This window comes from Rhinichthys klamathensis, unplaced genomic scaffold (genome assembly GCF_029890125.1).
Source record: "Rhinichthys klamathensis goyatoka isolate OS25496 unplaced genomic scaffold, OSU_Roscu_1.1 h1tg000206l_1, whole genome shotgun sequence".
Classification (NCBI taxonomy): domain Eukaryota; kingdom Metazoa; phylum Chordata; class Actinopteri; order Cypriniformes; family Leuciscidae; genus Rhinichthys; species Rhinichthys klamathensis.
Window position 1 is genome coordinate 1371974 of NW_026606731.1, and position 110413 is coordinate 1482386.

General features: G+C 37.7%; 3 protein-coding genes across 5 annotated transcripts; all 3 read left to right on the top strand.

The window, feature by feature from the left end:
• The first annotated feature begins 2919 nt into the window (after nucleotides 1-2919).
• Nucleotides 2920-28472, top strand: oafa (OAF homolog a (Drosophila)). The gene is made up of 4 exons (XM_056263368.1): nucleotides 2920-3619; nucleotides 25455-25589; nucleotides 25884-26064; nucleotides 27704-28472. Exons 1-4 carry the CDS (start codon nucleotides 3389-3391, stop codon nucleotides 27970-27972), a joined length of 816 nt encoding a protein of 271 aa, XP_056119343.1. The 5' UTR covers nucleotides 2920-3388; the 3' UTR covers nucleotides 27973-28472.
• A 2153-nt stretch (nucleotides 28473-30625) lies between these two features.
• On the top strand, nucleotides 30626-36346 carry tlcd5a (TLC domain containing 5a). Its single transcript, XM_056263369.1, has 3 exons — nucleotides 30626-30912; nucleotides 33870-34080; nucleotides 35209-36346. Exons 2-3 carry the CDS (start codon nucleotides 33885-33887, stop codon nucleotides 35739-35741), a joined length of 729 nt encoding a protein of 242 aa, XP_056119344.1. The 5' UTR covers nucleotides 30626-30912; nucleotides 33870-33884; the 3' UTR covers nucleotides 35742-36346.
• Nucleotides 36347-37642: 1296 nt separating this feature from the next.
• On the top strand, nucleotides 37643-92176 carry arhgef12a (Rho guanine nucleotide exchange factor (GEF) 12a). Of its 3 annotated transcripts, none has more exons than XM_056263371.1 (41): nucleotides 37643-38216; nucleotides 38733-38896; nucleotides 59870-59964; nucleotides 62015-62071; nucleotides 64196-64294; nucleotides 65183-65232; nucleotides 65431-65488; nucleotides 65569-65741; nucleotides 65907-65981; nucleotides 66430-66540; nucleotides 67501-67599; nucleotides 67730-67858; nucleotides 67941-68039; nucleotides 68120-68230; nucleotides 70205-70303; nucleotides 70781-70823; nucleotides 72441-72546; nucleotides 72662-72787; nucleotides 73399-73431; nucleotides 74015-74132; nucleotides 74748-74847; nucleotides 75584-75799; nucleotides 75892-76024; nucleotides 76971-77006; nucleotides 77423-77565; nucleotides 77721-77867; nucleotides 77946-78031; nucleotides 78139-78264; nucleotides 81003-81117; nucleotides 82789-82889; nucleotides 83482-83559; nucleotides 84184-84259; nucleotides 84339-84506; nucleotides 84588-84675; nucleotides 84769-84846; nucleotides 88303-88382; nucleotides 88470-88655; nucleotides 89854-90054; nucleotides 90238-90455; nucleotides 91171-91246; nucleotides 91359-92176. In XM_056263371.1, the coding sequence occupies exons 2-41, from the start codon at nucleotides 38865-38867 to the stop codon at nucleotides 91367-91369; spliced, it is 4176 nt and encodes a 1391-aa protein (XP_056119346.1). In that variant the 5' UTR covers nucleotides 37643-38216; nucleotides 38733-38864; the 3' UTR covers nucleotides 91370-92176. The 3 variants fall into 3 exon arrangements, with proteins under 3 accessions (XP_056119346.1, XP_056119345.1, XP_056119347.1); XM_056263370.1 differs by having other exon boundaries at nucleotides 37644-38216; nucleotides 90235-90455; XM_056263372.1 differs by lacking the exon at nucleotides 62015-62071 and having other exon boundaries at nucleotides 37644-38216; nucleotides 90235-90455.
• Nucleotides 92177-110413: the final 18237 nt, after the last annotated feature.

Sequence of the window (110413 nt, forward strand, 5' to 3'; positions counted from 1 at the left end):
TATTTTACTGGAAGCCAGTGAAATAGTAGAGTATTTTTCTTACAAAAAAGCATTGCTTCGCTTCAGAAGGCCTTTATTTAACCCCCTGGAGCCGTATGGATTACTTTTATGATGGATGGATGCACTTTTTTGGGGCTTCAAAATCTACCATTCACTCCCATTATAACGCTTGGAAGAGCCAGGATATTTTTTTATATAACTCAGATTGTGTTTGGCTGAAAGAAGAAAGTCATATACACCTAGAATGGCTTGAGGGTGAGTTTATGGGATAATTTTATTATTGGGTGAACTTAAGTTTTGTTTACGAAACATCACAAAAAGATCACAAGTCACGGTACTGGGAAAAGTAGCTCTTTACTTTAAAAGCTATACACAGCTGAACTACTGTCACACTGCTAAAACAATGTTTAAAGAAGTGAAGAAAAGGAACAAAAGAAACATCCACCAGTGGTATACGACAACAAAAGTTGAACAAGACATATTTTTAATTTTGCTTTTTTGTATTATTAGTACATGCTTAGCGTTGCCAATGTATCCAGTGAACAAAGGCCTGTTCCAGTGTATGCAGTGTTGTGTGTCTGTGTATGCCTGAGAGCTAAATTAGTAAATGTCTTGTTAATGATTTACATATATAAACTATAACCTTACCACAGAACTCCAAATGACACTTTGTACTACAAAACTTGGAAAGACTGTACAGTAGATGCATGATTTCCTTTCTAAAGAAAGTTTTGTTTTTTTAAACCACGTAAAGCAAGAAAATGTTTTCTGCCATGGTGGCAGATACAAAGATGTCAGGATTATTCTCATTTAAAATAGCTCTAAACATTTTTTTTTTTACAACCAATGTTGATGCAAACATACAAAACAAAGTGAAGTAACAGCTGGTCAAACGGCAGTGACTAATATCCGTTCTCTCTCTTTTGACCTCCTCCAAAGCTGTAAATGCATTAGTTTGGCCAGTCACAAAAGGACATGTTTACCTGAACTTCACTCCAATACATCACCTGTATTGACCAGTGTCCTGACCCAGCTGACAGTGTTTACTCAAGACCACAGGCTGTCTATTTGCTTTCTCCTCCGGTGAAGCTCTCCAGCGCATGTGCCCAGAGGTGATGTTCACCCTAAGGAGGTCACATACTTGGGCCACCCAGCAAGAAACACATCACCTGGAAATAAGAGCTCTGATGAGCCACAGCTGGAGGATCTTCTGCTCAAGAGGTAATTCATGGTGTAATATGCCATTTCTAGAACCGTGAACATTTCCAGGTCTGGTGTATGGAAATCATTACTCTAGTTTTGTTAGAGTTCCGCTTCAGATCGTCAGCGTCAAACAAAAATTCACTATACTCCTCTCTGGTGACGTATGCAGGAATGCTATAAGAATATCATCTTACGGTTTGGCCACATAACAACATTTGCACAAAATTGCATATTTTTGTTTAGTGAATAAAAAGTGTTAATTTTCCACCTCAAGTATGCTCCATATTATCACTATATTATACTATATGGGCCATAAAAGCTTGATGTATCAAATATGATAGAAAATATAAAACACATATACAAACCTTTTTTGAGATTTTGTATTAAACTTAAATAAACCGTTCTATTTCTGACAATTATGTCAAGCTTTATAGTATTCAATACACTGAAGGTGCTGGAACCCTTATTGTGTTTGTACTGATTGTCTTCTTCTTCTTCCTTATTTTGCTTGGTGTATGGGCGACAAAGACCGTAAATCGCAGAGACCCCAAAATTGAGAGGATGTTCCCAATTGTGCACCCCTACTCAGACGCACAGACACACACCCGTCTGACTCTAGGTGGTAGCTACTATAATAAATCCATGAAGTTTAAAATTGGTGTGCAGCTTATTTGGTGGACATCCTAACTTATAGACCAAGATACGTAAAAAACAAACATGGCCACCAGCAGTCAATCAAATTTCAGCAGCTAATAACAGCAAATCTGAATGGCCTGTTAATGTATATTTGTACATTGTGTGAAAATCAATATATGTACCAAATGTAGTTCAAATCGGCCTCAAGGTGGCACTATAATAAGCTACTTTACATTAGAGCTATTAACTCCGCAATTGTGTATGACGGAATCAAAATTCTTGTTTCTTCTGAATTTCTTTAAGCCACAACAATAGCAAATCTAATTTTTATGATTAAACTTTATGCCATTTTATTTTGTAAAAAAAAAAAAAAAAAAAAACCTCCTAGGTGGTTTGTCAGACCTTCACCAAACTTTACACACATCAGCTTTAGACCATGCTGGTAAAAAGGTATATCAAAAGAATGTTGATTAGGCTATAGCAGATTTGATTTTTTTATATATGTGTCTGATATGACTCATATGACTATTAGCCTATGTCGTGGTGTGTGCACAAAGTCACACCATGTAAATATAGAAAACAAGTCATTCTGAGCAAACATGTTTTGTTTCATGAATTTCTGATGCAGGCTAACAGCAAATTCTAAATAGGCTATCTATTTTTTATTATTGAAAAGTTGACTTTTTGAAATCCCAAACTTTAAGAACCATATAGTCTAACATTAATATTGGCACATGATAACTCTCTTGTAACTCTATTATAAAATCAGATTAAGAAACAAATTAAACTGAGTGTGATTATAGCCTATTGTATTAGACTACGTTTAATAGCATAGGCTAAAATTATCACAAATAATATATTGCAAATGTACATAAATATACAAGCATTCTTTGTTAATGAATATGATATGTAAATCACCTACATTACATAAAGAGTTAGCCTAAGTGCTAGAATTAGAAATATATCTGAGGACTGGAGTTGTGTATTAATCAGACGGTTATTTGAGAGGGCGCTACGCCTTTAAGAGTTTTCGAGCGCTGCCTGCGAAACTTTGGGAGCCCGTTGGACTGCTGCACTTTGGATAATGAAGGAAGTGACGAATCCGCAAGGACTAGGAGAGAGAGAAAAAAACTCCAGAGGAGAAAAACAGAAACTAAGATTGAAGTCAGCGTGAAGCGCAGTGTAGTGAATGAACGCGAGCGTCAGTAGCACGAGTCGGCAAGAGCTCACGAATCAAAGTTCCCTCAGTGAGAGGCGCGAAACGAGTGCAAACACCAGATTGATCCGTGTGTGACGCGACTCTCTTAAATATTTATTTGCCAAACGTGAAAAGTCTCTAGACCTGTTTTTAAAGGACTTTATGAATTCATTTGTATATCCAGCTTCCAAAAAATATGGATGAAGTTGTGAAAGTGGAGCGGCCGTGATGTTTTGAGGAGATAGCGGAGTCTATCTGAAGTCTTGTGGAATGAGTCGAACCGCATCAGCGACTGTAATTCCTGTGGATTCTCCTTCTGAGCCCGGAGTTTGACTTTTAGGATTATCTGGCATGTTTGCGAGGTGGATTTCACCGGGTTCAGTTCGGTTTACTGTGTTGGTTTTGCTGCTCACTGTGACAGTAACTCTCGGGTCTGCTTCTGAGCTGAAGGTGAAGGTTCGTTTGGCCGATGGACAGATTACAGATGAACTTCTGGAGGCGGACAGTGAAAAAGACTCCATCACTGTGGAGTTTAAACAAGGAGATGGGACTCTTATAACTTTTGTGGCCGATTTCAAACAGGTAAGTTGAAAACTATGGCCAGGATAACTGTATGTTTGTTTAATATGATTGTCACATAATATCACTGAAGTGTGCTGGAATGCATTATATTGCTTGACTTTTTTCATGAACCCGCCCCCCTTTCACAGTAACTTAGGTGTCTTATTAGTCTTATTTCATATTAAGGAACACTCCGAACTTAAGGACAAATGCTCTATTACTTTCAGACAAACTTGGTAAACAAAAAAATGCTATGTTCAATATATATGTTCAATATAAAATGCTGTGTTCAATATATAGGCTACATGTTCAATATAAAATACTTAAAAATTATTTTAAGAAGCAAAAAAACTATACATTTACATTTTATTAGTTGACCTGCTATGTAATCTTGCAAATTACAGTACATTCAAGGAATCTGCTCGACCTATTAGATTTGAATGATTTTACTTAAATTTCTAACTTTACTAGAAACATTTTTAGTAAATGGTTACATTTATATTTATTTATTTAATTAGCTTTAATCCAAATAAAATTACAGTAATGTGTCTGCTCAAAAAAAAAAAAAAAAAGGAGACAAAAAAGGGTTTGGGTCATTTTACCTACATTTCTAGCCTTTACTATATTTGTAATTTACCAGATCATCTACTGTAATAAAGCCTCAAATACTGGTAATTAAACTTGTAATTTTATGAAGTGGTTACTTTTCCTTCCTCGTGCCCGTGTCTCTGTGTAAAATCATCCACATTAGTGATGAACTTCTGACCTGAGGTCAGATTCTTTCACTGGTGATCATACCATCAGGATTAGCAGTGGCACTGTCACTGCCCTCATCCGCCTCAGTTCAGTCACGTCAGCAGCCCTCTGCCCCTCACGTCCCCTGATCCTCCACAGATGTGGTCAGTGTGGGGGTTTGGATCACATTTTTCCTCTTTTTATCAGTTCCACTGGCGGGCCTGTCTCCATTCTTCTCACATGTGGTTCTCATCTTGTATTTCCCCTGTATCTCAGGGATTTATGGAAAGTTGAATGAACGAGGACTCCCAGCTGCCTTTCTGGATTTACTGCACTGAAAGGGCTTTAACAGGGATGGAGGAAGACAAATATTCATTTATATTACTAAATAAAGTATGGTTATTCTGGTACCCTACCCGCCTAATCAGTTGCTAAGTGAACCCTCTGGATTTGATTTTTTTAGGTCAAACTGTTCTTGTCTGTCAGTCATATAATGCAGGTCTATGGTCACTTCCTCAAAGAGCATGCACAGAGAAGTCCAAATTAAACATGACTTAATGACTCGTAAATGTAAGTACACATTGATGGCCTAAGACACGAAACGAGCGGTTTGTGTGAGAAAACAAACAGTATTTATATCGTTTTTACCTTTTGTAACCACAGCCACGTCCAAGTGATCTGAGGGCGCGGGCGCTACGGTCTGTGCGTTACAAGAGGTAAAAACGATATAGCCTAAATACTGTTTGTTTTCTCACACAAACCGCTCGTTTCGTGTCTTAGGCCATCAATGTGTACTTACATTTACGAGTGATTAAGTCATGTGTAATTTGGACTTCTCTGTGCATGCTCTTTGAGGTGGTGACCATAGACCTGCATTATATGACTGACAGACCAGAACGGTTTGACCTAAAAATATCAAAATTGAAACTACTGCGGAAACAAAGACACCTACATCTTGGATGCCTTTAAGGTAAGCTAAAACATATCAAAAATTAATTTCAAAGTGAACTATCCCTTTAATGCCCCGATATATTAACGGCGAAGTTCTTTTTCGTTCTTGACTTAAAAGCCAAAAGAAGTTTGTGATACCTTTGCAGCGATATGCTGTTAATGAACATCCAGACGATATCCGATAAGAAAACATGCACATAATCTACAATGGAAACACATTTACAGAATACATTTCTCAATGCGCATAAAAAAAACATGTGACTTTGCAATGGGATGGCATAACTGGACCAACCAGTGGACTGATCTTATTGCGCAGCATCTGAAATGCTGTTTTGGTCATTCTGAAATGCCCGAGCAAAGTCTGTCGTCAAAGTGGTTTGGTATAATTACCTTCCAGAACACAACTTAAATGACTGCATTCCCAGACAGCAGCATCTGCCTCCAAAAGCAAGATAACATGACCGTGTTTATTGCGTTTCGCCTGGCCGCTCTGAGGTGTAAGTCATTTACAAAAAATATTATGGCTTCTATGACTGCAGCAACTTCCATTTTGCTTAGTGATATTTAGCGCCAGTTTATCAGGAAGTGACGATTTTGTTCTCTTCGACTCATTGGATGGAAATGGTGCCTTATTCGCAACTGTGGATGGAAACATAGCCAATATTATGATAATTTGATTATTTGAGACTATAGACTATAAATCTGGGCTATGTGAGAATATTATCCTAACCTGAACAGTCTATGATAAATAAAGGTTAATAATCCATTTCATGTGTCATTTAACGTTACCACCGGCCACATCCTTTTGATTTTCCTGTCAAAAACGTCCAGAGTCCTTCACGTAAAAATCAGTCTGCAGGCTTTCATAGACAACTTAGGAAGTCGGGGGAGGTCTCATTTTTTAAGTTTCGTTTCAAGCTGTTCACACATTGGCAATGAAAAAACAATTAATACATGAAAATCCTTACAAATAGCCCCATTTAATGGACCTGAGCTAATATGAACTAACAATAAACAGTTGCATTTTTATTGGAGTCCCCCTGTAATCAATAATTATATCCCTTAAAACTCATCTTTGAACACCAAAATTACATATTTAAACGTTTTTTTTTCCTTGAAATATTTTCTTCATGCCTTAAAATAGAATGTAACTCTACACACTTGCCTCATTTAGTATATGCAGTTTTAATATATGCAAATTAGCCCCGCCTCCACTCACTCACAGCAGCTCAGAGATCCACTCGTTGACGTGATTGGTTACAAGGTAGTCCGGTTTTTCTCACAACTGCAAGTTTGCATCCCGCAATTCTGATATAAAAACTCGCAATTGTTTTGCATGTTATAAAGTCAGACTTTATTTTCGGAAACTATCACACAATTCTGAGAAAAAAGTTTATATCATGTAATTCTGAGAAAAAAAAGTCCAAATTGTGAGATAAAAGGTCGCAATTACCTCTTTTTTAATTGATTTTTTTATTCAGTGGCAGAAACAAGCTTCCATACTCAGATACTCATACTCTTACCCATATATAACAGCGTGTTGTTTTGTTACTGTTCAGTTCGAGTTTCAATGGAAATCAGATGAGATGGGAATATCATGCAAATCTTGAAGGAAAAAAAATTCAGTGGTTGTGGCCATTTTTTAAGCATACCTTTTCATAATATGAAAAACCAGATATATCTGAGTAACAGACTGGCCTTTTTTTCCAGTTTGTGTGGAAAAAGTGTGGGCTGTATGAGGTTCTTTTACAATTTGGCCTACTTCGACTGTTTCGGAATTAGAGTAACACATCACAATCCAGCGGCGACTGTTTGGTGGAAGAGATGCTACGTGTGATCACATGAATCTTTCATCTCTAACTCAAGCTTTTCTCTTAAACTGTTCCGTTGTCTTTCTAGTTGTATTATGTTTCTCAGCGCTCTGCCTCTGCCCAGCGGCAGCATATGCAGCGATGAAGATGAATTCATCTCAGCTCGCATCCGCTGCCAACCAAGGAGCCGAGCGGTCTGCTTTTATGCTCATCTCCCTATTGGGATATCTGTGACCTGCTTGGACACAAGCCATCCCTCCTCTTCACTTTGAAATGCTATCGGCTCATAACATTTGAGCCAGCTGTAAACTTTATTGTATTAGATTCAACTTTAGGGCAATCTTTTATTGTTGCTTATGGCAAGAACGTGTTGTGTTGGCTCTGGTTTTAGCAACTCATCATAAGTTCAGTGTAATTTTGAAGTTGTTTCACTTTTGAATTAGTTGTTTTATCACTTGTGGGAACTTGTTTGTCTTCTATGTCCCAGCTTTTCAATCAGCTTTCTGTGTGTGTTTGGATGCCATCCAGGTGTGTGAACATACCCACTTGAACCTAGCCAGTCCAACCTGTTTCAAAATGTCCCCACTATTTCTGAGACATGTGACAGGGATGTGACCTTAACTACACACCGCACAGGCTTGAATAACCGCTCTTATGATGATGACACAATATATGTTTAAAAGATTCATGTCAATGTGAATGACAGACCACACCCGTTGTGTAGACTTTGCTGTTTTACTGCTGTCATTACAATAAAGGAACTAATACATTGCATGACTGGTGCAGTATACATATTCCATTGCAATGTGCTGGATTATTAGAGTGTAGAAACAGCACATTTCACCTTTAAAATCACGTGTAAAATGGGGGTTTCACCACACTGCTTACAATACAGGAAACTGTGTGGTGTCTCTGATAACTACAGTTCAGTTCACATTTTCATGTTCAAGTGTGTCGGCAACAGGCAGGACATCTCTGGCAGCCCCTTTGCTACAAGCTGATGTCTTTATTCAAGCCAGAATAAGGCAGATGTTGACCCTTTGAGTGCTGCTGAGAAAGAAAGAAGGGGCCTCATTTACCCACAGACACTGTTATGTGCTGAACCGTTCAAGTCAGTTGATCCAGAGCACATTCGAGCATGCAGTGTCAGTGTTAAAGTATTTTGAGCACTGAGAAACTGAAATATGCTGATGTTTGAACCTTAATTTTCTTGCACTTTCAAGTACAGCTGTCTTCTTAAAGCGCAGCAGTCTTTTACTGTTGCAATTTGCTAAAACTCTTGATTGCACAGATTGCATTTTAAAAAATCCCTGTGTGAGCTCAAATTGACTGTCTTCATGTTTCATAAATTGTCACGAGCATATTACATATCATCAGTTTGATTGCTGAAGATTGCTTTTTTGTACCTTAACAGTCAGCATATAGTATATGTAATCAAGGTGGTAATTTCTTCCTTAGTCACTGGTTTGAATGATACACAAGTTTACACGTTTTTGCCAGTGGCGGAAGAATTCAAACCATTAAAGGAGAACTCCGGCGCAAAATGAACCTTTGGTCTAATAAAACATTGGTACCTAGTCAACCGTTCTCTGAGATTTGTTTTCATGATAATGGAATGTAAAGAGTTTTAACCACGAACGCCATTCATACAGTTCAGAAGTTCACTGAACTTCATACAGTTCAGCTCACTTAGCACGTCGTTCGTGGTTTGACTAGTCGAGACTGTTTTCCAAAGATGGCTCCTGTCTGTATACACGAAGTGGACTGTCTTTACACTCTAAAAAATGATGTGTTGGATTTACTTAAAATATATATGCACCATTTTTGCATCATACTTTTTAAGTAATCCCAACTTGGAATAATTTTACTTAAAATTAACAAGAAAACTGTTGTTATATGTACTTAAATATTTGAGTTCACGCAACATTCTTTACTTAAAAATATATGCATCACGTTACATATATTTTTAAGTAAAGAATGTTATGTGAACTCAAATATTTAAGTACATATAACAAAGGTTTTCTTGTTTATTTTATGTAAAATAATTCCAAGTTGGGATTACTTAAAAAGTATGATGCAAAAATGGTGCATATACATTTTAAGTAAATCAAACACAGTGCAGGCCATGTGAGATCAAAACAAATCTTAGTTCTGTTAACTTAACATTTAAGCCCATTTGTATATAAAAATAAGACAATTAAATGAGCTGAACCAACCATTTTAACTTATTTTAGATCTTCAGCTATTGGTCTGCTAACTGCACTGCTCCAGTACATTCAATGTCTTAAAATAAATTAAACATGCAAATCACACACAATAAAGCATTTAACTTTATTATTTTTTATTTTTTGCCAAAGGCTTGAAAGCCTGAAACCACACATGAAATGTAACAAAATGTGGCAAATCGACAAATGGAAAATCACTTTTAACAGGTCACTTTTTCACCTTTGCAACAGTTCTCAAAAGATTTACATTTTTCCAATATTTACTTTTGCAACATACAAAAAACCTCTTAAAGGACAATTCCGGTGAAAAATGAACCTAGGGGTAATTAACACATGGTTACCGAGTTGATCGTTCTCTGGGATGCGTTTTCATGATAATCGAATGTACGTAGAGTTTTATCTCTAAAAACTATTTAGCTTATAACGCTAGTATATGGGGCATAGAATAAGCAAAAGTAAATCGCTAGTTAATACCAATAACAAGGCTCAAAATAGCCCCACACTAACACGGTAACATAATGAGGGTCCCTACATGCAAACCGAAGCATTGAGAACTTTGTAAGTGTACAGACAGTTTAATAAGAAGATACTTTATAAAGACAGTACATTACGCGTATACAGGCAGGAGCCATCTTGGAAAACAGTCTCGACCAGTCGAGCCACGAACGCCGTGCTAAGTGAGATGAACTGTGACTTGGAATCTCATAATATGGTCCGTTGTTTCCGGAAGAAACTATTTTAATAAACAGATATAATTCGTGCATTTCCATGTAATTAGTTTCACAAACATAATTCCTATCGACCAGCTCACTTAGCACAGCGTTCGTGACTCATCACCTCTATGCCTTCCAGCGTTACCCCAGTCTGTAAAGGATCATCTGCTGAGCCACCTTTCGTGATGATCCTCAATGTGAGATGTTCCAGTTCCTCTTCGTTCCTATGAGTATAAAAAAAAAAAACATCAAAAAAAAAACAAAACAGGAAATCTGCATTTACTTGCAACATCACTTGTTATTGTTCAGACTGTTGCAAAAAATCAATTGCATTGAAACACAGAATGAGAAAGAAATGTACCTTTATATTTTAAAATAAAATAAATCTCTTACAGCCTCTTACATTTGCAACATTATAAATGTCTATACTGTCACGTTTTTATCAATTTAATGCATACTTGCTGGATAAAAGTATTAATTTATTTTATTTCTTAAAAAAAAAAGTTCTAATTGACCCAAAACTTTTAAATTGCATCTTAAAATATATTCAAATAGAAAACAGTTGTTTTAAATTGTAAAAATAATAATAATAATAATCACAATATTACAGTTTTTGCTGTATTTTGGATCAAATAAATGAAGGCTTGGTGGGCAGAAGAGACTTCTTTTAAAAACATTAAACAATCTTACTGGTTGTGTGTGTGTGTGTGTGTGTGTGTGTGTGTATATATATATATACACATTTTTTTCTGGTTATCAAAAATATATCTAAAAAGAAAAAAACAATAATTAAATGTTACAAATTAGTCCATTATTAAATGCCTATAAATATAAAAATGAGTCTATTATTAATATCTATTAATTTAAACAAAACAAGTTAATTAATGAAGACTTTTGTACAGAGGTTTTGAACGAATCTCTTCAAAACATTTTAACAGTCACTACTGGAATAGCCAAACAGTAAATAAAGATCTACAATCTTTGTTTGAAGCCAAACTTTTGCTTAAAGGGTATTTACTTATTTTGATAATAATTTTGAAGGTTTAATAGACAGGGTTGTAGCTGTCATTTAGGAATAATATTGTGTTTGAATCAAGATCGCCATTATTTAATGATAAATCGTGCACACGGAGCTGTAGCCAATGTGTTTTCGAATTTAATATTTGTATCTTAACGAACGTTACCTGTAGGCTAACCCGCGCCCAAGGCCTGGCCGCCCCCCTTTCCCGCGATCCATTTATAGATATTAGAGAATAGAATATATGGGAATTTGTAAATATGCAAAGTGAATTTTTTTTAATCCGTAAACTCATAGCCTGCATATAATAAATGAGAACTACATTTCGTTAATAAAGTAGGCCTACGAATTTATCCGTGGGGGAAAGCGCCGTCCGAATTGTCCTCTTATGGTGTGTTCAAACCGAACGCGAATAGAGCGTCAAATACGCGTCTATCGCGTCTAGTTAGACGCTTGAATCTGCTCGAGTTCAAATTTTTCAACTTGCGTGGAAGACGTTCGCGGCAAACGCGTCACCCAATTCGCGTCATTCGCGACGCCCGGCGCGAATGATGCGTCTATTCGTGTCTTCGTGCGTCTATTCGTGGATTGACTTTGTAATCTACTCGCGCAAATTATTGTGAACACACCATTAATGCATACGTGCCGTCATGGTCATATATTTCGAAAAACACAATAAATACTCTGACTACTATAAACACTTGACACTTGATAGCCTATTCGATGGAAGCACGCTTGCTTAATAATTCAAATATACTCTCGTGCAAAGTCACTCATTTCATACATTAACTTGTAGACTAGGCTACATAGGTGTTCGTAACACGTTTCTAATTGTTGATGCAAAATTCGTAGCAATTCTGAAATTCAGTTTAAAAGTTAGTTTCTTGACCAAAAATGCAATAAACGATTGAGTGTACCTTGAGTTAAAAAAGTTAAGCTTACCTCTTTTCAGCGTCTTCACATATGTGCTTCACAAAATGGCTCCAATTTTTGGCTGGAAAGGCATCATGGGAAATTGCATATCACGTGGCTCGTATAGTTACTTAAAATGTTATGCTCGATTTACTTAATTTTGAAGCAATTATTATAGTAGTTGACATGACTTATGTTTTTTCATTTTATTTATGCATACATTTAAGTTCACCTAGTTACTTATAGGCCTATTTTTGTGTTACACACACTAAATATGTTAAGTAGAGGTTGAAAAGTTATGAATACTTAATTTTTTGTGTTAAATCTAATAACTTTTATAAGTAATGGTTGTTCAGCCAACGAATCGTTTTTTAGAGTGTATAAAGTTTTTAGAGATAAAACTCTTTACATTCGATTATCATGAAAACAAATCTCAGAGAACGGTTGACTAGGTACCAATGTTTTATTAGACCAAAGGTTCATTTTGCGCCGGAGTTCTCCTTTAATATGTTTAAATTTATCATTTGAATATATGTTATTTGAATATAATATATTTAAAATTGTCGCAATGACAATTAATTAAACTTTTTTTTTTTTTTTTCACTAAAACATGAGGATGTGATTTTATTCCTCATATTTCCATTTTGGTGGCATATTGCAAGCAGTATTCCATATTTTCCATTTTCCATTTGAGGAAAAAGAGAACGTGAGCATCGCAACATATGTTTTACCATTCATATCACATAATTTTGAATCACCACTGAAGCATCAATCATTCTTTAATCATGTAGGCTAATGTTGTAGTTCCTAATAGTTACTGTGCATTTGCCTTATTTACTCACCAAAGCCGGTTTTTATTTGCATTAGGCACGTTTGGACCCTGAAGGTAGATTAATAGCATTTTAATTCTCATCATAATTCCTTCACTATACTACCAGAATTAGTTTAGCATAGTTAAACATGCCTTTTATCATTCAGGATTAGCTGTTTCCTTAAAGCCCCTCCAAAGTGACATGTCTTAACAGCCACAAGAGTTTGATCCTATGATCTGTTTGAGTCATTGCTTTATGAATCAAGCCTTGAGTTACATCAGTTCTTGCTAAGTCCAACTTCCCGGTGAAAGACATTGTATAACCTAGGGTTGCATTGTTGTTTTCTTGATGAGGCATATCTCAATGGAAATGAGATGTACTTCCCCTTATAGTGTACACAGGAACAGCATGAATCCTGCTGCGTTTGGGTCTTGTCTTTTCTTCTCCCACGCTCTGACGTCTCCCTCTGGGTCTTGTGCAATACCTTTGGCTTGGTATGGGGTGTTGAAATATTGGAGTAACTGTTGTACAGGGGTATCAGCTTTAAGATCTTGATATATTATTGAACACATTGCCTAAGCTTTTGTTCTAAATCCAGATGTTTTGTTAGTTTTAAGATGGTTGTGGAAGAAGTTAACAGCCCATAGGAGGTAACGCCATGATCTTGACTAGAGCAGACGAACATATATCAGTGAGCGTGAAGCACATTAAGACAGCTGAAACAGGGTAAAGATGTCCCTGCTGTCCCGCAAGAGCTCAAGTTAGCCACATGCCAAATAGGAGTCAAAGGTCACACAGGGACAACCCAGTGGAAGCAATGGTCTTCCATTACCGTAATAGCCAAGTGCCTCTATTTTTGCCATGCTGTTTGGTTTTTGGTGTCATATTCAGAGGAAATCTACTTTAAGATGTTACCAAAACAGAATTGCTTGGTTCCTTCTTTGTTGACTTTTATTTACTGCAATGCATGTTGTGTTTTGTTCTTAAGTGTGTAAGACATCGAATTCCTCTTGTATTTTAACCACCACAACTCAGGCATTTCTCCCACGCTCTGTCTTTTGTCCGAGGTTGCTGTTCATCAGAGCGAAAGGTTAAATGCTGGCATGCACCTGTGCCTTTTCACCAGCCTTCTTTAAAAAAAACAATTAAACATCTATGCCGTCACACATAAGGAGCCACATAATCCAGTTAAACTGAAATTCTAAACAATAGCGTTTCTCCTTGAAGAGGAACCACATTTACCATAAACATTTTGCATATCTGTTTCTTCTGGATCATGTCTGTGTGTCTTGTTGTTTGTTTGTATTAATCTTGAATCTTTCCCTTAGTTACCTTTAACTCCACGGGGTATTATATGTAATACTTCATCACCATTGAATCTTTGATGTCTTGCCAATCTGGAATTTTGTTTCATAAGGGAAATCTCAAAGCATGCGTACCTGCATTCTGACTCAGCCTTGATTACTTCTAGTGACTTGGCTTAAGGGAAATGTTACCCAAAAATGAAAATTGTCACCATTTAGGTCTCATCCCTCATGTTGTTCTAAACCTTATGACTGACTTTCTTCTGTGGAACAAAAAAGAAGATATTTTGAAGAATGTTTCTGTTTTTGTCCATACAATGAAAGACAGTGGGGTCCAAAACAACTTCTCTTTTGTGTTTTACATAAAAAGTCATACAGGTTTGGAACAACATGGGGGTGACTAAATGACTGCGGCCAGGAAGGCCGGAAACATACTTTACGCAGATCAATGCTTGGCGAGCATGCGGTTGTGCATACTTATGTGGTAGTAAAAAGTTATCAAGGGAGCTTTAAAGTTACCTTTAAATGCCTTTGCCATTAATACAGATGTGTTGTGACTCAGGTAGCAGCTATAAACATGTCAACAGAAGAATGTGTGCTGTTATATTTCCTGTTGAAAGTAAGAGCGTTGAAAAGAAGACTGTTTATCACTCTATTATAGCACATTATGAATTGCGTTAAGACAGATTTTCAAATAAATTATGTGTGAAATCTTGCATTCATATGCATATACGTTTTATAAAAATCACATGTCAAGTTATAATATAAATGACATCTGCATATAAGAGTCAAATTGGATGACTACAGGGACTCATCTCAAGATCACTCATTAAACAGTTCATCTATTGCTGAAATTATGGGGGGGGAAAAGATCAGTTAAGAATTGACAATTATTACAAATATTCAAATCAGGATTGTCAGAATCCGAATGCGTAATTTGTGCATGAAAAATGTCTTCAAAACCAAGCCATGTGACAATAGTTTTTCTATTGGATTGGTCTTTATTGTCTTTAGCATGCAGTGTGAAGTATTTCACTCAGGTCCCTGATCATTCCGAATCAATATCAGTGAGTGAAGAACAAATTTATACTCGTGTGCGTTATGTATTATGTACGTTATCTTCTCTGACAGACAGCAAGTTGAAGCTGTTCAGGCTGCTATTTTCTCCCTCTTCTCAGAAAGTGATGGCACATTCAAAACATACGATAGAGTGGGTTTCCCAGGAAATGCTTTTACTCACTGGACCTATGCTTGTTGTAAATACTACCGTGTATTGTGCACGTCATTTTCTGACAGACATCAATGTTGTGAGATTAAAATTTTGGATTTGAAAACCGATGGATCGAAAGGTTTTCTTTTTTTTCTTTTTTCTTGAGCCGACAAGTATTCAGTGATGTGATTGATGCCCATGAGTGTGGTATGTCAATGTTTTTTTTAAAAGTCTAATATGCCAACCGACAGCCAGCCCAAGTTTTTGACGGACGTGATAACGTGCATGAGGGGTGAACTATGAAATGCTAGAAACGTTCGAAAGCAGCCATATCACCCCGTATCTCAAGACCAAGCGTGCCGCACAAGCCCTCAAAAGTGAAGCCAAAACGTCTCGATCGCCCCCCGGTGACCGGTCCTAGTATAGGTCATAAGCCCCGCCTCCCCATGTTATTCAACGGGACGTGAGACCAACTAAATAATTAAATTACACTTCACATATCTTTTTTCTAAAGATAGTTTCTGTCATTTACTGTAATTTCTATCACGTTGATGTAATTTCAAGTGTTTGTTTTTAAAATAAGTTAGTTTTTAGTTAGTTATTTGATGCTATAAAAACGGTGCAGTGACATCATGATTGACAGCTGTGATTGACAGGTTCTCTGTGTGAAGTAGTCACTGAAGCACCAACGGACTTTTTTTCATAATGTTGACTATGTGGTCAGTGGTTGTATTTACCTTATTTTAACGAGGTACTGCAATCAGCAGACACCATTGAAGAGGAACGGAGCAGACAAGGCCACTTAAGAAAAGTGCAGGGCGTGTGCTTGCGATTGATTCAACGTGAGTGAGGGTGGGGCCTTGATTTCGCGGCTTTACTTCCTGCTCACGACTGCGCATGAATGGTCCCGAAAACGCTACTGCGCAGACTCAAGTTCCAATATGTCAGCGCCATATCGGGACACTGGCGGCTTCCGTTCTCTCCAATGGAGAAGAGCGAAGGGGCGTCGTCCATCTTTTTTTACAGTCTATGCTCAAGACTGGTTGCCCACCGATGGTAAACAGGGCTGAGCCTGGTCAGTACCTGGATGGGAGAGCTCCTGGGAAAACCAGGTTGCTGCTGGAAGAGGTGTTAGTGAGGCCAGCAGGGAGTGGTCACCCTGTGGTCTGTGTGGGTCCTAACCCACCAGTATAGTGATGCGGGCACTATTCTGTCAAAAAGTACCGTCCTTTGGATGAGACGTTAAAACCGAGGTCATGTGGTCCTCTGTGGTCATTAAAAATCCCAGGGTGTCCTTCGCCAAAAAAAGAGTAGGGGAGTAAATCCTGGCCAAATTTGCCCACTGGCCTCTGTCTTCATCATGGCCTCCTAATCATCTGTCAAAATGTGTTGACTTCTGAAAATCTAATTCATTTTTACCAGGAAACGAGTGGTTTTGATGCACAAAGTAGTTTTGTCTTTTATAACAAAATTATTTTATTTAAACCCATTTTTGAAATCCTGTAGTAAAAAATAGTGAAACATCACTTTTTAAAAGTGTTGTTCCATTATTACCCTTAAGCAGATTTTGACTCATGGTTATTAGGGTTGGGTACCGAAACTCGGTGCCAATAGGGAACCGGTTCCGACGTAAACGGTAGTAACCAGACCGAATAAGAACGAAAATTTCGGTGCCTGATTTCGGTGCCTAACTTCATTAGGCACACACGCGCACACACACACACGCAAGGTCTCTCGCTCTCTCCCTCTCCGCCGTGCGTGTGCTACACAGTTTGGAGCACAGTTTCTTCTGTCTCGCATGCGCGCTCTTTCTCGCAAGGTTTGGCTGCATTTCACGTGTAAAATTACGCGTCAGAACGCCCTCTGGGTGTGCCGATAGTCTGAATCCCATATACTATAGAATCAAGCCAATTCATTGGCTGATGGCGCGGGCGCCGCATCGACGCACTTACGTCGTCATATTATGTTGGCGCGCGCGCGCCATCTGCTCCTCAGATTTCTCTGCCGAAAAAGGAAGCTGGTCGGCAGCACGAGGAGCTTGGCAGCGTCTCGTTCCCTATTGAGAGATATGTTACACCAGTAACCAGAGATGTTCTCTTTCATAGGTTCACTCAACGCTGCGTAGCTAAGAAGCAGTGGATTTGTAGGCTGCTGTATCACGTGCCGTTTGAACTGACGCGCTACAGCGATCTGTCACATTTCAAAGAGCCAAAACGTTATTTATTGTGTGAATCTCGTAAAAATATTGACAGAATCTGACAGCTGTGGATTTGTTCCATATCAAAAGTAACCTTCTCTGTCTTGTCTGTCGGTGTCAGTGTCCTCTTTGTCCGTGATTTTTCTGTGTGAAAAGGGTCATTTGCAAGCCCCGTTCACACTACACGCGACTTTGTCGCTGCAAGTCGCCAGCCGCTGGCGATGAGGTCGCTAGTGGGCGTTCCCACTACTGGTTGACTAGTATGACATCCAAAAGACAGCGAATCAGCTTTCTTGCCATCCATCACTGCAGGCCCAGGGGCTGAGGAGAAGGATCACGTGCGCTCCACTCCTATTGGTTGTCGCTCGTGAAAATTGCTCTTCATTTGCATAAAGTAAAAAATTTCTCAACTTTGTTGCGTCGCTAGACACGCCCCATCTAGTCGCCAACGGTCGCTGTCGCGCGTGTCGCCGGAAGTCGCCCGCTCACCATTGAAATGAATGGTATCGCGTCGCGTGTAGTGTGAACGGGGCTTCACGGTCAATGCGTGAGAGGCAGGCAGCTCTACCTGCTAGTAATCTCTATTAATCTCCAGTATTATTACATTGTTTGATACAATATTGTTTCATTTGATATTATGTAAATATGAATTTTTATTTTATATTGGTTTTATTATTACCATATGTTACTTGTATTTATATTGTTTAAAGATTTAAGTTAATATTGTGTCCAGTTTGGCCCTGTAAATTAAAGGGTATTTCTTTTTTGATAAAGTGTGTGCGGTTTCATTTTCTTAAGTACCGATTTAAGAACCGTTTAAGCACCGGAACCGTTTAAAAAATACAGAGTAGGTACTGGAATCGGATAAAACCCAACCGATACCCAACCCTAATGGTTATGCAGATGTTAATAATGCATGTAATGTGAAACCTTGAAGTAGATACCCTCTTGTTTTGCACAACATTTAGTTTTCTCATTTCTCTTATGTAATTGGTGTTTGTGTTTTGTGCAGTTCAAAGTTTTTAATGACAATGTGCATTATAATTCCACTTAAGGCCTCCTGGGTAGACATTATTAATGCCAGTTGTTGTAATAAAAAGCACTTGCAAACATAAAGCAAACATCTTTATAGTGGCAGAACAAATAGAATTTAATTGACATGGTTTTTACAATCATTCATCAATGTCATAGTAGTGTGGCAGAATGAACAAACGTGTATTTTATCTCTTCTGTCATAGTTGCTCGTCTCTAGTAGGGCTGCAACTAACGATTATTTTGATAATCGATTAATCGGACGATTATTTTTTCGATTAATCGATTAATCGGATAAAAAATTCAATTAGATTTTTTGTTTATTATGACTAAATAAAACCCGGTTACACTTTATTTTAAGGTGTCCTTGTTACAGTGTAATTATATATTTAAGTACAGAGTAATATTAAGTAACTACATGTACTTACTATAGGAATAGGGTAGGATTAGGTTGAGGGTTAGTTGCATGTAATTATGCATAATTTACTGTTATTACTACAGTAAGTACATGTAACATATGTAACAAGGACACCGTAAAATAAAGTGTTACCTAAAACCCTAAATTAGGATATTTATGTGTAAAAGTGTACTTTAAAAAGTGCAAAAGCCACACATTGAGTTTTACAAATATCAATATTTGCATTGTTTTTAATGATAATTGCTGATGGCAAGTTGACAACCATGATTAATGTAAAAAAAAAAACATTTATATCCAACATATTGTTTTAACACAATTTTTGTTAAAACAAATTTACAGACATGTTGTTCAGATGTGAAGATATAAACTAAAAACATCTCAAATATATAATTCATTTAATTTTTATTTAAAATTAATTGAATTATAAGGATAATTTGTAAAAATAAATATAGAAAGACTGAAAACAAGCGTGTGAACGTAGAGCCGCAGTAGATCGTGTTTGAAAAACAATTAAAACTTAATAGTAGACAAATGCTATATAAAGAGAGCGGAGTGGAGGTACGCAGCAAGCTAACAGGCTTGATTAAAAAGACAGGAAAAATTATGCATTAGTGCACAAACATTCGCTGAAAACCACTGAGTACAGTGACTAAAAAACAATAATTTACTGCTGCTGTTATTAACTGCCTTTATATTTAGTGCTTCGCTTTGTAAAGACCGTTTTAATTTAATATTTCTGCGGTAGCGCTATTTTAATCCATCACTTATGTTGCGAGCGAACTGATTGCGCAACCTGATGCTCGAGACGCAAAATACAGACATCCCAAGTCTCCCGGAAGTTCTGGAAGTCACCCGCATATTGATAGCGGCTCGCAAATTAGTTCAAACTCCCGGGATTTGAGCACGCAATAAGCCTATTTCCAAAAAAAAAGTGGAGTATCCCTTTAAGTTACAAGTTCCAAAACAAAGCAGAAATGACGAGACTTGTAGTGTCCAGTTGGCTTTAGTTATGGGATAGTTCACCCAATCACATAAATTCATTATGTACTCCTATGTCTTTCCAAAGCTGTTTGACTTTATTCTGTTAAACACAAAGGTTAATCTGTTAATCTTTGGTTTATCCAACCTTTCATCTGTGATTTTATTGTTCTTAAAATTGTATGTCTGACGTGAATTTTATGGCATAAGCAACATTTGGAACTGACTGTGAAAGCCGTGCTAAACTTTGTGATGATGCCGCTGTCAGACGTCAACAGCATAGTCCAAACAAACACGCCGTGATCCCGCAGCAGGAAGCAGGACCAGGAGCAGAAGCTAATGTTTGCTTTGACTTCAGAGATATATTTCTTCAGGACTGTCAAAATAAACTCTTCTGCACCAAGATTTATGTTTAGTCTCTAATCTGGTCATTTGGCGGACCTGCGCAAGGTTGCAGGGTGAACGAATGAAAAACTGAGCTGAGGATCTACCTGACTGAAGTATTTACTCACTAACCCAGCCTAGACATGTTCCTGCATGGAGGGGGTCAAACAGAGAATTGTAACAGGACCCTGGAGGAAAGCGAAAGAGATATTCGCCTCAGATAAGAGGAAATTGCAGAGCAATGAAGATAAAGGATAGTTGTAAAGAGAAATCAATGATTGAGCTACTGATATCAGGTCAGCTTGCATCAGCGGATGTGAGTGGTTTACCTGTGCAGTGTCAGCTTGCAGGGTTTCTCCCTGTTGTCATCAAGGTGTTTGCAAAGCAGTGACGCCAACACTTCCCTGTAATTAAATTGAGTGCCTAAAGCAGTCCCCCACAAACCCCTCTCTCTGTTCCTTAAAGCAAACCGCCTTTCTGACGGCTGGGAGGTCCTTCTAGTGCCAGAGCTTAAAATAACAACTGCCTGCTCACTCCCCCCCTCTTGTGTTTGCTGATTGTTTTGTCACCCATGCGGTAATTCCACCAGGTCTGCCTCCTCCGTCAGTTTAATTACGTTCCTGCTGCTTCGTCCTTTGAAGAACTTCCATGCAGAACAGTTCTTCGCAATATAGGTTTGAGTTACATTTTTGAGTTCATGTAATGTAATGTCTATTGTGAACATAAATAAGAGATGCTAGTAAGTACTTAATGTTTCTTTTCCTAGAAAAGTCTTAAAGGGGTCATATAATGGTACACTTTTTCAAGTTGATTGTACTGAAATGTGTGTTGGCAGTGCCTATACACATAATGATAAAAATCTATCCAGTTTTTTTGTTTTAATCTCCTTATATGTTTTTCCCTGCCTCAAATCGTTCGACCGTGTGACGTCACACGGCCGGACGCCCCGCCCACGATTGTTGATTGACAGCAGCGTTTCAACACAGACCCGCCCTGAGCGAGCTGTCATCATAGTCCGTCATTGTTGATACGCTGGAGCAGAATCTAAGCGTCTAAGCGGTTGTGGTGTTCTGTTCTTGGGTGTAATACGAACACAGCAGTCATTTTGATAATCCGAACCGCTGAAGACACAGTGGCTGAGTTTTGTTTTCGAAGGGAATATTCCCCACGAGCAACGTCAATGCTTTCATGTTTGCGCGAATCATTTCTCAGCAGACTGCTTTATAAACGAGGGTCAGTATAAAGCTGGTTTTGCTAAGTAGCTGCTCATGAAAAAAGAATCGGTACTATTCATGTCCCTGCTGCACCTCCAGAAGAAGTGAGTGTAAAGTTTTATTAATCTTTATATTAATCTTTGCAAACCGCTTCACGATGAATGCCGCTAAGGTTTACACTCAGGGAACATTACGGCATGTTTTCTATGTACGACGTTCTCAATATAATTCATAATCCTACGTTTATAATGAACAACGCGGTATGGTTATTGTGTTATTACAAACTGAGTATGTATAGCCTACATCAGTAAACACATAGCGTTCGTACATCTCACTAAGTTACTCTAACGTTACCCTGCCAGTAACGTTACATACAAAGATAGTGAGCGAAGCTTTTTTAATTAAAGTATATTTCAAACTTTTCATTTAGACCCTAAAGAATCAAATTAACTTGTATGAAAATGGAATTATATGACCCCTTTAATCCATATTAAAGATTTGATAAAGGGAAAAATAAATGAAAATACACTACCGATTTTTTTAAAATGTTTTTTAAAAATGTCTCATGCTCAAATATTTGCTTTGATAAAAAAATAGTGAAAACAGTAATATTGTGAAATATTTGTACAATATTTACATATATTGATAATTGATGTATTTTTAAATGGCACTTCTAGTCTAAACAACAGGTAATCAAATTATTACCAAGTTTATGCAAGAAAAACAAACATATTTTATTTGGATTGGAAAGAAATTACAAAGGCATTTGAACATGGCATTTTAGTTTCAAAACACTCAGTCCACACTCGTTTTCAAGCGTTTCAAAAGTTTCTTATTCACACTGAAATGTCATAAAACGCTAAATTCACCTTTACTGCTCATGTGTAAAACCTCATAAAAGCTCACTGAGATGATACAGATGGAACTGACATAATCAAGTTCTTATGCTATTCTAATGGCAGGATTATTTTATTTAGCAAAATATCTAACTTTACACATGTGCTTAGGTCGCACTTAATCACCATTATATGTTTGGTCTAAAATGCAACTGCTCTCATGTTTTGCCGCAGGACAGCAATTGCGAGTACAATTTTCAGCTTTGCAGGACTGTGATATGAAGAGTGTACAAAGTAATATATCTTTAGCAACAGTGTGAAAGTGAATAGCACATAACAGGCACAATATTGGGTATAAACAGATATCTATCGGTACAATATGCATCACGACTAAACGTGTCATCGTTTTTGGAAGCTTACGTCTTCACTACAACTTCATATTTATCCACTTGGGAGAGATTCTTCAAAAATACGTCTCTGTGTGGACGTAAGGCCAAAACGAAGAGAAAAAGATGGGTTTTCAAACGAAAAAGTATAGAGTGGACAAGGCCAAAGTTTGTCTGCGGAGCTGAATTTACCTCCTCAGGGAAAACTATACAAATAAAAGCGCATTGTCATTCAAATAGAATATTAGAGGAGGTGAATGATTCTTGGAATGTGAATGAATTTTCCACAGGCTCAGTGAGACTGCAGCTCCATGAGTTTGGGGGTTGACCAACTCTGGAAACCAGATGGAAGGTTCTAGAAAGAGGATGAGATGAGAGCTCCAGAACAAACAAAGACAGCTTTGGCTTGTTTATTTTGATTGCCTGAGAAAACCTCCTACTTTGCGAATGAAACCCTGAAAGCTTGCTCCCTTCTGTCGGCTTGGTGCTCGAGGCCTTACTGTGAAAAACAAGAGGAGGGGGGAGTAAGGAGAATGTGTGTGTCTTCTGCTGGCAGAGTCATGAGGATGCCAGAGCAAGGAGAAGCTGATGAATGGGTACACAGGTCTGTGGCCTTGCTCTCCGCTCTGGGGTTTCCCATAATGCCTTTACATGGAAGACTTTATGAGCACGGGGGCGCTGCCAGATATTTGGTCTGGTTGCTAACAGCAACTCAGTGATGTGCTGAAATATACAGTGTCTCTCTCTGTTGTTCTGGGCTGTTCTATCACTATAAAAGGTCGACAGCTGACTTTTTAAATGCTAAAAAGCTAGAATTTAGGAGCCAAAATGAATAAAATCGATAGGTATTCGATAGGGATGCACAATATGGTTACAGTCGGCATGAAGCGGAAGATGCAATAATCTTTTTTTCCCTATTGTTATGTATATCCAAGGGAAACGGCTTCTTGGACAATAAAAAATGTATGGATGGTTGTGGTTGCTATTGCTGGGATCTCATGAGTGACAGGTTGTTAGAAGAGAAGAGATGTTGCTGCAAGAGGGAGGGGAAGTTTGATTAAAGATTACAAGGGCACGTGATTTTTTTTAAAAATAATTATGTGTGCATGGATAAATTGTTTATAATAAACTCTGCAGTATTCCATAAAAAATAAGAATTGTCAATTTTGATTTTGTGGTGACTTTAAACTAATAATCCCAATTATTTTGTTTAAAAAATTGTAATCGCGATTAATCACAATTGTTTTCATTTGAGATTTTTTTTAATTTTTTTATAGATGCACCGATACTAAATTTTCTCCGCCGATTGGATAGCTGATTATACAGAATAGGCTATCTGCTGATAATTTCATTCTCTAAAGGACAAAAAAAATCTCTCTAAAATAATTCTGCAAACTAAACAGGGAGCCCTCTCATTTGGTAGATTACTAGAGGTTAAAGTTATTATAAAGAGGCCAAACTATTATATTAACTGCTATTTATTTTCAGATGTAATAATTATACTATGTTTGAATGCAACTCATTTGCATATAAGGTAGTTTTCATAAACACTTTATTCAAACATGCATATATAATTAACAGTAACTAAACTCATCTCTAGTGTTTTTTTTTATAGCTAACTGACGAACTGTGAACATTGGATAACTTTCCTGAGGCAAATGCAACGTTAAGTGACCGTGTTCACAAGCTGTTTTATTGACGTCTTTTCATGGTTGAAACACTGATTGAGTGATTACATGCGACATGACTCTTTTCAGTAAGTTGTATTATATTTTTCAACATACCTTTTGATGTTCATGCATGTTCTTTTGTGCTATAACTTGTATTAAAGTGAAGGAAAAGACTGAGGCGCTACAGTGATCTGTCACGTCACATTTAAGAGTGTCAAAACGCTATTTATTGTTTGAATTTCGTGATAAAATGGACAGAATTTGAAAGCTGAGACTTTGTTTCTTATCAGAACAAGTAAAAAAGCACAAAGCTGTTTGTGATTTATTGGATGGGAGGTGCGTTACAAATAATGTTTGATTTGGGGAAAAACCGTGGAACTGGCAATCCTGGCTTGAACTACGGGTGATTCATAGGGTCAAATAGAGCCTGCTTTAACCGCGCTATTTTTTTAACTGTTAATGTGTTATTGCATTTACTTGCCACTCAGAGTTCGGCTCATAGTCGGCTGTTTTTAAACAATCGGCCGATGGCCAATAGTGAAAATACTTGCTTTTAATGGCTGATACCAATTAGTGGCAGATACATCGGTGCATCTCTAATAGAATAGTTGCACTTTCCTGTAAGAACAAATTAATACCCATATGCAAGGTTATTGCACCTTATCTCTCTACATTATGAAAGCTAAAACAATGAAATTCCTAATGTTAATTACAATAATTCCAAATAATGTCAATGTTTTTAATATTAAAATATTTAATATTTGTATTGTAGCACAGAGGTCGAGTAAGTGCATTTATTCAGCAACCACAATCACAAACAATATTGTCGAGATTCATGTTTGGATCTATCACAAATAACACAGATAATTATGCTTAAATAATCGAGAGAAGCAGAAATCCTGATCACAATTTATATGATTAATCGTGCAGCCCTTGTATTTGATGCCATACTCCAACTCAAAGACTTCAGTATTTGTAGTTATTATATAACACATTTCTTAAGGTAAGGAGTTGCACAATTTAATGATGACTGCATGTGTTTCTTCTCAGGATGTGAAGATCTTCCGGGCGCTGATCCTGGGGGAACTGGAGAGAGGGCAGAGCCAATACCAGGCGCTCTGCTTCATCACACGGCTCAACCACAATGAGATCATCCCCAGCGAGTCCATGGCCAGACTGCGACAGGTCAGGCTTCCTCTGTGGCTGATGACGGGGCAGGGAGAAGTCATTGGGAGTGAGGGAGCGGATCCGGGGTGTTAAGAGTTGAGCTCATGGGTTAACTGTTGCGTAGGAGTGTGATATTTTAAATTTGAGATCTCAGAGGAAAAAGGCTGTAAAAGGCCTTTGATGAGTTGCTCCTAGGAGGGTGTCCAAGGTCATAAATGTGTGAAAATTAATGAAAGGTGTGATAAAAGACTGGAAACATCTAGCTTTAAAGAATGACAGTAGTAATACTAAAAGTCTTTTTATATTTTGCAGAAAAATCCCCAGGCCATCCGCACAGCGGAAGAGAAGAGAAGCACGGAGATGCTGAGCATGAACGTAGCGGTCAATTTGACACGGACGTGGCAACTGAGTGCCCACATCCACAACATGTGCAGCGTGGCCCGGGAGGCCGTGTACACGCGCGAGGCTGATGTCAGACACTGGCTGGACAGAGGCAAGCATGCTTACAGCGTCCCTTAATTACACCCTACCAAACCCAGCACGATTAAATATAACGCTGACATTGTGTTCTTCACATATTAACCCTCTAATGCCTAATCTAATGTATTAAAAAATAGTCAGCAAAATCCATTTTGCTTGAACTGCATATTGTACCTTTAGGCAAAATATGGCAAATAATAATTATATATATATTATTGATCAAACAAAAATGTATGGTAACACTTTACAATAAGGTCCGATTACTTAAAGGACAACTCCGGTGCAAAATGAACCTCGGGTGTAATAACACATTGGTCCAGACTAAATCGTTCCCTGAGATTTGTTTTCATGATAATCGAATGTAAAGAGTTTTATCTCTAAAAACAGTTTAGCTTATAACGCTAGTATATTGGGCATCGAGTAAGCAAAAAGAGATCGCTAGTTAATACCATTAACAAGGCTCAAAATAGCCCCACACTAACACGGCAGCATAATGAGTGTCCTTACATGCAAACCGAACCATTGAGAACTTTGTAAGTGTATAGACAGTTTAATAAGAAGATACTTTACACAGACAGTACAGTTAGCGCATACAGACAGCAGCCATCTTGGAAAACAGCCTTAGAGATAAAACTCTTTATATTCGATTATCATGAAAACAAATCTCAGGGAACGATTTAGTCTGTACCAATGTGTTATTACACCCGAGGTTCATTTTGCGCCGGAGTTCTCCTTTAATATTAGCCAATGCATTAACTAATAATAATTCACTCACTATAAACAAAACATTTGTTACAGTTTAAATTAATCTTAATGTTAATTAATAAAAATACAACTGTTCATTGTTAGTTCATGTTAGCTTGTAAACTTTTACACGGGTACAGTTTTACTTTATTTTACTTTTCAATTTTACTAAGGTATTAGTAAATGTTGAAATTAGCCCAAATATTACCATAAAGTTATTGAATTTACAATCTTTAAAGCATTTCTATTGATTAAAATTCAATAGAATTGTATTCAATAGAATACATTGTATTGCCAGCAAAGGATATAACCCAAGTTATCTTGTATGTATGTATGTACTGTGTGTGTGTGTATATATATATATATATATTATATATATATACATATTTGTTGTGTGTATATATATGCATATGTATGTAATGTGTGCATATATATATATATATATGCCTATAAATATAATTTCATTGTCTACATGTTTTAGTAAAATATTTATATTTAAGTTATCTTGTATATATGTATGTACTATATACAGTATATATATATATATATATATATATATATATATTTATACAAACATATGTATGTATATGTGTGTGTGTGTGTATATATATATATATATATATATATATATATATATATGCCTATAAACATAATTTGTCTACATGTTTTAGTATTTAGTATCATGTTTAATCATCAGAGATATGCCATATATAAACATATAAAGGGTTTAACATCAAACCCTTTTACACATCAAATGTGAAAATTTTGGGGAGAAGGATCTGTAGTAAATCTAATTGAATGTAGTTAGACCTAGTACAGATGCATTACTGTTTGAGCTGGAACACATCACTGCAGCACCTCATTGACCTACATAGTTTGATCATTAACTATAATAAATGTTTTTTCAGGCGCCGAGGGTTCCATGTTCGAGCCTCAAGCAGTGGAGGTGCCAGGTCTGCAGAGCTGCGGGACAGTGAAGGACCTGTGGCAGCCTTGCTCCTGTAGCTACAACCTCAGACTGGAATGGTACCCCTGCCTGCTGAAGTACTGTCGCAACAGGGACGTCTCCGGCAGGGGCAGCCCATATAAATGTGGCATCAAAAGCTGCAGCAAAGGCTACCAATTTACTTACTACGTACCGCACAAACAGCTGTGCCTGTGGGAGGAAGAGACCTAGAAACACGCATGCTTCTACAAAAACATATTTAATGTGACCTTCACCACAGATTTTGTTAACCTCCGAGCCTTCAGACTCGTGCCTACTGCACAGAGCAGTTTAACAAAGAAGTTATGCTGGATGGGTGTGGATGGAGTGTGATTTGAGCAGCCCTAGTGCTCTAATTTTGTTTTTCCAAGAGCAGTTGGCCACATCTTTGAGCTGTCGACTGTGCATTTAAGCTGGTCAGTAGTTTTAAAGCTCTTCCTGCTCTTACCAGCACTGTGGAATTAGTATTTTTTGAGTCTTGACATGCAGACCCAAGTGAGCAACCTGTGAATTAGTCAGTGTATAACAGGATGTAATCTTAAAATTAGCTGGATCTCGTCAGGTTGCCAATTTTTTTCTTTTTTTTCTTAAGCTGGTATTATTTATTTCGCAGTGGGAAATGACTGAAGACACTTAAGCACAGCGCACATGTTCAGAGAAAATTTCTCTTTTTAAAGTTTTTTTTTTTTTTTTTTAAGTTCTGTATTTTGACTGTTAGATTTAAAGCACTGTATTAAGTTAATGGTGGACGCAGACATGCTTTGATTAATTTTGGTACAGACAAAAAACGCTATTGAGTCATTCTCCAATTGATTCAAATAGATTCAATCATGTGAATTTTCTCACCTCAAGTCTTAATGCTGGCAACCATTTGGGAGTGTGTTTTCATCCTCATAAGGATGGACTTCTAAGCATTGCACAACAACAGTATCATTTAAGGTCCACTTGGATCAATATTAACGTATAGTTTGAAGTATGGATGCAAGTTGGGAGCAGTCAATACTGCAAAAGTAACATGGAAAACCAAAGTAAGTGTATGTTCTGATAAAACAGAGGGAGAGAAAAACTGATGAAAATCCTGCTTAGATCGTTGCTACTGTGCATCAACACTGCCATCTTCTGGTTATCCGACATTACTGTCACTCAGGCTCCTCCTATCAGTATGACCTCAGTACATCGGCAGAGCTGTGAAACCATATGGTTTCACATCCTTTTGCGTGGTATCAAATGTCCTAGAAGATTACTCCGCTTCAGAAGTGACTTCAACATACAATAGGACCAAATCCACTGACTAAGCTCTAATCATGAAGAAGAGAAACTGTTATTGTTTCACATTTCACTACATTCACCTCCAACTCACGACTTGCCTCTCTTAACTATGCGAATGTTCACTTTTAACATGCACATTTGACTCTGTTGTAGTTCATGGTACTAAAATGTTTATACTGGTTTATTTAATTTTTTTGTTTTTTCAAAGAGTTAGTGGTATGTTAAAAGTGTTGTTTGAGATTACACCTCCCCAACCGACAGCTATTGTCTGGGATACAAGTGCCTTGTTGATTCAGTGTTTACTGATTCTTTTTGATGATAATGCTGTTATGAATAAAGTATCAAAACTATTTTCTTATGAAAATGAATATGGACATAATATGAAGTAATTTTAAATAAAAGCTCCTTCAGCAAAGTGTCATATAACCTGTCACTTTCCTACTGTTGTTTGAGTTGACTGCAACATGCTTTGATTTCTGAAGGATCATGTGACGCCGACGTATTATTTAATGAGATGGTGTTATTGAATAAAGTGTTAATTAATCACTGACACAATGAAAGCAGATGCCATATAGATTAAAACAATTGTTTTCAACCTTTTTTTAAGGAAAGAGAGAGACAAAAATTGTAACAGCTGTTTTGCCGATTCCACAGATGGACTGTCTTTATAACTTGCTACTCACTCTGGTCAACTAGCCTACAGCTTTTAAAAGGAAAAAAGTAAATGGGCTATCACTGATATATTTTCTTAAGATAATTTGTTAGTTTTGTTTTGTTTTACTTCGAGCTCAGCATATTTCCTGATTTAGAGTTAGAATGATGCACTTGTTATGAGTTGCACTCACTGATCTGTATAATGATAATATGTAGCCTATATGATCAATGGTTGCATAGCCTTATATTAGCTGTATATTTTTTTTATGTTTGTTTTTGCAGATTTAGCATTGTTAAATTATTTATATACAATGTAATTTATTATAAATAGTTTTAAGAGATTTTGTAGTCTCTTTGAAAATGAAAAACTGAGGGCCTCTAATATTTTAAAGGAATAGTTCACCCAAAAATGAAAATTCTGTCATAATTTACTTGTCACAAACAAGGTTTGTTCTAAACCTGTAGGGGGTTATATTGTCCTTTATGTTCAACCATAATTGTAACCATAATGCAGATTTAGAAAAGCTTAAGGGTGGGTGAGTAAATGACAGCAATTTATTTTTGGGTGAACTATCCCTTTAAGCTAAAATTAACCATGTAGTTTACCGACAAAATACTTAAATATGTTCCACTACAGTCATTGTTATTATTTTATAATAACCAAACTGGAAATTTGGTATCAGCAGCGAATGCTGTTTTTCTACGGGCTCTTCTGTACGCGACGGCGTTTGGCTGATTCGGGTTGTTGGCCAGCAGTACTGTCAGAAGTGAAGTTTCTTTCAGTTTTTCCCCTCCGTTCGGCACAAAACACTATTATTTCGTCATCCAGTGTGAAATGTTGACAACAAACAAGGATTCCGTCGTCAAGGGCTGTGGTTGTTGTGAGGGACGCTTTTCTCTCTCTTCGCGTTCCATACCAACAGAGGTCGCCCTGCTGTAGGGATGTGCCTTACTCTTTGTTGTCATCCTCGCTGTTGTCCAGTCGCTGAGTGACTGGGTGGCTGAAATGTGCCTTTTGTTTGTGTGGTGATCTGCGTACCATCTCCATGAAGACGATGCCGGAGCTGAACACTGAGATCCCTCAATGCCTCGTGTCGAGTCCGCTGCTGCTCTTCTGTACGTGATGCTGAAGCGGGAGGCACGGAGGAAGACAGCATCCATGCTGAGCACTCAATAACTGTCCGGCCTGTCAATGAACATGCTATTGAGGTGACTATTTTAAGAGGTTGTTTTACCTTTTTCCTGTTTTAAGAACATATTTAATTTCATGGCTACACGTTTAACCTGCTCTTAATTTAATTAACCTCATCCGACCCACAGCTCAGAAGATTAGCTTAATACTGGGTCCATCAGTATCTACTGCGAGTAAAGAATCTTAAAGGGATAGTTCACTCAAAAATGAAAATTCTGTCATCATACTCACCCTCAACCTGTTTGAGTTTCTTTCTTCTGCTGTAAACAAAAGAAGATATTTTGAAGAATATGGGTAACCAAACAGTTGTGGGGCACCATTGACTTCCATAGTATGGGAAAAAAATACTATGGAAGTCAATAGGGCCCAACAACTGTTTGGTTACAAACGTTCTTCTAAATATCTTAATTTGTGTTCAGAACAAAGACATTCATACAGGTTTGGAACCACTTGAGGGTGAGTAAATGATGACAGAATTTTCATTTTTGGGTGAACTGTCTCTTTAAGATCTCTTTGTGATGATTATTCCAATTTACTCTTATATTTATTAACTTTATTTATTAATTCATTTATTTTACATTTGAAAAGTGCAATTACATTGGAAATTTCCATTTATTGAACTGACTTTTTGGTACCATAACTCTAGGGTTGGGAATAGTGCTGAATTTAACTATTCTGTTAACGATTCTTCTAATACGTTTGAGGAAAACATTTGGAAATAAGAAAAGTTTGTTGCTAAATGGTAATGGTCAGATAATTTTATATTTCAACACACAACAAATAGGGGAGACTGGGTAGTGTTGTAACATGGGGTCAGTTGTAACACTGTCAGTTTGACAAGTTAGAAAAGATCTGTGGTGATGACATCAATATCATACACTCACTCACGTCACCTTTTCGAGCTCACAGGAGAAGTGGCATGTGACTGTGAGCAACACTGTAGATTTTATTACCAAAAAAACAGATTTTCAGGAAGAAAAGTAAAAAAAAAAAAAATTGCCTTAGCCTAAATTAGCCATGTTACAACTCCTTATGATGATTCCAAGTGTCCATCATGTATCAATCCATCAGGAGTCCAGGTATCAATCACATCCTCTGTTAAGGCAAAGTCACGTGAGTTTTTTTGTTGCGCATCAAGAGATTTATGTGATAAATATGTTTTCATTGTATATGCGCATGTCTTCTTTTCAGATTATCAGATTATACATTATCCGCCTCAATTGAGTGCATGTTTTTTTTGTGCACGTTTTTTTTGAATTTATGCTCATTTTAGCATTTCAATCCAGCAGTTTTTATGTGATATCGCAAAAGTGGATGGCAGCATAGCCAGTGACTGAATGTGACAGGAATACAGTACAGACATGAATGAACACACACAGCAGTTGTTTTTGTGGTAAATAGTCCAAAAGAAATACAATATGTTTTTTGTATTCCAACTTTATTCAAAAGTGATTATTCTTTGTTCTTCAATAACATTCTTGCATTAATTTAGATTATGTGCATACTATTTCAGCAAATCATCTCTCATTGTTACATCTATTCACAGCCTGTGTTACAAATCACCCCAGTAGTGGGGAAGGTTTTAACAATGGAACTCTTTGTGTTTGACCTTTAACTCACATAATCTGTGATTGTGTAGTACACGTCCAAGTGAGTTGTATTTGTATTAGACAAATATGGCTACCATGTATCCAATTTTGAGAGATCTAGCACAAACAACAACCATAACCTGTTACTGATGCTCAAACAAAACCTGTTACTACCATCCCTGGTCTCCCCCTACAAGAAATCAGAAATACATCTTATTTTACTTTTTTATTTAGAAGCGGTATTAATGCAATGTAATAATTATTGCTAATTATCATATAAAAAATAATAAACACAAAATTGGTAACACTTTATTTTAATGTGTCCCTGTTACAGTGTAATTATACATTTAAGTACAATAATAACAATTAACTACATGTACTTACTATAGGGTTAGGGTAGGTTGCATGTAATTATGCCATAGTTATTACTATAGTAAAATACATGTAACGTGTAGCAAGGGCACATGAAAATAGTGTTAACCACATATATTTGATTTATCTATTTTTATGTTTTTGATTCACTAAAATAAACCAGCTAATATGATTAAATGAAAAGGAGCAATTAATACATTTATTTTTAATTATTTTTATTGTATTTTTTTATTGTATTTTTTATTTATAATGGCTTGTTCACATCAATGATGATAACTATAACGATAAAGATATAGTTCTAAAAATTGTTCTAAATATATAAAGAATCCACACCACAACTAACGATTACAGCATAGAGAAACGATATCATTGGAATCACTTTCAAATTTTTTATTTTTTTCCCCCCAGTTGATGAAGATAAAACATTGACTGCCAATCAGAATCCATCCTGCTTTAAAGAACTTGAGACTTTTAAAGTGGCAGACGACAAAACTGCAGTTCACTTAGATGAAACGAAACGTTATCGTGCATTGGTGGGGATGCTAACATAGTTATTGTTATTATAGTTATCTTTATAGTTACCATTCTTGGTGGAAACAGGGCTTAAGACGGGGCTTTCTCATTTCTCAAACCTATACATACTTATCAATATCCTGATAAAATAACTTAATATTGACATAGTTCAACTGCTTCACATCCGAGGTTTGGACAACAATTGGATAAAGAGCTGTGGATAAGGTTGCCACAGTTACTTTTGGTCTAGTTTTGACACACCCAGATACAAGCCAAACTCTAGTATTTCTCAACTGTTAATGTGAAATCCACTGATACCCCTTCAGACATACTCGAGTGGTTTTAGCGCTTATTCCACATCAGAATCAAAGGGAAAGTGCCATTTTTAAACAGTCACTTAAGCGTTGTGGTGCTTCAAGTAAGTACTTTCATGAATGCATGCATCCAATCTAACATGATAAAGTGTTTTCTGAATGTGACAGCTCATTGTATTTGATTAGGTTCACAGAATAAAGATGTCGCCGTTGATGCTGGCTGTCGGAGTGTGCTTAGCTGGGTGGATTGCTCTTTATGCTTTGCTGTGCTATGCAAATGGCACTTGTGGCTATGAATGGAACTGTCGGCTAGTTACACTATTCCATGGCATCCTTGCAGTCTGTATAACTGCTTACATTGGATACATAGATGGACCGTGGCCTTTCACCAACCCAGGCAAGATGTACCAAATGTTAATGTTTATTTAATAGGGGTGTGCTCGGCTGTTTAATGCAGCTCAGATGTGGCATAAATGCATTTATACTGCAATTACAATTGTATAAATCATTTTGAATATTAAAATATATGGTTAAACGAATTATACTTTAAGTATGACACTAACACCATCAATAGGTGCTGCAAGTCACTCGCTGCGTCTGAAATCGCATACTAAATAGATACAGAATTTGATGAAGAACTTACTTTTCGACCGTTAAAGTCGGCATGAAACGGAAGTAGCGAAGATCTTTTCTTCTTCCCTATTGTGATGTATATCCGAGTGAAACAGCTTATCGAACAAGAAAAAATGTAGGGCAGGACTTAATTTGTCCATGGGGAATTGATTGGATGGTTGTGGTTTGCTATTGGTTGATCTCATGTGAGTGACAGGTTGTCCCGCCCTCACGCCAGTAAACACATCATCAGAGAAGAGAAGAGATGTCACTGCAAAAGGGAGGGGAAGTTATTTTGATTAAAGATTACCTTATTAAAAAAAAAAAAATAATGTCAGTCATCCAGTTACTTTGCACCTACTGTTGAATTTGGACATACTATTCTTCTTTTCACATACTGTTTTTCGACTAGGGAAGTAGGTATATTCGTTCTTAATGAGTGAGCCATTGAATCATTCAGTCAACCGATTCGTTCAAATGGCTGATTCATTACAAAACAAAGCAAGTAACTGTTAATGAATGGGTCATTGAATCATTTACTCAACCGATTTGTTCAAAAACACAGATTCAGTAACAAAATAGCTCGGAGATGCGCAGCAGTTCTGCTGTGACAGACAATAACAGGCAATATTGTGTATAAAATGTGACTCACTTAATATTAGCATTTTGTTTATTGAATTATTAAATACATTTAATATCACATTTGCAGTCGAGCTGATATTCGGCTTGTTTTGTTTGATTGAAGTGTGAAATACTCGATAATGTTAGCTGGCACATTGTTAAAACAACAATTACGATATTAGTATAGAAAAAACATATCGCACACCCCTAATATACTATGTTTTTTATTAGCATTGCCGTATTGTCTTTTTTTCATTGCAAATTCTCATATTTTCCTATATATCATCTGCAGGTACAAAGAACACCGCTCTGCAGATCACCGCTATGGTGGTCAGTCTGGGCTACTTTATCTTTGACATGGCCTGGTGTGTGTACTTCCGCACCGAGGGCCTGGTGATGCTCGCTCACCACACCATGAGCATCCTGGGTATTCTGCTCACTCTCTGGTTGGGCGAGTCGGGCGTCGAGGCTTGTGCCGTGCTGTTTGGCAGCGAGATCACGAACCCCCTCCTCCAGACGCGTTGGTTCTTGAAACACTCTGGCCGCTACAACAGCTTACTGGGAGACGTGGTGGACGTTCTGTTCGTTCTGCTGTTTGTATTCATGCGCATTTTTGTCGGCGGCAACATGCTGTACTGTGAGCTGATCTCTCCGAAACCTAAGTTCATCATTAAGTGTGGCGGCGTGGCCATGTATGCGCTGTCCTGGGTGTTCATGGCTGACATCGGGCCTTTCGCATACCGCAAATCCCTGGTCAAATACCAGCACTGGATGAATCGTCACAGGATGGCAGAGGTCAACGGGCAGGACATGAAGAGAGACTGAAAGATCTCTTAGATGCAGCCAGTAGATTGGCCTCTTGTTTCTAACACTGGAGAGAAGAATGAGAATCAGCGTTACAGCTAATAAATCTCTGCCTCTAATAGATGTTTACATATTTTTTAAAAAGGATATCAGCCATTAAAGTTCACTTCTGGCTGGTAATATACTACACATGGGAAAACCCATGCTGTATCAGAGCCCTTAAAAGTTTTTTATTTACCATTATGATTAACAAAAAAATTCTTACAATCAAATCTAATGTGATATATTTGTACTCATAAGGAATTAAGTGTTTAAACTGTTAAGTACTGGAAATATTTGATATTTTTGTAATTAGGAACTACTTGTGATACATTTGAATTAGTAATGCACATTCTTTCCCATTAAACTTTTAGTATGTGCAATGTTCAGAAATGATCATGAAAGTCTACTAATTGTTTCTGGAAGATTACTGAATGCTTTGTGTGTGATTAATGACTTCGAATGTAAAAGTAAATCCAAAAAGTCTTGTTATTGAAATGTAACCATTTTCAAATTGTGAAGTTGAGTGATGACGAATGGTGAATTGATTACACCAGTTGATAAAATCAATAAACATCATCATCATCATCTTTGCCATAGTTATTAATGTATTTTGGGTGTTGTCTCATTCCACATGTCAGATTGAACATCATAACTAAGGCTACGTTCACATTGCGTGCCTTAAATTATTCTTTAATCGTGTGTAATTGTTTCATAGATACAGAAGTTCAGATTGGTGGATAGTTTTAGCACTGTAACTAATAGACCTTAGTGGCAAGAATCGTAATTCTGACCGACAAGACATTTCTTGTTGTGCAGATCTACTAGCCTAACTTGAAAAATACAGAAATTCATTAATTCTGAATTTAAAAATCATTAAGATATTCATGGGGTTTAATGACAAAAATGCCTAGGTGGTTTCACTGCCTAGAGATTGTAAAATGAAAAAAAGTCTATTAATTAAAATACTTAGGTTTTTGGAAAAAATAAATGTTGGCCTAAGTGATTTGACATGATGTTTTATTATTTATTTTGTAAAGCAGTTTAGTTTTATAATATTAATATTATTTTTTAACCTTTTTTATTAAAATTAAAGTGATTTTTGTTTGTTTAGGCAGAAATCTTAGCAACTCTTAAGAAATCATCTTGAGATTCATGACTTAATTTTTTAGGGAAAATGAGTGCATTTACGTGTATTTTAAACAGTGTCTTCTTCTTTTTATTATGATATCTTACATAGAGTAATTACTAAACAAAATCCATAATGCATGTAAAAGGTCCAACTCAAGTAGCCTAGCTAAGTAAAGTGTCCATAACGCGTTGCAATTTTGCGAACGTCCACCATGTGGCAAAGTAACATAATAGTTGAAGAATTCCGCACTCTTGGGCTTGAAGTTAATTTAATTTAACCAGTGACGGGCTCACATTTTCCAACGGAATAATAAACTCATTTAGCCAGCTGTAAATAAAAAAATTCAAGACCTTTCCTAAAAACCCATAATATCACGGAAAATGGACGAAAAGTGAACGCCTTGTCCGAGTCACACACAAATGTTCCATTCAAAATATGTACGTTTGCGTCTATGAACAAAATACAAAACCGTCTACACTCAAAGCCATCTAAAACTATAAGTAATTTATCTTTCACAGACTCTCTTCTTTTTTAAGCATTTAATTCGAGTTTGATTGAATCTCCGCGAAGAAGCAACTTTGAATCACCATCATCACTCTCATAACACTGACTGTTTCTCAAAATCTAGTGAGCCTGACTACTTGTAGCCTATACAACAGTTTTGTGTACGTTCCGACTCAGCTCAGCAGAGTGAGCGCGCGTGTGCTCGGTTGAATCGGAAATGCTGTCCATGCAGGCTCACTCTCACTAGGGTTTGAGACACAGCCCCGCGGGAGGAGACACGGCAGCAGCACATCTCAACTTTCCCCAGTTTGGTGGATCGGAACCTACAACCTCTAACTGATTTTTAACGTGGACCATTGCTTTCATACGAGCTCGGTATCATTTCTAAAAGCATGCGGGGATACCCATGCGAACTTTATCGAGTGGTTTTGTTTATTTTTATGCTGAAGTGATTTCGTCGCCGCTCCATAGAAAACTCTCCGCGAGTGACACGTGTATGAGCGCGTGCATTTTTCCCTGTCTGGATGACTGTGGGATCGGTGTGGATGCCCCCCGGCTGTTTGTTATTGTTGTTGGGAAAATAGCGCGTTTTGGAGTGGACGTTATTAGGCTGCTGTTAGCTTTAGCATAGCAAAGGCCTTGTCTGCAGTCTCGTTTTGCAGTACGAGTATCAAACTGCTGTTGTGTTGGCTGTGGACAAACATACACACACTCACGTTCAGCATTTGGACACTCAAAAGTGTTTTAATTTCCAAAGCAGTGTTACTTCGAGCAGTAGGAAGTGTTTCGACTTCACCTGGGAGCTGCTGCTGAATACGAAGGTAACGTTAAATTTACAGCTGTACAATAACGAAAAATTACCAATTCCGAGAGTTATTTTGGTTAAATTATTGAGCTGATCTGTACAAGCCTCCTAACTTGCCATAGCCTACTGTAAAACCTAACAAGATAATATGGTTTGTATATATAGAACATATTTTGTATGTTTCTAGTATATTAGATGTAACGTTAGAGTTAATATTGTTGTTTTTATAAACCGTTTTTTTTGTTTATTTGTAAACAGCACCACCTCTGGATGAACCAAATGTTATTTGAGTTACTTAATAGTTATTTGGTGTTGGAAAATATCATGCATAAATGCTTTATGTGCTGATTTTTTGCTTTATTTTTTTTTAAACGTATTACATGATCTTATGTTGTCTATCATATAATGTCATAAGTGTATGGACTTTTGGGTGTGTTTTGAATATGATTGCCTGGAATCATTTGGATTGAATTGCGGTTTTGGTGAACTGCATGGAATATTTTATAATACATTTTCTGTTTTTTCTAATTAGAGAACCTCCTGGTCAACACAACAGAATACGGATGCAACAGCCTCATGCAACATCAGAAACCGATGCTTCTCCTGATGCATCTGAAAATGACTATAGGATATAGGACGAATAACAGCTAAAAACAAAAGCCCAATGAGTGACACACGGTCCACAGTCACTGACAGGTATGTATCAGTTATGTTCGTGTTATGTGGACAAACTTGCTTCTGGTGTGATCCTACCATATACTTAAAGGTACACTATGTAAGAATTTTGTATCAAAATATCCAAGAACCACTTGCACAGTGTTATATATTTCTTTCAATTGTGTACTTCAATTATCCGAAATGTTTCCAAGAATTTGTAAATTCAGAGTAATTCACAATTTTAAAAAGTGCCCGTCCCTGTTCACTTGTCGCCTGTCAATGACGTAATATCCGCGTTATCCCTGGTTTCCGCTTGTACTGCCATAGTAACCATGGCGACAGACGTGGACAACTGCGTAGTGCGTAACGTCTAGCGGTACGCTGTTGTTGTTTCGCTCAAACATTATGGACCATGGCAAGCAGACTTTGGGACAAAAGGAGAAATAAAATAAATCAATATCAGTGTGGCGTTTTCGAGATGCCAAGAGCTCCACGTCCGCGACTAACATGGACTTGACAGAGCTTCACTTGTCACGACTTAACAGGGAAGCTGCTCTTGCATGTACTTTATTAGACAGGTGTGCAAATGTACATAAAACAAATCAATGTTATATAGCTCATAGGGATGTAACGATTCACTCATCTCACGATGCGATACGATTCACGATACTGGTTTCACGATACGATTTTCTCACGATTTTTTTAACAAATGAGATTTAAGACAAAAGTGTCCCTTTTATTATTTCTCAAAAAAAAAATGCTGCACATTTCTTTTTAATTTAAAATATATTTGTCAAATAATAAAACTACATTAAAAAAATTCCCTTCAAGGTTGTTTCAACTCAGTCTTTCTGTCTGTTTGGTCAAGAGGCTGGACACTGGTACCTTCGCACACTATGTAAGGCCATCCTTAAAAATATTTTGGTTTGCAGTAACAGCAAAAAAAAAAAAAAAAAAGGGTCGGTAGGTAGGTCTATATATTTTTTTTCAAAATTCAACGAAAAAAAAAAGACAATTTTGGTCATGGTGTTTACGTCGGTATGAATTTAAACAAATTTGCATATCGTGACGCCACTGACTGTGTCTTCAACCTATGCCTTTGGGCGCACCATTGCGAATCTCATTCTGATACAGGTTAGACAACAAACAATTTGAAATCTTTGTCAAAAAACATGTTTATTGCATTAATTCCAGCTGCATTCATTTGGGGAAAAAGAGTGGATTTTCAGAGGGAAACAAATAAATTAAAATGACTAATCTCACCAGCGCCGCGCCGACCAATAAAACAGCGCATTTGGCACTATTCGTTTAAATTGGACCCATAAACATCTGCTATTATTAACGGAAATCAGTGAGGTCAAATGGCTAGGCGCATTGTAGAAACTATATTAAGTAGTCCTGACATATTATGGAATGGTCGATTTTCTTTAGTGTAATTTAGTACATTTCGGTATGGGATGTGCTGTTTTATTGGTCAGCGCGGCGCTGGTGGTGAGATTAGGTCGCGCAAGCAAACACTTCCTCCCTGGGCTATCGAGTCTGTCGCGCTCGCGCGTCTCGGTCCATTGAGCCGCACAGATTACATGTCCGTTTCGTCCCACTTTTGGTGTGTTTGGCTTCCCATACTTATGTGTGTTTGTCAGAGCCTGCCGTTGCTGTGTGACGCGCGTTCGCGGCGGCCATATCGTGAGGAGCTGGACGCGCTCCGAGAAAAGGCCGTTAACATCTATTCCCTATTTGACCATTAAGAATTTCGAATAATGAGCGCCTAAATGTAGGCTCATACAGACGTATTTCACAAGCAGCCGCGAGCGCGAACCATTGACCGTGAATGAAACGAAGCGAACGCACAGACATAGTGTGACATGCGTAAACCAATGGTGTAAACATAATCATAATAGATGACGCCACGGGTTTTTATTTAAAAGAAAGAACGTAGCCTATGCAATTTATATTCACAATACTTACTATAATATAATTTATATTTTATTGCATTTGTATTAGTTGTTTGAAGAGAAAAAAAAATATCGGTCGGTCTTAATGCAAGTTTACAACCGGCAAGTCGGTCGGACTAAAAGGGAAAAAAAATAAAAAATTGGGTCGGTCCTAAATTGACAGGGTCGGTCGGGTTACGGCAAACAAGAATATTTTTAAGGATGGCCTAAAAGACTGTCAAATTAGTACCAGATTGACAGGGGTTTTACATTAATAAAGGCAAGATTCTAATTTTGTTATAATTTGTATCATTACACTAGTAAGAGTTAAAAAAACACATTTAGAGAAAGAGATAGTAAAATAAATACAACACCTGGTTGCCACGGAAACACTGATGCACCTTGTGATCTCCGTGGCTCTCGCAATTGTCGTATTATTGACTTTTACATGAAAACGGAGGTGACTGGTGCTTCTCACGGTGGTGATTATTATTAGTCTACGGAAAGTCAAAATGCCGCCACACCTCCGATTTAGGTCATCAAGCCTGTTTCTTGACCAGGTTTGTGCTTTACTTCCAATTTTGAGAAGTCAGTTTCCATTGAATATGAATAATATATGAGAATTTGGATACACTCAAACATGTTATTAGGTTTGCTGGTGTTGTAGTATAAATACATTCACGGACATGTTGCATCTGCCATGTTGACGTTGTTTTTTTGAACCGTTTGTCTTTTGACCTATCAGCAGTGAATGTTGAAGTTAACAAATGCAATTTAACCATGATGTGCAACTTTCTTGGTGCCTATAGCACTTGAAAAGAGCCATTTACTGTAGCTTACAGTTCTCTGAGTGTCAACTTGTTTTTGACTTTGACAGCTCCTGTGGCATTATGGGAAAGTTTCCACTGGTTGAAGACTTTTGAATCTCAGCAGATACAATAGTTATGTGTTTTTCCACCTAGTGTTTTGTGAATAGTAATACCTCATATTTGGACATATTGTTGAGGTAATACAGTTGAGGTACTCCTGTTTGCATACTATATGGTTGGAAACTACACATAACATGACCTGTGTTATTTTAGTAGTATTATTTATATACTTTTATAGGTATTTCTTAATATTTTTAATTTCTTTTTGGTTTTACATTTTTGGTTTTAATTTTAATTTTAGGTTAAGTTATAGTAATTTTGTTATCTGCCTTTGTCATTTTTATTAATTTGTAAAAAAATATTTGTTTTGCTAAACCCCCCAAAATTACTTTTGCTAAAGTAATTTTACTTCAACTTATTTTATTTCAGTTAGTTGCAAAGGCAACATTTCAAATTTTCAATTTTTTTTAAAAAGTTTGAGTTTATCTAATATTTTATTTTATTTCAGCCTTATTTAAAAAGAAATGTTTTAATATAATACTTTTAGTTGTATTTAACAATCATTAAAGACCTGAACTGATTTTTTTTGTGCATGTTATTTTTCTCTTCAAGTCCTTTTTAGTACTGCCTTTTATTGTTGATTGTTCTGTCATTGTTGGCTTTGAAGTTCGTATGCTTGTGTGAGCTATGCTGCCATCTTGAATTGTCCATCAACCAATAACATGCTTATGTTTGGTTTTGTTTGTTTTAATCCTGTCATGTTGTTGCTTACAACTTATTTTGAAATTCATATCTCAAATTTGATCCAAACTGTCTCTGATCCCAGCCTGAAGCCTAAAACATTTTCAGTTGGCAGGGTTGATAATTTCATATAGACAAGAAGTTCAAGAGAAAACCATTGTTACATTGTATTGTATTTCCTTCGATCATTTCATTACTGCAAAACTCACAACTGGTTCAAAGCGTTATGCGCTACTTTATTATTGCTTTTAGACCATTACACAAATCAAGGGAGAAGTCTTGTCTAACTTCATCATACTGTTATTTGCTATTGATTATATTCAGACTTTTTTATTTTATTTAGGCCTAAGTGTTTAGTGGAAACCAAGCCATGGGAAAGTTCAATAAATGTATCAATAACCTCTATTTGTCCAGTACTCACATACTATTCACTCATGATGGCTGAAAAAAGTCACTCAGAGAGTGTTTTCTAATGGTAAACTTGGCCATTTGAGCAGCTCTCACAGGTCTTTGCCACTGACGTCACTGTGGAACAGCAGACTGGTTGTCTGTCTGGTCATCTCCATGATGACAGATGTGCTTTCAGTGTTGCGGGGATTGAAACATGAGTGATAGAAGTTAACTCTGAGGGAGAGGCTCGCTTGGTTTAGTTGATATACCTTTCCATCTAGTAGAGTGCAAATATCAGGATTGAAGATGATTGGTTTTCCTCTCATCTGTTATCACTGCAGGTGATTTATTGTACAGCACAATGTATGTTGCTAGACCATTTGGAAGCAGACGTCATTGTGGTGGCAGAAAAACAGTGGTAACAATTGGCGGGAAACAGTCGAGATCCACCGAATAAGAGGAAAAATGTCCTCTTGTGCCTTTCAGAATGTAAAAAAAAATCGTAATTTTTACAGAAAACCATCATCAAGCTAAACGTAGACGATGGTTGCAATCCATTAAACGAACGGGCTGGACTGATAAAACCTGCGCCAACTCTACTATAAACATTTTATGTAAACAAAAGATCTATATAATAATCACATATGCAGTTCAGAGGGGACATAATGTATTAGCCCTACAGTTACATTATGAAATAATATTTAAACCTGTAACACTTTTTTCTCACTGTAACTCATAGTCGCAAGTTTATATCACAATTCTGAGGAAAAAAAAGTCAGAATATCAAGTTTATATCTCACGATTCTGATTTCTCTTATCAGAATTGAGATTCTTTTTTATATTTTTGTTCTGTGGCTTCCATGGACTGCTACTGCAGATCTGTCACTTTCTGCCACCAGGTAGGCTCCGCCCACAAAACATGTCATGGCTGTTTGCAAACACCCAAGTGGTCTATGCATCTTTTGTTACCTTCAGCTTTGTGCTGTTGTGTTTTAATCCTGAGGTTATCCCAGTTCAAAGTCATTTGTTGTTTCTTTGTGTCTTGACATCATTCGCTTTCACCCATACACTCCAGAATGACATGTAAGCCATAACAGGAAATCCTGTAAGCAGATTGGTTAACGGCTTAAGTCTGTGAACCGATTGTTTTACCTAGACATTGTCTCGTATAGCATTTAGAATTGAAGCAGCAGTTTATTGTAAATCAGCTTGTCATAGTAAAGCTTTACAGGACATTTAAGGTACGTGCCCTTTAAGTTTTTGTTTAATGTAAAACAAATAAACCAATTGAAATTATTAGCATTCATTCATTTGGAATGGCAATCCTGACAACATTTTATAATAGGTAAAAATGAGATATTTCATATCATATAATATAGATGGCAATGATAATGTATATATTATTAAATCAGGTTGATTACAAAAACAAAAAAAAAGTAAATCAAAAATATTTATGTAAATATTATATTAAAAATATTAATATTTGTTTGTAAGTTTTACAGTCCCCAGCCACTAAAGCCACAAATGATTATATTGAATTAAAGACTGCTGAAATTTTGTGACAGAATAAGTTTTGTTCCTCTTTTTCACACTCAGAGGGATTATCATTGAAACGTGTTTCCTGTTCATCAATGATAAGCAGAGAGCAGCTTAATATCCAAGTTGCTTTAAATAGCCGTGCTGCTGAGCTGTAATGCATTGCTTCACTAATGATATTTTGACACTCTAATATTTTAAACTGTACCATCATTAATACATTCTGAAATGAAATGCGTGTTATGTTCGTTATGACTAGCAGTAGAGCTGTGAATTTGTGTTTTTTTTTTAATGGAGAGAAAGAAAGACTTGTGCATTGCACAATTATCTTTGGACAATAAACAATCAGCCCAGTTTTCAGTTGTACTGTGGTCGCTGGCTGCATGCAACAATGATCATACAACAGAACATGCTGTTCAATTTCCTAATTAACCTCTCAATTGGGGTGGTTCTTTTTAATGAACAAGAGAACCCAATCAGACTAATTGAGCACAGACCTCTTCAGAACTTAATTGGACAGAAAAACACATACCTGTACACATTACAAGTGGTTGGTCTATTAGTTTGCATTTACACTATAAGACTTAATGCACATCTATTTTGACATACAGTATCAGATTGTTTTGTCCCGTCTGTTGCTATTTTTATATCACTGTCAATCATTGCAGTTTGGGATTCAACCATGCATTTAAATACAGTTGTAAATCCAGAAACTTTGCAGTGTAGTACTAAACAGCACGAAAAACGAGCGTTGTTTAGCGGATTCTGATTAACTTGATCTCTTCTGTTCACACACACGCTCAACAGATATGTCTGTGATTGGCTAATGATCAACACTTCAAAAACAAGTTGTAAATAGACATCTTTGAAAGAGCGCTTATACTGATACACACAGGAGTGTTTGAAAGCAACTTTTGACTTTTTAAATTAGGCTTTTATTCACATTTAAACATTGATCAGCGAACATAAACGCTCAACCGAACCTGCTTGACGTGCAAGACCAAGCCTAATTGGTTCTTTTTAAATCTCAAACGTGCTGCGTAACAGAAGAATGAACCTCATTGGTTCTTGCACGTCAAGCGAACATGCTTGAGCTTCCGTCTACCACAACTGATGTGTGAGTTGATGAATGTTTATGTGAAAAAAGCCTAAATTCAATCTGTTCATCATATAAAGCAATTGTATCTCTTTTTAACTAAACCGCTCAATTCATATGGATTCGTTTTACAATCTCTTATTGAATATTTGAAGCGTCAAAGTGGTAGTTGCGTAGCTGTCAACGGAGGGAAGGAAAGCTTTCAGATTTCATCAAAAAGATCTTCATTTGTGTTCCGAAGATGAATGAAAGTCTTACGGGTTTGGAACGACAATGACAGAATTTAAATTTGGGGGTGAAATAACCCTTTAAGCCTGCCCAATTTAAAGCTTTTTATTGTGCTTTCGCCCCTTCTTAAAAGCCTAAACTTAAAATCCAAATCAGTCAAATAATGTAACGTGATTGTCGAAAAATGCAGTCTACTGCAGGACATGCTTTATTTTAAAAAGAGTTTTTAAAAGTGCATTTAACTGTGAAAGAGACTGATCCTCACACGCTTTCTGTGTGCGCGCTGCGAGACGAAACTGAACAAGGACGACCAAAGTATACATGGGGTTTCAGGCAGTCAAATATACACAAAAATATGTCGAGTATTTACTTAAAGATTTTTAATAAGAATCAATGTATATTTAATGCATACAGACTATGCAGTGTTTTAAAGAAGTGTTTTAAGTTTAACTCGGGGTTTAATGACTATTTTACAACTGATTGTTTAATACAATATTGTGTTGTAAATTATGCAGATAAATCCATAAGCTTGTTCCAGTCTGGATATTCTCGATAGTACATCTGAAAATTGGGAATATCATGATTCAGATCGTGATTGTTTGTTATAAGATCGTGTGTGTGTATGTGTATATATATATATTAGTGCTGGGCAACGATTAAAATTTTTTATTGCGATTAATCGCATGATTTTCTTGCGATTATTCGCATTGTTACGCGCAAAATTGAATAATGAATTCTAAAGTAGTGTATTGCGCACTTTTGATTTAAATGTACTGCTACAAAAGTGCAATAACATGTGGTTTGCAAAAACTTTAAACAAATAAGGTGCTTTTATACCAGCAGTATTCCCTTTTACACAGTATCAATAAAATATTTCTTGTAAATCTCAAATTAAACATTAATGTAATCAAATCAAATATTTAAACAAAGCTATTTGCCACTGCCAGGGCATTACCTTTTATCTAGCTTGTTAAAATGAGTCCAGTTTTCTTGTTTTTTTTTCGGAACAGGTATCTTGTATCAGGGAGCAGCAGAAACAGTCTATGTAGTCAAAGGGTCATGATCACTACTACAGATATAAGTCGACCAACGTTACTTCTCTGATAGCAGCTTAGGTTTGGTCATGGCATGCCATGGTTTCCCACGTAAGATTACATTAAACAGAGGTAATTAAGCCCAATTTATACTTCTGTGTCGAACTCACGCCGTAGCTGTGTAGCGCGCGTACCCTGACGTGCATCTCTCCAAAAATGAAACGTCAATTCTACGCGTACCGCAAGCGCTGTGATTGCTAGAACCGCTCCCCGGGTTTCACACTCTCCCTCTGCATGTGTAATTGCGCGTCAACGCGGACAACGACGCAGATATATAAATGGAAACCAACGCGTAGTCTATAGCGTAGAGGCTCCGGCGTAGGTCTGACGCAGAAGTGCCTAGAGTGAGGTGAAGTGGTCGAGCACAGGTGGAGCGACAAGCGGGTGCGTTCCTGTGAAACTGTTGCGGTCATGCTCGCCTCACGCACGCGCCCGCGCGTTGCCGAAGTTGAATTGTCTAACTTTTTGTACACGACGCGCAGCACAAATCATTGGAAGAGAGACTGATCCTCGGCTCGCTGTTTGTGAGTTTCCAGAATCTAAATAGTTATCAGGACATCAACAGGAGGGAATTCACATGGCAGAGCATCCCCGCTAAAATAAACGCAGGCCTATCAGGTAAAGTTATGTATCATTTTAATTTAAGTTAAAAAGGCTACAGCTGCGTAGCGCACAGAAGCCGTTGCCATGGTTACTATATCCATAGAGCGCCTGTCATTCACTCGCGGAGCGCTGTGCTAGGGCTGTCAACTTTAGTCGTTTAGTCGACTAATCGCTCGATACCGTCTTGGTCGACTGACATTCTTATTGGTCGACCAGTTGCATTTTTTTTTTACCAATAGAAAGAAATTTTCAATGATTTACTCCTTGATATTTATTCCTTTATAAGCAGTTAAATATTACTGTATTCTAAATATAATTAGCCTATGGTTTATCCCCAACTTTAAATGCTTTAATTTAGGCTATTTTGTAACAGCGCCACAGTTTAGCGCACACACACAGAACACTCGGTTCGCACCTGTGGCTGGCTGCGCTGCTGCTTCGTGCTCAGTAAGGGATATAGGTAGTTTAGCTGTATTCATTCAGTTAGAACGCTACTTGTTTCGGTTTTTATGTTTTTATACACTATATGTTTGTATCTCGATGCGGCGTGGACGCACTTGGAAAAAAAAGAGCGCGTCGCACCGCGACCGTTGCTTCCATCATTAGCGCACACCGCGCGCCTACATTTGAAATCGAACTTGAGCGCGCAAAAGACGTGAGCAGTCCCTTTAACGGCTTTATCATGCTGACTCAATAGATTGTGTTTTCTTGATATGTTTTTGTTTTTATTTGTAGGCTACACTTGACGCATTTGAAAATAGCCTAAATAATGTAACAAAACGAAAATAAACCTATATGCGGTCCTACAATAAAGCCTATTATTATTAGGATTGTTTTTTAGGCTCTTTGGGTTTTTGTGTGTGTTTGTTTCAAAACGCCTAGATAGGCTGGACAAAAGTTAACCTATAGCTTTGAAAGTAAAGAAGAATATACAGCCTGTATAAACGAGAGCTTTTGTTAGGATTTTTCATTGTGGCAGATAGCAGTTATATTTTTTGTAGCGTGTGGTGTGGTCAGGTGCGCGATTGTGACTGTCACTATAGACCTAGGACAGAGCTCCTCACTTTTTGCAGTTAAAAAAAAATCACTTAATTTTCAAAGAATTGTATTATTATTATAGTTTTATGTATTTTTGATGTTTTTTCGTTGTTGTTTTATAAATGCTCTATGACAATTGTTAAAAAATGTTGAATCAAAACATCGCGTCTTTTTTTTTTTTTTTTTTACGTCGACTAATCGTTGCGCAGGACAAGACTTTGGTCGACTAAGGATTTCTTTGGTTGACTACAGCCCCCTTTCTGTTCACCTGAGAGAACCTGCCAAAGCCCCTCTACTGCTTGTTTGGGTGGGCTATTTGCTGGCTGACCAACATCCCACCCCTCCTGTGATCATGGTTTGACTGTAGGCCTATGTGTATTGAGCCAGTGAGCAACAGACTTTCAAAATAATAATAATAAAAAAAACTGCGTTAACGCGCGATAAAAAAATTGTCGGCATTAATTAATAAATGCGTTAACGCGATAATAACGCGTTAACTTGCCCAGCACTAATATATATATATATATATATATATATATATATATATATATATATATATATATATATATATATACTGTATATGACATTACAGGGCTCCCTTAAATCTCAGATTTTCAGTCCATTATTTCTAAGCACAGAACCGGTTGGCCCACTCCAGGTTTAGTTCATAGTGTCAACACAAGGGTTGTGTTCTGACACACGCCCAGTTCTTTCTGCAATACATTGATTCACGGTCAGGTTTTATGAAGCAGTTTGCTGATGTTTTGAGCACAATATTGTTGTGTGCTCATTCTTGTGGCCTGAGTGGCTGACAGACGCTCTCACTGGAGTGTAAATGAAGAGTGGAGTGGGCCGGCCTCACACCCTGCTGTCACTTTGGCATGCACACAACAGCAACTCCTCCTCCTCTCCGGTGCTCTTTCTGCACCAGATCTGTCTCAGTAAAGATCACCAGCCCCTGCTGAGTCACAACAATGTCTGACACCCCCGTTCTTCCCCCTTTCCCCTCTGTTCTCCCCTGCCCCCTCCAGCTCCAGACAAATGGGCCTTTCACTACAACACGGGGCCACACCTATACTCACCTTTACCTTGGGTGAAGTAGCTGAAAGTCTCAGAAACACACCTAGTTACTCCATTGTCAGACGTAAATATAAGCACGTAAGCTTAGCTGCAGGTGAGTCATCTGTCTTGTCAAATTGCTCATTGTGATTTTGGCTGTGCTACCTTGTCTTACACCCTTCTGAGCTGAAATGAGGGAATTGTTTTCTTTTAGTCTTGATGGATTGCATGGCAATCCTGAAGTTTGCAGATTGACAAAGATGTTTGAGTACTTGAAGTCGGATTTGGACAAGTATACCAGTTTTGCCCAATGGAAACTCATAAAAAATGCAGAAAATCATAGTTGGGAGGAAGGCTAGTCTCTGCGGGGTAGATATTCTGGTTTCTCTGGCAGAAAATCTCAGTTGACAGTCGTGAAGCCCAGACCGCACTGTGAAATCAACTGAAAGTTTATGAATAGAAGTAACTCAGAAATCACAGTCTCACGGCATGAAGATAGCCATGAATGCACATTTTGTGTTACAAAATGAGCCCCTTTGAGAGTAACATATATTGCGTCAACTGGCAAGAAATGTTTTTCACATGGCCATTAAAGTAATTATTAATAAGTATGGGCAAGTTATCCCTAAGGTCCAGGTATGTTGTTTTTTAATTTGTTTTCAACACCTAATTACAGTCAACACCCTTGAAATTTAAGTCAGGTGTTTTTTTTTAGCTTAAAACCACGTTTGGTTGTTGTGAATGATGACAGGAGTAGCCTGATGATGGGTCTTGTTTCGAATGAGCTGTTAGCATACAAATTAGCATAACTGCTTTGATAGTGATATCATGTGCTGCAAATACTTAACAACCCACAAGGTTCAAATGTCATAAAAGAAAGCAAATATTTTGTCACTTTGAGCAGATAGAGTGTTTGCACATTATTATTGAGTGGACACATGAAAAAAAAAAAAAAAAAGATGAGTGGTGCTATTGTGGCAGCTTTTGCTAACTTTTTGTTGTAGATGCAGTACTTTGAACAGTCGGCATAAAGTCAGGGGCACATTGCATCTTATTCTGACCAAGAACTGCCCATTTAAACCAAGGGTTTTGAATTTGGGGTCTGGAGAATAGAGGATCTGCAAAAAACAATAGATTTTTTTTTTTTTTTTACTCAAAGTATTTTTTAGGACTGTCAGTTAACATGGTAACTTGACATTCGTTAAATATGGTTAGATTAATTGATTAGTTTAACAGTAAAAACAAATGTGCAAACATCTATTTTAATTCTTCATAATGACATTTCATATTCATTTATGTTTATATGGTTATATGTTATATAGGTTATAGTTAAATATATATTGTTTATGTTTGTTTTGTGTGTGTTTCTACAGCGCTACTCCTTGCCGTCACCACCTTGTCTTGCATTCTTTGGGTTGGGTTTATTATAAGCAAAATTGCCTGTAACAAATGTTTCACTTGAGATTTAACAGTGTTCTATTAGAATGTAATAATGCTTTGAATGTTAAAAAAAAGTACATATTTCTTTAATTTTTTATGGTTTTACTATAATGATATAAAAGCCTCTTTTTTTGGCAAACATGTTGTCTTATAATATGCTTATTTTTTTACACAGTTTATATAGTATATAGTTGCCATTGCCACAGGGCTAATATAGACAGGATGTGGCTGTCTGACTGACATCAAACCACCAAAGATTTGTTTTCTTTGTAATGTTTCATAATGTGCCACTGACATGAAAGCTATCACAATAATAGTCCAATGTGCAAAAATAGTCTTCACATGGTCTTCCATTGTTGGCATACAGATACTTGAAACAGTACTTATTTCACAAGCAAATATGCTACCTTGGTTATGGCTTCAAATTATTGAATATCTTTTAAAGATTCGATGATATTAACTGTGTAAACTTTGCCAAATCAATTCTGATTACTGGTAAACAATCTTTGTTTCCTGACAGATTGATATAAACTTGTAATTAAACTATATACCCTAACTCCTGAAAGACGTGAAATGGCCTGCCAATCAGATGGATGCATTTTACAGTACAACATGCTTTAGGTGTTCCAGGAAAGGGAGCCTATATTAGTGTTTTTGTTACCTTAACAGATGTCAATACAGAGTTAGTAAAATTAGTTTTTCCGAGCAGTACAGCAAATGGCAGCCGAGTTTGGAGAGCTCTTTCACAGGGTTTGTTTAAACATAGATTCCCATACGACAGTGAATGGGAAATGTGGAGCTGCAGCCAAAAGCCCCCTGGCTGCTGAGAAGGGGAGGGACATTGACCGGGGGGGGGGGTTGCAGTGTGATGTTCATGTTAATGCTTATGAACGCTTGCCGATTCCAAAATGTAGTAAAAGTGCAAGTCTACACTATGGTATGATGCAAGAAGAGATTTGTGGCTGCTCACATGCATGACATTGAAGCAACCTGCTAGTGTTATTTTCAACATAACCATTTTCAGAATGAACATCTAATAATCTCTATTCCCTATGCCATATTGTTAAGTCTGATATATTCCTTTTCCCTTTGCAGTCTTGGCTTATGCAATCCCTGGCCTTCAGTGCCAAGTGGAGACCAGACTGCTGTGCTGTATTTTCTCCAGTGCATTAAGCTGTGACTGAAAAGTGTGGGGAGAGAGAGATGACTGCCTCTCTGCAGAAAGCGATTGGATATGATTTATTCGCCTGTCCTTTTCTCCCTCATGCTGTGTGGATGCTTAAATCTTATGTAGTTTCTGGGGCAGCGTGGAAAGGCGGGCACACTGGGCCGAGATTAATCCTGTGTGCTGCGTGCTTCACTGCTGTGAGATGGCATGACAGTTGGCTGCAGGATTAACATGGCTCTGATGCACTAAAATATGAATTTTCTTTTCAGACATTCAGGAGTATTAAAAGAAAAAACAGGCTAAATTCAAATTAAAGGGATTGTCAAGCCAAAAATGAAAATTCGGTCATTTACTCACCCTCATTTTCTTCCAAAACAGTATAACTTTCTTTCTTCTGTGGAATACAAAAGATGATATTTTGAAAAATGTACCTCACTGGAAAATATTTTATTTTATCTTATTTATTTATTTTTATTTTATTATATTGAGCGATACAGGTTGCCTGTAGCAAGGACTGTTCTAAACTATTTTTATTTATTTATTTAGTGGTGCAGTTTTCATAACCCTGCCTGGAGCAAAGACCATTTTCAAAATGAATTAATTTAAAAAAAAAAATTTTTATTTTATTTACTTTGGTTATTATTTATTTAATTCTGGGAAATTCTGTTTTCACTTCAGTACTGCTTCTTCATGAGCAAAACACATTCAATCACTGTTGCCACACTAACATACTCTAGCCAACAGAAGGTTTGCTGCTAGAATTAAGAATTTCTAATATATAATAAATCTATTTTGGATATAGTCAGAGGCTTGGGATAATTAATGCTAATTAATGGGATCTGCAGTGTCTTGTTTGGGGTGCTTGGCATAAACGCTGCCAACTTGGCTGCCCGAAACTCTCTAAGTAGCAGAGCATGAAGCCTCTTTAGCAGCTTCTAATTAGCAAGCTGTCAATCTTTAGTTTTTGACAGAGTAGGACCTGTGTCGATTGTTATCTTTTGTTTTGGGAGGCATGGATCGTTATGAGTTCTGACTGGCTTTCGGCGTCAGCTTGTCCTCTTGACCTTGGGTGGCAACTGAGTGTGTTGTGAACTTGGCTTACTCTCTGCTTTCCCACCTCCTCCTGCAATATCAAAGAATTTAAACGGACAATCTAGCGTGAAGAAATGCACATCCTCCAGCCCTGTCAGGACGGGTGATTGAGTTTATTGGAGCAGAAAAGGAAAATCTCCCCAGGCCGCTGCAGCTCAGCTCCCCCGTTCCTCATTGTGATGTCACCTGGGGGAGGGGCCGGTCATTTCAGAGACCCAACTCGACCCATGTCGTCTGACATTACCCCAAATGACACTTCCACATTCACTTACCTATTCATTTCATTTTTCTTCACTTTTGCTCTCACTTCCCATTATTACCCTGACTGTATCTGTGTGTGTGTGTGTGCATGCTCACAAGCACACACATACTCACTCTGCTCTTGTTTGATCATGTCATTACTCAGTCATCACTGTTTAATGGGTTTTAACAGCTGATGTTTGGAGCAAATGTGGGCTCCTGTTAGAGCCAGTTGGTGCACTTTTAGGGCCATAAAGACTCTACCTCTCCTATTCTATCCATCCGCAAAGCATTTGTCCTCTTATTTGCTTAGATGCTTCCTGGATTTGGTTGTTCATTTTGGTTCATTATGGCCATAGATGTAGCCTTTATTTGTTAAATGACTTTATTGTTATTCTGTGAAGAGACTTCTGCAATGTTTATTTTTCTGTTTGCTTCCGCTTCACTTATTTCTACTGACTCCAGCAGCCAAAATTTGACAGATCTGCAAATGAGACCTCATCGCCATGGAGTGGGTGGTTTTGTCTCTTATAGTTTTGTGCCTTATATAGTTAAGGCAAGTTCCCCATTTGCCATTTTAAGGAGAAGTGAAAGGCTATAGTGTACATTTACTATGTGTATCCGTGTGATTTTTTTTATTGCGCAGACTTTCTTATAACACTGCATACGAATCAGTTCAAGGAATCTTCCAGGTTTTATATATATTTGACAGCATTTTATTTAGAGGTCGACCGTAGTGGATTTTACCGATACCGATATCTAGGTTTGACCGTACATGCCGATAACCGATAATTCAACCGATATTTTTTTTAATGGATACTGGATTAAAAACAAACATCATACTCACAATAAAACAGTGCTGAACTGAAATGTGCTCAATTAAATAAATAAATATGAATATATGAAACCTTTATATAGAAAATAATTTAAACATTAAAATATTACAGGTTTCGTTAGCTATAACCTAAAAACATACGTACATTTCATAGGTAACACTTTGCAAGTCCCATTTGTAAGCAAGGATGTATTAACTAGCTTTCATGAACTATATGCATAATGCTGTTAGTTCATTCATAGTACATTAACTAAGGTAATAAAAGATAAAATAAGAATTAAAACTCCATTTCAAATGCATTAGTAAATGTAAAAAATTAACAAACTACCGTAACAATGAATAATTCTTCTACAACTTGTATTAACCTTATTTAATGCTAAAAATGGAATGTTATTGTAAAGTGTTACCATTTCATATGATTCCAAAGAGTCGTGCTTAAAGATGGCCATTAAAATGTAATAAAGAAAAAGACCTGTAGTATACGTAATATAGCCTATAGTCTCTCACTTTATTTGCTTCTATATTTTAGAACACTTGATGATTATCTAATCAAAATAACAAGATCTATTGTAGTGATTAAAAAGATCTTAAATCGAACGTGTTTCTGATTAGTTTACGTTTCTGTCGGCTCCATGAACATATCAATGTTGAGAAAGCAATCACGTCACTAGTTTTAGCAACTTCGTCGGCTAATGAAAGCATAAAAATGACCAGCCAGATAAAAATAATGCAAATAGATGGTAACAATTGCGCCATAAAACATTTGGGTCAGGTCTGCGTGTGTTTTTGTCACATTGCATTAACGGTTGACTGAGGTAATGTTAGAGTCCTCACAGCCTCGACGGCAAACTACTGTTCTTACTCTGCTGATGCAGCATCTAGTCAACAAATGAATTAATTTGTAATGATATGGCAATATGTAGCTACTTTAGTGTTATGTATTCATACCGTTTCGCTGTCGGTGTTTTAAATGTCAGCGCTCTCGCTGCGTGTTCTCTCCGTGCTGCGCGCTGCCTCACGTGTTAACGTAAACAACTCAGCCAGTGATAGTTTGTTATTTGTCCTCTAGAGGCCGCTCTCACTCTGTATAATGCCAGCAGTCTCTTCTGTTCTGAGCGCTCTCCTGCTGTGTAATGACCGCGCGCACTTCTCAGCCGCTCCAGCAAGGAACGCAACCCGGAAAAACTATCGGTGTGGATTTTTGCCGATAACGATAGTTCCACCAAACAAATATCGGTGCCGATTCATCGGTTTTGCCGATTATAATATATAAATATATATATTTTATATATATATATATATATAGGTTATATATATATATTTTTTTATATATATTTTATAATGTAATAATTTCAAAGTTAATCTTTTTATGAATGGATGTTAGTGTCACTGATTCTAGATACTGATGTCTCAATTAAATAGATTTTTTTAAATATTAATTATAGTCGTTCAACAAAAAAGTGTAACTGAAAGCTATCAATTAAAAAAATATATAACAACTTTTAAATTAAGTGAACTTAAAACTATCCTCACATAAACCCATAATAAAGGTCATATTTAACCTGTGCCTTTTCTACCTGATTAACAGGTAGGAAATATACAGAAATTGAATAAAGTTAACAAACAGTCTGCACTGCATAAATTATAAATTAAATATAGATTAATCCTTATTAAAGCTACAAAAGTTCTTTAATCAAGAGCAGTGAGTAATTTTCTCTGTTTTCTTCTTGTTCTTTGATTAACATTAATAACAGACAGCATTAGTGGCTTCTGTTACTTTAAGATCCGCCACTGCTGCACATGATGCGAATCTTAACTCTTTACGTTTACGACTTTATTTAACTTAAGATTGCTCTCATGAGGACACTCGACAAAACTGACATGATGTTACAATTTGTCGTAATTGACTGGGTATTGGTTATGTTATGGCATGTTTAATTTAATGTTTGACCGCTTTGTTCTAAACCTTTACAATATTTTCAAACGAATTACATTACCCATGAGCAGTGGCGCGGGTGATGAGGAAGGAAGTGGAGCTGGGAGCGTCAGTCCACTAAGCATGCTGCGGAAAAAAAAGAGAGAGAGAGAAACTGCTGGCTCGGTCAGCCCAGTGTTTTTTTTTTAACATAACAGAAAATATTTAGGTTTTAGCAACATATTTTCTATAGTCATTTTTTTATTACATTTAAATTATTAGAAATATTCAAATATGTTTAGAATTATTTATGTTATCATTAAACTTTCTTTTATTTATTTGAAAAATCAAGTTATAACAATTCATTTGTTGGCTTGTTAATTAATTAAATAAAATAAGCTATGATCAAATTAAACTGCTATAATAACTTCATGACAGATATGAATTCTAAAACATTGCTGGAACGTCATGATTTAAAATATCCTATAATTTTTTTTTATATTTTTGTGACCCAGATAACTTTACTTTTGTGACAAATTTAATTATAGTTAAAAAGTATAAAGAATAAGATAAAAATTATGTAAATTAGCAATTAAACCGCGCTACAATGTTAAAATGTGTATTTAATTTGCAAATCAAGAAGATCTTCTGTGATAAATGAAATCAGTATATCTATTTTAATCTGCAAATCAAGAAGATCTTCTGTGATAAATGAAATCATTATATCTATTTTAATCTATGTATTTTATTTCATATCTAACCATCATAAAACATTTCTTTATTACAAAACTATATTGTGAGTCCTAGTCCTGTGGTGTGTCTTGACTCAAGATTGCCTCATGTCTGTGTGCGTCAGACCAGTGACCTGACACAAGGGACAGGCATTGCTGAAACACATACATGACCATTTGGAGGAGTGCAGCCGTATTCATGGGGGTGATGTCATGAGTTGGAGCACAGAGGTCCTCTAGACCGCACTGGATAAAGACAGCATGTGCTTTTTCTTCTGCACAGTCACTGTTTACTCTCTCTCTCTCTCTCTCTCTCTCTCTCTCTCTCTCTCTCTCTCTCTCTCTCTCTCTCTCTCTCTCTCTCTCTCTCTCTTCTCTCTCTCTCTCTCTCTCTCTCTCTCTCTCTCTCTCTCTCTCTCTCTCTCTCTCTCTCTCTCTCTCTCTCTCTCTCTCTCTCTCTCTCTCTCTCTCTCTGCCAGCCAGCCACACAACCCTCTCTACCCTCCAAGCCCCTCTCTCTCTCCTCTCCTCTCGCCCCCTCTCTCTCTCTCTCCTCCACACTCGCTTGTCTTTTCCTCCAGCGCTCTATCCAGCAATAATATCTTCCTCCAGCTCTCTTCACCCCCTATCTTCCTGCCAGCCTGCCCACCACATGCATACACATAATGCATGCACTCAAGAAATCTGTGAGCAAAAAAGTGCAGAAAAAAAGGGACGGCTTTTTTAAACTTTTATGCCTACGCATTACTGTAACAGATGTGGTCGTAAGCACAAATACACAAATGGCAGTATTTTTATGTGTACCATCAGCATGCATGATACATCATGGAGAGAATAACATGTAAAAGGTACGATTATTGGCTGCTTTGGTTGTTTGGATATACTTTTCCATTCCTCCTCTTTGGCGGGAGGTTTTTAGCTGAGCAGACCATGGAACGTTTCACAGGCATTTTCATAAATGGCCCATTCAGTTCCCTCAAACTGCTCTCAAAAGGATCCTGTGTTGCTACAGAGAGCTCTGATACAAGCAATGTGTGACAGTGTGCTCGAAGACTTAAGAACTATACAATTGTTTTGACCGTTTTCATAGGGATAATTCACCTGGAAATGAAAATTGTCACTTACTCACATTCATGTTGTTCTAAAGGCCCTGTATCAGGGTTTTTCCAGGGTCAAAAATGTTTTTTTGGATGTGGCGGATGAACATGGTCATGCACACACACACGCACACGCACGCACACACACACACGCACACACACACACAGTGGAAAGTACCCTACCCACGTGCACTGTAAGCCAGTACTGACAATAAATCCAAAATAAATGCAAAGAAACAGTTTGTAATATTAACTTATTCTATTTATCCATGAAATTAGAAAAATAATCACTTCACAGGATAGATCATAAAACAAAGTGCTTAGAACTATTTTATATTTAAAATCTGTAAATTTATATTTGAAAAGTTAGTTTGAAAAGAACAAATGAACAACACATTGCAAAGAAAAAGTGTCAGCTTAATGCACAAATCCTGGAAGACGGTAATGGAGGTTTGGAACAACATGAGAGTGAGTAAATTATACATTTTCAGTTTTTAGAAAGAACTGTTCAGTCTTTCTGATTTGGGTCTCAGTCATTCTAATGTTGACTGGTAATTTAAACTTGTAATATTAGTGGTAATTAGCTCTCATGTTAAATTTAAGATGGGGTTTGCATTGTGAAAGAGTGGATATTTTTATTTTACTTTTTTTTTTTTTTTACATGACCGTTAGAGTAAATATGGAAATTGTGGCCCCTATGGGGAGTGGGAACAGGATTGCTTATGTTGTCCTGTACCGGCATTCAATGTTAATTTTATTAATTGAGTATAAATTGAAAAGTCAGTGATTGGCGGCTGTTCTCTCATTAGACTTATCTAGTTTACCAGAGGTGACAAATTGCCTTGTGTAATCTACCGTCCTCTTAAAGGGTGGGCTAATCTCAGCGAGTCCTTTCCATTACTTCGCTGCAGTGTTAATTTCACAGTTAGCTGACCTCTGAAGCAATCTTAGAAAAGTTAGTTAAGCATTCATACTATTATTCCCAGTGTTCAGAGCAACATTGCAAATGTCTTGCACTTCACTTTTAGGGTTTAGATTCAACTCTTTCTGATACCGTCCTGTAATGAACCAGCCGTTCGGCTGACCCATAGAATGAGTTCAAAATCGATGAGCTGTCAGACTGACAGACAAATGTGATGTTTAGCTGACCCTCCATTGTTTAAAATGCTGAAGTGATAGTTTTGTGTGGATGTTTCTCATTGAGCACATTATTTTCAGTCAGTTCGGTGGTCTGCAGGGTCCACAGGTCAAGCGCGTGAGCCCAGGTGAAGGAAATGGCAGCAGGCTGTTAGTACAGTGGCTCTCAGTTAGACGCAGTAAGACAGGCCTACAAAGGGCTTCTTCAGCACTGTGTCCCATCACTGGCTGGCCTACAGAACAAAGGTTTCTCACACAGCCTGTGAGCGGGAAGCAGAGCACTGTTAAACACACTCGCCCCACCTCACCTTACTCCCGAGGCTACTTTTAGACCTGGATTCATACTGCTGTACGCAGGCTTTTCCACTTGCTCTTCTGATAAAGAGCCAGCAGGACTCATGCAGAGCCTCTTAATTGATGTGTTTAATGAATAGGGCTACATAAGCGCGGTGGGCCACATCTGTTGTCCTAGCAGGAAGTTAACAAAGCAAAAAGCACACAGCAAGATGAAACTACTCAACACTACACAATACACAGTGCCATCAGTCAATGCACTTAAAGCTGGTCTGAATGAATGGCTGACGATATGAGTTCTTTCATGTTGTTGCTGATATCTAGAGAGCAGGGTAGCCAATATAATGCTGATAAACGCATAGTACGATTTTATGGTGGCATGTGAGACACTTATTTTACAAATGGTGTATTTGTTGCAGGGTGTTCATGTGTTTCATTGACCTTGGACATTGATTTCTCCTGTTTGTGTTTGCAGAACCAGTAGCATTCTCAACAGAGACCACCCTCCCGACAAAAGGCCCAAAAGTGATAAGCTGCCCGGTACCCCTACACACGAGTTTGACCCTACAGGTAAGTGACGACGGGCACTTTCGTTCTTACTTGTCTTTCACACTCACACTTTATTTTTCTACTCGTTCAGAATGGTAGTGTTTAGCTGTACTAAAGAGTGTCCTGACTGCTCGTGTGCGTGTGGTGTGGACCGAAGCACACTGCTCCTCTCATACGGTCTCTCTTTAGACTCTAAAATGGAAACAGTTTCCTCCACACAGCACAGATGGAAGGCTGTGCCTGTCCACTAACTGCAGTGGAACGGCTTTAAACAGCGGCATGATTCATACTTGCTGACCATAAACGATGCACATGTTCCTGGCCCCAGTTTTGGCAGTTGAAAGATATTGTCAGTGTGTTTTTCTTTCAAGTTTTGCCTCTGTTTTTCCTCTCAGCTGCTGGGGAGAGTAGAGAAGGAAAAGCAGTTCTGTGCATGGCCGTTAATGTGAGGTTTATGGTGACGAACACTGTGATAATCGTATCGATTAAAATACGATTCACATTGTTTGGAATGAGAGATGTTTTCCTGTTCGATTGAAAGTCACTTGTGTGTCTGAATGAGATAATGGCAGAATTTCCTCAGGGCTCTTTTCAAAGATTTCTGAGCTATTCTGAAGCAGTTTTATTGATTGCTTTTTGTCCTGGCATAAATGTCTCACTTTCACATTTGAGTTAGAGGGAATAGTGGTGAATGGAGGAGGTGATGCATGTTTATTTTGGATGTTCTTCTGGTGTTGGACTCGCCTCATCTGAAGCATGACTAAACCACCTTAACCATGGTGTCCTCTAGGGCTGGGCGATATAGCTAAAAATATGAAATATTTTTTCATTCTTTTGACTACATCTGATATTGTCTGTTTGTTCTGAATAATTTTTTTCCAGTCAGAGGAACCATAATTTCGACCAAACAGCCATAGTTGTCAAGTACGATCAAAGTGTTTAATGCAAAAAAGTAATATATAACATTTAATAATATTTGTAATGTAATATTTACATACATATCTTTTTATTAAAACATTTTACTCCCTACTTAAATTCAAATTAGAGATGCTGTTTAAATATCCCTGTCCTAACGTTCTTATGCTCACTAATGTCAAATTTTGAGGCCAAACTAAAATATTCATTTAGTAAATAAAAATTGCATTAAAATCATTGTACTATTCGCATGTTGCTTAATTGTAAATTTCCAGCAAAATAATTTGAGATCATATTGGCCTGGTTTCACAGACGGGGCTTAAATTAAGACAGGATTAGGACTTCAATTAGGGTATTTATTTAAGTAGCTTTTATTAACGTTGTTTAGAAAAAAAACATTACTGGTGTGCATCTTAAGACAAAACAATGGCAGTGACATATTTTAATATTTGTCAGTGCAAGTTCCTTTGTTAAGACAGCTCAAACATGCATTTTAGTCTGGATCTCTGGAACTATAAGCCTTGTCTGTGAAACTGGGGGATTATGATATATCGCCCAACCCTAATATCTTTCCAACATTCCTTTAGGAATGTCTGAGAAGTGTGGCTCTTTTGTGTGATACATTTCAGCCCAAAGTTGTAAAGCCTTACTTAAAGAGGGAAACCATTGTTATAAATCTTATATATCCTGTGTCAAAGAATATCACTGATTACATTTTTGAGAGAAATTTAAGTAGGTCTGGCTAATCAGATCCACAATTTGCTCTCTTGTGTTATGAGATGTATATATTTTAATATATCCGTCATTGCGTAACCACTTTTGAGAATGTTATCTCTCATTAAAGCGCTTTTCACCCCAAACTCTGTTGGTTATATTTGCATTTGTGCCGATCATTGATTTCTGGGTTAACACCCGGGACCTTAATACCTGAACACCTTATTAATCATTTCAGGGGGAGACACTTTGTTAATATGTAAGACCTTGGGGAATTAACTGCTTATCAAATGACAATGACCCACTCCAAAACAGCCACACTTTGTGTATTTGTGCTATTGCTCTTTTTTTTTTCTTCTTCATTTGAGTCCTCTCTCTGTGTCCTCTGTGATGTGTGTGTGCGTGTGTGTCCCATGTTGTATCATGATGTTGTGTTGCTCAGACGTGCTGGTGCAGAAGAGTGGATTTGTAGTGGCTGACAGGAGACCTGAGTCTTGTGGTAAGATGATCACACTGTTGCTGTGTTTCTAGCTCTCTTTCCTCCTGATAGGGGGATTCTCCTCTCCCGCACTGTGAAGTTCAAGTGTTATCAGCATTTATTCAAGTTCTGCTTTTCCACTGAGTCGATTTTGGGCTGTGTGTGTATTATTGGACAATATCAGATAGATAGCATTATTCTTAAAGGCTCAGAGAGAGTCTGAATGCTCAGTTTAAAGACTTGATCACTGTTTACACTTAATTTAATTCCATTCAAGGTTATTTGTATAGCACTTTTCAGAATACATATCGTTTCAAATCAGCTTCACAGAAAATGCTTGTTTCAATGATACAATTAGGAAGTATTCTTTCTGTTATTGGTTGACTTACTTCAATTACATTGCACCATTTCATATTTATAAATGTCCTTTTTATCGGTGAACAAAGCGAAAAATGGTGCTCTTCTTTGCAATACTGTTTGAATGATCAAAAATTATTCATAAGTTAAAAAGTTATTTGATCAAAAATGCAGTAAATCTATAATATTGTGAATACAACCTTTTTTATTTAAATATTTTAAAATGTGATTTATTCCTATGGTGGCAAAGCTGAATTTTCAGCATAATTACTCCTGTCTTAAGTGTCTCATGATCTTAAGAAATCATTCTAATATGCTGATTTGCTGCTCAAGAAATACATTTCATTTTTATTATCAATAGTGAAAATGGTTATGTTGCTTAATGTTTTTAAACCACAATGCCTTTTTATGATAAAAAAAGAAATAGAATCTTTTGTAACATTTATAAATGTCGCTTTTGATCAATTAAATGCATCCTTGCTGAAGAAAAGTATTTCTTTAACAAAAATTTTACTGACACCAAACTTTTGAATGGTAGTTATTATAGCAATATATAATTATGTAAATTCATTGAACAGTTAATTTGACATTGAAACCATTATTTAAATCTTTTGGGCAGAATTTAGTTTTGTTTCATTTAATTATCATAAAACAGAAACTATATGTTATAACAGAATCAGAAAAAAAGCTGTATTTGGAGGACAATTCAGCAAAAAATTTTTCATTAACTCCAATTTTTCCATATATCATTCATTTATTTTATTTATTGACCTCTCCAATGAATTTTGGGGGTTAAATCTGACTGATGATGCGTCCCAAAAGACAAACTTACCAAGCCAAAATAACTTTGACTTGTAGAAAACATGTTTACAGTAATGCACTTGCAACATTACATTGGTTAGCATGTAAAAGGATCACTTATCACACTTTTCAAAATTAAATTCAGTATTTCAACTCTCAAGTCATAACCATGTAAATCTGGCAACTTTCACATGACGCATGCAAGGATACCAGGAAGATATGGAAACTCGGCCAACATTGGAAGTTCATCTAGAAAAACATTTTTTACTGAATAATTTGTGAAATGCTTCATATTCCTGCTTTAAACCCTTCTGTCGTCCCATAGACATCAAGTGCATTACTGAACTGTATTTACAAATGAGGGACTACATTTTCTCCTCTAGTATTCGACAGCCTACTGCAGACACTGATGGTAGAGCTCAAGTCATATTTATCCTTAATTTATTTTTATTTTTTTATTGAAGGTATTTCACAGAAGGCAACTTGAAGACATAGATGTAGTTTTTTCTCTGTGCCTATTTGATCAGTTTACATTGGAGTTCATACTCATTTCTCTGATTTGAGTTCTGCGGTTTTTGTATTCAAATCTGATTGGATGATCTATCCATTTTGAAAGTAGGCCCATCTCTCATGCTAGCAGCATTAGATGTCCGTGATAACCCACACTTCCACACCTCTATCATTTCCTGTATCTTTCCATTATCCTGGGAAGCTGGCTAGATTTTAATTGGACTGTGAAATTGATGCATCCAACTCTGCTCTCTCTGTTGTTGTTTTTTATGTTGACAAGTACTTTATGACGGTCTGCACTTACTTGCACTGTCATTTCGATCAGGTTTTAGAGTCATTGTTACTGTAATCTGCTTTGATAGGCCTCTCCTGGTGAATACATATAAAAGGCATTGACAATCCAGTAAAATCAGTTTTGTAGCTCCCTTATAAAACTTTCTCTCTTGTTCTCTCCCTCCCTCCCTCGCTCCCTCCCAGGGCTGGTTCAGAGATGTGTGATCATTCAGAAAGATGAGAACGGCTTTGGGCTGACCGTCAGTGGGGACAACCCTGTTTTCGTACAACTCGTCAAACAGGGTAAGACGCCTGTCTAAGACGCCTATCTTTCTTTCTCCGCCCCCATCAGCTCCTGTGGGCATCTGTCACAGAGACTTTCCCCTCCCCAGGCTGATATGACTTGGCTGTAGGTCAGAAATGGAGCTGATGTGCTCTGACCAGGGCCAATTAGAGGACACACAAAGCATCGTAAAGGAGGTTGCATACACATTGAATAAAGTAGAAGGAACTATAAACAATCCCATAGTAGACCTTAGTCAGGGTCTATGGGATTTTTAAAAGGCTGTAAGGGACTGTTGTACAGTCCTTTACAGTACAGACTGTAGTGTTGTTGAACAGCATGGCAATTTTTCAGCTGAATAAACATTTTTCCACAAACATGTCAGTAAACAAACTCCATTAAACAATTTTTTTTTTCAAGTTGTGAGTTGTAAAAATTAATTGTGAAAATTACAGCATGCATGCCATTATAACAATTTTAAGTCTATCCCTCACAGCATTGTTTTATCCACGTGGTCTATAATTAGCCCTTTTTCTTGGTGGTGAAAAAACAAAACAAAAACATTATTTGTGCTTGTTACTCGTTGGTGTTTTTAAAAGTTTGAACAGATTTTTTATTTTATTTTCCTGTGTCCTAATGCACTCATAATTGCTCAGTTTTCACTACAATTTAGTTCACACTGTAGTGAACGAGTCTGTAAGAGACAGTAAATGCATGCATGTATGCACAAAATGGAGGTTTCATCATTTGCAAAATGACACTAAAAACCAATTTATGTGCAGTGTAAATGGAGCACATAAACCACATAGCAACCCCTTTAGCACTCTGGCAGCAGCACTCTGTCAACCACCCACCACACTAGATAATACTTTCAATTCGTAAAACAATCATCTTCTGTCATTTGGTAGATGGCGCTGCCATGCGTGCAGGTGTTCAGACGGGGGACAGGATCATTAAGGTGAGACACTTACAGAGACCAGGTTACTATATAGAGCTGCCCACCCCTTCTCTCTCTTCACCACTGCATTTCTGCATCTGTCTGTTCTGCCACCTGCTGGTCACAAAATCACCTCATGTTTGTGTCGGTGTAGGAGTAGAACTCACATGTATATGTTAGAGTTTAATGCATTTTGAATGTTTTTCTCCTCTGCTTTAGGTGAACGGGACCTTGGTGACACAATCAAACCATGTGGAAGTGGTGAATTTAATCAAATGTAAGGATAAACCATGTGTTTAGTTAAAGATTGACACATCATATTACCACCGCTGACCCAAATTCATTTGTTCTTCACAGCCGGTTCTTATGTGGCCCTCACATTATTAGGCCGACCTCCCGGGTCGCCCCAGATCCCCCTCTCTGAGGTAAACGTGGGTCTTGGGTCACCGGGGTGTTTCGGGGACCCTTTTGTTACATCTCCCAACTCTTACAATGCAGCGGCACGCACCTCCTCTCCCCTTGTACCATGGGTGAGCACCCCATACATTCTTGTGGTCCAACAATGAAATGTTTTTATATCTGGTATTGTTTATTTGTTGTCAGTTTACTTCCTCATATCTCTCCTCCAATTAAATGACGTCATCTATATTTTTCATTTGCTCCTCCTTGACATTTCTTAACCCAACCCTACATAGGAAGAGAACAGTGCTTCACACAACCAAAGAATAGACATCAAGAGGATGGTGTCCAAGGAGCAACAGGACATGCAGGTCAGAATCTAAATATCAGACTCAAAATTACTTGTTTAAAGTAGACACATAGGCTACTTTAAATTTCACAAATTGTCAGTAAAGGGTTGAGTAACAGAGCTATATTGTTGCAGTATGACTTAAGTTGATAAGAATGAGGCCTTTCCTGTTGGGAGGTAATTTAGGCTCCAGTATAGCTGATAAGTGAGAGGGCAGACCTAAGCCCCTCCCACTGTTTCGACACAGTGCAGTTTTACCACCTTCGTAGTGCTTGTAAACAAAGATCTGTCATTTTGATTTTCTTGGAGAGCGACATAGAAGTAGACCTCTATAATACACTAAATATAAGCGTTGAGTGCCGAGCAGAGCAACATGTCAGAGCAGTTGTTAGATTGTACTTGTCTTTTGCCTTTTGACTGGGGTGTAAGAGGTCTGATTATATAGTATATGAAAATTTCTCATTCTTTAGGGACTAATGGAGGACTACAGCAGAACTCATACAGCCAAACCACTACGGGACATCCAGGAAGCCAAGAAGCACATTCCACATCAGCAGGGCCAGCTCAACAGGGCTACACATGTATGACATTTCTGAACAGTTTCAATGATTTTCACATTTAAAGCATCACTAACACAGTGTTTGGAGTTGTGGTTGACCAATATGTATGTATGTATGTATGTATGTATGTATGTATGTATGTATGTATGTTTGTGTGTATGTGTGTATATATATATATATATATATAAATCATATTTATGTGAAATTTACTTACTAACTTACTAAAAAAGTATTTGTAAAAAAATCTCCATTTTCAACTTTCTTTAGCGTGTAAAGTTTCTGTTTGAGCGTGAAAAAGGTCTGCAAAGTTACAAAGCACAAAGTCCACTCCAAAGGGAGTTACAGTATTTTCCATATCAGTAAGCACTCTATCTGAACTCCCTGAGACACCTTAATTGTAGTCTTGAGTTTTCTTCCAGGAACGTACACGTCACAATATCCCTCTCATTTCAATAATTCCTGACTTAGACATGCGCAAAAAAGGGGTGAGACCTGGTTGAGTTGTGTTAGTAATGTGTTGAAATTAGCAGTTATAGTTAGGGGTGTGACATTTCCAAAACACACTTGAAGCAGTCTACCAATCAAAACACACTTGTCCAGCCAACCAATCAGAGCACGTTTCACTTTTCGTAAGGAGGGACTTCATATAGACAGGAACAGAGCGTTACTGACAGACCAGGAAGAGAGTTGTTGTAATAATATAAAATGTGATTTAAAAAAAAAAAAAAAAAAAAAAACATTCTAGCATTAAAGCCTATTTTAGTAGACCCCAAAAACATAATATGCACCAGAATATAGGCTTTCAAAAGGCTGGATGGGGATAGTTATTGGCCCAATGGGAAAAGTTATTAGCCAATGTTAATATGTCGGTATGAACGATATATTACTTGACCACTTCTTAGAAGACTATGATAGTTTAAAAAAAAATCATGAATATCATTGAATTATGCCACATGAATGAACTATAAATCTGTGCTTTAGGAGGGTATGTGTCTCAGGAACAGTGAAGATGGCTGTTGGGTGGATGAGGATCAATATAAGGGAGATTTCAGCCCGGAGGGTTTCTGGAGTGGAAGTTCAGTAAGTGTACTATGCATTCTCTTCTTATGAGATATTTTCACTGATCTCAGCTGAACATGAGTGTTCTCGGTGGCTCTTGTTCCTTCCTTCCCTATGGTGTAATTAATTGTGTATATGGTGTGATGTGCAGGTCCAGCACCGGTTCTATCTGGCCTCTCCAGAGAGCCGAAGGGCCTCCAACTGTTCCAGTCCGAAGAGCACCCCCAGAGACAGCCTCAACTCCTGCCCGTCTCCTGAGGTCGAGGACCGTTCTGACCTAGTGAGAACCATTCCTTTTGACGGACTTTACCGTCTGATTTCAGATCAGCACGATTGTCACACCTCTCTGCTTCCTGCCGTAGGATTCTCGTTTCCAATCCTCCATAGGGAGCCCACCCTCCCGCCTGGCTACGGAGATCATTGCTGCTGAAGATGATGACTTTGACACCGAGCAGGAGCAGGTATTCTCAGTTCTTTTCCCTCAGTGTAGAAACCCTGATCTTGGTCACCTCACTCTCTAAACTGATATGATGTGTTCCAGGTGAACGGCCAGTGCAGCTGCTTCCAGAATATCGAGCTGCTCAAGACTCGCCCTGCTCATCTTGCCGCCTTCCTGCACCATGTGATCTCCCAGTTTGACCCTGCGCCTCTTGTGAGTTCCAGCAGTAATTAGAAATGCTTGCTAAGGCAGACAAGACTATTGCTATAGGTCATGCTTTTCTAAGCAAACCGATTTATGGTATTGCCTGACAGACAATAAAACGGATGGAAAATCCCATAGAGTTGGTTTGAAACAGTGATTCAACCCAGCATTTTTTCTTCTTAAATCTGTTTTTAGACCAACTTTTCAAGCTACAAGTTTGTTTTACTAGCACATCCGCATCGACGAGGTTCACCACACGTGAGAATTTAGCAAATAAATGTTTTGCCATGGATTATGCTTTTCCTGAATGGAGGATCCAAATCTTCTCATTCATCACAGAAAAAAAGTGTAAAAAAAACAGGGAAGCATGTTCTATTGGAAGTCTTCATGTCACAACCTCTGATTTTAACAAGCTACACAATGAATGATGAAATAAACCACTCAAAAATAAAAAAAATGCACTTACAAAAATCTGAATTTCTGATTTCAAACCACCTATGAAGGATTTAATGCGTTTTTTCTAGTGCTGTCAAAATTAGCGCGTTAATGCATGCAATTAATATTTTCAGTTTAACGTGTTAAAAATATTTAACGCAATTAACGCAGCATCCGTTTTTTTTTATGTCATCCTTTGGCTAACATTAGCTTTAATAAGGATTAATCTAGATTTAATTTATAATTTATGCAGTTAAGACTGTAAAGTGTTTGATAACTTTATTCAATTTCTGTATATTTCCTACCTGTTAGACAGGTAGAAAAGCCACTGGTTGGCTAAATATTACATTTATTATAATGTGAAGACTGAAGATTGTTTTAATTTCACTTAAATTAAGTAATTTTTTTTGAAAGCCTAATAAATGTTGAAATTAATAGCTTTCAATTATACTGTAATGTCGAATGTCTATCATTAATGTAAAAAAGAAAATTAGTACCAGTATTAGTATCAGTGAAACTGGCCTTCATTCATTAGAAGATGCCATCACAACACGTATTTAAAATATACTGTCTTCAAGTTGTTTCTACATTAATTTGGAGAGTAACTGTGAAACTGTTACAATATAAAAATATCAAATATTAATGTTGCGATTAATCGCAATTAGTGACAGAACAAATGTGTTTTTTTAATTAGTTAATGTTTTTAATCGATTGAAAGCACTAGATTTTTCTATTCAGACTACAATTTTTTTTTTATTATTATCAATGTTGAAACGGTGATGGTTTTATTTTCAGGATTCTTTGTAGCCTGGGAAAACCCAGACAACTTCCGGCAAATTTAGATTTGCTCTGAAAGTTAGTCTGGCAAAGAACTCATTCAAGCCCATTTCCAATCCGTCGAAATCGAGGCACCAATCAGAAACGTTGGGGCGGGCTTTACACGATGACGAACAGCGCTGGGATTTTGAAGCAGATTTTGTAGCCTACATTACAAAGATGGATGCCGCCGTCGAACATCGCTCGTTCGAATCAGCTATTGCGTCTGTTTTAAGCGATTTGAACGTTTCCTTTTTGTTAAAAACCGAGCAAAGAACAACACTCGAAGATTCTCCGCCGCTCTGCATACGTCATCTCCTTCATCGCTCTGATTGGGTTTAGGTCTATCCGCGACGTCCGTTGGTGACGCCCCTCTGGAAATGATTTGTCTATGATGCTTTGCCAGACCATAACTCAGTTACAACTGAGAATGGTCTGGTTTTAACCAGGCTAGATTCTTTGTTGAATGAAGTTCAAAAGAACCGCATTTATTTGAAATAGAAATCTTTTGTGACATTTTAAATGTCTTTGCTGTCACTTTTGAGCAATTCAGTGCATTCTTGCTAAATAAAAGTTGAGATCTGACCAACCCCAAAATTTTGAAACGTAGTGTATATTGGTGACCATATTGGTATCAGCTATCAGTAATGTTTTCAATTTGAATCAGTCACAAACAAATTCACAAATCTGTCTCGCTAGTTCTCGCTCACTGAATCCCACTTCCCTCCACAGCTCTGCTACCTGTACGCTGACCTCTACAAACAGACCAACTCCAAAGAAATGCGGCGCATCTTCATGGACTTCTTGACTTTCTTCATAGACCGGGGGGCAGTAAGTGGAGCTTTTCACACCTCATCCCTTCTCGCTCTAACCTGTCATTGTCTGCGCTGTCTTGGTGTCATTTGGTCTGCGGGCATGTTGAGGCAAAAGCCTGGATCCACCCAGATCAACCGTGCCTTTTGTCCCGAGAGGTGTGTGGAAGGTTACTCCTTTCCCAGCACCCTCAGGGTCAGGAAGCAAACGCTCTCTCAGACAACCTTTTACCTTTCTCCGCGGTCATTGCATGTTGTTGTTCTCAAACTCAGTGTGAGTTTGTGAGTGGGTGCGAGTCTTCCCTGCAGCAAACTTTGTTCTCTTTCTGCCAGATGGACGGGTAGTTCATTGGGAAAATTGTGCATATTTCTTTTCCCAGAGCTCAGCTATTTTGTTACCTTGTTATTTTAGCGTTTGTAGTTGTTTTGCAGGCAAAAAAAAAAACTTCTTCTTTTGTCAGAAACCCCTTTTTAATTTATTATTTTCGTTCAACAGAATTTGAAGGTCGCTGTGCCTGAATCCATCTCCACTGAGCTCGGTAAGCACAGTTCATTTTAGAAGCGTCTTAATGGAAACACAAAACTTATTCTCACCCTCGCAGTGTTGTTTCAACAGTCGTGTTTCTGTGTTCATTCAACATCCAACCACATCATTATTTCTCAGACCTCTGTGGGAAACCTGCAATTGTTTAGAAGGCATAATCCTGTTTAACATTCATGTGGACTCTCCATGTTATTATGGATTTAGCATCTGAAGCACTTGGTCACTCTGACCATGTGTCATGTTGACATTGCTTGAAGAGACAACATGTTTATGGCTCAAATGAGCTGTTTTCTGTTGTTTACTGATCATAAATGGTTGTTTGAATGTGTATTTGTGAGAAATGTATTTATGCATGTACCTAGCTGTAGGTTGGGGACAAAATTGTTCTTGATGGGGACATTTTTTTTTTATATATTTTTTTTATATACACGTTCTAAAAATGTAACAAGTTCTCTTTTAGGGTTAGTCTGAAGCAATTATAATGAAGTTCTATATTTAAACAAAGGAATTGAAGTCTATCATTTGTCCCCATTTAGATAGCTTAGTAATCTTAGTAGCTTAGGTCTGATTTGTCCTTAAAAGACCGTAACACCTGACAATGCCTAGATTATTTGACAAGCTAAGGGTCTTCATGAGAACTATGACTCAATTAACTTGCTAGACAATGCTTTGATTAAAATTGAATTCTGTGATGGTTAGGGTCTAGAAATCTTAAAGGGATACTCCACCGTTTTTTCATATTAAACTATGTTATTCCCTTAACTAAGACGAGTTGATACATACCTTTCTCGTCTCAGTGCATGCACTCAATCGCTATGGCGCGCAAGACACTTTGATAGCACTTAACTAGCCCAGTTCATTCAATACGGGCCAAGCAGAGAAGCGACCAAACACCTCCACGTTTTCCCTATTTAAATACAGTTACACGAGAAGTGTAACTCGACCTAGGACGGTGACACAAAATAAAACGTTGCGCTTTTCTAAGCGTGTAAAGTGGATAACTATATTGTATGGCGGAATACCATAGCAAGTACTTGGGAGCACTTCGACTCGGCGCATATATATCTATGGACTCGGCGCAGTAATATCATCACTCCGGAGAGGGAGAGGGGGAGAGGACTTTTCACGAGTGATGATATTACTGCGCCGAGTCGAAGTGCTCCCAAGCACTTGCTATGGTATTCCGCCATACAATATAGTTATCCATTTTACACACTTAGAAAAGCGCAACGTTTTATTTTGTGTCACCGTCCTAGGTCGAGTTACACTGCTCGAGTAACTGTATTTAAATAGGGAAAACGTGGAGGTGTTTGGTCACTTCTCTGCTTGGCCCATGTTGAATGAACTGGGCTAAGCTAAGTGCTATCAAAGTGTCTCGCGCGCCAGAGCGATTGAGTGCACGCACTGAGACGACAGAGGTATGTATCAACTCGTCTTAGTTAAGTGAATAACATAGTTTAATATGAAAAAACGGTGGAGTATCCCTTTAAATCACCTTTAAAACTATTGTAATATACTGGCATAATTTGTTACATCTCAATAAACAAAGAAAATCAGCTTAAAAACAGTAAACGTGTATGATTGCTCTTTATTTTTCTGTATACGTTGTCAGAGCGGCGGAGACCAGAGCTGATTCCTGAGGAATTGCACAGGCAGTATATACAGACAATGCAGGAAACGCTCCTTCCTGATGTTCACAGAAACTTGGAGGACTTCAGGTCAGGAATCAAATTCACCATCATAGCTAACCTGTGATGTCACATTGTTCTCATTCAGATTGACAGTAACACATTGACAGTAGCACCTACAAACCAACTGCATCCACTCTTACAGGCAGAAGCGCAGTATGGGTTTGACCCTGGCTGATGTAGAGCTGTCTCGGCTGGACTCTGAACAGCTGGCTCTAGAGAGAGAGCGATCATGTGCTGAAAACATCCTCTCCAAGATAGATGACATTCTGTGAGAAACCTCACACATTCTGTTAATCACTCCACATTAGGGCTGGGTGATAAATTGAATAGTAATGATATATTTCCGGTGATTTTTCTGACGATATTTAACAAGTATACTTTTTATTTGGATGTTAGACTATTTTTGTGTTCTTTCATAGTATTGATAGGACAGCTATTAATAATGCGTTCGATTTAATCTTCAGTTGCAAAACGTTCAAATATGAATCAGCAATAATGTTTATTCATAATTATATGTCGAAATAGCAAATATTATACTTATGTCAAATTAATATTTTGTGTTCAATTATTTACTTATGTGACAAGTAGCCACATAATAAGCAGGATAATTTCGCAGTGGGGTCTTGTATCAACCCAAAGAGGTTTCTTTTGCTTAACAATCCGCTGAATGTACCTTTTCCTATAGCCTTGGCGGGCCCCCTTTTTAGAACTCCAGGCCCCCAAATTTGGGAACCACTGCTTTAGCCATTTTATTTACAGTATATATTTCAGACCAAATGCATAAATGTCAAAATATAGAATATTATCCAGCCCTACTCTACATACTCAAGATTGCTTCCTCAATGGCTGTCCTCCATCTTACACGAGTGTCTCTTTCAGGTTGACTTCACAACCCACAGAAGAGGAGAAATGGTGAGATTTTTTCATGTTTTCCTGCGGCAAACCTCATCCATAATGATAATAAAGACTTTAAGGATGAGGGTTATTTGATCGTGCGTAAAGACGTTGCGTTGGATTTGTTTGTAAATTGTCAGCCTGGGGTGCCAGCGCATTGACACTTGACACAAATGCAAGATGCTGCAAAACAGAGCGACTTAATGAGATTTCTGATCTTCATGCATTTCCTAGTCCTCATTTACCATAATGTAGGCAAACATATTTGAGATGCCATATGGAAACACCACAAGCCTGTATGATTTATGAATGTACAGGACATATGTGAGAAGATAGATGGGGAACTCGTGCGCGTGTGCATGTGAGTTTTGTGACATATGGCAGAAGGCACAATAAGATAGGAGTCATGTGGAACAGAAGGAGTTGGCCACATGGAGCCAACAGCACTCAACAGGCACAGCACAACCCTCAGAGACTCGAATCTAAATTAGGAATCGAAAGATTTTTGATGCTCAACGCCGTGCTCTCTAGTTACTAAGCTTGGACAGGGAGTGAGAAAAGAGTTAAATTCAACGTTAAAACTGAGTTGTGTCTCTTCCAGCACCACCATACAGTATGTGATCTTCATGTACATGAAGCATCTGGGAGTTCGGGTGAAAGAGCAACGAAACCTGGAGTCCAAACGAGTTCGAATTAATTTTCTTCCTTCCAAACTGAGGGTATCAGCTCATACCGTTTCCATCTGCCTCATATTTTTTCACATTTCAACCACATTAACTTTGTTCCAAAACCTAGTCTGCTGCCTTGCTGTCTACATATGCAATTACCTTCTAAGGGAACATCCTAGCAGAAACTCATTTGACTGATTCGGAATGCTCTACATACAATAGTTTGACATTAGCATAGTTTTGAGTTGGCATGTTGATCAAATAAACAGAAATAGATAAATTACTATTGTACTGTAAAATAAAATACAAAATGTAAATAGAAAGTAGATTGTACTTGAAGCCAGTGGAATCACATTTTACTTTTATGCATGAAAATGATCCACACAATCCATCTGTGATTAAAACAAATTCTCATCTTGGATGTATTGTTTAATTTAGCTTTTTCCGTAAATGATGTATGAATGCTGCCTTAGAAATCGACGAAAAGATGATGTCTTAAGAGGCGGTATAATTAGGTTTCCTTCGTGTCCGGAGCATGCATATAGTGCCTTGAAATGCTGCCCCTCTAGGCAGTTTACTAGGTTTTGGAACAGAACACTTATCTTCTCAGTCTTTCCATGGCAAAGCCGTTACCCTGAGGTTTGTTGTTTTATCCTTCCTGAACAGAAAAGCAAAACCGAAAAGGAAGGGGAGGAGAAACTGAAAAAGCCTCGCTTCCCCATCCGGGTTCCCCCGCGGTGGCCCAGTCGTATCGATTCATTACCGTGTAAGTCTAGCGAAAATTTCTACAACCCACAGCAATTTAAGACACCTTTTTTTCTTAAGTCTTTGAACTTTTTTTGTGCATTTACTAATGGCTGGTTTGAGAAAAATACACAGATAAATTGAATTAAACTAAAATGAGAACAGAAATATTTGGATCATATTTGTTGTGACTCTTTGTGGATATCCTTATTTCACATTCTACATTATAATGTCAAAATGCTTAAATTCACTTACTGCGTTTAAAGCAAATGATTAAAGTTTTTAGTGTTTTATTTTTAATGTACTTACACAAAAAAAGTTGAAAAACTTTCATTTTAATATCTGCCATATTTTCATATTTAATAGACAGTTATTATATCTACATCTTTTTCAAATAAATGCTGTTCTTTTGAACTTTAACTTAAGCTGCAGAACTGTTTTTAACTGATAATAATGAAAAAATATTTCTTGAGCACCATATCAGCGTATTAGAATGATTTGCTGAAGGATCATGTGACACTGAAGACTTAGAGTAATGGCTTATGAAAATTCAGCTTTGCTATCACAGGACTAAATTACACGTAATTATATCTCGACCACAAGCTTTTGAACAGTAGTGTAGTTAATACTAGGCTCGAAAGCTTGCGATTCCTGGCCATTTCTAAACGCAGAAGACCTGCCCTCATTTTGCTTTCCTTCCTCTGGGTGGTGAAAGATTCATATTGACGCTGAATCTGGTTTGGTGTGTGTTTGAGCAGCGGGGAGGGCCGGGGACAACATCAAGCAAAGGCCTCAGAAGCAGATGTCTCAGCCAGCGATGGGCGGCTCAGACCTAATAGAAAGTGGACGTATGCGGGGCAGTCAGTCGAGTGAGGGCTCGGACCTCCTACAGAGCCCGGGTTTGATCACCTCTCCTCCCTTCAGCGCCCCTTACGGCTCACCGACAGATCCCTCTGGCAGGGACCCAGAGTTTAGTGAGTACAGCATTTCCATCTCATTCATCTGAGCAATCGTTCCTTTCATATCCTGGACATGCTGTCTGAGACTGGCTTTTCTGTGTCATCAGATAGCCCATCTGCGGTGGTTCCCCGGCTCAGTGATGGGGTGCAGTCTGGAGATGTGCTGGACAGCATCTACCCACCCTGTGACTACATCCCATACAACATGGACCAGCTAGATGAAGACAGAGATGGAGACAGGTGCATACTTAAAAGCTTATGCAGCAAACAATATCTGTTTCTTCTTTATTTGAAATTTATTTCTAACATAATCTCTAACATAGTCTCTCTACATGCAGTCATATTTACCATTTCTCAGCAAAATTTCATGGTTGAAGTCCAGTAATTTTAGTAGATATCGGCCCAATTGAGAGTTTTGCGTAAGGGCGATAAAGTTCCTTAGATTTTGCTCGTTGACCAAAAGAAAGCTGCTTGGTTTAAAAGTGAACAATAAGTAAGCTGTGCTTCATGCATCACTACATTCTCTAATCTTTTTTTTGTCAGAAAAAAGTATGATTTTTGTTTTATTGGTATCTGCTGATATTGGATATTTGATTGTGCATGCTCTTTTCCGCTATTTTAAAATTGACCAAAAATTGACCAATCACAACACACTGGTACAGCCGTCCAATCTGAGCACGTTGTGCTTTTCGAAAGGAGTGGCTTCATAGAGACCAGAACTAAACAGCGTTACTGACAGACTGGGAAGAGAGGTTCTGTAATAATATAAAATGTGAAAAATCTTCTTCTTTTTTTTTTTTCTTCTTCTTGAAAACCTACTCTAGTAGACCCCAAAAAAACAAAATCAAAACTTTGAAAAAGGGTATCATAGGACCCTTTTAAATACTAATATTTAAACGAATACAACTGTTAATGATAGTATTTCTCAAATGTTCCATTGAATATCCATTTTTCATAATGTGCTGTCCATTATAATGTTGTGATGCTTAAATTCACTTGTAGCATTTCGAAATTATTGATTTTAATGTTCAGTGTTTTATTTTTTATTTGACTCAATAATATAGATTTTAATGTCAGACATTTATTGGTTATTAGCCATAACAAGCTGTATAACATATTGGCCAGGATTTTAAAATCAGTGCTGTCACTGTGTCATTGAAGTGGGCATGTGTGTACTGTTTTCCAGACTCCATGATGTGGGCACACCTAAACTGAGTAGAAGGTACTAGTCACTGGCTTCTGTCACCCACTTCACTCTATACACTGTATCCTAACCAGAAGCAACTTTTGTTCCTAACTAGTCATGATGAGAACATTTTCTCTACCGACTGGATTCTATTTTGTGCTAGGTTGTGAAATCTTATTTGTCCAAAGTGTCTACTGACATAAATGTATATTAAACATCAAATATCTATTGATTGACTGAGGTTATACCACATTGCACAGTATTTTCAGTTCTCAGTCTGAACAAATTTTCCCATAACGTTTTCCATAACACCTTGTTAGAATACTGTTATCCCCTTTTTTGATGAGCTTCCTGTGTATGCCCTCTTATTGTGCACCAACTTCACATTTAGATAGAGATACACACTGAGCTTAATGAGAGAGTAAATCTATGTACCATCTCCTCCCTCCCAGGTTTGAGGAGCTGCAGAGTGAGGATGATCAGGGGAGTGATGTTTACTCTGATGTAGATCCTCCAAACTGGCAGCAGCTGGTCGGGCGTGATGTTTTAGCTGGCCTGACACCCCACGAGATCAAGAGACAAGAAGTCATTAATGGTACGATCTTGTTCGTGTTTCACTACGTGAATCAGGCAGGTGCACTTTTAGATCTGTAGGTGTAATATGTACAAAGTATTCTGTTAGAGTGGTGTTTTGGTACAGTAGTCATTGTGCCGTTTAAGCATTTTGAAGTAACCCTCTGATGCTCTCAGAACTCTTCTACACGGAGCGAGCCCATGTACGCATGCTGAAGGTCCTAGACAGTGTTTTCTACCAGAAGCTCACCCGAGAAAACATACTGCCCCTTGCTGACATCAAAAACATATTCACCAACCTGGAGGAAATCATCCAATTGCACAGTACGTCGTCTTCCGATACATTTTCTTCAGATAAATCACCACGTGTCTCATCATGGCATCTGCTCTTTTAAATTTCAGTGAGGATAGCGGATCAAATGACAGCGATACGCAAAAAGAACGAGACGTCGGTCATCGACCACATTGGAGATGAGTTGCTGTCTTGGGTAAGGCCTTGTGTTTTGCTTGTATCCTGTGGCCATCGTAGTAGGTCTTCTCTGTGTGATGAGACTCCCAGTCCCACCCACAAATCCTCTGGCTTGCTGTTTTCTAGTTCAGTGGTGGAGAGGAGGAGAAGATCATGCAAGCAGTGGGCACTTTCTGCAGTAACCAGCCCTTCGCCCTGGAGCTCATCAAATCCCGGCAGAAGAAGGACCAGCGTTTCACCTCCTTCATGCAGGTCGGTCGAGACTACTTGCGGGCCGCAGGGCCACAAGAACTGCGAATTATGCAAATGTTTGGAGCAGGCATACATCAGTGTTGTTTTATAATATTCTAATATTTGTTATAATTATTAGAATTTTATTAATTATAATATTTCTTAACTAATTAATGTTAATATCAATTATGTAATATATTATAACATTAATTAAAGAAAATATTTTAGGAGGAACAAAATGCATCTATGTATTAACTAAATTAAACAATTCATTTTTTACATTTTAATAGATTGTCAGCAATATTAATTTTATAACAAATAGCAAATAGTATTATATAATATGATTAAATTAATGTTAATATTAATTATATAATATTATAATGTATAATATTATAAATTATATTAATATGATGCATTTTTTTCTTTTGAGAATGCATTAACTGAATTGACAGCCCTATTAATTTTATACAAATAGCAGGTTCACTCGTTTGATGCAGCGTTACAGCAGAAGAGATGCTTTATCTATATATCTAATCTCTGAATTGTTAATAGTATCTGCTCTGCCTGACAGCCAAACATCAGTGATAACGGAAGACAAAAGACATTTTGTTTAATTGGAGCTACATTTGTAGGATATACTGTAGGATTTGCCTATCTTGAAGATAAGAGTTTATTAACCGTAGGCAAATGTAGTTGTTCAGAGTCTCTCTTGAGTGTTGAAAGCTTGTGATTTTATCTGCACTGTTTTCATCATGTGGCAGAAGTGGATGCAGGGAACACAAAGAGTAAGACTTGAGATTTAACAAGCTTTCCACATAATACTGCGTTTTATGAAATCAAGGGCTCTAATCTCTCCATTGAGAAAACTAGAGTGTAAGCATTAAAACAAAGGTGTAATAAAAATGTCAAATCCGTTGTTATGTTCTTTGTGCTTTGGAGGTGTATAATAGAGAATATACAGCTTTTTCGCATTTTAAAGAAGCAGTTCACCCAAAATTGTCATCGTGTACTCAACATGTTTTTCCATTTGACTGACTTTCTTCTGTGGAACAGAAAAGGAGATTATTAGTTTAGAGAATGTTCATGCTGCTTTTTTTCATGCAATGAAAATGAATGGTGACCAATGAGAGCAACGGTGTAGGGAAGTATATATATATAAACTATTAGTTTATACTATTATTGCATTTATTAATATTTGGAATTGGCTAATTTTTATATTTTTAGTTTTAGTAATTTTGTGATGTGCTTTTGTCATTTTTATTAGTTTATTTGTATGTTTCTATTTAGCTTTCATTTATTTTTTATTGCTGTTCTCTATTAGTAATTTTAGTACTTAAAATGATCACACTTTATATTAAGAGCCAATTATCACTGTAAACTAACTATTAACTACAACTTTTGCCTCAATTAACTCAAGTCCCTTATTAATAGTTAGTAAGGTGGTTGTTAAGTTTAGGTATTAGGTAGTATTAAGGGATGTAGAAAATGGTCATGCAGAATAAGGCAATAGTATGTGTTTAGTAAGTACTAACATGCATATCCTCCTAGTAATATGTGTGCTTATAAGACTAAAGTGTTACCCCCGATATACTCACGATGAAGTTCTTTTTCGTTCTTAGTTTAAGGGTAAAACAAAGTTCGAAGTACATGAGCAGCGATATACTGTTACTGAACATCTGACGCCACCCACACTGCTGAGAGCGGCGTTTAGATGAATATGTAAATATGTGCTGCGCGCTTTCTTCTCAGTAACAAAATAACATACAACAAAATTGAGAAAACAGCAAGCATTTTTTTTATAAAGCATAAGAAAAGCATCTGATCATAGCAATGTGGATATGTTTGCACATGCTCTGCAATTCAGCACTCCAGTGAAGTCACGTCACTTTTGTTTATATATATGTAATATAGGTATATATACACAGCACTTTATACAATAGAATGCTTAAAATCAAGCAGCTTTACCGTATTAAACATGGAAAACAGTCAGTGTCTCGTTTCATCAGAAGTACAACTTTATTTTCTACTATAAAGCAGCTCTCCAGTGTGTTCATGTTTTAACTTATGGATATCTGACTGCGACCAACTGAACAGGCCAAATGAACCAGAAAAGATTTCCATGTGAAATAAGGCGGAGCCTCTGCGCACACCTACCTATAACGTAATCGCCACAGATCAATGGTTGGACAAAGGTGTTTAACAGCCGAAGCGAACTTTTCCGGAAAGCTGTTTCGAACTCCCAAAGCGAACTCCAAACGAATTTCGTTTTGACCTTGTCACATTCAATGTTTTATAGCCTTGGTTAACTATAACAACACTGGTACAGAAAACACCATCATGAATATTTTTCCTAGTGTCTCCTCTTGTCATCTATGGAAGCAAGTAAGTTAATACAGGTTTGAAATAACATCAGATTGAATAAATAATGACAGTATATTCATTTTTGATTAAAGTATGCCTCTGATGGACAACTTGAAGATGTTTGTGAGTGAGGAGACTGTATATTTACACATTTCAGAGATGTTTTTGTGCTCAACAAAAACATCACTGATTCAAGTTATATGCCTTGCTGACAGATCACTGGTATTGTGACTTGCAGAGGATTACTTGGGTAAAATCCACACTGAAGTGTATAATTCATGATGTTGGAGACTCTTGAAAACAAGAAGATATGCAAAAGATTAGGGAGGATTTTGTTGTGGATTTGCATGTACTGTTGTCCTCAATTTCTTGTTTGATTGTCTCTGCACCATTTGCAGGAGGCTGAAAGCAATCGCCTGTGTCGACGACTACAGCTAAAGGACATCATTCCTGCAGAGATGCAGAGGTTCACCAAGTACCCCTTACTGATGGACAACATTGCCAAGTACACAGGTATCCTCTTCCTTAATGCACCACCGTCTCCAATAGTCTATTTGATATAAATTAAAGTCAAATGAACACTTATTTTACACGATACTTAATCGAAAAAATATTTAAAAACAAAATTAACAAAGCTGTTTGATTGATCAGCCTGGCTAGTATATCACTCATCTCAATGGCTATGTTTGAGATTGACATTCATGTTTACTAACAAGAATGACTCCTGTGCACTTAACAGGCGTTTTCTCTCGTTCTCAAACTCTTGTTTTCTTCATTTTCCATAACCCGTGAGCGGTTGTCAGTCCTAACAGCAGTGATTCACAGCAATAAATTATTCTTGATGCTTTCACCTCATGCCATAGGCATGTCAGTGATGTGACAGACAGCTAGTTGTTGACTGGATCAACCAAACCCACTCAAAATTCAGTTGTTTTCCAAAAGTCCCTTCACTCTTTAAATGCAGTTGACCATCAAGACAACCATTATCAACATCGATGATTATAAGAAATGCAGAAATCAGCATATCAGAATTATTTCTGAAGGATCATGTGACACTGAAGACTGGAGTGATGGCTGCTGAAAATGCAGCATTGAAGTGTGCTCTATTTTTTAAATAAAAAATATATGAATTATGAAACATTAATTATTATTTCCTTACGGTACATTGTCATTTTCTACGGTCTGTTATAGACTGATACTATACAGTTTTAATTATATAATTCAGTCTATAATAGGTCCAAACACGGCAATAATATTAATGATCATTATAATGATAATTAAGAGCAACTTTATTTTTGGTTGCTAATAAAATGCTGAATCAGATATGTGTACAATATATGTGTACAATAACATTACGATGTCCAGCAATCGATTTAAACAGTACATAGGGTTTCATTTGTCATGTCATTCTTTTCTACGGTAATTTTCCACAAGTCAAGTTACTTAATTTGCTTCATTTATATAGCGCTTTTAACAATATGGACTGTTTCAAAGCAGCTTTACAGTGATAATAGGAAATTAAAGTAACAGAGATTGTTTTGGCTTTACAGCAGCTCTAGAATAAAATTATTGTCCAGCTAAAGTTAGTTTTGATCAATTCACTTCCGTTGCAAAGATCAGTAGTTATTAACTAAGGGGGGCGCTAACACGACACTGTTCTAGCAGAAAACTCGCTCCGGCCCGCTCATTCGCACAACAACAGTGCCTGGTGGCTCGAGAATGCAAACCTTGAAATAGGTGCAAGCCTTGAAGGAAATATATATATATATATATATATATATATATTTCCCATCAGCCCACAGACCCCATCACCACCTTGTGGTCCCTACACAACTGCGTTTCCTGCCTGGACGCAAAACATTAGTAAATTTGAGCTATGCCAGCTCTTAAATCCCTATTATTATTCCAAGAATCGGACACTTTCAAATTGTCTCTCACATTATTTGGCAGACGTTTTAAATTGTGGCTCTTGGCATTGTCAGAGGCAGGCAATACGTGTAAAGTATAACTAGCGATTAAGGAGGGGGAGATTCTCCTTATATTTATCTGAGCTTGGCAATAGTCTCAGTGGTGGGCACTTGAGGAAATAGAGGGCACTTGGCTGGCCAGGATGTTCTTAAAGAATTGATTAGTCTCTTCTTGAAACGTGTGTGCATGTACGTTATGTATCTTTCTTACCGACAGATGAGTCAGAAGAGAAAGTCAAAGTGAGACGAGCAGCCGAATACTGTCGACAGATTCTCAACCACGTCAACCAGTCTGTGAAAGAGTCAGAGAATAAACAGGTAAGCAGTTCAATTCGATCGAGCTACCCCTCTCTCTCTCTCTCTCTCTCTCTCTCTCTCTCTCTCTCTCTCTCTCTCTCTCTCTCTCTCTCTCTCTCTCTCTCTCTCTCTCTCTCTCTCTCTCTCTCTCTCTCTCTCTCTCTCTCTCTCTCTCTCTCTCTCTCTCTCTCTCTCTCTCTCTCTCTCTCTCTCTCTCTCTCTCAGCAGACAGCCCAAGGAAGGCAGATTTTATAGCCTGAGGTCCGCTCAGAGGAAGGACTGGAAAACCAGAACTTAATGAATGTCAATACTCATCTATAGGTCGAACGCATCTGAGTCCTCTTACATCAGCCCTGAAACTGCTCTTAGAGTAGAAACAGGGACCTAACTTTCTGTATACTGCTGGAGATTATTAATAAGGAAATTCATTAAAAAGAATCCCAGCTTGGAAAATCTAATCTTTTCCGACGTCCACAGTGTACTTCTAAAAGATTGCAATCCTCAAGGTTTTTTTTTCTTCTTTTTTTTTTGTCTAAAATCGGTATCATAAAAGGTCAGCCAATGTTAATTGATTTTGCAGCATAAATAAATATATATTGCTTATGTTCCACAGAGACTGGAAGACTACCAGAGACGGCTGGACCTCTCTTCCCTCAAGCAGAGCGAGAACCCCATGATCTCGGAGTTTAAGGTAAGTACTAATACAAATTATTCTAGGATCATTCCTGGAGAACTGTATTTGAGGAAGAGAGAAGAGTAGGTTAGTCCACCTGTTTTAGTTGTCATGCAAATAAGCATTAATCACATTTCATGTGTCTAAAATTGATTTTTTAGTAAAACAGCATCTTGAGGAGCTGAAATCAAGTTGTGTTAAAGTATTTATTCAGACAGAAAAAAAATCCATTTAGTATTAAAAAAAATCTTGAAACTTTGAGATTTTTACAAATTCAATCCAAACCCCATTCATATATATAGTTCGAAATCATCACTGTAACAACTTAATTTACTACTACTATTATAGCGTTTAATAATACTTTGAATTAGCATTTATTTTTGTATTTTCAGTTTTCATTCTAATTTTCATTCCAATTCACTATGTAGTAACTAATCTAGAGACGGGGGACATTATTTACTATCCTGTCTGAAAATATGAATCCAGTTTTAAAATGTCAATGTAATCAATCAGTCAGTCCACATACGGATCAGATTTTTAAAGCAAATCTAAGGGTGCTGTGTGTACAAAACTAGTGAGTCCTTTCTAGTAACAACTGGGATTTTAAGGATGCAAGGTACTCATTCATTTGTTGTCACACAGAACCTGGATCTCACTAAACGAAAGATGGTCCATGAGGGTCCTCTGTCCTGGAAGATTAACAAAGACAAAACTATTGGTAAGCCACTGCTCTTAAACGTCCCAAGAGCTGGTTTCTGATGATTGTATAATAACACTGGTGTCTGTTTTTGTGTCAGAGCTATATACTTTACTCCTGGAAGACATCCTGGTGCTGCTGCAGAAGCAGGACGAGCGTCTTATTCTCAGGTGTCAGAGTAAGAACCTCGCAGGAACCGCTGACACGAAACACATATTCAGTCCCATCATCAAGCTCAGCACTGTGCTGGTGCGCTCGGTGGCGACCGGTGAGCGTCTGCATTCTCATTTGTCAAACATGTATATTTGAAGAATTAGTCCTTATAGGTTTCCTTTATTTCTCCAAACAGATAACAGATCATTTTTTGTGATCTCCATGTCCAAAAACGGAGCTCAGATCTATGAGCTGATGGCCCAAACAGTGTCCGAGCAGAGAATGTAAGTTGTGGCCATTTCTTTCCTTCTGATGTTTCTGAAAGCCATGACTTTCTCGTTTATAGAGATGAGTTTATTCTCTGTCTTTTATATCAGGTGGCAAGGGCAGATCGCTCAGAGGGCAGAAGTTAAGAACGCCAAACCCCACAGCGTCATTCCTTTGCCTCAGCACGAGTGAGTCCCTCACTACTTTCTACTGATCTCAGCTTAGTTAACATTACTAAAGTGTTTGTACTTACTGGCCTGTGACCTACGGCATGAGTTGCGTCGCTTTACTGCCATTCCCTTGTAAAGTGTCCATTGGACTAGTGCTGATAGGCGATGATATCGTGAATCAACGATAGCAAGAGATCCCGTCAAAAGCATCAGCTATCTGTGATATCAAGAGGATTTGGCATTTCCGATTATTGTTTTCATTATTATTATTATTATTATTATTATCAAATATTTCAATTAATTTGCCCCGGCATTTCAAAGCGCATCACCGCATAACCGACGCACTGTGAGAATAATAAAAGATTCGATAGATTAGCTTGCTCCTCATTGAAAATGTTTGAAAAACATTGTCATTTAGGTCTATTATACAATGAATTATATAATTAAAACTGTATAGTATTAGTCTATAATAGATCCAAACACGGCAATAATCAGTCATCAATGATAATTAAGAGCAACTTTATTTTTGGTTGCTAATACAATGCTGAATCAGATATGGCTCGTTTCCACTGAGCGGTACGGTACGGTACGGTACGCAATTATTTGCGTTTCCACTGTCAAAAGTTGTGAATGGTTCCAAAAAGCCGAACCGTACCATACCACTTTTTGGGTACCCTTCCGTTGGGGTACCTAGCACAGTGGTACGGTACTAAAAGGTGGAGCTAGACTCACTGCAGAACGGTGATTGGTTGACCGAGTATCGTCACTTGCGCGTGCTACAAGGGCATTAGAAGCGCCTTTTTTTAATATACAGTTGAAATATAATACTACTGTTATTGTGTCACGAAATGTAGTTTTAAGAGTTTTTCAGGCGAGAATGTAGCTTTTTAAAGCTCAAATCTGTGGTTTATTTATAGATTTATGATAATTTGACTGAGATCCATTCCAAGTAGGGGTGGAACGGTACACAGAAGTCACGGTTCGGTTCATACCTCGGTTCAGACATCACGGTTCGGTACGATTTCGGTACAATGGAGGGAAAAGCAAAACAAAAATGCAGAAGGCATTGTATTTTTTAAATAAGTTTTATTAATAAAGGCATAGAACCAGTTTATTTGTAGTGCACTGACAATAGTTTTATATAATTCGTTTATTAATTAAATTAATAAAAAGACAAAAAGACCTTGCGAAATGTTTGGTAATTGATATAATAATTTGGTATAATGAATTATAAATAATTGATTTCTGTATAAAATAATATTACCATTAAAAACGCATTCGATTTTCTTTTTTAATCAATGTAGAATGTGTAAGATTAGTGCTCCGAGGACGAGAAATGAAAACCAATGCGATATGATGAATGTCTAAAAGATGGGACCCACAGACTGTTTTGCAATGGAGTTGGATAAATATGTTTTGCTTTTAAAACAGTGTGTGTGTGTGTGTGTGTGAGAGAGAGAGAGAGAGAGAGAGAGAGAGAGAGAGAGAGAGAGAGAGAGAGAGAGAGAGATTGGGTGACAGTTGTAGGTTACAGTTTGACAAGAGTTTACAGTGTGACAAAAGCACAATGTGGTGTTTTATTGCGAGTGTACACAAATATAAGTAAACACTTTGCAGGTTTAATGATCTGTATGAACAAAATGACGGAGTATGTTTTTTATGTTTCCACTGTTCAATCGCGGCCGCGCCTCTCTCTCTCACACACAAACACACACACTCCAGCATTGCAATCTTGACATCGCAGCCTGTTCATTATGCGGTCACACCAAACGCGAATAGAGCGTTAAATTCGCGTCTAGTTCGACGCTAGTCCAAAGCGAATAGGACGCGCGTATAAAGCCAACGTTTGAAGTGAACGCGCGTTCAGAGCTAAGCCGATGGTACAGATTATGTGTCCCTAAAGAACCCGCGTATCTAACAGTAGTTCCGCATTACATTAATTAATTTTCACGCGAGTTTTATTTATTTTTATACCGTGTATTCTCCGTGTAAATTCGTGCACCGAACCGTGACGCCCGTACCGTTTCGGTTCGGTACGAATACATGTACCGTTCCACCCCTAATTCCAAGCAATCACCGGGCGCTCTGCGTTCAAGTAAAATAAAACTGAAATTTAACAAAAGAGATAGGGTTGAGTTTTGTCATTTTTTATTTTATTACAAGACCATCTGTAATGTTGTTTATTGCAACATTTGTACCAATGCACATATTGCCTGGAATGTTTAATATTTTTAAATTTAAACGAAAAGAGGCAGGGTTGTGTTTTATATTTAGTTTTGTTATAAATATAGGCTACATACATGCAGTGAATATAATCAATAGGCTATGCGTTGCCTGAACCACATTTGTGTGCTTATAATGTTTAATGTATTTAAATGAAATCGAAAAGAAGCAGAGTGGTGTTTTATTACATATTTCGTTTTATTGTTGCCTAAAATGTACATACAGAGATAACCGGAGTAGCAGAGCGAGCTGAGTGGCGCTTTCAAGAACGCGCTGTTCCATTAGCAGAATTACTGGACTTGCGTCCTCGGGATCATTCTCCTGAGTCGGACTTTGCGTAGGCTACTTGGTATTGAGAAACGCCTAATGCCGGCGCTTGTTTCTTGTGACAAACATGCCAAGAAGCAATAACAAGATCTGCAGTATGTCATCCATTGTTGTTTACTATGTCGCTTAAATTTCTTCTTCGCGCGAAAATGACGTCGATCGCTTCTTTCCGGCAAACACCACGCCTATCAAGTAAGGGTACTGTTGGCGGTAGAAACGCTAGCCGGATCATGGTTTACCGACCCGAACCGTACTGTACTGTACTGTACTGTACCGCTCAGTGGAAACGAGCCAATATATGTACAATATATGTGTACAATAACATTACGATGTCCAGCAATCGATTTAAATAGTACATAGGGTTTAATTTGTCATTTAATAAAATCGAATATATGTTATTAGTGCCGAGAATTTTTACGTAAATAAATGCATAGATCCAACTACTTTACCTGTGTACTCTAATGGTCTAGTGGTAGAACTTTGGCCAAGCGTGTCAGAGGTTTGGGGTTATAATCCACACTTGTATCGGGGTTTTTTTCTCATCAAAACCGAATATGTTCATGAGTGGTTGTATATAAAGCAGGGACTTATTTGTGTGCATTTTGTTTTGTGATTTCACCGGAACGAATAGAGTGTCTCCGCAACGGAATGACGCGCGCGTTTTTCCAGATACACGTTCACCTAAATATTTAAATGGTATATGATAATTCTTTGTTTAGATTATCATAGTTATAGATATACATGGTTATATGTAATGGAATTATGTACAGCATTTTTATGTTGGATTTTCATAGTTTTAAGATTTAAAGTCTGGGACTGGGACAAGAGTAACAATAAAATCTATACACACAAGGCATATCAAAAAAGTAGTAACTATAAATGATAAAGGCATGTAGCTTACATAACCGTTCAACTGTGTTCTAGTGGCGACAGAGACGGTGTTGAGTTAAGCAAGTTCAGCAAAGGCTCTGAACGAATCTCCACAGGAAGCATCCAGTCCGCAGGTAGCTGTGCATGTACAAGCTCTTCTCTGATTGTAAAAGTGTTGATTGCCACCATACTCAACTCGAGCCTTCATCATCTGTCCTCAGAGAAAGACAGTGAATTTTCGCCCTCAGCAGCCCTGCGGGACTGTGTCCCGGACGCCAACCCTGGGGAAGAGGACCAGGTCCCGAGAGCTGGCAAGGATGGCTCGTATCTGGACTCCGTACTCTTGAACGGCAGGGACGCAGACTCTCTATCCTGTTCATCTAAAGCAGACGAGGCCCTTAAAACCTGTAAGACTCCGTTTGAACTGCATTAGCTTACGTACATATCACTTTCTTATCATGTTTTATCTTTGGTAACTTGAAATAATAATAAACATGGAATAATTGACATAATAATGAATTGTGCTTGCCAAACATCTTACCAATGCCAGATACCATGAGTTAAGGCTACTGTGACCGTTTGTTTTGGCTTCTTCTCAGCATTGAGTGGCTGTTGTCTGTGTGCCTGCCAACTCAAGAAAATGACAATTCAGCCTCTATTGATTAAAACAACTCCAGAAAAGGCTTATTTATTTTCCGAGTGTCTTTTAATTAGTTTAGTATCTAACAATAAAATATCTTCTGTACTTGTGCCTCCTAATGGGAATCACTTCTGCTGAAAACAACAAACGTTTCAGTGAAGCGTGGACTAACAATGAGCAATACATTCTTACAGCATATATTAACTTTTGTTAATGTAAGTTAATAAAAATGTTGGTGTTGTTCACAGTGCATTAACTAATGTTTACAGATACAACTTTTGATCTTAAAAATGTATTAGTAAATGTTGAGATTATATAAGATTAATAAAAGTATTGTTGTTTCATGTTAACTAATATAGTTAACTAATGTCCACAAATGAAACCTTATTGTAAAGTGTTACCAAAAAACACACTGAATTCTTTCAAGTTATCACATCTGCATCCCTGATGGCTCGATGTGGCATATTAAATGCTCTAATATTTTCCAATAAAGCCATAGATAGGTACATATTGCTGTTTATTCCTTTTTTCTTTCCTTCTTTTTTTTTGTTAAAGGGGTAGTCCATTCCAAAATGTTCATAACCAGTTTTGGTTCATATTGACTTAAATAGTACATGAAATATGGACAAAAAATACAATAAAACCAAAATTCTAATCTTTGTGTTCTGCAGAAGAAAGTCAGTCATACAGGTTTGAAATGACATGAGGTAAATGATAAATTTGGGTAAACTATCCCTTTAATAAGTGTGTTTATTGTAATTCCTATTGTCACAGTTTGTTGCAGCACAGATTCAACTAAAAACATTTTATTTTTTTCTGATTCAGTTTTTCATTTCAGTTTTCTTGTTAACATCAGTTATAAATGGGCTCTCCATATCACACTTGTCTTGTATGTTGTGTTAGCGTCTTCATTTCAGGTTGTTCTGTAGTAGTTTATTATTTATTAAGGTGATCATGTTTTTCAGTGGCGGCTCTGAAGCAGGTGCTGGTGACTCAGCTGATGGCTCAGGATGAGGGTGAGCGATTGGGCCGATCGGCTGGCAGTCGTCTCCTCAGGACCACCTCTCTACGCACGCCGGTGGAGCACAGCTCTGCTCGCTCCCCTAGTCGAGCTCAGGACTACACTTCTGGAGACACAGGCTTCTACGAGTGCCCAGAAGACTACGGTGAGTGTTCGACCAAAGAACTTTGCTGTCTTCAGGAAATTCTAGCTTGTACGGAGGGTTAGACTTGGAGACGTTATGCATTTATCATCAATAAATGAAAAAAAAAACAAGTAAAATGGTGTAGTAGTGCACCTGCTCCGACATCCAGGTGACCCGGCTAATTGTAGTTGTGCTTTTTAGCAGCCTACCTGGTTCTGGAGGGGTACGGCGGCTCAGGCGAGAGCAGTACTGATGATGATATTCAGGTCGGGAGAAAGGAGCCGAGTTTGGCCCACAGCTGTGCTGCTGACTCGGGCATCAGTCTCAAGTTCTCCTCGCCCTCCTCAGGCAGCACGTCTCGCCTCAGCAGACAGGTCCTCTCACATCTTCGCTGCCTGCAGGCCAACCTCAACCACCTCAAGGTCTGTCTGCTCTCAACCATCTCTGAATTTTAAGCCTTCATGATATATCAAATATTCACACTATTCTCATTATTGTTTTGCGATATAAAAAACATTGTGATCTTGATGATTTTAATACACTTTTCAAGGCCATTAAGTTTCTTATAGTCAGACTAGTTTTGTGATCCTTGTCTTGCGACTTGCTAGTTTCTGGCATCGATTTTTTTTTTGTGCTTTTATTTTTTATAGTCAATTTTTATATGATCCACCATTACTGCAATGCCAATTATTTTTGTCTAATAACTGATCTTAAATGATTAGTTTTATTCTGTTATATATATAGACAAAGTATAATATATATATTGTGTAATATTAATAATAACAATACATATTAAATGGTTTAACGATAATTATTAATAGATATAAATAAATAATAATCAGTTTGTTGTTGTGATTGATTTATTAAAAGTAATTAACAGTAGTGTTTCCTTGTTTGTGAAGGGAGATGATATCTTATCTCAACTTTTCGGACCATTCTTTTGACTTTTGACTTTTAATTGCAACTGTATAAATATATTTACACACACACACAACAAATGCTACAAATAAGTAGTATTTTAGTATAAAAAAAAAAAATCTTTTTTCTAAAGGCTGAGCTTTATTACCCAGCCCAGAGAGGACTGAAGTGTGGTTGAGTTAGTAACAAGTTGACTAATATCTTTGTAATGTTTTTAAGGAGATGGAAACAAAGTATTATAATCTACTTCGCCAAAGGCCTGTTGGGTCAGCCGCAGATGCAGACGAGAGCAGAGGTACTGTCAACACATTGACCGCTAAACATTTTTTTTAAATCAAACGGTCATTGGCATTGCGTTCTGTTTCAGGATTATTCCATCATTCCTCTCTGACTTCTTCCTCCCACAGATAAGAAATAGAGTGGCAGAAGTTTCCGGCTCCTGTGATGACGGGGGCATCGTCTCTATCCGTAACATGCTCCGCACAAGCCTGTCTTCTTCACTGCTGAACACCTCCATCCAAAAATGAGGGGAATATTCTAACAAGGCCTCTTGCTTCTGTCAGCACTCGTCAATTAGGGAAGACGGACTGTCTCCTCTCAACCTTACCTGTCCCGAGTACATTTCCTCATTCCAGCAAACGTGGGCAGCCCAGTCCTCTCCTTCCCCTGCGGATCTAGCTAGAGAACGGAGAACTTTACCAAATTGTACAAAGCTGTGTTTAAAATATATATGTAAGAAACACAAGTTGAGAGAGGATTTTTTTTAAACTAATGTATTAAGTTGTTTTCTTCCTTTTTTAAACCCCAAGATGTATTTATTTTTCTTTTTAGTGTTTTCCATGTTTCTCGCATGCTTTTGGCTGTTGAAACTCTTAAGCCGTCTGTTGCTGTAGGCTTCAGTATGACTGAACAGGGCGAGTGCTTCAGAATTAAGACTCTTTTCTCCCCCCACAATTTTTTTTTTGCGTGGAAGCCCAAGTCTGTGCAGTACATGAAGAGAAGTTTTTGCTCAAGGCCTCTCAGTTCCTCCAGCCAGCTGACATTCCTCCCAGAGCCCTGGACTTATTCATTTGCCCCAGAGACCCTCCTGCTGAGATGAAGAGTGGATGGAGCTCAGGCTCTCCTGGTCTGCAGCTAAATTTTGATGACTGCAAAAAGAGAAGGATCCCCATCAAAATGGAAAGTGATGCAAAACCTGGAAATAAAGATGCAATGACAAAACCTCTGTACTGATCATCAATTTGGCTTCACTGTATGAGTATAATGAGAACAGGTGCTGGAATTCTCATAAACCTGAATGGTAATTATTCTAGTAGCTTGTCAATCAAAACTACATAAGCATATTGTTTGAAACCAAAAGCCCTGCACTCTTAAAAATAATAGTTCCGAAATTGAGTTTTTGAAGCGATGCCATAGAGAAACCATTTTGGGTTCCCCAAAGAACCTTTCAGTGAACATATCTTAAAATAACCATTTTTATTTTTAGGCACAGTAACATTAATGAAATCAGGCAACATTTTGCAGACAAAAAAGCATCCTTTGTCCAGTAAGTGTATATTTTAAATGATATTTTTTACCTTATTCTTGTCAATATTGTATAGATCCTGATGACTTTTGGACATGCCTGTCCTGTGTCATGACTCATGAGACACAAGAGAGCCAATGCCATTTCACAAAGCTGATGTATGCCTTAGCTGGTGGAGACCTGGTCAAGGTGGTCATTATCTGGTCCAAGCTGGTGGTTCTGGTGGATCAACTTGGCATTAGCTGGTGGAGATCTGGTCAAGCTGGTCCACCAGATCAGCCAAGTTGGCCATTACCTGGTCCAAGCTGGTCATTAGCTGGTTGTGCTGGTGGACCAGCTTAAACGAGTTTGGACGAGCTACCAGCTTGAGTTGGTTTTTCCAGTGGGCAGCGATGCATAAAACGCAAATTACTCTGGTTTACAAACTAAGCTGCTTTCTGTCGCTCAACATGACAAAATCATGTTTAAAGTTTAACATACTTCAATTCGATGTGAAATGTGGGCGTCTCCTGCAAAATTCCAGATTGCGTGGATTCCTATTGAAATGACTGCATTTCCTTACAACAATTTGCTGAAAAATGGTAAATGTGACCACACTTTTAGTGTGAAGAACATTTAATAATCTAAAGAACTTTTTTCTAATGGAAAATTTAATGGAATCATAGATCCCAATAAACACCAGAAATCCCTCAGTTTCGTTTAAAATGAATGATGTCCAGTTGTGTTGTCCAAATCTCTGTTGTGATTGTCCTTTAACATGGGCAAGTGCATTTGGAAAAAAAATATCTTATGTAATTTCAGTCAGGAAAACAGTCAGACAGTTTTGTAGTTGTTTTTACTCAAGGCAGGGAGCTTTTTAGAATTACTAAATGGATGGCAAAGAAGGTGAACATAATTAATGCTCTATGTGTTGCCACAGATTGGGAATTTTTATTTTTTGCTTTTGAAGTCGTGCAAGCCTGTCTCGTAAACCAGCAATGAGTTGTGTTTCTTGACAAGCGTTATCGTTATTCCTCACCAAGAGTGCATAAAATGGGTACAAATTAAATTGTACAGTCATCATTCACGCTTACTAAGTTTTATGATCAATACCAATTTGCTTGCGCCGTGATTCTTTACTTGTCACGCCCAGTGTGTAAATTATACACCGCCTTTCAGTGCGATAAAACTTAAAAGCACTTTCTATGAGTGATTTTGGAATAAGTGTGTCGCGGTTTGTCTTGTACAGCGCAAGTTGTCTTGTCACCGCTAGAACGTTCCCAGATAGCACACGTACGTCTGCAAGATGTCTGTTAAAGATCACTTCATCTGGAAAGCATCTGCTGTTTACTAATATCTGATAGACATCTTTAAGATGTCAGTTTAACATACATTCTAAATCATTACATCTTAAAGACATCTTCTAAACGTCTATTTGACATCTGACAGGAAACGTCCTATAGACGTATTGCAGATGAGCAAACACTCTGTCTTCCAGATGTAAACACGCACATCAAATAGACGTCTCCGTGATGTACATGTGCTATCATTTATTTTGTATAAATATTCTGTGTTGGCTAAGTAACGTTAAATCTGTAATAATGTGATATATTATGAGAGAACATAACTTTCGGTATTTAATGTAGGCTGCTGATCTAAACAGTAAGCTAAGAAATGGGCTGCTTACTGTTACTATGGTTACATGTTCAGGTGATTGCCTAGCACTGCACTATATGAAAATACTAGGGTAAATATGAGTAAATCAGATGTTTCATCACGATACGATCTGGAATCGCTTCGCCAGTGATAAGATATTTGAAACATGGCGCGATACAATTACGATTTGATTAGATTCAGGGTCCTACGATATCGATATTACAATATTATTTCCGGCTTACACTAACCATTTACTTTCTTATTTAATGCAACCAAAACACAGACATTTAATTGAACTCTCTGAAAACAGCAAATACTCTATTCCAGCTGAGACATCCACAGCTGAGCATACACTTCAGTTAGGCTATAGAAAAATAACGGCCAAGAAAGTCTTTCAGTATTTTATTCTCTCTAAAATGTGCAAATTAGGCCTATCCCCATTGGGACAGCTACACAACAAAATCAGCTGTATTAGAAACAGCAGCGTTAACTAGTTTGTGTGTGTGTGTGTGTGTGTGTGTGTGTGCTCTTGTTGTTATTACATTGTGAGGACTAAATGTCCCCACAAGAATAGTAAAACGTGAAATCACCTACATTGTGAGGACTAGCCAATGGTCCCCACAAGGGAAATTGATTAATGAACATACTTAAGGATGTTTTTTAGAAAATGTAAAAGATCAGAAAGTTTTCTGTGATGGGTAGGGTTAGTGTGAGGGGACAGAATATACATTTTGTACAGTATAAAAACCATTACGTCTATGGAGAGTCCCCACAAAGATAGTGGACCGGACGTGTGTGTGTAATTTGCAAAGGTAATACAAAGTAAAGTGTTATAAATGTAGGCTATGCATTTTTTTTACTTGTGAAAAAGGTCCATTGACTCAAGTTTTCTAGTAGGTTTTGTCTTATAATTAAAGTAGCCTGATATCGGTTTTTTTTTTTACTCGTTGCATCGATACACAAGGCTCAATTTATCGATACATAGATCATATCAATCTGATCTGTATCATAACACATGATTTACAGATCAGATTGATATGATCTGCTTTATTATGAATTAGGTTAATTATAGAGTTGGCTACTATGTTTGTTTAACTTGCTTCGGGTAATTTAGAGTCACCCCAGCTCATCCGTTCAGTAAAAACTGCGAGTTCTCCACTAGCAGGCCTAAAAACGGCATTGGAGTGGTGTTCAGGCGTTCTTATTTCACCATTCCGACACAGTTTGAGTTCAACTGTGTCGACAATGAACAACAGTGCAATAGTTGTATGCTGTAAACATCCAGATTAACAGCAGAACCCTTATCATTCATTTATTCTGTTCTTTGCTTGAGAAACATTCAGCATCATGATAAATAACCAAGCACCAAATCTGTTGTTGATTATACAGTGACAGGCCAGTAGAGGGCAGATGGGGCTTGTTGTCTGTCTGGAGACTCTGAATACCCATAGGTCCTGCAGTGACATCAATGCTCTGGGTTTAACTGGCCTCTTTAGGTTAGCCATGCAGATACAGAGCAGAGCAAGTGTTTAAAACTAAAACTCCTGTTAAGCTCAGTCAGTCCTCCTCAGGCATTGCTCATTATCACGACACTTCTCGCAAATCGTTAAAAAAGAACAAGAAAAAGCTGTTCCTTTAACCATGCTCTTGCATACATCAGTAGTACTCATTCAAATGAATCACAGAGCTCCCTTGTAGACTCGGTCAAGTTTCCCCTGAGCACTTTTAGTGAGAAAGCAGTTGCCTTTTTGCACTGAATGTGTCCTCCTCTGTACAATGTCCTCAGCGTTTCACCCTTAAGACACTGTGCGGTTAAGTTCAGAGCCAGCAGGATAATTGATTGTCTCTGTCTCCGCATGCACCTGTCAATTATCTAATTGAAGCGCTGAGGGGGGCGAGAAGAAGGGCGAACTGTGGTGTCACATCACATCTCTCGCAGTCTCTCGGGTCACCTAGACCAACTCAAGAGCATTCCTGTTTCCATAATCTCTGTTCCACACACCTGAGGGCAGTGTGCATGATTACAATAACTAAAACTATTGAAAATGATTGAATGGCATTGATTAGTTTTGCGAAGATCTAAAAAGTGCTCAGGCTGAGGGTGTACAATGTTACAGTGATGCTCATACTAAGATATTTGGGGTTCAAAAATCTGATACCATTTGTGAAAATGCTCCTTTTTTGCATTCTAAATTCTAGTTTGATTGAAGTGTGTGTGTGTATATATATATATATATATATATATATATATATTTGAATATATATATATATATATACACTCACCTAAAAGATTATTAGGAACCCCATACTAATACTGTGTTTGACCCCCTTTCGCTTTCAGAACTGCCTTAATTCTACGTGGCATTGATTCATCAAGGTGCTGAAAGCATTCTTTAGAAATGTTGGCCCATATTGATAGGATAGCATCTTGCAGTTGATGGAGATTTGTGGGATGCACATCCAGGGCACGAAGCTCCCGTTCCACCACATCCCAAAGATGCTCTATTGGGTTGAGATCTGGTGACTGTGGGGGCCATTTTAGTACAGTGAACTCATTGTCATGTTCAAGAAACCAATTTGAAATGATTCGAGCTTTGTGACATGGTGCTTTATCCTGCTGGAAGTAGCCATCAGAGGATGGGTACATGGTGGCCATAAAGGGATGGACATGGTCAGAAACAATGCTCAGGTAGGCCGTGGCATTTAAACGATGCCCAATTGGCACTAAGGGGCCTAAAGTGTGCCAAGAAAACATCCCCCACACCATTACACCACAACCACCAGCCTGCACAGTGGTAACAAGGCATGATGGATCCATGTTCTCATTCTGTTTAAGTCAAATTCTGACTTTACCATCTGAATGTCTCAACAGAAATCGAGACTCATCAGACCAGGCAACATTTTTCCAGTCTTCAACTGTCCAATTTTGGTGAGCTCTTGCAAATTGTAGCCTCTTTTTCCTATTTGTAGTGGAGATGAGTGGTACCCGGTGGGGTCTTCTGCTGTTGTAGCCCATCCGCCTCAAGGTTGTGCGTGTTGTGGCTTCACAAATGCTTTGCTGCATACCTCGGTTGTAACGAGTGGTTATTTCAGTCAAAGTTGCTCTTCTATCAGCTTGAATCAGTCGGCCCATTCTCCTCTGACCTCTAGCATCAACAAGGCATTTTCGCCCACAGGACTGCCGCTCACTGGATGTTTTTCCCTTTTCACACCATTCTTTGTAAACCCTAGAAATGGTTGTGCGTGAAAATCCCAGTAACTGAGCAGATTGTGAAATACTCAGACCGGCCCGTCTGGCACCAACAACCATGCCACGCTCAAAATTGCTTAAATCACCTTTCTTTCCCATTCTGACATTCAGTTTGGAGTTCAGGCGATTGTCTTGACCAGGACCACACCCCTAAATGCATTGAAGCAACTGCCATGTGATTGGTTGATTAGATAATTGCATTAATGAGAAATTGAACAGGTGTTCCTAATAATCCTTTAGGTGGCTGTATATATATATATATATATATATATATATATACACTCACCGGCCACTTTATTAGGTACACCTGTCCAACTGCTCGTTAACACTTAATTTCTAAGCAGCCAATCACATGGCGGCAACTCAGTGCATTTAGGCATGTAGACATGGTCAAGACAATCTCCTGCAGTTCAAACCGAGCATCAGTATGGGGAAGAAAGGTGATTTGAGTGACTTTGAACGTGGCATGATTGTTGGTGCCAGAAGGGCTGGTCTGAGTATTTCAGAAACTGCTAATCTACTGGGATTTTCACGCACAACCATCTCTAGGGTTTACAGAGAATGGTCCGAAAAAGAAAAAACATCCAGTGAGCGGCAGTTCTGTGGGCGGAAATGCCTTGTTGATGCCAGAGGTCAGAGGAGAATGGCCAGACTGGTTCGAGCTGATAGAAGGGCAACAGTGACTGAAATAACCACTCGTTACAACCGAGGTATGCAGCAAAGCATTTGTGAAGCCACAACACGCACAACCTTGAGGCGGATGGGCTACAACAGCAGAAGACTCCACCAGGTACCACTCATCTCCACTACAAATAGGAAAAAGAGGCTACAATTTGCAAGAGCTCACCAAAATTGAACAGTTGAAGACTGGAAAAATGTTGCCTGGTCTGATGAGTCTCGATTTCTGTTGAGACATTCAGATGTTAGAGTCAGAATTTGGCATAAACAGAATGAGAACATGGAACCATCATGCCTTGTTACCACTGTGCAGGCTGGTGGTGGTGGTGTAATGGTTTGGGGGATGTTTTCCTGGCACACTTTAGGCCCCTTAGTGCCAATTGGGCATCGTTTAAATGCCACGGCCTACCTGAGCATTGTTTCTGACCATGTCCATCCCTTTATGGCCACCATGTACCCATCCTCTGATGGCTACTTCCACAATGTCACAAAGCTCTAATCATTTCAAATTGGTTTCTTGAACATGACAATGAGTTCACTGTACTAAAATGGCCTCCACAGTCACCAGATCTCAACCCAATAGAGCATCTTTGGGATGTGGTGGAACGGGAGATTCGCATCATGGATGTGCAGCCGACAAATCTGCGGCAACTGTGTGATGCCATCATGTCAATATGGACCAAACTCCCTGAGGAATGCTTCCAGCACCTTGTTGAATCTATGCCACGAAGAATTGAGGCAGTTCTGAAGGCAAAAGGGGGTCCAACCCGTTACTAGCATGGGGTACCTAATAAAGTGGCCGGTGAGTGTATATATATACATATATAATGTTTTATCAGAATAACAATTTTAGTGAGTATTAAAGTCGGCATGAAACCAAAGTTGTGATGAAAGCAAAAACCCCTGACCTTTTTTATCCAACCTTTTAGTGGACATGATAAATGTCTCAGATGTGATTTCATTAGATTGGTGAACAGTGAAAAGTGCAGAATCTTGATTAACATTTTCAGGTTTCAGTAGCTAAATGTTCAGCATGGTCTCAGATTCCCTCTAGAGATTTATTCCCTATACTAATCTGTGATTTATTCCCAATATTAATTATTCCCACTGGCTTGTCTTTCTGAAGACCTGCCTAAATAAGAGCTATTTTCGTTTTGACAACACGCAGAAAAGATGATGATTATCTGTAGGCTACATAAGCTGTTGTTCAAATATATAGATCGTCGTTGTCTTTACGCTGGGTTGAGAATTTGACATGCCAAGATAAAATCTTTGTTTGATTTTTTTTGAGAACATTCGCATAATTCTGGTGAATGGATTTAAACAAGGTAAAATGTCGATACAGCTGACGTTACGGAGTACCATGATCTTTGGTGTAGTTCTGCAGTCAGAGGCACATTCCACGTGAGATTGATTAGCTCATTCATTACCCATGTTTTGACACATTCATTAAGGTATATAATCAGTTATTTTCCACTTGACATGATGCGATACCCATATTGTAATATTAAAAGTAACATCCTAACAAAAAGCACATTTTGTTGTTAGGCAAGCTCGGCATGCAGTTTAAAGTCACCCAGAATGATTTTTAGAGTAGCAGGCCGCGCCACGAATAAAAATGCATGCTCGTTTGCATAAACCTATTGTCTTAGTTGGACAGAGACAGCTTTTTTAATAGTACAATGAAGACAATAAGCTATAAACCTCTCAAGCTTATGATCACGTAACATGGCAGCGAAGGGAGAAGCAAGGAGAGGTTACGAGTCCCCCGTAGGATGCCAGTGTTTGATTATGACCTCACTTCCACCCCTCGATGAGTAATGAACCTCTCCGCTCATATTGACTCGTCTAAATGGAACGTTACCCCTCGGCATTTAGTCTCACTGGAACAGCACTCAGCTGCTTTTAATTACATAGGTGAACAAATCTGGTTTAATATAGAACGAATTAACACGCCCCCTCCAAATTATTATTCAAACCGCTCAGAGACGCACACACAAATTAGTGTGAATGACATTCGTGCTACAGTAATGGATGAATTGAATAAGTCATGCAATAATGTTTTCCACAAGACCTCAGAAATGCGTCAAATTAAGTCACGGTTTAGGAGTTTAATGTTAATGATGCAATACTAGGCTACAACTTGCATTGCATTGATATGCAAATCAATGTTGTCATTGATACAACTGAGTTCACTGCATACTGCAAATACGTTCACAGTGTTTGGTGACAAACATACAGTATGACTGACATCTGATTTACTCCCCAAGTATTTTCATATAGTGCTACATACGCAATCATCTGAAAGATGCAACCATTTAAACAGTAAACAGGTGACTGATTCATAAAGCAGCTTTTTTTTTTTTTACAGTATTTTACAGCTACTGTATGAATGATTATTGATGTCAATCATGAAGGGTGACAGTGAAAAGGGTTTTCTTCCTGGATGAAAGGGTCTGTCTGGGACATGAAATGCATTTTGTGAACAAAATATTCATTTCATGAATGTTGGCTACGAAATGGAATGTAGGCTGCTAAAACATTTCTTGATCAAAATATGCAGTTTGGGATACAGGCAAATTCTTTTGTTAATGAATTAGCCACCAGTTAAAAAAGATAACTTATAATTCCAAGAAAATAGTCTGAATTGTGAGATATAACTTGCAATTCAGAGAAAAAAAGGCAAGATCTAAACTCAGAAATTCTAGAATTACGAGATGTTAAAAAAGTCTGAATTCTAAAACATTTAATTCACAATTCGGAGGGTAAAAAAGGTCAGAATTGCAAAATGTTAACTCAGAATTGTGAGATATTAACTTTATATTGTGAGAAATAAAGTCAGTATTGTTCAAAACTGACAATTTTGAAAAAGTCAGTCCGAATTCCAAGATATTAACTCAAAATTCTGTGAAAAGAATGGCAAGAAATAAAGTCAGAATCTTGAGATAAAACATTACAATGACCTTTTTTATGCCTAGTGAAAACAGGCTTCTAAAAATGCGGTTGTGGGTCCTGATGATTGAATGAATTTACTAGAATGTGGTACACTGTCATAAACCATGATCATAACCGTATTAAGCACTCAAAAACAAGACTGACAACCGTACTCTGCTGCAGTGTGAACGTGACCTCTAATACAGAACTATGGCAAATGTGCAAAGCAATCGATCAGCACTGACAACAGACTACCACTGAGTAAAGACTGTTGGAGTCTCAATGCGATAAGCTTCACGGCCCCTCTCCTCCCACTCTCATTGTGTTCGTATCTCCGTGTCCTGTCCACAGGGAGCGCTCCGCTCAGCTCAAGTTCATATATGGATGGTGCCCCATAAATATCAGCAGCTTTTTCCCCTGTAGGGTGTCAACAACATTGATGTACTTATCGAGCTGTTGGTTGAGACGGAGTTGAAGGCGGGAGGGGGTTTAACCACTGTCTCATTACCATGGTGAGCAATCCGACATGTCTGCTTCATCATCCTGGACCTCCTGTGTGGATCGTTCATCTGAGAGACAGGCATGCCAGGAATGACCCTGGTATGTTCAGGGGCCCGGTGCCCTTTCTGTGGCTGCAAAAGCAGTGAGAGAAATGAAAGACACTTCCATCTCCTCATGTGACACTATCGGATGCCTTAAGCCCCCCCCATCCCCCCCCCCCCCCCCGCCCCCCAATTTTTTGCATATGCACTAGCTTTATAAAAACAGGTCTTTATAAACTTTTTTTTATTAAACTCATAATTGTAAATATATTTGCAATATAAACTTATAGTTCATTTATACTTTTAAAGACATTTTTGAACCCTACCCACTTCTCAAGTGTTATTTTAGTATCATTGAACTACTATTATAGTTTTATATAGTTTTTTATAATATATATATTTTTATATAATATAGCCTATATTATATATTTTTTATAATTTTTATATTTTCCGTTTTCATTTTAATTAAGTTTTATTGATTTTGTGGCGTGTTTTTATCGTTTTTAGTTGGGTAACAATTAATTATAAGGTGTCATTATTGTTAACATTAGTTACATTTTACATTTTAATTTCAGCTGATGACCCCAAATTGCTATTGTAAAGTGTTACCATTTTTAAAAATAATTTATCAATTTTTATTTCAGTTTAAGTTTGAGTTGTTTTAGTACATCAAGTTAAACTAAATTCAAAAGAAAAATATTGACTTGGCAACAAAACAAATTATGATGATTATTTGTCATGTCTCTTATAGACAGACTCTTCCTGTTTAAGTGAGCAGTTCTTGGCCAGAATAAGCAGTGTCGACCAAACTATAAGCCATAGGCGATCAGTAGTGTTATATCACAAGTGATTTTTATTCGTAGACTGGCCAAAAGGTGAGGTTTTTGATATGACAGTGGTATTGCTAACAAAAGATGCATGTGTTTCTGCCACTATTTATCCATTTGAAAAGCATGCCCAGTGAGATAAGAGGAGTTGGAATGTCTGTTTGGGAATGTTGAATTGTTTGTAGGTGACAAAAAAGGTCAGGTGATTTAATCTATCTCAAACACTGTCACAGCATTCTGATCAATACGCTCCTAATGTCAGCGTGAGGAGACAGTCCTCACTACAAGTATATACAAAAGCCTGACTGGAATTAAAATGACTTTTGTGCTGTTGTCTGTTACCTTTGCAGGTCAAATTCAATACAGAGCCCTTCTAAAGAGGCATTCAGACATCCTGCTGTCCACTTTAATGTATCTGATAGCCTCCTGGCTTCTTGAGTAAAAGGGCATCTGTTCGCCAGAAATCTGTTTGCCTGTCTTCCAACGGAAAAGTTCATTGTGGCTTTTACGTACAATTATAAAAGGGATACAAAAGCGCTGGCTTAGTGAATAATGAACAGGTTCACTTGTTTCCCACATATTGTAGACAAATGACACTGAAGTTCAACACGTATAGAAGGTCCTATTTTGGGTAGTGGTGGATGTAGTTTTATTTTCAATTCTGTTAGTTTAACAAGGGATAAATCGATGGTTTCCCCATTCAAAGTGTGTCATTACAAATGCTTGCACGGTTATTTCAATCCTCTTGAGAGAGGGAGAAAAAGCCTGTTTACTCAGGTTAGCCCTTTAATAAAGTCTAAGTTTTTGACTGACACCTAAAGCTAATCTTGTAGACCTTGAGTAAACTGCAATACACGGGGAACCGTTCCAATGAGTGAAAATAATCATAAATTGAGGGTTGTCGATCAAATTAATTATAGGCCTACATGATATGGTGATTAATTGATTAAATTAACCACATGGTTTGGTTTGGTGAGTCATGATTAAATGTGAAACATGCTATTATTTTTTTAGTATAATTTCATTTATTGTTCTAAATCAAGTTCAATTGACCGCTCCAAATAAAATGCATCAAAAAATATGGCTCTTGGGATGCAAATGGTTTCATATATGTGGACAGATGGATGGGTTTTTGTTTATGCTTATTTTGTTATCTTCAGCATATCACCCAGAGGTTCACTTATTGTCAGTAGAGCTGGCATGTGTAAACAGATATGGTCTGCTCATACAATATTAACATTTGAGAGTCTTAGCTGTTTTTCTGCTGTATAAAGAGGGGTGAATACTGTCAAAGGCCAGATAGTTCATGCGATGACACTGTCATTGAACAGAATCATATTTCGGGGCTATTTATGTCACTTTATGTATCTTAATTTAATTTAATAAAGAAATTCATTAAGTGCTATCTATGTATATATATTATTTATTAATGTATTAAATTATACACCTGTAGTTAGTTTCTGATCTATATGGCTACTGTGCTAAGCTGGGCACACTGATGATAAAAGTAAATTTTTTGGATAAACTATTATTTTAAAATGAGTTTAACTATTGTCATATCTCATTGCATAGCTCTAAAAACCTGTCATACATCTTCAGAGAGTGAATGGCAGTTTTGTTAAATGAACGTGGGTCTTCAGAACACTTAGGCTTTCTGTGGTTGGATATTGGGAGAATGCCAGAGCCGTTACACAGCTGTCTGTCTGAGAGAGAGTCTATACTTCTGGCTGACACAAACACAACAGCACAGCAGTGCAGTGAATTCAGGCCGAGGAGATTGGCTGATTCATAACTAATGAATATTTTCTAAGCCTGCTCAGGTTGCCGTTGCCCATTACTTCAGGAGCCACTGAACCAGTTCTGGTTTGCCCCACATGAAATATGCACACGGCCGCATTAACAATAGGGCTAGGCGGGGCTAAAGCCCCGGGGCCCGAGCAAGGAGGGGGCCCGTGATTGGCTGTGGAGTAGATACTAGCCATCTGATTGTCAAAGCCTTACCACGCAACGCCCCCCACAAATTAGCCCTGTTATTTAGTGGCGCTTTGCCGTATATTCCATTCATTATCATGGAATCATTAATATTATAGTGACCGTTCGCAAAGACCCGCCTTTTTTAGTTACTGTGTGACAAGCCAGTTGGCTCTCACGAGTCACGCACATCATGTTCTCACTCACGCACTGGAAAATACATCGCGGGGCAAAGACTAACATTACACAATTGACTACGAGTGAGAGTTCAGAGCAGCTTACTGTTGATATGAAACAAAGTCTCAACTTTCAAATATTGTCATTTAAGTAATTTAAACAATACCGTTTTCAAGTTCAAGTCCACCGACGATCTACTGACAGCTTTGTTGTCGGACAAAATTGCGTATTCGGCGTTATGATTGGCCAGTTCACCTGTCAATCAAACCCCCGTGGGCAGCAAGGAATGGTGAATTGAAACGTCACGTTTTAATTTGATATAACAAATACATTTATTCTATAAAATTGAAGCGTCACGTTTTAATTTGATATAACAAATACATTTATTCTATAAAATTGAAGCGTCACGTTTTAATTTGATATAACAAATACATTTATTCTATATTTAACTTGTGAACATCTACCTGCTGCTGCACGTAGGCCTATAGATGGCTGCCTGCGCCTTATTAGAATATATGCATCAACCAATCAATCGCCTCCACTCTTCACTTCATTAGACTATTCTTAAAACACATGCGTCATCATCGACCCCACAAATTTTCGTAAGTTTGATTATTAACTTGATGGATGTATGATGCTTTTTGTGTTTGATCAAACTCTATTTAACTCTTGGTTTTGAGACCATGGTGAACTTGAGACGGTTTTGCACAGCGCACTTGAGTTCCGACCCTGAGGTCTTAAAGTGACAGTAGCTGCTAATAAAGCTGCTGTCGCCATTTGTGTCCATTATGTTAATCAAACATCAGAAATAAAGTAATTTACTGCCCTTGACTGAATCACTTTTGTAAAATTAATAAGAATGAATGTTGAATTTATAGTGAAAACTATGTATTATTTACAATATAATATTATTCAGTGCTTTAAGTTGTTCAAGTAGGTCGATTTCTTATGTGCCTTTGTTCTATTGTTATTTGTGACTCTTGTCATCAGTAAGCTTGAGATTCTTTTCTTAAGCTACTATTATTTTTTGTGATATTGAAATTGGTCACAAGAATTATGAAATTTTAGTGGCATAGAATTTTGATATGATAAAAAATCGTATTAAAAGTAATGTAACTTAACTGTGAAGTATATCATAGATGAATAAAATTACTCGTATAATGATAGAACATTTAGCTCATGTAGTTGGTGACCTAAAGTGGTGGTGGGGGGGCCCTGCAGTAACTCATAGCCCCGGGGCCCAGTGAGCTCTTAATGCGGCCCTGAATATGCACACTTTTTGTTGACAATTTCTTCACTGATTGCAAGGAAAATATGCAGAATGGATTTGAATATTGTAAACTGTGTTAAGCTGAGCTGAGAGTTCTACAATCTAATTGGTGGCTAAAAGGCTTATTGCCAAATCACAAAGGCTGACAAGACTAAGCGGAGCAAACAGGCTCTTATCAAATGGGCATGTTTCTTGTGGTACAAAATCCTTGGGCAGTGAAATAATATTCTGCCTTCACTAACTATCTGTCTAGGAATAATAAGCTAGTCAGGACATCTGCAGATGTTCTCGGAGTACGTTGCATTTTCACGCATTCAAATCTATAGCGTTGATGACAGAAGCGAGAACCAATGAGGTTTGTGTGCTGTTTCTTCCTCTTCTCCTTATATGGTGTTGATCGCGCTTATGTAAACCGTTCTCGCGTGCGCGCCATATTCAAGTGTAGTAAGTTATATAGGACAAGATTTTAACGTTAAACTTCAGTCTGGTTTCCACACAAAGCAATCAAGTATCTTCAGAAGACTTACGCGAACGAATCATATGGATTACCTTTTAATTCATGGATTGATTGTTCACGGATGAAAACGTCATAGCCTATACGAGGCCGAGGGTGAGTAACGTAGCCTAAATTACAGCATTTTTTGAGGAAACATTTTGCGAAATAGTAATTTCATAAATGACTTATATCACCACTTTTGAATAAGAAACAATATCAAGTCCATAAAACTCGTCAAACATAACAATAACCATGAAACATAACGGTTGGTAACGTTACACTCGTTTAAACAACACACCCGTCCTGGACATTTGACCGCACATCACATTTTTGTTATTGATACAGCTTTATTCAATCGTTATGCAACGGACCGGTCTTCGGGACATACATTAGTTTATATAAAAGGGTTATGGAGCTGTTTACACTGTAATATACAATAAAAGAGCCTGCACAGCCACGGGAAATAGAAATGGACACAAAAAAAAACCTGCCTAGTGCCTAGAGCGGACGCCCACGTGACACTACAACGGTCACAATATGATGTCACACTCTGCGCGTATGTTTTAAAAAACCTAATTTAATACACAAATAACACTTGCCCACTTAAAGTGTTTATTACAAATGAATAACTAAAGGCTAAAAATGAATAAATGTAAATGAACAATAATTTGCGTTGGATTTACAATCCTGTGAAAACAGGAGGTTTCTGCTGCCGCACCACTAACGTTACTTCCCGCGCCACACAAATCTGATGGAAAAAATGCACAAACAATTCCAGTTTTTCCATCAAATATGCTAATATGGCATGTTGACTGGTGGCATATTTGTTTGTCTCAGTCTAAACTCAGTAGGCCTATAGTTTATTTTAAAGTTGTAGTGAACATAATATTGGTGTTATTTACATAAACCACTCTAATTAACTGTCCTTATAGTGTTTGTTTTTCTTTTAGCACATGTGAGATTGTTTGTAGTTGTAGTAATGCTACATGACTTGCCCACATTTCTGCTCTGAATATATGCTTCACCAGGCATTGGTGTCAACTTAAACAAGATGACATTCCATAAGGTACACCGAGGACCCTGAACACCAGCTCCCCAGCCAAGATCAGTTCCCTCAATCAACAGGAGCGAGCAGTGTAGGACACAGACAGGGATGTAGAAAAACATCTCATTCTTATGTTAGATGGGCCCAAAAGCAACCCTGGCAAAGGGTTTATGAACGCAAACATCATAATGCAATCTCAAAACAGCTGCTCCGACTAGGATGACCATGACTGATCTTCAACTCAAGAGATCATCCTTTTCAGTACTAGAAGTGTCACCCCTGTTTTGTCCAATTCATTTCTCATCTCAGCCATATTTGTGCGTGCTGCTCTGCATCTGTATCTACTGACGGAAGAATATTGTTTGAAATGCGGGGATCATTTATGGCTAACGCTCTGCAGCCTAATGTGGGTCTGCATTTTGCCCCAATGCATCATTTCTTCAAATGGAGCTCTTGATTGATGGCCTGCGCCATTCCAAACACCATCCCGTCTGTAATAATGCATCACCTGTTGCGCTCTGGTTTGCAGTTTCTATTTGAAATTATTCTGTGATAATGAAGTGCAAATGCTCTTGGCTCTGGCATGAGATTAAACTGCCTCAATGTAACAACCTTTCTACAGGCAAATCATCTCCTTGGTCCCTTGTAGCTGAGTTAATAAATCTAGATGCTATGAAGAGAAAAGGACGTCAGCAGATTGTCTTTTGCCATTGTTGATGGATGAAATTTCACAGTGATCCCTAACTCCTCAATGTAACAAGTCAGTGTGCTTGATAAAACAATAAATATCTGTACTCTATAGATGATAACACAGGAAATCGTATTCATCAACCCAGGAACAGACGCACACTACATCTGTTTACCACCGCATGGGTTGTCTTAATTTCTTTCAGCATAAACTTGTGTAGCTGCCTGTAATGGAAACGCAGTCTTAACCAGTATATTTAACAGTCACATTCTGTTGCTTTGGATTCAGTGCCAGGGGAATCTAAACGATGCCTCAAATATTCATATTTTGCAGGACAAGTGTATAAAGATGAAATTTGTGGTATAACAAACAAACATGGAAAATATGACATTTCCGATTTCATTTAAATTTAATACAGAACAAATCTGCTGCCTCACAGGCTGAATGTGAAATAAAGACTCCATTTGAACAAAAGTATTGGATGATAACTTTCAAACTTGGCTCACTTAAATATGCGTAATGTGAATGTTAAATCATTGGCTTGGATCATGCAGTTACAATTGATTTATGGTTAAAAGTGTCATTACATCTTTAGAGATTAAGTGTCTGTTCTCTCTGTTCTTTTACTGACAAGGAGAGTATGTCTTTATGACAGATAAAGTGGATGCGCATTTGTACATTTCATCACACTTGCCCATCCTCTCCTCTTTACAGAATGCAGATGTTTCACATATATACAAGGAAGTCTCATGAGAGTCCCACTGTCTGGGAGAAGGCCATTGACAGCATACCTACATTAGAGAGGAGTAAGTACACCAACTCAGAATAATTCTATGGAAGTGGATTAAAAGTGAAATATTTGATTGGTAGCTGAAATCATTATTAAATGCAAAAAAATGAATAAACAAACAAGAGGATGGGGTATATGTTGAACGTTTTGAATCTTGTTCAAATTCTGCTGATGGGTCAGTGACTTGACATGAATTTTACTATTAATTCAATCAAAAAGACATTACAAATGCAGTTCATGGAAGGTTTTCTTGGACTTTTAGTTTGCATCACCTTGTTTTCCTGTGTTCTATAGACATAGGCTTGTTGATGTACATAGTACACTTGTTAATGCTGATGGTGAGGAATTACAGTTACAACATTTCATAATGTACGTCAAACTGAGTAGCGCATCACCGAGAAACGTCCTGCTCGAGTCGTCCTTGCGATAGAGGTTCGGGTTGAATAACAAGTTCTTCCAATGTTTCCAGTGAAATGATTTGGTAAAATCACTGAGCTTTAGGAAGCCTCTGGAAATTCAGTTATGGTAAATGGGTGTTTCGTTTTCGACACGTACTGTTAGCGTTAGACCAATCACAACACACTGGTCTGTCTGACCTATCAGAGCTGAGTTGCTCTCGGAAAGGCGGGGCTTAAAGAGACTGAATCTTCGATCTTCGAACAAGTCATTTTCAGACTTTTTGATAAATGAGGTGATGTTTTTAATGAGGTCTTTTTGACCTTTGGTGCATGTAAACCTGTTGTAGAACCTTTTAAATAGCATGGGGACACTTTCATAATGTTTATCTTTATCGTAGACACTTTTATTTGACATGAACCCAGAAATCGGTGAAGATTTCAAGTCATCAGTTTAGCAGAGCTGCCCCTTTCCTCACCCCTCCTCTGGGAGTTCAAAGTGTGCACTTCGACTGGAATGACAGGTTGTGTGATTGGTGTGTGTTTTGAGAGAAAAGGTCACATAGCTTGACATCTATTCTTATTATCCAGCAGCGTAAATCGACTCAGGGATCAAATGTCAAGAAAACGTGGATTAGATCTGGATAAGATAGTAAAGGGCTCTGTAAAAACTTGGCCACATCATAAAATTTGTTGTGTCTCTCTTTGCACAGAATCACAGATGTGCATCTCCTAAGTACAATTATGCGTCTGTTTAGCCTTAGTCTACCTCTCAGTCCATGGAGATTTGTCCTCACTTAGCAGAGCCACAGCCTTGCTGATTCATAGGCAGTTTAAAGGGATGCTGACACACAAGCTATTGAACACCTGCACTGCTCACTGACTCAAGGTTTAGAAAATGCATTAAGTTTTAAATACATCATTAAGGGTGGTGAGATGAATGAGAGGCCTCATTAATTATCTGCAAAAACTTGCAGGGTCTGTAGATTTTGTTGTTACGGACAATGATTAATAATTTCTGCAGCGCACGTGAGAGAAATATTATTATTTAGTTGAGTGTATAGTTTATTTAACCGTTTCAAGTGTTCTGAGAGCTGCTGATGTGACAAGAAAGAGTGTCTTTGATCTGATGTTAATGTGTGAATTTCCTTTTTGGGCAGTCTAAATTAAACAGCTCTCATCTACTGCACCCCCTCATCTGGTGTGTGCAAGTTTCCTGATGCTGACAACCTGTTTCCT

Bases quoted from the DNA above. Each gene is read 5' to 3' on its own strand.
- oafa (XM_056263368.1), top strand. From the start codon at position 3,389: ATGTTTGCGAGGTGGATTTCACCGGGTTCAGTTCGGTTTACTGTGTTG. The intron at 3,620-25,454 runs GTAAGTTGAAAA...GTTTCTTCTCAG, and splicing joins TTGTGGCCGATTTCAAACAG to GATGTGAAGATCTTCCGGGC. The intron at 26,065-27,703 runs GCAAGCATGCTT...ATGTTTTTTCAG, and splicing joins CAGACACTGGCTGGACAGAG to GCGCCGAGGGTTCCATGTTC.
- tlcd5a (XM_056263369.1), top strand. From the start codon at position 33,885: ATGTCGCCGTTGATGCTGGCTGTCGGAGTGTGCTTAGCTGGGTGGATT. The intron at 34,081-35,208 runs GCAAGATGTACC...TATCATCTGCAG, and splicing joins GTGGCCTTTCACCAACCCAG to GTACAAAGAACACCGCTCTG.
- arhgef12a (XM_056263370.1), top strand. From the start codon at position 38,865: ATGAGTGACACACGGTCCACAGTCACTGACAG. The intron at 70,824-72,440 runs GTAAGCACAGTT...ATACGTTGTCAG, and splicing joins ATCCATCTCCACTGAGCTCG to AGCGGCGGAGACCAGAGCTG. The intron at 81,118-82,788 runs GTATCCTCTTCC...TCTTACCGACAG, and splicing joins CAACATTGCCAAGTACACAG to ATGAGTCAGAAGAGAAAGTC.